The sequence below is a fragment of the Colossoma macropomum genome, unplaced genomic scaffold (assembly GCF_904425465.1).
Source record: "Colossoma macropomum unplaced genomic scaffold, Colossoma_macropomum, whole genome shotgun sequence".
In the NCBI taxonomy this organism is placed as follows: domain Eukaryota; kingdom Metazoa; phylum Chordata; class Actinopteri; order Characiformes; family Serrasalmidae; genus Colossoma; species Colossoma macropomum.
Window position 1 is genome coordinate 3,788,959 of NW_023495267.1, and position 114,290 is coordinate 3,903,248.

At 40.9% G+C, this 114,290-nt stretch overlaps 1 protein-coding gene across 3 annotated transcripts; it reads right to left on the reverse strand.

The window, feature by feature from the left end:
* Positions 1-15,671: 15,671 nt before the first annotated feature.
* gnao1a (guanine nucleotide binding protein (G protein), alpha activating activity polypeptide O, a) lies at positions 15,672-111,362 on the reverse strand. 3 transcript variants are annotated; one of them, XM_036561614.1, is made up of 8 exons: positions 110,804-111,362; positions 110,421-110,463; positions 87,827-87,968; positions 39,381-39,541; positions 28,568-28,696; positions 26,192-26,321; positions 17,815-17,968; positions 15,672-16,071 (listed from the first exon to the last, which is right to left on the reverse strand). In XM_036561614.1, exons 1-8 carry the CDS (start codon positions 110,919-110,921, stop codon positions 15,884-15,886), a joined length of 1,065 nt encoding a protein of 354 aa, XP_036417507.1. In that variant the 5' UTR covers positions 110,922-111,362; the 3' UTR covers positions 15,672-15,883. The 3 variants fall into 3 exon arrangements, with proteins under 3 accessions (XP_036417507.1, XP_036417508.1, XP_036417506.1); XM_036561615.1 differs by lacking the exon at positions 17,815-17,968 and adding an exon at positions 23,492-23,645; XM_036561613.1 differs by lacking the exons at positions 15,672-16,071; positions 17,815-17,968 and adding exons at positions 21,508-22,867; positions 23,492-23,645.
* Positions 111,363-114,290: the final 2,928 nt, after the last annotated feature.

The window sequence follows — 114,290 nt, forward strand, 5'->3', positions numbered from 1 at the left end:
TCCCCATAGAAAAGCACTGACAATAGAATGGGAAGCTCTGGAGCCTAAGGTCACAGTGCCCAGTGCCAAGCTTTGGTGGGAGAGGTATTAAGCCCCCCAGCATTGGGCTTTAGAGCAGTGGAACCACCTTCTCTGGAGTGATGGTGCTCCGTCCAGTACCTTTGGGATGAACTGGAGTGGCGTTTTTACACCACAGTAAACTATTCAAGACGAGTACCTGGCCTCACTAATGCTCTGAATGCTCTGCAATCAAATCTTGTTCCAACATCTAGTGTAAAGCCTTCACAGAAAAGTAGAGACTGTAACTCCCTATGAATACCATTTATTTCAGAAGAAACATTGGATGAGAAGGTGTCTACAACGTGTATGTCCCATGATATGTGTCCCACATAGGGTAACTAGACATACATGGCTAATTTCTAACCAGGGATCAACAATGAATCTGAGCCTAAATCTAAACTAAAAGGCAACCTTCTAAAATCAAGTGGAAAAAAACTAAAGCTAAAGGTACGCTGCTGTAAACTGCAGTTCGCTTTGAAACGGGGTCAGTACTATGGTGTATTTTGTTCCAGTGAAGGCAGGGCGAAGACTCTGGATGGTTGAAAGCTTATTTTTCTTTCCTTGTGCGTGTTTTGAAGCTGTGACTTCCCCGAGGACAGAGGCACTGAGGGGGGAGGTAGAGTTAGAGATGGGGAATGGGGAAGTAAACACAGCATCAGAAACAGTCGAAGGCCTCGAGGTCTTGTCGGATCAAGCAGACAGATTGCATCACTTTCATGTGGTTTGCCATATTTATCACAACTGTCTTTCTTTCAAATAGTTTCTCGGCACTTTGCGCTCCCAACGTGTGTGTGTGTCATATTGTTAGGCTCAAAAGGGTGAGGTGAGGATCTGCTGTGTTAGTTTAAACTATTGCTCACTTTCTGAAGGGAGCCGAGTTCCCATGTTGTTTATATATATCCATATGTCATGATATCTGATAGGCATTTCCCTTATAACTACATTTTTTTATTGTTTAATGTTTCAATTTATGCACCATTTAAGGGGGAATTTCACCAATTTTCACAATTTCTGCATTTTTCAAGCTGCACTAATCAGTCAAGAGTGGTTTGATGTAAAATGCTCCATTCTAGACATACTGAGTCACAATTGTCCTCAGCAGTGATTGGAACCAGACGTCTGGAGTGTTTAATGTCTCTAAAAGCTACATTACAGAAAGTTATTACAAGAAATGTTTCCGAATGTGTTGCCTGATACCCAAGATGTTGAATTACAATATTTTTGAAAAGGTTTTCGTCCAAAATGCATGCAAAATGAAATACCTTTAGGACAGAGAGTTGGAATTTCAGTGTCCCATTAAAATGCCAGCTGCTCTTTCATGATGAATGAAACGATATAAATGAGCCAAAAATACTTGTCATGAAAACATGTTAAATTTATAAACCTTGAAAAGCTTATCAAGTTACCATTACAGAGAGAGACAAGGTTTTATTGCAACAGTGATATGCTTATTGTGAGAAGCATCTCCAAATAAGCATGTGATTATCAAATATGGCCTCTCAAAGCATGACTCCATTAAGTGACATCTAATCCAAGCTATAACAAGGAATGATCGAGAAACAGCACTGCAAGGGCTAAATAATAAACACTTAAAGTGGTAATATAATAAAAACAGGACAAAATCTCGATTTTTACAACTGTATCATGCCTGTGTAATGTCCGAGTTATTACACAGTAATAGCCATCAGCACACACTGGAATATGTAATCCCTGATGTGTTGCATGTTGTAATTATATCTGCATAGGCCTACACCAGAGAAGCAACTAATTTTAAACAAATCCCCCTTTGTCTATCTTTTGCAAACGTTTTATTATATGTCTAAAAGTATTCAGGCATTTATCCCTATGAATTCAGCGTTCAACTGCACACACACAGTTTGTATAATCTCCATAGAAAAACACGGTCAATAGAATGGTATACTCTTGAGCAGCCGCACATAAGCCCAATGCCAAGCGTTGGCTAAAAGGGTATAAAGCTCCCCAGCACTGGTCCGAGGAGCAGTGGAATTGCATTCTCTGGAGATATGGTGCACCATCCAATGATGAGTTCGAGTTTGACATCAGTACCTGACTTTACTGATGCTTTTTGGCAGAATTTCTGAAAAATGTATCATTTGAATGAAATTCCAAAAATTCTCAACAGTCCACTTCTGCTCCCAGAATCCCTGAGCAGGAGTCCAGCACAACACCAATGCTAAACTTATCACCCACAAACATGTCCACAACTGGAGATTATTAGTTAAACCACTCCTCAGAAATGTTCAGTAATGCTGGGGCAAATAACTCATCACATTGATTTGTCAGTCTACTAAGGCTTTAGTAGGAACTTTAGTGTTTGTAAAAAAGCCATTAATTGGTCCTCTTTAGAATTTGTCTAATGAGCATGTTTGCTACATGCCATAGATGATAAACAAGCACTGATGGTGTTTATTTTGTAGATTTTTTTATTTATGTAGTGGGTAAGTATGCTAAAAGTATGGAGCCTCTAAAGTGCCTTTGTGAAAAAAAAAAATTTCCCTTGCAAAATGTTTAGACTCCCCTGTAAATTTTTTTGCATTCCTTTGTTATTATTTTGCATTATTTCAAAAACGTACTGCATTTGCAAGGGAGTGCGAAACCTTTGCAAGGAAACGCAAAACATTCGCAAGGGAATGTAAAACATTCACAAGGAAACAAAATTATTGCGAGGGAATGTAAAACATTTGCAAGGCAACACAATTATTGCAAGGGAAGGCAAAACATTTGTGATTAAATGCAAAATTATTGTAAGGGAACCTAGAATGTTGCAAGGGAATGCTAAATTGTTGTGAGGGAATGCAAAACATTTGCAGGAGTAGCAAAATTTTTGCAAGGAAACAAAATTATTGTGAGGGAACACCAAGTTTTGCAAGGGAACACAAAATTATTGATTTTTTTTAACCTCTATATAAAAGTATACTCCTAATATATAAAAGTAACTGTATTCTGAATACTGCCTTCACAAAATGTGACCTTAATTTCCGTATTCTGAATTCATCCTCCCAATACTCGTGTATCCTTACATCCCGTCTCTGCTCTTACTGCAGCAAACTCTCTATTATTACTATTGATTTCATAAGAAACTTTGGAGGAGCAGGTGTGTACAAACTTCTGGACATATCTGGTGAGCATGGTTAGGACTCACACTGCCACATCTGAGTGCAGAAACACATCTTTATACTTCACGTGCTGAAAGTTTTAGCATGCTCCTCTCCTTCCCTCTGCAGCTGCCTCCGCAGCTCCTCACACTGAGCTCTGGAGTGAGTAAATGTGTTAAAAGCCTGAGCTCAGTGCCAGATGGGGCGTGTGAGTGCTTTAATAGCACCACAAAACGCTCATTAATTAATGAAATATTCTGCGGTTACTGTCAGAGACCCGTTCTGACAGAGCACTCACAGTCGAGTCTAGGTGTCTGCCTCAGTACTCTTCAGCTGAGAGAGCTTCGCCTCTGAGGATACACCGACAACGAGGAGCTTCACTCGAAAACTTGAGAAATAGTCCTGCTTTTTGTGCGCACTGCAGCAGTTTTATAATTGTTAGACTCGTCTGAGTTACAGGAGTGCCAAGCCTGCCACAAAGATCAATGCGTTTCGCATATTTTGATCCTTTCTGAGCGAGATTTTTCATCTGTCTGCATATGAGGATTTCGAAACAAGCCACGTTTTGCTGAAGGATATTAAATATTAAATTGTGTCACGGCAGCGAGCGAGCAGCACATAATTACTGTGCTGACTAAACACGTTCCTCTCAGTCGGCGTGTTGAACAGAGCCCAGGTGATGTCTGGGTAATGATGGCGGTTTAAAAGGCCGCGAAACTTGAGTGAAGAGGCTAAATACAGACTAGCTCTGCAGTCTGCAGGAGCTGCTTTCAGCAACAACACGGAGAGTAGGAATCAAAACCTAAGCGCCTTTCAGGCCCAGTGCCATAATTTGACCAGCTTTTGTCATTTAAGCAAGTAAGCGTTTCTGAGGAAAATGTGACTCGTGACGAGCTTCGTGAGCCGGAGTGTTAGTCTGGATTAGGTGGTTGTTATCTGAAAGGAAGCTGGAGACCCGTATCTGTTTACTCTAGGAGGAGAGTTTAGGCTAGGATAATGCCTACTCTCAGTCCCATAACACAGAGATGATAAATAGCCTCCCAGTTTAGATTTACTCAGTTTCACGTACCAAAGTAAAACTGTGATGGATTTATAGCTACTGTTCTGTGTGTTTAAAGTAATGTTATAAAAAGATATAAAAGGATTTAAATGGTATTGCTTTGCCTTCAGTTTCATTCACTCGCTGGTATTTTCTTTTTTATGTCTTTTTTATTTTTTTTGCGGAGTGCAGTTGGGCACACTTTCGAGCTGCGTCATTTTATTTTACACATAAAGGATGAGAGAATAGAGAAGAACACCGCCTAACAAACTTAAAGGGGAACTCCACCGATTTTTTAAAAAAATGTACATAGTTAACTGGTTGAGATGTAAACAAAGTGATTCAGAGTGGTTTGGTGTGAAATGCCCTATTCTAGAGAAACTTAAAGAGACAGAATAGTTCACAGTGAGGGTGATCGGAATCAGAGTTCTAAAGAGTTTAATGCCTCTGAATGCTCCCTCACAGACAGATATTACATGAAATGGTAAGACATACGCTGCCTGATGTCTGACGTGGTTTTTATTTGAATCCATTCATGGGTAGGCTACATACAGGGCGTTGTAAGCCAAAATAATCCATAAAGATGATGTATTTTTTCAGATTTATGACTATTTTACTATGAATGACTACATACAAAGGCACGTCTAGGTTCACTGGTGGTTTTTGATAGTAAAGAAATGGCTATATTTGTGTTGTAGACATCATGACCCCTGGTTCCTATTCCCACCACTATGAAGACTTCAGAGTCTAAGTTTCTCTACAATGAACCATTTCACACCAAATGACTTTGTTTACATCTCAAGGACTGAATTATTCACAATTCTGAAAAATAGGTGGAATTCCCCTTTAAGTTACGGACTCCTATCCCACCACAAACAGTTCTACATTGATGTTCATTACTAGAACAGCCCTGATACGTGTTTGTTCTTACTCAGTTTGAGCCGCGTTTACTTCTGCTTGAGTCATTATTTAACTGAAGTAACGACGCGCTGCTTTTAGTTTGGTTTGGTTTCGCTCTCCTCGTCGGCTCCGTTATCAGACTCAGCTCAGCGAGCGACGTCATTGGCTGAGAATCGCGCGCGCCCCGTGTAGTGTAGTGCAGAAGCATAGGCGGTTCAGTTCTATTCAGTTTCACCGAACCGACTCTTTCGAACTGTCCGTTTCAATGAACATCCATTTCAACGGTTCACTGATGCACAAGTCATGATTAACTTTATTCTCATCTCCTCCATATGCAAGAGCTTTGGTTCAGAGAGTCTGACGGAGACTACAGTCTGCTACAATCAACAGCCATCTACACTGAAAAAAGATTGCTTAAAGTGTTTTAAATTTACTTGATTCAAATGTGTACACTGGCTCCATATGAATGGAATCTACATAGGCCAGTTACTATGTGCAAGTACTTAATGAATTAAAGTTGATGTAACATTTCGTTTGTGTGTAACCGATGAATCAGGTAAATCAATGCTGTCGTAACAAAAACACGTATATCCAAAATGGTAACTTTAAAGGAGAAGGAAAAACCTACTTTACTTGTAGGTCAATGGAACAACAGAATTTTTTTCTAAGTAATTTTCTCCCTTTTCTTTTGGTCTATAATGAAATTTACACGGAATGTAAAGTGCAACAAGCATTTTAAAATTATGTCAAAAACAAACAAAAAAAAAACAAATTGAGAAACGAGGTTTTGTTTAATGAAATTCAACTTTTTTCAGGGTGTACGTGGGCTAAATAAATTCAACGTGGTTTTTCTTAGTAAATTACAGGTTTATGTTTGGTTTATGTTAGGAGGTAAAAAAAAATGAGGTGAAAGATCGTTATTCGAGTTTTATTTTAGGTTTGTGTAGCGGCAAGTAAAAGTTTGATTCAGTTGGCCTGAGAATCGGTTCAAAGGAACCGATTCGTTCGCGAATCACCTCCAGCTCGCTGTGATTAATGGCGGCCCTGAATCTCCCGCGCTGCTCTGGTCCTCGTCGAGGTCAGACGGCGGCGAGACTCACCGGCTTCAGCACCGGTGTCCGTCAGTCTGGACTAAATAACACCCTGCCACGAGCCTCTCACGTTTCAGGCGGGAAAGCGTGTTTGCTTGTCACACGCCAAGGTTAAGAGGCCACGCCGTGGCGGCTCGTTTATTTCGGGATAGAAATAAAATTATATTTATACTTACTCACGCTGTCCGAGTGGGCATTACTGGTTATGTCACCATTCTGTGAAAGGAAAGGGGGGGGGGCTCCCAGACTCCCCCTGTATAGCCTGGTTTATTTGAGGCGGGGAGACTTGTGAGAAAAACGTGACATTTTAAGTCGCCTAAAGGCCGTAAATTCATCCTGAGAGTGACAGTGTTCGCTCTGATTTGTTTAGTTTTTAGAAGTCAGTTTCGGAACCACTAACTGTGGCCTACGGAAAAGGGAACAATATTCATGAGGCTGCTGTAGTTACGATACCGTCCGCCAGAGAGCAGCATTGATCCTGTTTTCTCCTGACTGTGGGCCTGTAGGCCCCAAACACTTTAGATCATTTCCCTGCCCCTGGTGTCCCTGGGCAGTAAACCTATGGTGCCTCATCAAGGTGCGAAATACAGGGGGTCCTGAGGGGTCCAAGACTTCCAGAATAACCTCTTGGACCCCCTGAATTCTGGGCGTCCCTGAAACTAAACTTCTGACATTATGCTGTTCATTAGAGGCAAAATAGATGGTCAAATACAAATAGAGGGATAGGTCATTGTTTAGCTGCTTCACCCATGAAACTTCTGTCCTCTGTCTTTAATATTCTTAACTAACTACAGATGCAGCACTGGTCTGTCTCAGGGTAAATGGTTGGTCCTTCATAGCAACTGTATGAATTGGATACCTCTGAAAAACTACAGTATGAAACGGCATATTTGTAAATCTAAAAACATGAAAAGAGTGAATTTTTACTCATTTTCCAAACCAAAGACAAAAGAGAAGACATGTAAGATCTCAATTAATGTGTGGAAGTGCGCATCACACATAATCAAACTAGAAAACAACATTTCCAGAAGAATAATTATTAAATCAAACATTTTGCTGTCACTGAAGCTAGCTATCAGTGCTAACATGGGAGAAGAAGCATACATTTGATACACCCTCCTAATTTGGGTTTTATTGCAAGGATTCATGACATAGACATAGACACGTTATATGCTGACTTCATAATATAGATTTGGCCTATTATTGCTACTAATTATTCTTTTCTGTTAAAAAAAAGCAAGATTGTTCAGCAAAAAGTATAAAACCACATAGTGCTGCATCCTTCAGCCATTAAAACACACATGAAATATTGAGAGGGACCTTTTCGAGAGAACGTCGAGGTCTGTTAGGTGGCTTAAAATAGCTGAAATACTTTCCCCAAATGATGTCATGTTTGTTTCATGTCCTATCTGTCTCTTTTTCTGTCTCACTTTCTCTCTCTCTCTTCTTAACACACATGCACAGGGCTAGGCACACACCAGTTATACAACACAAATCAGAAATAAAAAAGGGAGAAGACAAATATAGGACAGGATAGAGCCTTATGTATCGCAAGTGTTTTTATTTTTTTATTTTGCTTCGCCATGATAGAATGTTCACTTTTTTCCACTTGTTTTTTCAAAAAACACAGGTAATGTAATACTGAGTCTTCAAGGTTATATATATATATACTATATGTCCCAAAGTTTGTAGACATCAGCTCAGCCAACATTTCTTCCAAAATTGTATTAATTTGCTGCAGTAACAGCATCTACTGTTCTGGCAAGGATTTATGTGAGATGTTGGAACCTTGCTGGGGGGTTTGATTGCATCCAAGAGTGTAGGAAAGGGTCAGGTACTGATTTGGATGATTATCTCTGGATCACAATCTCCGCCCCAACTCATCCCAAAGGTATTGGATGGAGTTTCACTACTTGACAGTCCGATGTTGGGGGGTGGTGACTCTAGGCTCATGTGCAGTGAATATTTTACTAAGGAGATTATACAAGTTACTGAACTCATTAATTAGAAGGGGTGTCTGCATAAATGATGCTTTTGTTCTGTGTCCTTCTCTTCATTGTGTGTCAATGGGTAAAACACTTTAAATCACAAGCTTGTGTGAAAGGTGCTATTAAATAAAGATCTGACAGAATTTGACATACTCGCCACAATTCAGAGCTTTCTTTTCTGTAACAAGCAGAAAAATGATACAGCATCATATGGCACCGAGTGCCAGTGGGTCAATGGTATCTCCTAAAATGCACTTTAGCAGTGTCCATCTTTAAATGCGGTGGGTCTAAGGGCACAGTGATGAGGGGTAGCAGCGAGGAAAAGGTGATCTACACGGTGCATCATTCCACCACTGGAGAACAAAAGAGCTAGTGAGGCGGTTTCTACAGCAACAGCTGACTCAGGATGCTGACCTTTGTGGGATAAATGTGATCAGCATCAGGGTCAGTGGACCACTCAGCACTAGCGTGGAGAGCACACAACATCCCAACCCCCTCATCCGGCCTCCTGAACATATGGATATATGACTGCTATATCTGTAGCTCACTCTCTCTCTCTCTTTCTCTCTCTCGAGTATACAGTAGCAGCCATATATGCTGCCAATCTCCTGAATTTTGCATGAGGGATAACAGCAGTATTGAGCTGTATTGTGCTCAGCCTAAACATACATTTAGCTTGAACAACAAATATGAACTCCTGTGAATACTGTGTGAGTGCAGACTGGTTCACTCATGTATTCTGGTCCATACATGTGCATTTAACCAGTGTGCATGTGCAGGATTGTGCCTCAAAATCAGAACCCACCCTTTAAAGACGGTGACAAAATGCATGAAACTGCATGTGATGTAAGCGATGGGGATTGCTTGCAGAAGAAATCTGCACCAGGCCGTCTCCTAGCAACAGGCAGACGGTGGTGCTGCACTATAAATAACTGTGTGTATGTGTAAAGCAAAGTAGCTTACAGGGACAGAGACCAGAGACTGAATTTTAGGGCATACCTAGACATTGCAGGAGTTTGTCATATTGGATGGTTTGGATAACAGAGCAGTTACTGTTGAAGAAATGAATGTCTGCTTAAAGCAACAAAAAGAGGAAGAGCTATGGGCGGTGCCTGTAACAAGCCAGTGATAGCTATAGCACTTTAAAGCAGTGTCAGAATCAGATGCACTTGGTAGCGATTTGGCAGACACAATGGCAGACAGATGGAAAGTTCTGGAGTCAACTGATGTGCACTTACAGCAGCCATAGTGCATACTTGGTGCAAGCATGTTGCTTTGTTTCCGCAGGCTAAGTAATCCTTATGTGGCTGACTGGAATACTGAAAGAAGCTGTTAGACTCCGCCGCCAGAAGAGGGAGAAGGAAGATTTTGTCCGCGCTCTCCTTCAGATCTTTTCGTCCCTGGATATCTTCCTCCCCCGCCCTTCCACGGTGTTCTTGTCAGCATCTATTCTCTCTCTCCCTCACGCATCGTGAAATATGGCTCTTTTGTGCTGACGCATGCTGCTCTCTTTAAACCCGCTCAGAGGTGGCAATGGAGAAAAGCCCTTGAGGGAAAATATTACAGATAGTGCCTGCAGTCTGTTCTAAATGATCCCAGAGTAATTTGTTTCGGGTCGTTTCGACCCAGCCGGGTGTTCAGACTGAATATTTTCCTGAATAGAGAAAGGCCTCCTAAATATGTCATCTTCACAGAAGCTGCACTACACTGTCATCTAGCACTGGCCAATGTATGTTCTATATTGGTATTAGTGTCGCGCATTACTGATTTTTAGTTTTATTTATAGTTAACAAAAACTTAATTAACGGTAAGTCATTTGCTGGATGCTTCAGATTGTTTTGAAAAGAATACATGAAAACTAAATAAACATTAAGTTTCCTTTCCAGAAAACTTTTCTCACCGGTAAAGGTTTACAATACTGTAAATGTAAGGTTCTTTTTGTTGTAATTAAAATAAACAAATCAGTACAAGCAAAATAAGCTATATGAGGTTGGAAGTTTGTAAAGAAGTCTTTTAACAGTGTGTAGCAGTACTCAGAAACTTCAATAACTTATTTAAGGCCCATGACCTACATTATTCTTATGCTTTTTTTTTCTTGAGGTCCACATATGTTCGTGTGGTTTATGTACCTGGAACAGTCATAATTAGATTTTTACATGACCATTTTTCTTTACATTATTTTTGTATGTTATTTTCTCCTTGAGGTCCACTTACATTTGTGTGCATTTATGTACCAAAAATTCATAATAAATGTTTACACAACCATTTTTCAACATTTCTTTATCCCTAGAGTTGAACTGGCTGTTCTTTCTGTGCCTTGAAGACTGGTATATGTAAATGAGCTCTGTTCTTATTGGTTGCCCTGTATTAAAAACACTCTCGGTTGAAACACTATCTATAATAGCAGTGAATGGGCGGGGCTTATCTGTTATAGGCTAATTAGGTAAACATATGTAAATTTAATGGTATGCATGACATTGAACTCAGTGAAAATAGTGAATTCACAACAGGCTTTTTGCAGTATAGTTTCAGTATATGGACTGTGTGAATGGCGTAAATAATGTTTACATACTATATCAAACAGTGATTTCAAAAAAGTGAGGAAAAATCAATTTTGCATGATATAGGCCCTTTAATGCAAGCTCTTACTATGATAATGTGGTATATTTAGAAAATACTGTGATACTGCATTTTATCAATCACGCTGAACACTGCTGTCATCTGTCATGCTAGCCCTTTGTGCTGACGCATGAAGCTCTCTTTAACCTGTTCAGGGGCAGCAACGGAGAAAGGCCCTTGAGGGAAAATATCACAGAAAGTGCCTGCAGTCTGTCCTAAATGATCTCAGAGCGATTTGTTTCGGAGTGTGCATGGCACTGCTTGATCTTGCTATTTGAATTTAAAGTTTTTGTATGTGGGCCTTGTTCCACTGTCTTTCACATTTTGCCTGCCTGCTGCATGATCTGAGATGATGCAAGACTCACTTCACTGTTGGACAATCAAAAACTTTGATGAAGGGTCTGCTGGACAGCATGAGCCTCTTCCTTCCTTTCATCTTTTATACTGTCTGTACATCTCTCCAACTGGGCAGAAGAATTGTGCATGAAGAATTGTGGGATACGGTGTCTGAGCTTCTCTCCTCTTCCTCCCACCCGTGCCGCTCGGCTCTGGCTATGCCAGAGAAACATTCCCATCATGCAACAGGGCCGCCTTCACTTCTCTCCCAGATTTACTACACTGGCTCAGGCACACTTCCTCCAGCCCTGAGCCGAGGCAGAGTGCCAGAGAAGACGTCACACCACAGCAGGAGTCTGCAGGCTGGGGAAAAATATCAGCCACTTCTGCCCTGCATTATGAACTGGGGAACATGAACATGATGGAGTCCAGGTCGGGTGGCTGAAGGTATGCTAATCTAGAGCTGGGCAATATGACGATATTTATCATTACCGTGATAATTTACATCACAATACATCACAATATTGTAGACACAGTCAGTACTTAAAAATTTTTGATGAAAAAGGGAGCACAATTAGTCCTGTTTCATTAGACTTAGTGCAGCACAGTGTGTGAAATGTTGAAGACAAGAAAGAGGATTTTAAAACGTGGCACTACTTTGTTCTAATTTACATTTTTTATTTGCATGTCAGAAAAAATAAATATTGTGACACATTGTGTATCATAAAAAGTATCACGATACTACATTTTGCCATATCACCCACCTAGATGCTAACCAGCAAGCCAGTCTGTAAACCCTGTAAAGCCCACCATTTAGCACAGACCCAACAGAAAACATAACATTTTTTCTCCACTACCTGGTGAGAATGGGTTTCCATACCTTTCTATTTCCTTCAGAAAAAAACTGGTGCAGTGTATGAACCAAGTGTATGAACCAGCAGTTCTGCTCTCAAATCACTATAACAATGAGACAAAGTCTAACCTTTTTAGGAAGACTAATATACTGATAAGGGAGAATGCTTAGTGAAGCAATTAAGTCTAAATAAATCCCCCCTTACCCTAAATACAGTTAATCAGCCAAGATATGTTTGCTCCTTTCGTGTTGCTCTTAGTTTGCGGAGCTACAAGGCTAGTGTAGCTAACAAGTTATGAATGCTATGTCCCCCTGATTAGCACTGTGCAAACTGCACGCCTAAATCAAACACTTTTGTCTCAAATAGACTTGCTTGTGTGGTGTCTGACACAGTATGGTACATCTCTATCTGTGCTAATGAGCAAAATCATGTTGCATAGCTGGACACAGCAGTAGCAGCCATCCCGAAACCTGAATTTTGTCTGTACTCTGGTTTATGTTTATAGGCAATACACACAATGTTATGCAGTGTCAGAAATCACATAAGCCAGTCTGTTTAGAATGACTTAACTCAAGTCTATAGCAATTTAGGCATGCAGTTTGCACAATGCTGACTGTAAACTTACAACTTAGCTATATTAGCCTTGTAGCGCCAATGAAACACCAAGGAAAATACGTCTTGGCTAACGAACTACATTTGAGATTAAGGAAACATTGTGTAAATGAGATTTTCTGCCAAACTGAGCTAACAAAAGCATCTTAGTGTTAAGATCTTAACTCATAGAGAGCGTATTCAGGGTTGATGCTCGCACTACCATTTAAGAATCATCTTTGTGCAAGAAACCTTGCCCAGTTCCTTTAACAATTTCTTGTGTCCTTTAGTTCCCTTAATGTTCTTTAATTAATTAATTAATTAATCTTTATATTAAAAGGAGTGTACAGATTTGTAGCTATACAAGCACAGTCATGACTAAAATGTTCAGTGTGAACTCTAGGGACACTGCAGCACAACCAGACATGACTTCACTCATTCCTGTTGTGTTAGCTGATATTCCTTGCTGTGGTTGGCTGTCTCTGGTCCTCACACAGCTCACCTTAACCCTCAGCCTGACCAGTGAGTTCTCTTCTAAAAATGTCTACCTGACTGGTGGGCAGTTTGTCAGTCATTTTGCATAGCTCCTCCACTTTGAAGATCCTGTCACATATAAACAGTGAGAAAACAGTGGGTGTGAGATACGTGGCTATTATGATACAGACATAAAAAGCCCTTGGGTATTACAATAATATATCACCACTGCTGGGACAAACCATTATTTCTTTTATAATTTCTAAACAGCAGCTGTCTTTTACATTGTGAGAACATTTCATGACAAATGGACGAATAAAAATGGTCCAAAGTGACTTGGAATAAAATCTTGTTACATTAACTTCCATTAAAATTGTCAATGTTTGTCAATTCTCTTCTACTGTAAAGCTTCAATTTTAAGATAAAAGGTTCTGTTCCAACAGTGATGATATGACATTTTAATGAACATTATACACTTAACCATGCAAACCATTAGAATAAAATGGACAACAATCACAACCGGAGCACCCGAGGTTTGTAGTCATGAAAACTGTGGCTTTTAATGTAAACACTACATTCGATTGGTTTTCCAGCACGAACATCCCACATGAAAGAACAACCATTCACTAAAGAAGAGGGAGAAATAAGCAGCACAGAAAGCATTCACTGGGAGAGGAAAAAAAGAAAGGATGAAAGAAAAACAAAAGAGAGGGAAGGGCAGGAGGAAGAAAAGAAAATCCAAAAGCGTAACTGGTTTGTGTCATTATACACAGTTCAGGTTTTTTTTCGTCTTCTTTTCTCAAGTCAAACTAAGAAGGCAGGTAGAGGGAGGAGAGATACATCGTTCCAAATCTACGTGTGTTGAGTGAGAGCTGTGCTTTTCTATGCAGACCTGGAAGGTGTGTTTTTTTTTTTTTTATCTGAGTACAATTCCCCAAAAACCCAAAAAATGCATGACGAGGAGAAAGCGCATGAAATCTGTACAGCCACACGCATCGGCCCGCCCTCTCCAGCACCGGGACGGGGCCTGCGCACCAAAAAGTGGTTCTTCCAAAAATCAAATAAAAAATAGATACATATACCATTATTTGGGCTTAAGTAAATACACTGTAATGCAGGGCAAACAGGCAAAAAAAGAAAAAAGAAAAAAAAGAGAATTGTTACAGTTCAACATCAACATCGGTAAGTCAGTAAGAACGGTTCAAGAGTGAATTGCGGGAACGCTTGCAAATTTTCTTTTTTTTTTAAAAAAAGGGGGAGAGAGAGAAAAAAATGGTCTGTAGCTACAAAGCACAAGAAATATACTTTTAATAATATTACAGAATCATCATCACTGATATTGTTATTAGCATCATTTTTCATTATCATTGTTTATTATTGTCATAATCATTCTTTTTTTGGATTAAGTCTACTTGTAAAGATTCTAGAACCAGAGGCTCTACAGCTTTCTACAAAGACACGCAGCCCAATGACCATCACCCATACGGCACCACATCATTGGTCGTGACTGTATTTTCCTCACCCCCCCAATTCCCTCCCTCCCGCACCCAGCTTACACGATGCTCTCTTTTTGTTGCTGCTGTGTTTCTTTTTTCCTTGCTCTTTTTGCCTTTTTTGTGGATTTTATTAGTAAGTTTTCTCAACATTATCTAAGTGAAGCAGGTAGCTGTTTCTTTATACAAAGGCTGAAGGGTCATGCTAAGTGTGACAGGACCTGTGAGAGAGGACTGACTCCATTACCCAGCCTGGAGACCAACTAAAACAGGACGTCTAGGAGAAGAGAGAAACTTGGGAAGCAGGACAGAAGCTTGGGGAAGATAGGGGTATGAGTACAGAAGGATGTGGGGTAAGTGACAAGGAGAAGTGTGGGACAACAATCAATAAATAAATTAATAAATTAATTAACAATAAAAAAAGTAGAAGTTCCTTACATGACAGTGTTAATAGTTTTTTGTTATAGTGACCTAGTGTTGCTAGAACTATTCCCAGACCCGTCATTCTTAGAAGGTTGGCACTGATATGACAATTTCAATCATCAAGACTGGTTGAGGGGCTCAAAGTCATACACTATATGGCCCCAGACATACACAGCGAAAAAAGCTGGCCTACCCCAGTGACAGGAACAAATAGAGTGAACAAGACTTAACAAAACAAGAAAAGAAGCTTGTAGGGTGCAATCCTGGGGGTTTCCTTTCTCTACAACATCGAACAGCTGAACAGAACGAATGGAATCGCCATGAAAACCCAGTCTGATAAAAACCCAAAGAACAGGAACACGCTACAACTGCAGTTTGGCTTGACCGACTTAATCTGTAGTGCTCACGACTAGCGTAACTGTCTATGCCATTGATACAGCTATCATTGTCTTATTTCGTCATTACATCATCATTACCGTAATGTTGTATACTCAGGCAAAACGTGTACCCGTCAGCCCCCCCCCCCGACTGATATACACGTAATAAATATACATACAATAAACAAAAACATAAAAATATAGTAAAAGAAAGACATTTTTCAGAACAAAAAACGAAGATTGTGTCGTTAAAACAACAAAAAAGACACAGTGGAAAACAGGGGAAAATAAAACATCAAACAGCAAAGAAGAAAAGGTCCCAACTTTGTTCTAAAACGGTAAAGGCTGGGTTTCTATAAGAAATCAGTTCTGTTGGCAGCTCTTGGAAAGACAAACTAAAAACATTTTTTATATATATATATATTTATATATATGTATATGCCTATTTTAAAATTATCATTATTATTATTTACCAACTTGCATTTTAATCATTTCCAAAGAAGTGGCTCGAGAGAGAAGGGCTCAGTACAAGCCGCAGCCTCGCAGGTTGTTGGCAATGATGATGTCAGTGACGGCGTCGAACACCACCTGGATGTTCCCTGTATCTGTGGCACAGGTCATGTGACAGTAGATCTCCTTATTGGGTGAGCGGTTCTTACTCTCAAACTGTGCTTGAATGTAAGCAGCCGCATCATCATAAGTGTTTGGGCCTGCGAAGAGGGGCAGGTTAGAGACGAAAGATGGAGGAGGAAGAGAGAGGAGGGAGCAGAGCGAGGAAAATAGAAGAGGGGGCAGAGAGAGGACGAGTGAGAGACAGAGAGAGAGAGAGAGAGAGGGAGAGAAGGAGAGAGATGAGTGAAACTTCATAAGCAATTTCAATTCAGCTGACATGTTTGAAACTGACAGATAATCAGTTATTTCAATGGAAATGTTGCAATAATGTTAAGTCCAGTAGGGGAAAGTCATGAAAATGAATGGGGTGGAATATCTTGAATACATAAAAGGAGAACATGACATAAATAACAGAGAGAGAGAGAGAGAGAGAGAGAGAGAGAGAGAGAGAGAGAGAGAGAGAGAGAGACCGAGAGAGATGCCAGCTTGCATGTCTCCTATCAGCATGACAGTAGACTGACACAAGCCTACACTTCTAGAGACGTCACATCTGGATCTTCAAATGTTCTCTACAGATAAGTAACTGGGGCTCTTGCTGCCACCTGCTCACGTGAGTACACTCAAAACTACACTCAATCCTTTCATTTGGCCCATTTTTTCTTTGCCTTTTTAGTCAGTGCCTTTTTCCTGCTTTAGCGCAAGTCACCATGCTGTAAGACAAGAGCTGGGTGTAATAGGCAGCCTCTAAATGAGCTCTGTGGCAGGAGAGATAAGACCGTAGGGACTGGTGGGCAGTGGGGCGAGCAGGGAGGTGTGTGTGTGCGTGTGTGTGTGTGAGACACAGACAGGACGGCGGCCGTCCCTCAGGGCTCATCTGTTCTCCATGGCTGCCCAAGCTTGGCCCAGGCACTACTGGCTCTTACAGACAACCCCAGGATGACCACCGCACCTCAACAACTGCACGGTGTGTCCATCACACACTCACACACACATGCTGACAGACAGTGGTCACACAGAGAGCTCTCCGTCTTGCTATCCATTGTACAGTGTGCACTATGGCAGTGTCATTTTGTTTGCTTCATTGAACTGTACCATTTTTTCCAGGCACTTTAAGAGTTGTAGAAGAAAAGATTTTTTAAACATATGCTCATGGCTTTTGTGGAGAGGCTAACTTTATTGTTAGAGAAATGTAAATCTTAAATATAGGTAATCAGACATGTACAAATCCTGTAAGCACGAAACTGGCTGTACTTCTAATTTATTTCCCCTAACTGTATGAATGTTTATGCATCAACATCCTGCACATGCCAAACTTAGGCACAGATATGGTTTAATTTGACAGTAAATAAACATTTTTTGTAAGGGGGGCTTTGTGCCCCATTTTCCCCCTATAGCTTCAATTATGAATTTGATTCTTTCCAACACTTTCAGTTCAGCTACAAAGCATATTCAGTCAAAGGATCATTACTTTCTGTAAAGTCAGTGATCTTTAAAACTACCAAAATAAGCCAAAATAAGTTATTTTAAGGTAGTTAAAGTTGTGTCTCAAAAGTAATATATACTGAGATCTACAGGAAACATAATTCTGATTTCTGAACTCACTCTCTTTCAGCCATTGTAAGTTTGTACTCCTTAGCCAGACCAAACATATGCCAGACAGAATATAAAAACAAAATTCACCTTAGATTTCCAGTCATGATCAGTCTAGCTTTGTAAGTCTAACTGTACAGAAACTTATGCTATTTGGATTGTCTGTAATCTGTGTAGTGTGCATGTATAGGTTTAGTGTATTGCAATTTTCACAAAGATGAGAGTGCGACAGTGTCCAGCCATATTCTTACCCGTGTACTCCGGGAAACAGATACTCAAGGGTGATTTCTTGATCTTTTCAGCAAACAGGTCTTTCTTGTTGAGGAAGAGAATGATGGAAGTGTCAATGAAGAATTTGTTGTTGCAGATGGAGTCGAACAGCATAAGAGACTCGTGCATGCGATTCTGCAGGGGGGAGAACAGAATGGAGGGATAGACAGAGAGAATGCAGAAAAGGTTAGCCTGAGGAAATGGGGGCAAAAGTAGTTAAGGCCAAGGTAGAGGCCACAATGTGACCCACAACAAGAAAAGCAAACAGGAGGACGGTAGCAGCCCTGATTTGTTTCAAAGCAGATTTATGAATGTAACTTCTGATGAAAGTACTTGAAGATGCTACTGAGAGCGGCACAATATTCACAATGAAGTCAGCCTGTAGACTTAGTATGTGAGTGCACATGTGATTTCTGACAGATTGAAGGGGGGGGTGGGGGAGGGCGGGAGACAGAGAGAGAGAGAGAGAGAGAGAGAGAGAGAAAAAGAGAAAGAGAGAGACTTGTGGCACAAACAGCCCACACGCTCAGTTTCAAGTGGCACTTCATTTATTTATTTCATATAAATATATAAATGCAAATACACATCCATTGTTCAATAAATAATTAAGAGCAGTGAAAGACACAATAACTACAGCAGATAGACATATAACTGACAAACACAAACACTGCGATCACATACAAGAAAACACAATAGGGTGTATGATTTCTTCTGACTGATGAATCTAGTTGCTAGAATGAAATACTTTGGAATGAAAGTGGGGGACAGATGGCACTCTGCATTTGGCACTTACACCTACACTAATTATTTCTCTAATCCAGATTTCTCTAATCTAATCTAGACAGTATTATTTAAAATTACTATCCAACTGTGCCTTGAATGTGTTGTTTTTTAACTAATCATGTGTTTTGGCTAAATGTCCAATAATGGTAGTGTTATTGGCACTTCCAAGTTGCTGGGGAAAAGAAGACAATGGCGTATGTACACCTCTGGAAATGGATGAGAATGAGTTTCTGCCATAGCTATTTTTTTAGTCTCATTTCAATCATACTGCAAATGTGTTTTCCACTCTTGAAAAATCTCATTTCAGCAGGTAATATGATGTCAAATCGATCATTTCGATCCAATTATATATCACAGTCCACAGTGACAGCAGTCTGGCCACAGCAGCAGCTGCTATAGGCCAGGTAGAACCACAGGAACAACCAGCCATTAGTCAATCAGCAGTGCTCTGACTCAATTACCCACAAATGTCCTTACCTTAGCCAAAAATTTAATTTCCCACAAGTCTGCGGGCTGACATCCCACTTCCTCCTTTTCGCCTTGGCCACACAACCTGAGGCCTATCATTCTCTCAACTAGAAACACTAACTTTTATTTACTTTAGAAACTCTAGCTTTAAGGCCACAAAACAACCATAAAACAACTCAAGGGAGGGACAGAAAGGGTGTGTGTGGGGGGGGGTGCAGAGAGAAAGATTAAAGAAGAAACGAGCTGGGAGATCAGTGTCGGCATGAAATTGGTGTCACAGTTGGACGGGTACGGGGGTTGAGGGTTTGTTTTGCCTCTGGAATAAGAGCGATAATGACCCTCCAGCTGAGACACTGAGAGCACGCTGAGTCAGAATGCACTTCTTGTCTGTCACAGAGCAGCTGTGTACTATACACACTCCCCCAGTGCTTTTATACCAGCAGGAGAACCTTTTGCATGTTGTATCACCAACAGAACATATTATGGAACTCTGTCTCAGCCTGAAGACTGTTCCCTTCTGTAGAGTGATCAGCTGAAGTAACTGTAACAACCAGCTGAAGACACAGCCTATACCTGTGGCTCCCAACCCTGGTCCCAGAGTGCCCCATCCTGCGAGTTATGTCAACTTAGTAAAAGCTTGTAAATTACATGATTAGTTGGATCAGGTGTGTTAGAGCAGAGAAAATGTGTGATTTAATACATGGGCACTTATTATATTATATTTTATAATACATGGGCATGGAGTTTATTTATATGGGCCAGATTTATTTATATAGTACGAGAGCAGGTTTCGATGAAAATGACTCCCAGAATAGTTCACTACCATTTACGGTGTCAACACATTAGTTTGCTCCGATATCCAAGATACAATGATAGCTTTAGACTGACTGCTGTCTTCCTCAGGAACTGATGTGGACGGAGTGTCACATTTTAAGAAACTGGACTTTTAATGACATTTTTAAAGACTTTAGCCAAGAAAATTACAAGAAAGAAAGGTAAGCTTGGATACCTCCGCCCGTTCCTTGTAAGACAATCAAACCATAAGATCAAGATGATCAAGTTATAGCTTGTAGCAAAACTAGGTTGTTTTGGCAGATTGGACAGAGAGCGGCTGTAGCACATAGGAAGGTTTATGAGCTCATTTCATGTTCAGGATAAGTATGTTACAGCAAAAAGAGTTCAAAGTTACTGTACTCAATTAGTTTTAATGGACTTTTTTGAACATTTCAAAGTCACTAAGCAACAGTGGCGATGTTTGCACCTTCATTAAAAGCAAAGGTTTCGAGTTTTTTCACGCTGCGTCGTCAGGTGTGCACTAGTCCTGCTGAACGTTAACCGTGTGACTACCTCGTTACATGCTTACTATGGCACGTAATCTGTCAACATTAGTCAGGAGGGAACTCAGTTTTGTCGTACTGCATTATACTGATTTTGTAGATTTTAACTAGATCCACAGGGCCCACAACCACCCCCTAGGGCCCACAAGCACATTAAAGCACCTCTGAGGGCAGGAATACTCCAGGATCAGGGCTAGAAACTACTGGGCTATACAGTTCACTAACACAAACTTGATATACTACAGGTGTCATTTAAAATGTTTCTACCCTATTTACAAGCATTTCCCAAAAGTGTAAATACCCCGCCACAACACTTCAGCTTCAATTTAGGTACTGGAGCCTTCCAGAAGGTGACTATGGCCTACAAAGTTACAATACTCCCAGTGGTGCTATGTGGTCACGGAGTAATGGGGAAAAGCAAGACACCTACCATCTGTGACAAATACGGCACTGTGACCTACCATTACTGAACAGCAGTGTAGCTCCACACACACCGACAGAGGGTTCAGATCAAGCCCTGGCCTATCAGCTGAGCGTCTGCCTCAGTATTCTTGTGCTGCTTTCTCAGTGGAGGCCACTCCTTATTAGGCAAACGCCAGAAAGAACATTGTGACACTTCCACCCATCCCCCATCCTCCCCCTGCAGGCCTGTGGAACTGCAGCTACAACAGCTGTTTTCTTTCTAATTAATCCATAGATACCCAACTGCACTCCTGGTTGTGATGCCTTTCCACCATTACAAATCACTGTATGCCCCTCCTCCTTCAGTCTCCCATCTTGCTCTGTATTTGCAGCATGGCCCATCACCTGACGCAATCCTCTTTCTCTGCAACCGAATAATCTAGCATTTATGATGATGGGTAAGCTAGGCTATGAAGAACAAGCAATCCCGCAGACCTCTGAGGGGGGGGAGCGTAAAGACAGCCTGATTGGAGGCTTTCACTGGGCTAAATTATAGGCTATGGCCAAAATAAACAGCAAACAACCTGAGGCAAACCAGCTGAGCCAACCTGACACTATGATTAAACTGTACAGATTGACAAAGATGGATAGTGCTTGGCAGTTAGACGTGGTCCGTTTAGGCTGGTCTAGCCTAGTCTACATCAACTCTCAGTTTGAGAAAAACGACTGGTCTTGAATCAGCAATAGGAACCATTTCCACCCAATCTTCAGTTTCAAGTAGCATCTACTATCTCTGCTGCTTAAATCAAAATGGAATTACTGTTTCAGAAAAAAAAAAATCAGACAGTTATATACACACCATAATTTACTGTCAAAAAACAACAAAAAAAATCACTCCAGAACCCAAGTAATACATTTATACATATCACCATCGTACCACCAATACTACAAGACCCCAGATTTCGTTAAAGTTTTGCAATTAGAGTTTTTTAATAAAGTGTTTTAAGTGTTCATTTTATCACTCCTGTTAAAATGGAGATAACTAATTAATCTCGAAGTTCTAGGTATTTAGACTGAAAACTTCCATTGCGCATAATAATCTGATAGCACAGAGAAGCGCAGAGTTCATGACAGTGGGACAGCACTATTTTAGTAGTGGACTAGCTCACGGCATTAGCTGTTGGGCACAACTTTAATACCATTTAAATGTCACCCACAGGGTTTCATCAACATTCCAGTCTTGACAATACCCATGAAATCTTATCTGTTGTGGCACTCAAAATATCGGACAGCTTGGAGGACTATCATATACAAGTGGTACAGCAATAACGGCCATTTAAGGCAAGCAATGCTACATGGCTTTATGTGTTTCATACTTTGTACTGCACGAATGCGATTTATCCGCCAATACAGACACTATGATTTGATTGTTATGTTTTGATGGGGTCATTTGGGCTTTTGGATCAGAGAAAAAAGGAATCATTTAAGACTGATGTGATTTTGGGACAAGAAACAGTGTGCTTACAGAATGAGGACAGCTTGGCATTTAAATTCGTTCAACAACTATCCCTAAGCCAGCTCAATTAAGCTGTGCTCAAAACAGCCCATTGAGGGGGCAAATGTAGAATTCAGCTGTATACCTAACACATTATGGCATAATCAATAGTTGGGCACTGATCTTTGGATTAAATTTAACTTGTCCTCTTATTATGACTGCAGGAGAAGCTGTCTGCTTAGCTCTCATTAGCTCTATTGCCGTCAGCTACTGCTGGAGAGGTGGACAAAAAGAATAACACAGGAACAACACAATATCCAACAACAGTGCAGTGGGTGCTGTGCTCTCCAGCTAATCGGGGTCAGTAGAGGCCACAGAAGCGCAGGTTGTTGGCGATGATGACATCAGTGACGGCGTCGAAGACAAACTGGATGTTGTTGGTGTCCGTGGCGCAGGTGATGTGAGCGTACACCTCCTTGTGGAAGGACTTGTTCTTGCTTTCATACTGCGACTGGATGTAAGCCACCGCCTCCATGAATGTGCCTGGGCCTGGAGCGCGAAATGAGGCAGCAAGAAAGGCCAGGACGAGCGGAAGGACAAAGGATGGAGCAATGGCAGAGCAAAGACAGAGGAGCAGAGAGCAGATATGGGTAATGTAGACAAGTGTGCATACAAAGAGTCAGAGGAATGGAGAACAGAAGATTGGAAGTGTGAAAAGTAGGAGGCAGTGGCATAAAAGCAGTGGGAAGGGGGAAAGCAAAAGGGGTGTAATGAAAATTCAGACTGTAAAAATGTAGCACACACAATAATGTATCATGTAATAGGCTGCAAGCCTGATACTGTGGCTGCATGATGAAAAATGGTAGTACAATAATGCTGTGGCGGGATAAGTGGGTAAGAGCTTGTGCAGAATGGAAATGGAGGAGGTGGCCAACTTGGCTGCATTCCTCTATAAACCACATCCGAAAACATGGAGCCTGTCCAGGTAAAGAACGAGTACCCATCCAAAGACGGAGAAAAAAGATCATCTTTCCTGGAGATCTGCAGTCCTAATTGTCCAGTGTAAGGCTCTTTTTTTTATTCTTCATCTATTCATCCAATTCACTCCTAGCCTCCTCATTCTGACTGGACTGAGACTGAGAAAACAGCATCTCAGCTGGGCAAAGAATTTACCTGTATATTCAGGGAAGCAGATAGTTAAGGGCGATTTCTTTATTTTCTCCTCAAATATGTCCTTCTTGTTAAGGAAAAGAATGATGGAGGTGCTTGTGAACCATTTGTTGTTGCAGATGCTGTCGAACAGCTTCAAGGACTCATGCATGCGGTTCTGTGGGATCAAAATAAGAAGGAGTCAGACTCTACACTGCCCAGCACTCAACATATATACACAAGCAAGCTCAGGTGCAATCATATATTCTGTGTGCAATCAGACCACTGCACAGGTAAGTACAAGCAGTGAAAGGGAAGGAAGTCACAGAAATCAGAAAATCAGAAAATATTTCATTTTTCAAGTGAATAAATCAATCAGAATGCCACATCCCCAGGCAAGGTGACAAATGTTAGCTGCAACAGCATAATGAGGACAGAGTGGGGAACATTTAAAGTCATTTTCTCTCCAGATCATATGCTTATGTTAAATACTTGTCTCTGAATAGGATATGTTAAATCAGTATAGGTGGAAGCAGGCACTCTGGTCATTATTTGATCAGTGGTCATGATTACAGCAGTAGTGGGAGGAGTCAGAGATCAAATCACATTTGATTTAGCACTACAGAATTAGCCATCATCTGTGGAATTTGAGAAGTTGTTTATTTTTACCCCCCTGTGCCCCACCACCCCCAACAACAGGAATGTTGCTAAAAGATTAATAAAAGATTAATGCAAAAGATGAAGTGCAAGGAAACAAAAACAGAAAGCCACTTCCACTACACATTAGAAAAAGACAAGAGTGCTGCTTTCAACTCATGTTAGTTTCACTGGGATTTGGTGGTGGCAATGGGGGAAGTTCATACCTGTGGTAACGTTCTGGTGGATGGGCCGTCTGCAGAACCAGTTTTGAGGTTTTAGCAATTGGCGATTGGTTAGAGAGCAGAGCCGACGGTGAGAGATGGCAGGAGAGGAGCTGAGACGATCGGAGGAAGAGACGGAGACGCAGAGGAGGTGGCAGGAAGCCACCGGGGAAGGCCAGCATGACCACACAGGTGCATATCACAACACAACCCACCCCCTCCCCACCCATTCGCACATACTGTCCCCACGGCTAGAATGAAGAACAGGCAGAACAGATCCAGGTACCGAAGCATGAGGAACGGCACGGTTCCAGAAACCGAGAAACAATACAAAAGTCACACAGTCTCGTGCAGATCACATACAGTAGACATGGTGTTAGTGTGAGAAGCTGTGTGTGTTTACGAGACAGAGAGAGAGAGAGAGAGAGAGAGAGAGAGAGAGAGAGAGAGAGACAGAAAGAGATAGAGAGAGAGAAAGAGATAGAGGGGAGTTAAGAGGGGAAAATTCAGAAAAGGTACAAAAGACTGTTGCAAAAAAGCAAGGTATTAATGTATGATATGTATACAAAGAAGAAAAAAGAAAAAGAAGAAAAAAGAAAAGTGAGGAGGAAAGTAAGGAGCGCACATAGGTGTGTGTCCACACCCTCTACTCCCACCTTCTTTGAAACAGTTCCACCTTAAAAAAAAACAGCTTCCATCTCCTGTATACTACTTCTGTACATCTTTTTATAGGAGCACACTACTCTACTATGAGCCTTTAAAAACAAAAAGCACTAGGTCATAAATCCTGCTGCTGTTTTGTCCCTTACTCAGCAGAAAATATCATTTTCACACATTGAGAATTCTTGCTTTTAAATTTTGCTTTTAGTAATTTTTTGTGATGTATACGAAAACAGCAACGTTTTTTGGTGAAACAACTTTCATGCTTGTTTTTCAGTTTCAATTGTAAAAATGCATTACAACTACTGTGTTATTATTTTAAACATTGTGTATTATGTTAAAATTGTTTCAAATAAATAAAAAAAAAAATCACTGATAAATCTCATCTCAAGATGGTGTTATAGAAACGTAAAATGTAATTTTGAAAAGTAAAACAGGTCTTTCTGAATTGCTTCTTGTATGGAAAAAGGACTACCTCAGAAAAACTGATGGTTAGTGATTTTTAGATTTCTGTTAAATTTGGCTAAAATACTCAGCTGTGTCACAAAAAGAGGTCACTCATTAAATATTACATGACTTTAAAACTGAAAAAACAACGCAATATTTGTAATTTTCTACATACAATGTGACTAAAGCAGCAGTATACCATATATTAGAAAAGCTTAGGTTTTATTAATTTTGTCAGTGGTGCTCCAGCGTTACAACTTTACTGATGTTTTTCAATATAACAGACTTCATTTGAATTATATAAACATTCGTACCATATTTTCCATTGCAATGGTAGAATGACTCATTCCTTAGCTGTGAGTAAACTGACTGTAGAACCACATGCATATGTAACACTTAGGTAAAAAGCAAAAGACTATGAGAGGATTTATGTATTTTCTTCTTATTATTACTAGATTGAAGCTGGGTGTTTTCATGGACCTGCAGTCATTGCTTATTCATTTTCTTCACTGTATGTTGCAATTAAAACTTTAAAATCTACTGCATTTTAGATTGAAGAGACTGAAGACACTGATTACATAAGCCATGACCTTCCAGTATTCGCAGACATTTGAATTTACTTGGGGCTGTCTGGAGTTTCTGTGTGTATATTCTTTATGTAATAAATGTTATCATGTGCATAACAGCAGATGTGAGTGTGCATGTGGTAGAGAACGTTTTCTGTGTATGAGTGAGTGTATATGTATGTTCTACTCACCGTGGTCTCATCTTCATGCAGCACCTGGTCATATCCACTCAGAGCCACACAGAAGATGATGGCAGTTACATCCTCAAAGCAGTGGATCCACTTCTTCCTTTCTGACCTTTGACCTCCCACATCAAACAGCCTAAAAAGATATGACAGCATGAGTGCAGACTCACCCACTACCTGCCACATGCTCTATCCTACACTCAGAGGTGAGTAGTAGCTATTTACATAAGTAAAATTTCAGTGTATTTTTACTAGAGTATTTTATGTCTACTCAAGCGTATCTGTACGTAAGTTAGTTAACTTTTTTTTTCTCAGCTCTACTTACGGGTGGGCACTATGGCAAAAATATAACAATATGCATTACAACATTTAGTCTTTGTACACTGTACCTCTGGCATGCAAGTATTTGCTTCTATATATATATATATATATATATGAAGTCAGCATTGGCCCAGAATAAACCTTTACAGTAGTACTTCTCAGTCCCTACTCAAACGCTGGGGACCCCATGTATGGCACATTGCATTTTATCTTCTCATTCATGGAGGTTTAACAATCACCTGGTCTGAGTTGAATCAGTCCAGAAGTCGAATGACAGAATCATCTGAATTCCTACGGCACTAGGCTCCTGACTCAGCTATCATATTGGGTAAGTCATTCTGAAACGTGTTCTACACTCACAGTAAGTGTTCTACTAATTATTTCAGTGTTCAGATTTAGTTGATACTTTCTCCAGGCAGTTGTCCGCTGTGGTCCCTGACCCTATTTTGCACAGTAAGGCTAATTTCTAGGCCAGCACTGAGTGAAATTCAGCTTTTTAGAGCTTAACGGAGCGTCCTGCTGCCTGCAGCACAGATGTCAGCTTTTGCACAAATTAACACATATATTTGAATATCTTCTTCTTAAAACCTAATTAACTAAGAGAGAGGGTGAGTGAGGGCTAAAAAAATGTGAAGTAGCTGAACAGCAGAGACATGGAGAAGAAAGAGAGGAAGAATAAGATTCACGTATCAACATTTACATCGGACTGCCTTCACATCCCACCTTTGTCAAGGTTAATGGTGTATTCTCTTACAGATAATCATGTTACCATAAATGCTTTCATTCTATCTGGCCGATTGCACCATCAAGCACAGAGGGCTAAAATAAAACGGATAAGGTTCTCAACCTGGAAGTGCCATCTTCACAAATGTGCAGAGTTCTACAGAAGGGTTGGCTAATTAACAGCAGTGGAAATCACATTTTGCAAAATTTTGGTCACTGCAGGTTGTTACTGTTATACTTCACTCCTCAGTGGAGCTGAATAAAACATATTTTTTTTAGATTTAATCACCAGGTTTTCAAGGTAATTAAAATGTGTGACTGTCAGACTTTAACCTCATAAACAGCAGATTTGTTATTCAGCAACTATACATTCAGAATTATACTATGAAACTATGTGTACAAGACTGTGCACGAGTCAAAGACCACATTTTTAATTTTCAGCCACTAAAATAGCCACTAAATACAAGATCTTTATTTTTCAGAAAACTAAGAGATTAGATACAAAATAGACCCCAGGGGTTCAAGTAATCATTGAAAGAAAATGGCCTCAAAGGCCACCAGACATACTGTGTCACACAGCATTGTGTAGCGTATAGCAGAGTGCTGCTATAGAAGAGCAACAGCGACTGCTGATAAACATCAGGTTCAAGTAAACTTTTACACTCGTATAAACTGAATGAAATAAAGCTTTCAGCATCACTTCTCACGCTTGCCATTAGTTTACTATCTCGTAGAGCATGGGACTGTCTACCCCAGAGTGTCCACTGGGTATGTTTCAAATTACTTAGAACATGATAAGCGAAACATGCAACCAACTTCTAAAACTGAACTTTGGAGGTGTGATTTCTTTGAAAGAAAATCTTCCAAAAAAGACTGAAGCTGTAATAAGGACACTAAATACTAAAAGAAATAGTACTTAGTTGTTGAGGCTTCTGTAATTATCAGTTAAATATGTGTATTCTGTCTATTTTCCTGAGGCCATAAAAAATTGAATGGCTTAATTAATGACAATGAATGACTTCATTTTGACAGGAAAGTAAACAAATGAAGGGTGGTCTCTGACTTTTGCACAGTACTACATATTATGTAGTTATGAGACTAAAGAATTGACGTGCAGGGTAGATATTATAAATCTGTCAAATTAAGGCGGTTAATATTGCAGGAGGGTCCAGCGCTGGAGTCCAGAACAATTTGGGGATTTCCCTCCTTATCAGGTTTAGTAGGTAAGTTTGAGAAGGGAAATCACCAAATGGATCCAGACACCCCAGGTTCATAGTAATGCCCTTACAGTGACGCTGTGTGGGGGGGAAATATGAGCATGAACGTGGAGTGGTGTACCTGAAGTGCAGGTTCTTGAAGGTGAAGTGGGTCTCTACAATCCCAGTGGTCTTCACTCGGGTTCTCAGAATGTCCTGCTCTGTGGGCTGGTAGTCTGGAGCACCAATCCTATCTAAACTATCTAGGTAACTGGGGAGAGAGAAAAAGAAAGAAAAAACAGCCTTAAATCTGTACCTTTTTACAAAGAAAGAGTGAAAAAGTAAGAAGAAAATTGGATCACACTTCTCACAGCACTAATGATGACATTCATCTCCACTTACTACTTAAAACACAACAGTGTCAATTTAAAGAGAGAAATCATATATTTTCACCAGCAAACCTGAATTCATTCATCGTGGCCCAACTCTCACATATCATCGTTAGCTGGGCCGTTAGGTTTAGTGAAACAGAGGCTGAGTATCTGTGACTGATTGCAGTACCACATCAAGCATGACTGCATTCTGTCTCAACAATCTCAAGGATGTCTCTTTTCCCACTTTCCCATACACATACAAATTGGGCCACAAAGGAGAAACCACACTCTCGCCTTTGAGACTGGAACAGAACTGATATAGAGGTGTGACCTCCAAACACACCAACCGGCTGTTACTTCAGAGCAGAAGCTGAGGTGGTGAGACATAAGCTGTTTATCTTTGCCGAAACAGGAACAATAACAAAACCCGGCGTTACTGGTAGACACAGGTTGACCAAAATATTAAAGCACATTTTTCTTTATTTCAGGGGAACAACAGTACTATAAAATTAGGGATGTATGATTGAAATTTGCCAAGACAGGAAACTGTCAGATTTTTGCTTGGTCATGTTCAGCCTTTTACTTTCGATGTAGCACTTCATTTGATCTATGTTCTTCAAAAAATTTTCATACTGCTTTCACTAATGGAAATTACTGGAAATGCGTTGCCGTGTTTCATTTGTTCAGTATGAGCTTTGGGTATAAAAAAAAAACAGGCTACTATAAATATGTGCAAAAAGAAAAAAAACCTGTTTCAGTACACATCTATCAAAAAGAATTTACATTAATTTAAATTGATAAATTCCACCATAAGTTCCCATCGAGAGTAAAGCTGATCAGAACAAAATACATTATCATGGACAGTGACTGACATCATTTTAAATACACAACAGGGAGAGAGGAAGGGATGCAAAAAAGCAAAAGATTAAATAGGTCTGCAAAAAAGTGTGACAATCTAACACTTCACAAATAATTTTAATGAAAAAATGATTGTGATTAGAAACCGTGATTAAAAACACTGTTCACTTTGATCTCATGCACTTAGACATGTTCAAACAATTTGAGCAGCAGCAGATAAACAGTGAAACACAAGCACGATCCGCTGCATCCGTGTTCAGTACAGTCTATAACTTGCATGCTTTTTAGCATTAACTTTTTTAATAAAATTCTTAATAGAAACAACTAGTAGCTCAGTATCTTTTAATAATAAAGCAGCAAACGTATGTTTTTTTGGTTTCCGCTGAGGTTAATGGCTGTTTCTTCTCAAAATGACGCACACTGACTTGTGGGCTAATAGCACTCCCTACTGGAGAAAATTCAGACTGCTAGGTGGGAGTTCTAAAGTCAGGTCTACGTGCTTTACGTATTAGAAAATGAGGTGTTTTCCATTGTAATAAAATGCTTTTGGGAGAGCATAACTTGTAATTTTAAAACTTCTAAAATGTAATATTATTTAGAAAGCTGTTTCAATAAATTAGTCCTCTAGTTCTCTTTCCCATCATGGTGATCATCACACATGAGGCATTGTTAGCATTCTTACACTAATTCAAAAGCATAAATAATGAAGCAAATTATATGAATAAAAGGGAGGTACATCATCACCCAACTCTACAGCACAGCACACTAGATACACATCCTCCCTCTTTCTCTCCATCTGTGTTTGCTGTGGTGTCGTTCTCTTCTCACTGACCGAAAGCCGTAGGCCTCTTAGGGCAGCTGCAGAAATCAGCAGCCATGTGCTAACATTCCAGCGGCAGTGTCGCTTCAGCCCAACAAACCCCCACCTCCCTGTACCATAATGCCTTGAACAAGCAGCACATAGCTTAACACTGCCTAAACCTGCCCGCGTGAGCTTGTGTATTAATCATTAATAAATGACTGATGAATGTTTAATAACACAGTTGCTAATATGGCACAGCCCGCGCCAAGCTGCCACAGTTGCAATGGCATGGTGCCAAAGCCCCATTGCAGCTCATTAGTTCCTGCCCCTGAAGACTCGGGCTGTGGAGTCACAGGCTGCTCACGGCACGATTCAACACAGACAGACAGAGAGGGGGAAAAAAGATGGAGAGACACAAGAGAGGGAGTGCCAGACAGAGACAGAAAAGAGTGGCAGGTTTTTTTACATAGGGGCACAATCTGCTTTTTAAAGGTATCTCCCAAAGGAGGGTACTGAATGCTCCTAAATAAGAACAGCCAATAGTCAGCCTCCTGCAATACGCCTCACCAACTCCAGAGGGTGCTCTAACTGAGAACAGGGGCTCATTGAGATGCATTAATGTTTAATTGGTGAGCTTGTGCCCTACAGGGCTGCTTAAGGGCACAGCGCTCACAGGCTCTTTCATGTCTACCTGCCAAACTGAGGCATGAACTTCGCTCATAGGACAGAAGCTAGGTGCCCGCTACCAGACGGCTCTTCACATACTAACTGGAGTCCACAAGCAACCAGCATATGTACCTTTTCATCCTTTTTCTACCTTCCTTCCTTGCTTTTTTAGTGAAACAGAAAGTCCATGTCTACCTATCTGCTTTTCCTCCCCCCGCTTAAACAACAAAACCACTTCTAATTGCCTAATTGTTGTTCTAATTGCTGCATGGCTCTTGTATGCGGCCATGTTTATTAACAAGTAAGGCCTACAAATACAACAATTCTAATGAATTTTCATGAGTGAAAGAAGACCATGAACCCTCTATTGACACTGCTCTGCTCTGACTCTCTGTGAAGTCTCTGCTTATTCATATAAAAAAAAAAAAACTGTAATTGGCGGGAGGCTTAGGATCTTGCATTCAAGATTAGCTGACATCAAGTTTTTAGAAAAAGTTAAAAATTAAGGAAATCTAACATTCAAAGTGAGAAGCCATTCCAGGTCCAGTGCACATGCGTGTCTGTGCATGTCCACATGCGCTCAACATGAAATTGTCTCCCATTTTCTACAGTAATTCTAAACTGACAGCCTGATACGGTGTTGACTCTGCGTCTTCAGCTGTATGATCCAGACTTCTTTTCTGATATATCAAGCTGGAGTGTAACAAACCTGACATAAATAATGCCCTGGGCCCCACATAATTAAACCAAGCGTCTTGATGGTGATCTACTGCTAGAATCTGAAGATGGCCCCCCCAAAAAACTTTAAATCTGCAGCCAGAGGAGTTAAGGCATGCGCATGCTAAGAGTTAGTTTAGGTTGGAGTTCTAAGTCAGTACATAATGTTGAGTTTCCATTTTAAAATGCTGTTACCAAGCTGGACTTTGTTGGAAACAACAACGAATTTGCTACTATGCCATTGTTAGCTCAATTACACAACAAAAAAAATACAGAAAACTACACCCAATCTATCCCAAAAGTGTGACCTTAATATGGATACAATATGAGTATGATTTGAAATTTGGAAATTGTGGAAATTACTAACACTCCAAAATATCAGCTTTAATTAATGGGTACTGACCTCTATGTTGGATGAATCATAAAAATACCACATCCATTTTATACAGAAAATCATCAGATCACATTCATTTGTTCATAAGTAACTGGTAAAAAGAAGGAAATCATTACGTTTTGACTTCCAAATTCTTGAAGCCTGCATCCCAGCAATCATTTAATGCTGGATATCCTCCCTGGTGATTCAGCCATGTTCAAATTCGCTTGTTTCAGGGCTTCCTGCCTTCAGTCTTGTCTTGAGTGAGTGAAATAAAGCGACTTTAGTGACTGAATTGGCAGGTCAAGAACATTCCACACAAAAAGTCCATACATGCTTTAGCAGGAAGTTTCAGGTCACTGACCTGTTGTAAGGTGAGGCGTCAGAGTTACTTAAACCTCTATTTAACAGTCTCTGAGCAGTTTAGATGCTTCTGCACACTTCAGAATCCATCCTGCTGCTGCCAGTATTCAGTGTATGACAGAAAACTATGGCCTTTTGTGGTCAGCAAGGTTGTTTGCTATTATTAAACTCAAAAGTGCTTCTTAATAATGTACTAGACAGTTGATTTTGACATCCTACCGTTTTGTGCATGTCTATGATGCTTTATTCTGATTTTTTTAGCTTCAACATGTCATGCTTTACTGGCACTGCTTTGCTCCTCATGTTGACAGACAGCAGAGATAGACTCCAGATGCAAATGGCATCCTACAATCAACTCTAGACCTTTTGTTATCTTCCTTGTGTATGATCTACTGAGGTAATGACACAGCTGGCCAAATGACAACTGAACCGCCATTTTCCATTTATGGTCCCCTTAAGTGGTAAAACTGTATAAAAACTGATTTCTATATGATCCATCTGAGACAGATGTAATCCAGTGTGCTAGAGCACAGAAAAAAAACACAGTCACTGTCCATTTTCTAATGGACAGCACTGTAGATACTGCTTGCAAGTGGATAGTGATCATACTGTGAAACGGTTGTCATAGAAGCAATAAACAAATCTTTGACTGTAGAGCACCTCTAAAGTGCTTGGTTTCCATGTATAGTGGAAGTGTTTCGGACCATACCTAAATGCTACTACACTATATGTCCTTCAAATCCCAATGTGGGGATTATTCAAGGGTGCAGTGAATGAGCGCAGTGGAAGAAAAGGAACAGAACCAGTGGTATTGTGGTTTGGGAAATTCCTCATCAAAAACTGTACCGATCTTTTAAGTATTATAGCCAAAAGTCCTATGTAGATATATTTCTTTAGACCACAAAGAACCCTGGATAAGTTTTAAATAAAGCTTAAGTGCTCAAACTCAAGAAAAATAAATCATTGATAGAACGTCCCTTTTCATGAATCAGCAATGATTAGCTGGCATTTTACATTATGATAATGCATACTGTGGACTCTCTGACAGGAAGAAACAGAAACACAGCAATTTATATGTATTTTTTGCCACTAACTGCTTTTAAAAGACTTCATAAAATAGTGACGCAATAGTGACAGCCCTAGTTTTAAGCAGCCTATTGAGGATGTAAAAACATTACCCTTCTAAAAGGGTTATTTGTATGTTTTGTATTATTTCCCTTTTACATGTAGTGCTGTAGATGGTTTGGGATGTAGTGGAGATGTAGAGAACAGCGGTGGTTGGGTGCTTTGCTCTATTCCCCCTTCTCTTTTTAAATATGTGAAGCCTGTATGCCTCTCCATTCAGGGCTGCCTGCCAGCTCTACCCCTCCCCCTCTCCCTCACTCACACATACACACACTCCTCCTTCTCTCTCTCTGTTCTCCCCCCTCCCTCCCTCTATTGCTTCTTGAAAGCTCTGCCTGGCAACACCTCTCAACAGCCAGCCTGCTGTCTGCTGCTTCCCATCAGCACTGAGAGAGAGAGCAAGACAGAGAGTGAAAGAGGGAGAGAGGAAAAGCCAGAAAAAAAGAGAGAAAGAATAGCACTGGATGTGAGGGGGGAAATTCTTAGGGCTAGAAGAATAAAAGAAATTAAATAAGAGGGCAGAAGATTGGGAGTGTGAAGAAAGGGAGGAAACCTGAAGACATCGAAGTATGAGGAAGACCATCAAGAAAGAAAGAAAAGAGCTCATAGGTACACAACGCAAGGGAAACAGCAGAACAGTACAGAGAAGGAAAGAGGGTCATGATGCACAGAATGGAAAATAAAGCAAAGGAGCTGGAGACTAGGTGCTGCTGATAACGGTGGAAAAGCTTTCGAGAGGATAAACAATGACAGGGCGCTGGGCCGGGGGCCAGAACAATCTTGTTATAACACCCCTCCCTGGCACAGCCTCAGGGTGCAGGAGACAGTTGCCGCATCGTGGGCCCTCATGGGCCGCGGAGAGCAGCTGCATGCCCAGGATGCATTCACTGATGCTCCTCACCAAATCGGACCTTAGAGCACCCAGTGAAGACTTGCAGGGTTGAGTAGGCCTCAGGACTAAGGAGGAGGAGGAGGAGGATGTACATGGTGTAGCCCCGCAGGCTGGGGGTGCTATGAAGGTCAGTGCGCTGCACAATGCTGTGGAAGTGTTATACAAGCCCTTGGAAAGAGTGACTAAACCTATGAAGCGTGCACAAATCTTGGAAAAACCTACTGGTTGTCACAGCCATGTTAGCAATCTCGTAGACATGTGATGGACATCGAACAAACAGTGCCCTGAGGACTCACACATACACATGCACAGCAAAGAGTAATGTGGCCATTGTGACTAAATGGGTCATCAGGATAAAGATACCACAGCCTAAGCACTAATGGCAGAAGCAGGGCCTTGGAGCAGAAAACTGTGCGTCTGTGTGTGTGTGTGTGTGTGTGTGTGCGCGCGCATGCGTGTCCGATTGTCTACACATCCGATGTGTGTGGATTCCTACCAGCTCTCCAGCATGTGCTCCGCTTGTTCAAGCAGTCTGACACTGCTCAGACTCAAACAGTCAGCTGCGTCACACTCAAGTATGACCCGCAGCGGGCATGTACAAAAAGCACCAGCATATGCCTGTAAGACCCAGCTTTACCCCTTTGAGATGATCTGATCTGAGAGCTCATCTTAACCAGTCCAGTCTCAACATGCCAGAGCACACACTCTAAACTCGTCAATGTTTTGAACATGTAAATGCAACCCAGAACACACTGCCATTCAGAATATGAAGAAGACACAGTCATTCTGGGAGAGGGAACTAAACAGAACGAAAGCAAGCCACACTAGGCATCTGCATTCTGACTAATTTTGATATTGTGGACTGAATATCTGGTTAAGCATGGGAAGAAGAGAAAAAGATAAGGTTTCGGCTAAGACTAAGCTTTACCCCTGTAATCTAATTTGAGATTTCAAGTCTAGCCCCAACATGCCAGAGCACACTCTCCCTACACTCTGGTTTACATACGGAAGCCATAATACATTTCATTAATATGAATAAAGGGGCTTTAAACACAAACAACAGATTCATCTAAACAAAGCAAATGAGGAGAAAAAATAGGCTTTGGTTTACAGCAACATTTAGTAGTTCTTACTAAATGTACACAGAGGTGTACATTTAAAAAAAATTAATTTTTCAAAGACGGAAAAGGAAAATCTATGGGTACCTGTGCGGTTTTGTGTTGAATAAGGTTTGAGTAACAGGGGCTGCCCCTTCACATGACCTAATGACCTAACACTAACTCTAGAGCTAACTGGCGCAGCTGTAGATGACGATAACTTGTGGGCTTTTAACATGTTAGACTCTTGGTATTGCTGAGAACAGAGAAATAGTTTTTTTTTGTTTGTTTTTGGTTTTAGGTAAAGCCAGCTAGAGTAGATAAATTAGTTACCGCCACACTACATCTGCCTTCTCAATCACGTCCTTCAAAACGCATCTCTGGAAATATACTCGCGTTCAAGTACTGCAGTGTTTCATGGTATCAAATAAAAACGAGCAAAACTGTAGCACTTTACATCCCTGTTAAAACTTAATGGCCTGAATATTTTATTCCTGATTTTCGCTAATGCAGCATAATTAATACTCAAATAGTGATTTTAGTATTCAAATAGCATCTCAGTACTCAGATACTCATGCACACCCCTAATTAACTACAAGATACAATCCAGATACAGTTACTGTTCACATATATGAGGTAGAAAAAAGATGCACTTCACTAGAATGTTTTCACATTCCACATAACTGATCTACATTTACCACCCCTAGAAATAAGACATGAAACAGGTAAATGAGGTCTTTCATGACCAATTAGAAACCTGGCTGCAATCTGGCTGATGTGGACAGGAGGAGCAAACATGGCAAAAGTGATGTTCTGATGTTCTACAAAGTACATCAAGTTTTTAAATCTAATATCAGAGAACTGCCAATGAACTGAACTGTATGGAATTCATGGGTTACTGCTTGGCATGAGTGCAATTCAGAGGGATAAATGTCAAATTAAAATGGGATAAATGTGTAGCAAATAAAGAAGAAAATCATGTAGACAAACACATGGTTGACCATAATCAGTGATATGATGTAAGGAGAATAATATGACAGTGGAGCTACAGAGGGCATGTTGCAGACTCAGAATTTTGGAGCACATGTTTATGTAACTCAGATCCTAAACCTAAATATAATCTTATAATCCTGAACCTGAAGTCCTGAAAAAATCCTGAAAAAACTTAACCTGAACAACTAATGTTAAAACAAAAGAAAAACTGTTTAAATTCTCATGGTCTGTGGGTGTTGTGTTGATGCCAAGTTTAGAGAGCTGAAAAACTTGTGTCCTTTTTAGGCATCTTAAGCATCAAGCTTCATCCCCCCATTTCCTGCTTATCGACACAATCTCGCCTGCCATTTCAAGAAGGAATAATTTGTCTTCATCTAAACAGAGTTTTCCAAAGCACTAGCTTCCCAGGCCGTTAAAACAAACCATAGCTTCTGATCCAAAAATACTGCTGACTCACATTTTTCAGGGCTGTTCCGCAAACACACACTCGAGTTTGCACCCCACACTTTTTCACATACACGCTAAATCAAAATGTTTCTTCAGCACGAGCTGTAATTGCATCTGTCGTTTTGACATTAACACACAGATCTCTCTCTGGGGAGCTGCTTAATGCTGAGAGGCAGCAAATATCACAATTAGCCAGCGCCTTCTTCCAAGAGGAACTCTATTAAGCGGAGGGACTGCAGATTCGATTGCATGGATGGATCAAATAACAACCAAAAGTGACTCTGGAAAAGCATCACGAATGGCAGAATCACTTAAATTGATTGAAGGACTAAAATGGAGAATCAGTTCACTTTCTAATAGAAATTGAGTATCGGCCAATACCGAGTACTGATACTAACTCTCTATCTTACTTAACTAGCTTGTAAAAGTTTGGTAAAAGAATGTTGTGTGTCACTAATGAAACGTATCAAGCTAAAACAAATCACCCAGACCAAACCATCCTAGAGAGATGAAACTTGGTCAATAGGTAGTAATCCCTCCTGCTACTCAGGCACATGATATGAGTCCTAATGGCCTATTTTTCCCTGATTCCTTGGCTCAAGACAAACTAAATTGCAATTTGGATCATTTAGCCAACTGAGATTTTCTTGCTAATCTGCATAATATGCAAAACCTACTTTTACAAACTAGTCCTAGGGTTTTTGCACAATCCTTATGTATCAAAAAATTTGCAAAACTCTCATCTTTAATAATTATTAAAAACATTTTGACTTTTGTAAGCAATATGGGTGCCATATGCTAATTAACCCTTCTGGAAAAATTCATAAGTACAGAATTATTTTTACATATGGTCAGACAACTGACTAAACAAAACCAAAAACATCTTTGTTGAAGGCCACTGATAATCATAACATATGGAGACATTTGATTCTCCCTTTCACTCATCTCCCGTATTCCAAAAAGGCCTCTTATGGGTGCTCCGGCCAATAAGACATGCATATTAAAGGGTTAAATTTTGAGAACCAACAACTCTGCAAATACAACGGTCCCACTGTATAAATAGTGATGTATTTTTGACTTTTGTTAAATCTTTTACATGCAATACAAAGCTCAAAAGATCAGTAAATATGAACTAACGTATTTCATGTTTAAAGGCTACTGCTCATAACTTAAGGCATATAAGGCCTTAAGATAAACTGATTTCCTTTCACTTTTCATCCTCTCTCTGTAAATAAAGCCCAAACTGCATTAGGCCTTGTTAGACTTCACTGGCCCAAACTCCAAAAAGGCCTTATTGAGCTGTTAGCACTTTGCCCCTCCCACTCCCACTTGTGGATATATTTAGTTTTTACTATGCTATAATTAGCAATAAGAGCCATATATAAATTGTATGTTATTAATTAAATGTAAAATATTTTACTGTGCAAAACAGTTAAAAGTGGAACTGCATAATATATAGCTGAACTTGTGGTCTGTACATGTAAGCACACAGCAGCTTCTCTGGCTCGGTAAAAATGTAGCTGAACATGGTTTCACATCCAAATTTCTAAAGTCAATTGTCTCATATGCGCTTCCTGTTCACTTAGAGTCACAAACTTCTCCGCTTTGTTGAAGCAAAAGGCCACAAGAACCCGCTGCTGCATGATGCAGCTGACTGATGGAGGCAGGGGGAGCTAGAGGACACACAGGCCTGGCTAGCGGGCTGATATGCTAAAGGCTAAACCAAGCCTAAAAGATATTATTACCCCAAGAGACTGGAGGATCCTTCCATGTCTCTCTAATGTTTGTCAACAACAATCTGGACTAACATTTACTCAGACTGTAAGTGACTACACAGCAGGAGATGAGTGATTACTGAAAGAACAATGACTCAGCCATTGAGGTAATGGGCTCCCATTAGCGTGTTTTACACTGTTCATATGTTCCATTGTCTGGTGCATTTGTGACATATTGGTGAAACCAATAGTTTAGGAAGGATCCCAACCAGTATATCACCCACTTTTACTGCCTTTCCACGAAATACTGGCATTATAGATTTTGCCATTAGCAGTTTTACTACTGCGTGCCAGCTCACAACGCTGATCGCTGATGTGCTGTTAATTTCCATCAATTAGCGCACATGCATGCGCCAGAAATTGCTTCGTGGTCATTTTTAAATTTAGATTTTAAAGATGTTTAAAAATATTTTTTTCATATGTCATTGTGCTGGAACTTCGATACTGGTCCAAAGGGGGGGGGCGATACTCACTATTGGGCGGAATCGTTGAGCTGGTACTCTCGGGCGCGGCTGAAGCACTCTTGGATGCCGGAGTCGGCCCACAGGCGCATCATGGCAGTCAGGAGCTCAGGAGAGTAGGGTTCAGTGTCCTCCATACGACTCACGACATCACAAACCATCTTTGCATCAGCCTGAAAAGAACACACAAACACACAAAGACATTGATCAGCTGGGCTAAACTGCTATAGGCTGAATAGGTGGATATATGTAAATGAGTTAGTTCTTGTGACATTTCAGAAACAACTAATTCAAAACATGCTGTTTTTGCAGCTTAGTTTCCACTTAAGGAATGGGTAGTGAATGGTATGTTTTAAAACTTACATATTAATCAAACGTAAAGTGAAGGAAAGTCAGTATTCCATGATAATGGGCCCTTTAAAAGAGCACTGACCAACTACATGTTTAATTTCAAAGAGAGCACAATTAGTCCTGTTTAAGTGAATTTAGTTTAGCGCTGTATGTGAAACACCGAATAAAAATCATTGTATTCATAATATTTCTAAATGCGGCACTACAGGGTCTTTCTGGTCTGTTCTAACATATCAAACCTAAAAAACTAAATACCACTAAATATACACACGTATTGTGAAAAAGTCATGAAGTACCATGATGTTCTATTTTTTGCCATATTGCCCATCCCACCACACAAGCCTTGCTAAACTCCATTATATCTCAATCTATATGAACTGTTATGAAGAGAAGGAAAATTTGTTCATGTCCTTGCATTTGAAGCAGACTAAGAAGAGAAAACGATTACATTAAACAAACATCACACTGTATGACCCATTGTGCATCAAACACAAGAGTGATTACTCCAAACAAACACCCAGATCACTGGGGAGTGGAGTAGAGCATTTCTGTTCCTGCCTGGCTGTAACACTGATCTTATCTGAGGCAGGACTGACTGAGTTACGATGGACAGCACTCTCAGCACTGGGCGCGACGTCATTGCTCTCAATCTATTTTAGTCACAAAGGAGGGCAATGTTTGACAGTGTGCTGCACATGCAAATCAGCTGACTCCAGATCAGGTGTGGCTGTTTTACATGGAATGATCATTTAAGTAGTAGAACAGGGGCAGCTGAGCTCAGAACAGTTTTTAGAGAGCACCATCACGAGTTTGCCCTGCTAGCCCAGCATGGCTGCTGGGAATGGGAATACTTTATGTCGAGCCCTACTAGACAGAATAAGCAGCACCAGGAATTAAGTCAATTAAAGCCATGACCGCCCTGCGTGTGTGTGTGTGTGCCCTGATCCCTGTGGTCCCACTTTTTAGTCCACTAATCCCACATGCTTCCTGTGGGAGGAGCCCATATTGCACTGTGAAACCTGACACACTCAGACACACAGACACTTCTCTTAGACACAAAGAAAAATGGTTAATGAGTGTGACTCTGCATCACTGCTCTAACTTATAATGCAGCAATAATGAAAAAAGCCAGAAGAAGGATCAACTACGGAAAAATGTGACAGGAAACTAGGTTCTTTTGTTTCTAATCACATATTCCTCAGTAAACCCACAGAACCACTAGTGTTGGGTAATACGTCATCACACCAACACACCAATATGGGTATCGCATAACAGTGCTGACTTAATTTTGATAGATAGCAAAAAAACTGTGATGTGCGTGATTTGCTGGACTGCTGTTTCAAAAGACCAGTTTAAGATACATAAATATGAAGCAAGTTTCTTTTGTGAATATCTGGTTTCTGTTTAGTAAATATTTACAATAGTTATACAAGTCACCATTGGTGAAATTATAAGACAATTGAACAAAATAGTCCAACCAAAGAAAGCTATTATGAATTTGCAGGTTATTCTTCGAACAGAGCACCAACACTCAGGAAGCACAACAATATGTATACTTATATATCATCTGTTAAAGAACACATTTCCTCCACTGTTCTTGTATTTTAGTTTTTCCCCAGAGAGCATTTGCGTTGTGGTATGTACCAAAAACAATCAGTAATTCATTTTCACATGGCCCTTTCCCACCCTCTCTTTATCCCTTAGAATTACACAGGCTGGTCTGTTACTGTGCCTGTAAGTCTAATATTTAAATGAGCTCGCTCTTTCAGTTGGCTGCCCTGTACTGTGCCTCATTCAAAACGCAGTCTAGGCTAAAACACTCCTTATAATTCTATTGTGAATGGGCAGGGTTAAAATGCTGTAGGCTAAAAAAGGCAGATATATGTAAATGAGCTGTTTTTCTTACATCACAAAGACAGTGAATTCAAAACAGGCTGTTTTTGCGGTTTAGTAGCTTTATATAGACTTAATGGACTGGGATAGTGAATGACACGTTCTGAAACAATGTTCATGTTGTATATCGAACATGAAGAAAATTCTGTGTTCCACAATATGGGCCCTTTTAATGCAAGAAAGTGATGTATTTGGAAAATGCTAAGATACTGAATTTTATCAAATCTATTCAGCATTAAGTACGGCTTCAGTGGATTTCATGCTGGATGTCTCAAAACCCCGCTGCTAAACCCTCCACCTGTCACTCAAAGCCCAGGTCCCCAGTTAGCTGCAGCAGAAAGGTCAGGGGGTGTGGCCAAGAGGAGGGGCAAAGTCAGCGCAGGCTGTTTTCTCACCACCATCTGCTGACACATACGGGCACTGATAACCGTGTGTGTGTGTGTGTGTGTGTGTGTGTAAATACTCTCTCAAAAGCCACTAAAGGAAATCAAAAACAGGACATTATCCCCCTCTCAACCTTCACTCTCAACTCACTTCCTATTTTTATCATCCTTTACTCCCACTTCCGGTAGCACTTCTTTTCTCTACTACATCACCTCCTTTAGTCTCTCTGTGTGTTTCTGTGATTCTTCCTTAAAGCTCAGTACAACGTTCTGCCAACCCTATGAAAGGGGCATTTAGCTTTTAGCTCCTTTATGCTAGAAAGACAAGAACAGCCCTCGGGTTGAGCGCCTCTCTCCAACGAATCGGACAATAAAGACGTCAGCTCTGAGACCAAAGCAAAGAGCGTGAGAAATGCATGAAAAGAGAGAGTGAGATTGAAAGAAGGATTTTAGGGGGGGTGTTTGAGTGATCCATAGAGAAAAACAAGTAGAGAGAGGATGGGGGGAGTCAAAAAAGGAGAGAAAGCTGGTCCTCCTCTCTCTTCATTATCCACTGTGAGAAAAACTGCAGTGTTTAAACACTGAAAAGAGCTGCGGATTATCATAAAGGGTGACAACATACTTATCACTGATTACACTGACGTTAATGCGAAAGTAACTGATTAGGTTTTGTGTAAGACAATTTTGATGCTTTAGTCTCTCTCCCAGAGTGACAGAAATGGATGACTGTCCTCCATATGACTTGTCAGCAGGTGTGGATAGTGCAGCCATCTCCATGGTGATGCAAAGGCGGTTGCATGGCCAGCAGGGGGCCATGTGATTGGCTGGGCGAGGCTCCCTTTTTTTCCCTCCCCTGGTGAGTGTGACCTTTGAGAGGAGGTCCTCTGAACTCAGCAGGAACGAACCTTCTGGAGCTCCCATCTTACACACATACATAAACTCACAGAGCTCCTATCTTATACACACAATAACACGCATTATCGTACGTCATATAAACCAATAAAAACTGTCCAACACTACTACATTCCTGCTGTAATTACCATAAAACACTGTGTCAACAAACATAATTTAACAAAAACGCTTAATATGGCAGTGCTTTTAACATCTATAAATAGTAAATGTCAAAGCTGCTGAATAATTAAGACTAACAGCAACCACAGGCTTGTTACTGTGAAATAATGGACATCAACTGCGGATCACTGAAGAGTATTTAATCTATTGACCATGACCAGGTGCTCTGACCCCATTTTTTGTGTTCTGCTGAAACTTGTTCTTACTTGTAGTTCAAAAATGCACCTCTAAAATATGGGTCAGTTGCAACACAGATCATCTAAATCAACTCCACAAACAGGGCCGGATTACTGACCAGGCCAGTGGGGCCAGTGCCCAGTGGCCTCTGACTGCCAAGGGCCCTGGGAGGCCAAATACTTGGGACGATCCACTACCAAAGTAAACACAAGATGAACAAATATCTACTGAATGTGTACAAATGACTAAATAAATTAAGGGATGTTATCTGTTCTCAGGCCCCTTGATTTTTATATAATTATCGACTGGAATCTTGTTGATGCCATTATAATGGGATTTTTTAGACTGTCTATGACAGCAGGGACTTCAAAGAAAAAATAATCATGATTTAAAAAAAATCTTCAAATTCTACCCAAAAATCTCAGATCTTATACTAAAGTACACATGATCAATATCACACAATAGTCTAATTTTGTTTGTTTAAAACAAAAATCCAACAAATTTCTAGTCTTTTAATTTTTTAAACGCTTTACTGTTGGAGTGTGGGGGCCTCTAAAGATTCCCGTGCCCAGGGGCGTCACAAGACCATGATAACACTCACACACTGAAACTCAACCAATATAACTAATCAGTTAATATATTCATGTCACATTTTTGTTTAACCAGATACAAATACTGTCTTAAAAATGAACATGAAGCTGCTTTTGAATAAAAATTCTCTACAACTGAACCAAGCAGGCCAAGCCTTCAGAAACAAGGCTTTCAAAATCTCAACATGTACACAGCAGCAGGCAGGCACCTGTTTCCCAACTCACAGGTGGACTGGCGTCACTGCCGTCACGACACTGGTCACGCCTCTCATTCTTCAGCACACTGCTGAAGGAGCTGGCGAATCAGGCACAATTGCCTATTGAATTTGTGATCAGGCTCACAGGAACACATAACAGCTCTTCATTAAAGGCCAGGCGCAAGCCAGAGAGAATGGGGCCCATCCTTCATCAGTATTCGTTTATTGGAGGAGCAGCATGCTACATGCTAACTAGTTCAATTTATGAATCGTCAGTACAAGTAACAATTTGTTACTCTTAGCACAGTTTCACTGGGGGTCAATAACTGGTGTTTGTCAAAAATGTTTTAGCACAGCCTATCCTAATATCTCTTAGACACTTCCTAGCTCGGTCATAATCTGTACAAGCTGATGCGTTGAAATCAGCCACCTTCTCTTACTGCTGCACAATGCATCTGATATTAGCCACAATTTCCTGGAAGCGGGTGTCTGGAATGGAGACTAATCTGATACAGACTGCACTTACAGGCCAACAGAGACTTGAGTTCATTCTTCAAAGCTATCATTATCCTTCTGCATGCATATGTCGCAGAGTTCTGAGCTAGCGGGGAAAGCTAATTCCCTGAGACGTCAATGGAGAGTTACTGAACACTTCACTAAGAACATAACCATGCCAACCCGAACGCACTAACAAGTAATCAGTTGGCATACTAGCCATTACAGGATTATCTCACTGTACTACAATGAACACATGTAATGCACATCAGCATACAATGGCCAGCACCACAAGATTAGAGCCTGAATGAAGACATTGATATTAGGTCATAACGCACAGATGCCAATGTTGCTGCTGTGTGACCCAGCAGGGCATAAGAACGTGGCCCATTAGAGGCCCCAAGATACAGGGACTGCAAATAATTCAACACTGATGACAGTGGCAACCTTTTCTTTCTAATTGGCCAGGGCCGTGAGAGACGATCCACTTACAAAAGATACAAGCGCCTCACATGAGCATTGCACCAAAAGTGTCAGCACACACTCCCCAGACAAGGATTACAGCTATAGAATCTATTTAGTGTTACAACACTAATCCTTATCAGGGGTTTCGAAACAAGTCAGACCTCAGTCACGGTGGGGCTTTATGGATGCTGCTGCAATCACAATGACTTTACAGGGGACCCTTGAATGTAGTCCCACATGAGAAATGAGCTAATTAATGGTGATGATACAGGTCAAGCACTTGGAAAATGAATAAGGCAGTATGGTCATTCCCTACAGAAACAAGTTAAAAAGATGCTGATGCAGTTAGACTAGAACTTTGAAATGAGATGTACAGTACTATGCAAAAGTCAGAGACCACGCTTTGTTTAATTTCCTGTCAAAATGGCCACTAAGTACTTATACATTCTCTGGATATATTTCTGAGGAAGTTGGATATTAGATAAGGAAGCATAAGGAAGGGAAAAGTCACAGGAAAATAAGTTTAATAAACCATGTTAGACCTGGTAAACCACCCAAACTCTCAACATCAGATACAGAGCTACTTAAAGCTTTCGCCTTAGACAGATAGCAGAAACTAAGCTCCACTCTTGCTTCAGATCTCAAAAAACTCAAAAGTGCTTCTGACCATACTTCCACTGCAAGAAGACAACAGTATGGGTTTGAAAGCATGTGCAGCTGTCAAGAAACTGCTACTTAGAAAAAAAATACACAAAAAGAATAAAGTGTACAAATCAAACAAAGAAGCTGCTGATGTTTTCAGAACAATAGACTGGCTACCACAGAGCCCACAACTCAACGTCATTGAATGACGTGAAGAGCAACCGACCCCTAAGACTGAAAATTCTTTGTAAAACAGATTGCAAGTCTCCTGAAAAACAACTGCAATAAAGGCAAAGTGTGGCCGCACTACAAACTAAAACATCTAATATTACGTTAGTTACTGAGGCTTCTTTGAGTTTTTCTGTTAAACTCTGTTTTCTGCAATACCTTGTACTTAAAGGCTGTTTTGACTGGAAATAAACTACATCACCCCGAGGGTTTTCTTTTCCACAGTACTCAAGGTGCATGAAGCTGGAGGGTTGAGGCAGTAACAATCTACTGGAAGTGCCTTCACACAGGGACACGCACACAGATATTCAGCCAGAGTACATGTGCTGAGATAGTAATTAGAGAGCTGAAAGGCACGCAATGCAGTGATGACTATTCATCTGCCTTCTGCCTTTATCATCTCAGAGAGGGAGACAGTGACAGACATGCAGGCCCATATCATAAGTCACTGGGAATGGCTCCTTTACCAGCTACTGAACCAAACGCGCACACGTATGCACAAGTGTGTCAGGCAGTTCAGTCTGCACTGTAGATTAAGGTTTTCCTCATTACACAAGGTATGTCTAATGAAATGTCGATCAGCTGTTTACACTGGCCAAAAATATGGCTGAGAGCATGAAATAATATTCAGCAAAGGCATATTTGTCTGTTTAATTTGACATGTATTACTGTAGCTTAACTGAAACTGGTGTAATTTTGAGACCTAGTAGGCATTCCCTTTTCAATCCAGTAATGTACATTCTGCATGCCATGGGTTACACAAGATATTTCTGCACTAATAATTTCTGCACATACAATCCTGCATTTCTGCATTCACACAGGTAAACAAAGCCTCCACATTAACCCAACATATGTGGAATCTGATGTAATGAGTATGCTGGAGGCTAGCCCTCCATATCTAGAATGCGTGCAAGCCTGGTTAAAATCCTACTAATGAGGACTCAACCAAGCTGTAATCCTGAGCAATTCCTGAGCAGCCACACCACTCAAACCATATGGGGCCAACTGGAGGCTTATTATTATGAAAGGATGCAGGTTTAGTCTCATTTATCATATACCGGAGAGCCGAAAAATGGCAGGAGATCGATAGAACGAACTGAGTACAGTGGAGAACATTATTGTGCACTGTGCCCATTTATAACATTCCTGGGGGAGAAGAGCAGGCTGATGCACATGGAGTGCAGCCCACAGCATGATGTATATGTATAATATACTGCACAGTGTACTAGGGTTATTGACGGTCTATGATGGGACAGTTGCTCCATCTTTGGCTATTTCAAACTACCGATTAAAACACGAGTTCCAGATCTTTAAACCAATGGCCTATTCTGCCTTTTTAGGCTGTGACCCCCTTTCTCTTGACTTTCCCTGAAACACTCTAAAGCAGCTTTCTTCAATGCATAGTTAGATAGTAAGATTACACACAGTGGCTACCAAACACACAGAAATGGCATTTCTATGTGCCTAGCATTGCTAGCTAATAATCACCCAACGTTTGACATACAAAACTGAAACACAAAGCTAGCTGCTTGGCTCAGGGCTGCACACTGCCGACCAGTCGCCCCAGTACGAAATATACTTTTTTTTACTTAGTACACGCTTTCACTCATATAGCACCTGCCAATTTGCTTTATTTTATAATGACAACAGGATATCACTGAGCTGAGATTTACATAAAAGTCATTCTAACAACAGAAAAACTGTCTCAGAAAAACATTAAATAATTGAGGCAGTAATAATGTTACTTTTGTTTCTTTCTGCTTTTTGTTTGTTTCAATAGTCTAGTCTATGTAACGTTAACATATAACATTGGCATTATCTCCATACGTAAAGCCTGTGCATGTGCATGTGCAGATGATGTTTATATGTCAATCATTTTTCTACTATTTTTTAATTGGGTTATCATACTGTGATAAATGTCAAACCATCGCTTCACACCGCTATAACATACACAGTGTACAACGCTTGTGGACTGATCTGTTCTGAGGAACAGGCTTCCATTTCTACAAAATCTCATCAGATCAATTCGCTTACCGTTCTCACTGTTCAACCCCTGAAACATTTTTTCTCTCTTTTTTCACACGCTCTTGCACACTTTCTTTCTCCCCTTATTCTTGGTCAGAGCAGGCTGTTATGTCACATGTTGGAAGCAGCTGGGATGCTGATGGGACGGCTTCTTGCTTCTTTTCAAGTGAAATGGAATCAAGACAACACTCGCCTCAACTCTCCTCCCTTCATTATCATCTCTCGCTTTTTTTTTTTGCTTTCACTTTATTGCTCGCTCTCTCACGCAGGTCCCCTCCCTCCCTCTCTACTCCTCCGCATCATGTGACAGTCAGCTCCAGTTACTATAGTTACCATGCCTTTCCTGGGGAATGTGATTGTGGGTTTGAAGCTCTCTTTCTCTCTACCTCACACTCTCGTTTTCTCTCTTTCTCCATCACCTTGTCTCTCATTTTCTCTTCACTCTCACTTTCTCTCTCTACGTCTCCATCTGTCTCTTTACTCTCTCCCTCTCTCTCTCCATCATTTTCTCCCTTCTCTTTCTCGTTCTCTTTCTGCCTCCCATGGCAGTTGCTGAATTATTGATTTGATGAAATATTTAGCTGTTATTCTGCTAGACCGCTGAGTGCTCCAGTTGTGGTCTAATGGCAGGCAGTCCACTAAACACAGAGGCTCCACCACACCTCTCTGCAGCTCTACTTGCCACCCTGCCGCCTGTCACTGGGGGGCCACGCCCACCCCACCTGGGCGTGTCATCAAGCTCCCTCAGTAACTAACATCCCATATTATTGATTAAGGCTGCACTGTTTAGTGGACAAAGCTGATTAGTTGTTGACTATGTTTACTTACAAACAAAGGAGTTCTATAATGTTCTACACTGTTAATATGTAGTTATTCTGACAGGCTGCAATACACTACAGTAAGCACTGGGGGTGAAATGGCACCACAAAAGAAGAAATTTTTGATGAAACATTGAATGATGGCAGCACTGTGATGAGGCAAAGAGAGAGGAAAGGGCAGACAGTGTAATAGCCTGAATAGTCAATTAATCAAGTGGATTAACAGCAGATTTATAAATCAATTCTAGAAATAATCATTAGTTGCACCCCAAGTCTTAATTCTCATGACAAACAACTCAATGACTATACTTAAGTCTGTAATCAATGCTCCTTGAATTAATAAGGCCATTTTAAGAATGCTAATATCCGTTTCAAACAAGCATGGCTAATAACTGGAACTTAGTGCACACTTACAAGACACAATAACAGAATGGCTGCTAATCTCATTAAAAAAAAGAAAAACTAAACTAAAATGTCAAACTGACCAAACTAAAAGCACACACTCCTCCCTGAGAAAAAAGAAAAATAGAAAAAAAGGTGATCTACACATTTGAAAATATCACTATCTTGGTCTAGCTCTTTCTGCATCATAATGAGGGACCCCGATGCTGAGTGCTGAGGGGAGAGAGGGAGAGAGAGAGAGAGAGAGAGAGAGAGAGAGAGAGGGAGAGAGAGAGAGAGAGAGAGAGAGAAAGAGAGAGAGAGAGAGAGAGAGAGAGAGAGAGAGAGAGAGAGAGAGAGAGAACGAAAATGGGTCAGGCTACCCATCCCTCTCCTCTCTGACCTGCCCTTAATAAAATAAGCATGCAGTGGAATACTGAGCTTAGCATGCAGTCATTCCACACCGTACGTGTGTGCGTGTTAGGATTTACTAAGACATAATTACAATAAAACATTAGCAAAACTAACCCCACCGCCGTCACCTACAGCAGGAGGCACTTACTTGATTGCTGTTGTTTATCCATTAAAATAAATCTCCTATTTGAACAGTAATATGTTCCTCATTCTGGTGTTTACCGCCTCCAGACTTCCTTTATTTTATATTTTCCTGCTTACCCTGTGCTACTGACAAAGGGAAGATGGATTGAACAGACAAGGTACAGCTGAGAGCGCAGATGCATCTGTCCATACCAGCATCTCCTTCTCTCTCTCTCTCTCTGTACTGTGGCCTGTGGGTTCTGCGGCGTCTGCCGAAGTCCTGCCATTCATTACTGTGTGCAGTGCAGTGCTGGCCACTCCTCTGCATGGCTGAGCTGGGCTTGAGGCCAGCCTGCATCTTTCTGACTTGGGATGGGCAATAAACTGTCACCACCGGCATCGTTCAATAATTACTAGGGCTGTCACAATTAATCAATTAATTAGTTACTCAATTAAAAAAATCAGTGATTAAAATGTACCAGCTCAAAGAACTGGCAGTGACCTGTGACTATATATGCATTTATATTATAACATAAGGCTTTTTAAAGGCTTCCTACCTCTCCTAGTGAGTATTTGTTTTTTAAAGGCTCTGATTACTTGATTAAGCATCATAATAGGTAGATTATCCATAATTATTCAACTCCAATATTATAACTGATAGTCCTAGTAATCACCAAACAAAATATTGAGATTGTAGTGAAATTACTGAGTCCAGGATCAGTATGAGCCAACATGGTTGTGAAGGCAAATATTTTTTTACATGCGTCATCTCACAGAGGGGCACCTGAAGCTTATTTATAATGTAGAGATGTTACATTAGAAGAATAACTGACTGTATGTTGTTTGTTTATGTAACTATCCACTAATACATTCATAAAGCACACTGCAGGCAGCGAGGCGGAATAAGAAAAGTCCCTGCAGCCGTTTGTCAACACACTGTTCCACAGTGCTCACACTGTCGGTCATTAGGGGAACTCAAACCCCTCTCGACTTCTCTCCTGGGTGACCCAGTCCAGCTTTGGCAGTGCCCAAAAGAGTCGATGAGAGTAGCTGAAGTGAATTAAAAAGGGTTGGTAATAACCAGCAAAGCACACAGAGCCGCTCTAGAGGCAACCAGAGGGAAACAGCACTACTGTAGGGCCATTTTGGGGTAAACTGTTGTATGCTGCTATGCTACTTCATTAGATCTGTCCAGTGCCTTTAGTGTGAACAGTATTAATTGTAACAGGAATCCAAACACTGTGTTAAACAGATAAATACTGATGTGTCTGAAGGACAGATGTGGCAGCTGTAGTCGAATTCTCTGCACTAATCTCTGAAATGGCACAGATTCACAGAGAGACACGGCTCTGCCCAAGTGGCCGCTGAGCCACGTCTCTGTGGCAACGGATGGTTTCCTAGCAGCACAACACAGCTTATGGAAAAATGAATGAAAATCTAACCAGGAGAGCAACACACACACACACACACACACACACACACACACACACACACACACACACACAGAGAGAGAGAGAGAGAGAGAGAGAGAGAGAGAAGGAGATCGCTGAAGAGTGAGATTGAGAGAGAGATGGAGAAAGAGGAGGACAGAGTGACAGAGAGTGAGAGACAGAAAAAGAGACAAAGCAGAGAGAAAGAGGCAAATCTGAAAGGAAAAACAAGACATTCACAGCTTTTTGCAACAGAGGAAACAATCTGTTACTTTCCACATTTAGAGAGACAAATGGAGTGAGAAAGAGACAGAGAGTGAGGGAGAGAGAGAGAGATAGACAGAGAGAGTGAAGTAAAGAATATAAAGAGAGCTAATGGACACAATTAACTGAAACACATGTACATACTCACACAGAGCATCTGAGTCGGGGAGGAGCTCCTGATTTCAGGAGAGGTTCTAAATATAATACAGTGAGCAGGCCGACTGCTTTAGTCTGCTGTTGATAACAGCTGTTAAAATAGGAGCTGCTGAATTAGATTATCTTATTGTAACAGTTTGACTGAAGAGCAAGTAACATACTGTTCCACTACTGAAAGCATTCAAGCACAGCTATAAATATCTCCATATCCCAGCATGCGCACACACACATAATGCGGGACATGCACTAACATGAACCAAAACGCTCACGCTAAATTATTATCAGTACATACCCTGTGTGTTAATGTGTGTCTGTCTGCATGAGCTTGCATTTCCACAAGCATGAGTTTATCAATTAGCGCACGCCTGCTTGTTTATGTTTGTTCTCTTCCCCCCGTGTGTGTATATGTGTGTGCACCCCCTCTGTAGAAGAATGATGCACTCAGACAGACTAAATCAAACACAGCCACTCACAGCTGCATGCCTTCCCTGACCACTGCATCAGCAAGCACCTACTCTACACACACACACACACACACACACACACACACACACACACACACACACAGCCCATTTTTACCTGAAACTGACAGCAGAGCCAAATCACCAACTGATTTTGAGTGATGCACCGAAATAACTTCTCAGCTCAAACTGAAATCGGAACTCAGGGCACACTCTGCTGAAAACCAAATCCAAAAACCGAAAAGGTTGACAACAAATAAAAATAGTTCACATAAAATAAACTTACTAAATTTATTAAAATTTGTAGGCCACAAAATGCCCTCAACAATACAGAACAGCTGATCACCTAAAGCACTGGTCATACTTTGCCCTTTGTGAATTTTATCATTTTAAAATCTGTGGTGTCAGATAGAGATTTTTTTCTGTTCTTCCGTTTTGCTGGATTCTGTGGGATGTCATGTTTTCAACTGTTACTAAACCTGCAGCTAAGAACGATGTTGTACCCTTTCTAGATGCCTGAAATAAACCGTAGATAGAATTAATTTGTCTGATGTCCCTCGTAAAAACAAGAAAATAGATCCACATAGCTGACATTACTCTGCTGCGGGTCAAACTGTTTGAACGTGTCTGTGCTGACCGGCGCAGAAGAGCGGAGGAAAAAATAGCATTTTTAAATCACAATTTTTTAATTTCATCAACATTAAAATTATGTGCAATATTTTTACACATCATTGAACATCTACATAATCTTTGCTGTTTTTTTTTTTTCGGTCAAAATCTTCGGCTGTTTTTCTCTGCTACTGTTGACCATTTTAGGGGGACCCTACTGATTTCCAATCAGCCTATGTCACTTCTCCTGGGCTGCAATGCCATATAGATTAACTGATCTCACGCTGCACAGTTTACAGCTAGCAACTTAGTTCAGTGATCTATAAACCATTACACAAAATTACAGTAAATTCAGATTATGTGCGGGAGGCTGCACGTCTCTGTTCAATCCAAGGGATTACAGCGTTTAGGATTAGAGCCATTTCCTGGTTTTGGGTGACTTATGGATTGGTGGAGCTGCATCTGGAGAATGGAAGATCTTTGGTTGCTGGGATACCAGAAAGAACTGCTTCAGTTGTTTTCCCTAATGCCTTAGTTTAATTGTCCTTTTGGGAATGATAAGAGTTTGATCATTTGGAAAAATTGCATCAGAAGATGATACAGGCTGAGAAGACAGGTGAGAAGGACTTGACTGACAGAATACTGTCCGTAAGGCTGCAACAAGGGATGCACACTGATTTCAGATTCATATTGGTATTGGCAGGTGGTAATAAAATATAATCAGCAGAGGGTGGACGCTTAGATTTAACCAGTGCTTCAATCCAGTATTTAAAGATGCATTTACTGTACTCAACTGCATCTGTTTCATTTTACTACATATGTAACCCTAATGTTAAATGTTCAATTTCTATATCTAACATGTATAATATATTAATATTTAAATCATATTACTGATTATATTACCCTGTACAAATGTATGTTAGCATAACATTATGGAGAAATGTAATTCAGGTAGATGTAGTCTAAACTCCTACATTTCATAAATGTTGATGTATTGACATCGGCAAGTACATAAACATGACACATAAGATACCTGACATGGGCCCAGAATTCTCATATCTGTGAATCCATAGCTGCTAATATCAATTATGTAAGTATTGAGTAATCTACTGATTATTTTGACGATTAATCAAGTTTAATTGTGCAATCATGACAGACCTAGCTTTCTGTACAGAAATGAAAATGTCAGCTAGGATGAGATGGAGTTTGAGGGAGTGTGTATGTGCATTAGAAAACGACTTGAAGGAAGAGAGAGAAAGACAGAGAGACAAAGAGAGAGAGTGAGAGAGAGAGGTGCACTCTTTGCACTCTTGGAAGAATGGCTGCGGGCTCAGCTCTCTGTGCAGTAAATGGTTTGAAAGCAGCTCTGTACCAGTTGCCTGACAGACCAGGCACTTTCCGACCACATCACCCCCACCCCCTTCATCTTTTCTCCTCTTTTTCTCCTGCCTCTCCATCCCCCGCTCCACTCACTCCACCTCCACCACCACCACCAACCCTTACAAGCCCATTACTGGCATTCAGCTCTGCTCTATTCAGCTCTTCACTCTCTTTCTTTCTTTTCAGCTCTTCCCCACTGCACACTGCAGTGCCGAGGGCCACAGAGGAAATTCAGAATAGAGCATATCAGCCCAGAGCCACTAGCAAGGGCCATACACATACTCCCCCCATGAGCACACACACCCGTGGCTATTCAGTCTCAGATGCTCCAAACCACATAGCAGCCCTTTGCATGGGTGGTGATGAGAGGTTGCACACAAGCTAACACTAACACACACTAACACACACTAACACACACACACACACACACACACACTCAAGCCTGTGCAGAAAGGCTGATTAGTGTCTGCATGAGAGCACATGTACAGATCATGCCTACCCACAAGCCACAAACAACTACACATTCACATAATGGCCCAGTGTGATGGAAAATACACCAAGAAGTACATAAAACGCATCATTAAATGGAAATCTTCATAGAATGTCTGTATAATTAAATAATTAAGATGTAAACAAAGTCATTCAGAGTGGTTTGATGTGAAATGTGAAGCACGAGAGAAACTTATCACATCAGAATTGTTCACAGTGGCAGTGATGGGAACTTGATGTCTCAAAAGTTTACTGCCTCTCCCTCCCAAAAAAATACTACATGAGATGGTTCCAAATAAGTTGCCTGATGCTTTAGTTATTGTTTCACATTAGTTCTGAGAACGTTTTGGCCTAAAGCATATTTTTTAAAATCAATTTTTGGCAGAGGCGTAGTAAGGCAAAATAGTAACCAAAGAAAACCGAAGGCAACTACTGTGGTTTTGCCATTATCAACATCACATGAAGACACAAAAAGGTTCACTGGTCATTTGGATGGTAAATTAAATCTCTGTATTTTCTTTGTAAACCTCCCTGGTTCTCTACGGTACATCATTTCACATCAAACCACTGTGCATGATTGAATCCGACTGAATGCAGAAATTCTGAAAAATCAACGGAATTACCCTTTAACACCAGACTACATGGATTTTAGCCTAGTTTTAACCCTGATTTTACCCAAATTTTCACTACCTGAATCGATTTTCCAAACTGAAGTCTCAGTCAGAAGCAACTGATGGGACAGATAATCTGCTAGTGTGAGAGGAGACAAGTCAATCTTTAACTTTTCAGCATATTTTCAAACGTTTGATTTTTAAGGAGTGTGACTAGTAACTTGTAGTTGCTTTTTCAGTTTGTATGTAGGCTTATTCCCCCTCGTGTGTTTTTTTTGGGTATTTTTTTCTTGTGTGTGGTTGTACAAGTTGAGTGTGACATTGTTAAATACTGAAAAAGGCTAGAAAATATAAGTCTAAAAAATGAGATAGGCAGTGATGTAACTGAACAAGTGATTCAGGCAATGAGAGAACTAGGAGAGGAAAAAAGGCAAAGTGTATGCACCCTATATGTGCATTGGACCATGGAGATAGAGCGGCTGCTGGATGAACAAAGGCAAAAAAGGGCCTTTATAATTTTTATAATGTATGCACCCAGATGTCAAAGCACTTTATCAACTTCGTCAGCCGCCAGTTTGTAGTAAAATATTATCCAGCTCTCACTGTAATATCTGCATTTCTCACCTCCATAATTTTATACATAAAATCATTACTCCCCAAAATATTTCCAAAAACAACAGTTCCTTTTAAATAGGCAGATTTCAGATTTATCATTCAACTTTTGAATTATAGTGGTAGATATATCTACTAAAAAAATGAAGCTTGAATCTAAAAACTGTGGTGTTTTTGATATGACTATAGCACAACTACACAAAAACATACCACATAGAATGCAAACATCTGCAAGCAATAAGACAGACAACTGTTTGGTCCATGTTCTCAGATAGAGAGAGATTGTGGTGCATGGTGGTGGGTGTGAAAAATTATAGACAAGGATGTGACGGATGGTGATGTTTACACAGTTTCAAAGGTATGAGACACACTTAGCCAAAGCTAGGCCTGCTCATGTCATTTATGTTCATATTTATATTTACATACATATTTATTTACTAATATTCTAACTTTAGAATGTAGAACTATCAGTCACCCTCCATTATATTCATCAAATCAGCAACGTCTTTGGTCATTAATGTTTATGGTCTTTCAATCATGAACATAAAGTTGCCAGCCTCTTGGTTTACATAAAACAAAGATTCATACACAGGTATATTTAACATTGCTTTAAGCTAATTACTTCATATACATATGCCTTCATTTATGCCTGGCACTACTTATTAGTATTACAATCCACAGTCCATGCAAATATTTTGGGCACTGATACGGAGCTCAGTCTATGTGAGCACTCATAAGTGTGCAAGTATCAAGTTCTCTACAGTTGCTTAGAATGTGGATCAATCAGATTTCAGAGCCAGAACAATCCATTTTATAACTTATATTGTGGTGGACTGCTTCCTTTTTTCAGCTTTTTATTCTTAGTAGCTAATGATTAATCATCCAGCTAATGACAGTTGGTTATCTATCAAAAGAATTTACCAAAATTTGCGTCACTACTTCAAAAACAAATAAACACCCGCCTTTCTGCCTAACACCAAAAGCTTTCCTCAAAATCCTTATCCCTTCAACTCTTTGTAATACATTGTTCTTCCATTGTAATCAACCCAAATCCAAGTCAGGGTTTCTACTCCACACAGAAAGCTGTGTGCACACACGGGTCATTACAACAGGGCAGTAGAGAGGTCACAGCTTCGAAACCATGACGCACTGACTAAAGGTGGAAACTGAGAAATTCAAAGAGAAAGAGATGGATGGTAAATTCTAGTGAATGGAAAGTAAACACAACGTTCCAGTGAACTGCAGAGATGGAGGGTGACCACTAGACGTGATCTGAGAAAGAGGAGTTCCGAAGAGTCAAGAATCTAAAGGAACATAGAGAGAGAGACACACACAAAGAGAAAGAGAGATTATGGAAGAACAGTCAATTAAGAGTCCAGACACGTTGGGGCCATCTACTTATGTCATCTTGCACTAACCTCCCTCCTTCTCTCTCTCCAATCAATAGAGAAGCACTTAGGGGGCCCGAGCATGGAGGGGTGGGCAGGGCCCTGCTCATTAGGGCCTGTAATGTGCCTAGCAAAGGGAGTACACTCACACACTGCTGTTGCTGCACTCACATGCCGACCTCACCATTTCCCAATCCAACTAAAAGAGAACACACATCTTGATGTGGACTATTTAAATTAGCAGTTCAAGGAAACTCTGTTCAAGTGCTAGGGCTAGCCATGAGTTTATTCCAAGGGCTAAATATGTTTACTGAAGAAATTTCCAAAATTTAAAGGTTATCAAAAACGCTAAGCAACTAATGATCATTTAAAGCTAAACTAGGACAGTTAGCATGGTGTCCTATGAATGCTAGCTGGAACTTACTCCTTGGAACCCTACAGTAGTATGTCAGTACTGTATGAAGCATTCCTTTAATCAAGACAGAGGTTCTTAATACCTAAAGAATCTGTCACTACCATCAGCTACCACTCTAGCGCACTGAACTACACTGGAGAGACAACCGCAAAATGATTCTGTGGCTAAATCCCAAACTGCCACAACAGAATGTTCTGTACTACTTTAAGAGGGGAACCAGGCACTCATGGGGTGTCCATAGCTTTATGCATGCTCGCAAGTCTGCTGCTGATCTTAGGGCTAGCTCAGATGTATATGGGGACTTATCCCACTGGAGCGACCAACGTTCCAACCTTTCTCCCTCTCTCCAGAGGGAGACCCATTTTGAGGCTAAATAATTCATCCGCAGACAGATGCAGCTTTTTATTGAGTAAATAATTGAAAGCGCGATGTGGGCTTGGTAGAGCTGGGGGTGGGGGTGGGGGTGGGGGTTCCTGACAAACTGGAGGGCTTCACTTAAAGGGGACAGAGATGTTTTAGGAATGGCCTGCTAGGGGTGGGAGGTATAATACTGAAAAAATACTGACCTACAAATAGCCATTGCTCCCCTTCCAAAGGCAAATTAAACATCGACTTTAACAGCTTAAATAATTCTAAGTAACACACAACAAAAATCTCAACAAAAATCATGACAATTTAAACATCTACAGTCTCATGTTACTCTAGATTACTCGAATTTGCACACCTAGATCTTATGATTGTTATTATTAGTAATAGAAGTAGTATTAATAAAAATCATGTATGTATGTATGTATGCATGTACATAGGGAAGTATACATGCATGCACACTAGTGTTTAATAGTTTAAAATCACTTGTCACATTAATAATTGCAGTTATTTTGTTCAATAATAACATAGATCGTGCACACTAAAATTACATCAGCTAGACACTAGAAGGTATTTTAAGATGTTGTAATCAATATTTCAAGATTTTCAGAGCACCAAAAAATTATTTGACAATAACTATCAGAGGTTTTCAAATCCAAACCTTAAATCCAGTTCCAGGTCCCGAATTTTGTAAACTCTGCCCACCTAGTGTCTCACCTACCAGTGATTACTAGGGATGCATCGATACCAATACTGCACTCATTTGCTCATACACGTACTCAGAAGTTAATGTGGTAATGAACAAATGACTCAAGCCAGTAGTGAAGGAGGGTCTGCTCAGACAGAGTTACTGCGTTACACAAAGCTTTTGGTCACTTTTAACATTCCACCTTCGCATATTCCCTCTGCATGATTTTAGCCCATTTTTAAACACACAAAATCACAACTGTTTACCCAATATGGCGGAGACACGTAGGCGGACAAAACGGAGGCAAAAAGGTCAACATTTGCTACCATCCATATATGCTGACTTTACTCTAAGTGACTGAACAGAATTGCGAGGTATAAATGTTAAAACATTGATTTCTTTTAGTCTTTGTAAAATAGGCTGTAGAGAGATGGCATTACAGTGTACATCACTGCCTGTTTTTAGTAGTTTGCAGCACTACTGTAGCTCAGTTCAGCGTGTTTGATCAGTACTGTGTGCTACGTTTGGTGAATGAAACAGCTTTATTTGAAATTGCCCTTACACAGAGCTGTCTGTAGGATGTGTTTCACATAGCAGGTCAATCGGAGTGAGCATTTTCATACAGTGTCACCAAAGAACAAGATTTCTAAAATCGCACAGTGCATGATTGGCTTCAGAGAACATACAACTACAGTCCAACCAGCCAAAAAGATAACACAAAACGTGAGTTCTTCAGATTAGCCCGGGATGTGTTTCATGCCGTCACTGTGCTACAGAGAGAGATGAGTGGGGGTCATAAACAAAACGTACTTTAATTACAGCTTTACATAAGCGCTTTCGCTGACGTGGAAAGCCCACTCAATCTTCTCTACTGCAGCGCTACTCGTTCAAAGGTAACTAATGTAGCATAGCTAGCTAATGCACTACATTTAAAAGCAGCAAGATTTTAAGGATACAACTGTTAAGTTACACTGCACCCAAGGCCCAGATTGAAGGCTTCTGTAATATACTGTTATCTATTTATAGTAATTTCTTGACAGGTTTTTCTTAATACATTCTTACTACATTCCAAATATGAGACATTTTAGGTATCAATTTTAGTAACTTTAATTTTATTCTTAAGGTTTACAACATTCTCTATCAATAATGAGTCTAGTTCCCATACACCCTCACCCTACTATCGTCTCAACACCGTGTAGCTTAGGGAAAACGGAGACTGCACGGTCTTCATAAGGGCCTTGGTGTGGTCTACCTTGTAAGTTGGAGCAAATCATCTGATGGTGTGGATGCAGTTTTCTGATTTTAAAAGGCTTCCTCTCGCACTACTGAAGGAGAAGAACGCAGGGTGTTTCCTAGTCAAACCATGTTGATGCAAGTGGATGAGCTCAAGGGCTTTGTGTTGTGAGTCACAACGATGAGTACACATACGTAAGTGAATGTGTGTGTGAGCGTGAGTATAAACATAACCATGCACACAGCACGATACACCCACATGCATAACATTCAGGCACTCTCATTCTCTCTCTGCACTCTCTAACGCACCCACACACAAACAGAGCAACATGGAGGAACGGCATTTCCATGAACTTGCATGGTCACAACAGCCTTGACGAAAGACCACATTAAACATGATACAACACCAGGCATCATGGGTTTCATTCCAGCCTCCATTGCTCATGGTATGGCGCTTAAAAGTGGCTAAAAATGAATGCCTGAGTGACATGCATCTTATTAACACAAGCATTTTCCATAAAACTGCTTTTTCTTGATGGCACAGGAAGCAGCACCTCTGTATGCTACAGTGAAAGTAACAGAACACTCGGCCATGCTTTGCACTTTCTTGATAAAAGGAATAGAGACAGCGTATATGAAAGGCAGCCTGATCTAGTTCATCGCATTATGGCTGATAGTCTCTCGCTCCGGGACTGATTTTATTTACTTTGCATTAACTACCACTGACCTGAAATCCGAATTACAGTGCGATTCCAGAACAGATTTAGAACACAAAAAAATGTACTTAAAATATTCATTCCGTGATGAGGGAGAAGGAAATTAGATTCCTTGAAGGTCACCCTACTCCTTCCTCCTTCTCTTTCTCTCTACTCAATTCCCTACATCAATCCATATTCACTTTGCACTGGACGTGCTGTAAGGTGGGGTAAACAAAAGCAACCAACTGTTATGACTGCCACAGCAACCATTTCAGATGGAAAAATAAAGAACAGCAATAAAACTACAGAGGTATTTATACATTTACACATATTTATACATGACTTAATACAGCATGCATATATAAAGTATATGTAATATACTTTATACAGTGTGTGTGTATATGTATGTATATATATATATATATATATATATATATATACACACACACACAATATATATATGTATATATATACACACACACACACACATAGAGAGAGAGAGAGAGAGAGAGAGAGGGAGAGAGAGAGAGAGAGAGAGAGAGAGAGATCTGTTGCAAGTTGATGGGGCCAGACTTTTTCCAAGTCTTTTTAGGCCATTTCTTTTGGTCCATCCTTCATGAAATTTACACACAATGTAAAAGGCAGCAGGCATTTTCAAATTATTTTAAAAACTGAAAAATGACTAAATATTTGATTAAATATTACATTATATCTACAGTAACAAATATACATCTATTCCAATCACCACTAGTAACTGTAACAGCCATTTGTTCTGGTTGATAGGGGACATGGGGTAAAAATGTAACACACATCAAGTATAATATTCTTTTGTTCATCCTCTCACATCCCCGTGGCTGCATCATCTGCAAATTTTGACAATCGGTGAGATATTTCTGAAGCCCCACCCTTTCATCATATGTGTTTTCTGAATTACTGAATTGCATGTATACATCACAGAATTCACATCTATATTATTTTAATCTCCCTCTTGGCTATAATATAGCATCTGTTTGAAGAAAATAAATAACTGTGAGTATAATAACTAACAGTAAGAGCTACACAGGATAAAGGACAGTCTCCACATTGCAGGGTTAGTTTTAACATGGTGCTTCAACTAGACTCCCAAAGGAAACAAGAGTTGTTCGTATATGTTCCCTTTATAAATTCAAACCAGTACTTTAAGTTGTTATTCACAGATTCATGAGAAGCATACTATAGATGTCACGTACATAAAACACCTATCCATTTTATCGTGCAGTGACTGTCACAACTCGGCCATATGTCTGTGGATTAAGCTCTAACATTTGCACTATTTCTGCTATCATCTGCATTGTACATGGACAGTAGGTGCTGGAAACAAAGTTTACATTAATTTTTACCAGAGATGTGCAGATTGCTTGCATAAAACAGCTTATCTTGCTTAAATGTTTAAAATTGTTTAGCAAATATGAAAACATTGTGGCCCACGCTTCCCTATGCTGCAAAGCAGCACTATATTCTATATACTGGCTCACGCTTCCAGCATCATTATATTGTATCAAGCACTTGTATGGTGCACCATCAACACACAGCACATAGCGTCTTATAATATAACTCTCCATTCTGCAACACAATCCACAGTATATAATTTATCATGTACATGCAGCACTGCGTCAAGACATGCTACAATATCTATATATAGAGCTAGTGTATGATTTATATGTCCCTCTCGCACTGAAAACAGAGCACAAGCTGAGGTTGAATTCCCAAAGCAGTGATGCTGGAGGGGCAGGGTGATGAGTAAGGTAGATGCAGGGTGAGTATAGAGTACGTATTGATTTCAGAAGCGGATTACAGAGCAGGCGGCGAAAGAAAGAGGCGTGGCCCTGATCTGCCCCTGCGGCGGCCCCGGCTCACACTGCCGTTTGCTCCTAACCTTCAATTAGCGGCCACTGGCAGCGCTGGGCACTGATTAAGTGCTAAATGCCAGCGCGCTGCACCACGTACGCACACACACAAGCACATACACACACAGGGGCTACCTCAGGCCCTGCATTATTGAAGAGCAGTACCACTAATTACAGTGAGGAGAGCTCACAGACAGCAGGGAGGGAACACACACCTGGACGACACACACACATATCTAACTGCACAGCCATAAACACCAAACACACCCACACGTACACACCCACAGCAAAACATTAATTTCAAGATAAACAATAAAATGATGGCATATGCATCGATAAGCTAATGAAACTGCTGGGGTCGCCCCATTTGGTCTACAGCATTTAACGGACTTCAACATAAGTGATGACATAAGTGACAGTAACGGCTTGCAGTGATGGTAAAAACTCATTTACCACCAGTTTAAAAACCCACTGTTCATTCACTGACTTATTTCACAGCAAGACACTAGTGTTTCAACACGTGAACATGACTGAGCTTTGAAAGATGCTGGGTGAATTTATATCTTTCATTAATATCACATTTATTGTACATAACACAGATGAGACAGTTCTGTAAAATGTTTAGTGCTGCACACATCCTCAGAGCACAGCATCAGTCTGTAGTCTGATGAAACAGCTTCAGGTCAGTAAAAATAGCACTCTTACATCAGGGGAAATAGCTTTAAAGAAGAAGACATTAGGCTAAGCTAGCGCCCTCAGGCGGAAAAGGGCCCGTCTCAAAATTACCAGATAAAAGTGTTGCGATTAATATTTTTATTATAATTAGTAAATGTCAACGTCCACCTCCATCCCACCTCCCAAACACGGTTTAAGCAGTTATTTTCCACAGAGTTAATCTAATAAGAGGACTCTGTTACCAGCACAGGCCTACTTCAACATGAGTGTTTCACACATGCATTCATGTACACATTCTGTATTTGCACACTGTATAACCTGTATAATTTATTAAAGCCTCAAATTCTAGCAGTTCAGATTTAGGGGGCTGTGCCTGTTCCCTCTCTACGGTGCTGTAGCTCACTCTAGCCTCAGTAAATCTGCGTGCGCCTGTGTGGACTCTGGCCTGGAAGATTTAAGTGGAGTCCTGGGCTATATCTCACTACCTAGCAGAGCGGAAGAGAGAGGAAAGGAGGGGGCCGGCCTCTGCGAAAGACTGACTCCAATTTATCATTACCTACAGCAGCAAAAGGCCATGGACCATTACAGCTCATCAAAATGAAGCTCACAGGCTGATACAGGCAAACCAAAAACGCACGATCAGCTAAACAGACACCCAAGTCCACAATTTATCCATCCTCTTCCTTCTTTCACATCTTTTCTAATATGCATTAGCAGTTTGTATATGTGCCCCAGTCTGTATGTAGCTGGAGACGTGTCTGAACTGAAGTCTGAACAGTGCAGTCAATAAAAACACAACAGGAAACTCGCTCACTGTTTACACATTCTGCCACTTCGACCTATTAAATCATTTTATTTTGAGGGACAAAAAAAAAATCAAAGCGCTTAAAGCAGTGTTTGGTTAACTATTTTACTCGTGACAGCGGAGAGAGATAAAATTAGCTGGGGGAAGTTTAAAGGCTAAGACCAATCATCTATTCTCCATACAAGCCTGCTCAAACTTACAGAAATAGAAACAGAGCAAGAGGGAGAGGAAAGACAAATAATAGAGAAAAAACACAGAGCGAGAGACAAATAGGCTATAGAGGAATATGGATCCTGCTAGAGTTTGAAAAGGTAGAGAAGCAAAAACTTTAGACTCAAAATAATTAAAACTCCTTTAAAGGTATAGTTCAGAAAAAAATAAAAAATCAAATTTGCACAATTTGCCACACAATCCACACTTAGATGATCATCCAGGCCAAACCAAATTTTGTTTCTTTAGTTATAAACTCAATTTATGAGACTAACATTGCTAACAACACTAGAAGTCGACAGTCACCCAAATCTTTTCCATAAATACATGCCCAAAACTTCTCAAGATGGTCAAAGTGCATCCAGGTGCTGACTAAGGTCACAAAGATTTACTGATGTGGATACCGTATGACTTATGCCTAAAAGACAGAGGATACAGTATGACTTCTTATGTCTAAAATAAATGCGCACAGCTTTCAGCTACACAGTGAAGTTTGATTCATTTTTACCGTTCACAGTAAGCCATACTGTGCACTAAAAGAAACTGACGGGTCTATGTGACCTTAATGAAGTCCTGTTATACAGTTTAAGCAGGTTGAGCAAAAAGTTCCACATGTATTTGAGTGACTATCAACTCCCAGTGTTTATTAGCAATGTCTTGTCTTGGTGGACTGACTACATCTAGGGTAAGTGAAAAATGTATCATGGAAAAAAAGATTTTTGTGAAAATTGTTTTTTTGGCCAAACCATTCTTTAAAATCAGTAGTACTGATTCTGTAATACCCCTTCATTGATTCTCTTCTCATATTAGCAGAGAAAGGCAGGAAAAGCAATCTCGTATACATTATCCAAGTGAATGTCAGTAGAACATTTTGTAGTTTCCACTGATCTGAGATCTGTTTGTAGACAGTGGACAAAGTTTGGTTTTGACTGAAGGGTGGTCCCAGATGTAAGTTAAAGCGTCTGTCAGAAGAAAAGATTTCACCTCCTGCCCTCTGAAGAGCTGGGAAACAGGAAGAAAGATCCTCATCAGGAAATGAGGCAGATCAAAGGTTATAACGTGACATGATGGATGCACTCTGACTGGAATGGTCTGGAAGCAACTGATGCATAAAAAAGAAAGTAGAAAGAGAAAAGCCGAGCAGGTTAAGGTGACATCTGATGGTGACGAAATAGCCCTGACACCGAGGGGGCGAACAGCAGCCCTGCTGAGGTGGTAAGATCCAGTAGTATTACTGGGAAAGTGCTGTCAGACAAGAATATAATGGATTTCTTAAGGTGAAAATGAAGTGAAGCAATAATTAAAGAGCTAAAAATTGCACTTTAAAAGAGGAAAAAGAGAGGGTCTGAGCAAATGAGCGAGTGAGTGAATAAGAGTAAAAGAGATCAGTTGCACGGTGCTAAAACTATTGAGATTGTGCTGAGATACCGAGACTGTTAAGTTTGCCTTTGCAAAGGACAAGAGCATGAGAAGGAGAGAGAGAGAGAGATCGAGAGATAGAAAGATGGTGAGAGGGAGAGAGAGAATGAATTCCAGCTCCTTTGAGGGCCTCTTTAACATTCAGTAGCTCTTGATAATCAGCAGTATCCTATTCACAATCATCTCAGCGATCTTTCTGTGTTTTACATGAGAAGCTCTCTAAGCGGTTCTCATGCGTCTACACACACACGCAAACACACACGTTCATACAAATATTCTAAAGGCCTGCCATGCAGGCAAAGCGGCAGCCAAGCAGAGTTTAGGTGGGGAGCGGAGAGATGCTGAGTAGATGGTTGCTAAGCAGAAAAACGGATGAGTGGTCTGTGGGACTCCCTGAACACACAGGCGCATTGCACACGCGTCACCTTTTCTGAGCTGTAAATTTTACTCCACTCATCTCATTGTTGACAGCCAAAAAGCCACTAATCCATCCTCTACCTCCCTGCCTTGGTTGCCCTCCTCATCCCTCTTCATCACCCCAAACCCACCAACCCTCCCTTAAAAACACAGCACTGCGGCTGCGATACATCAGCCAACTCCTACACGAGACACATATCAATTATAAATGCTAACACACTGTATTATTCAGTGCTACACACAAAATGGTCTTTCTCTGGCAGTTCACACAGGACATGAGCAGAAAGGAGGGGGGAAACAGAGGGGGGGGGCGCATTACTGACGCCACAAAGAGGAAAAGTAGGGCAACCCGCAGAGGCCAGCCAAAAAAGTTCCACTCCTCGTGCCCCTCCACTTAGGCCGTGGATGAAACCAAGAGAAAGGGGTGCTGCTCTTTATTAAGGAATGATTGATATCACCTGAACAATAAAATCTGACAATATGAGTGCTCTGCAAATTTATTAAGAAATCATCATAAATCCTAACAAAACACAGATAATGTGAGGTGCTTTTTTTAGATAGAACAATGTACTTTAATTCAGCTTTTCTTTAAAGTTCAAGTTTGATTTTAGATTTTGTTTTGTTTTACATTTTACCCATAAAGACCTTAAATTTCAAGAGGGTGGTTGTAGGTTTTTCCTTTGCTTCAGCTTTTATCTTCATTTCCATAAAGGTTATTCTCTAATGCATAGCAACATAACAATAAAAATAGTAGCAATACTTCATGGCTGGGAATTTTGAGACTGCTCCTGGCACCGAGTCAGACAGGGAGTCTGGTCTAGCATTTAGTAAGAAAGGTCGGGGCTGTGAACATCATACAAACTTTACCATCAGAGAGTTTGTGGCCGCTTAGTTCAGCCTGATTGTTCTTCTCTGAAGCCAATTAACCTGAGACTGTTTCACCTAATTTACAAGCGCGGACATGATTTTTCTTGTGTTATTTCTAAGACATGAAACTGTATTGTCTGATGTCTAAAACCTGGTTGATGTCATAAAATGTACACCATACAGGCTTTTTTGAACAGGCATGATATCTGCCTGCTGCACCCAGCATGTTCAATCAGCACAGTGCAAATTAGTTTATCATCACCAGAGGCTTTTACAGCAGTATCTCAGTTAACCATGACTGGACACAGGTCAAAAATGAGTCATGTCAGTCAATAAAACACTTTTTTACTCAAACTATCAAGAGTATTTAATTTGTTGATTATATTAATTGCAACGGTCAAAATTATCGGTTATTCGAATATTTTGCTCAATGAAGTCAGTATCAGCGACATAATTTTCAAAGCTGTCATGTCATATTAATCTTGTTTTATTCCTCCCTCCACCTCAGCCCTGGAGTCAGACAAATGTGACATCACAGGACTTATCTGTGTTCTCTGCCTTCCTTGATCCGCATCTCTTCCTATCGGCCCATCTCTCTATCTATCTATCCTACCTGCAGGCGTGAATGTTGTAGACTACTCTGAGGCTAAAGCTTGTGCAGCTTTTCCTCTAGCTCTTTTATTCTTTTCTCTGCCTCCAGCATGCAGTGTTAAACCTCAACATCTCTCCTCTCTGACCGTGCACACATATGTACACACACACACACACACACACACACACACACACACACACACACACACACACACACACACAGAGAGCTGCTCAGAGTTATCATTAGGACTCTTAATTAAAGGCTGGCACTGGGGCTCATTATGACGTGCTGGTTTTATATTTAGAACATGCAAGCTAGCGAGGGGCTGCTATATTATTCAAGCCAACACACACACACACACACACACACACACACACACACACACACACACACACACACACAGTCTTTTTGATCTACCACAACCTTCACTCATTCACTGCTCCCTCGTGGCTGTAAGATCTGGATAAAGGAAAAACGCACGCCCTAATAAACACACACGTAAAGGCAGCATGCATATCTTCACACACACACACACACACACACACACACTGTACACAGGGCTGTGCAATAGCCCATCCAATCATAATGTCCCCCCGACCCCCTAACCCCCCCACAGCGATTACAGTACATTTACAGACCCCCTCCCCCAGCCTTCTCTCATCTGGCTACTTTTTGCTTCCATCTCTTGTTCTTACCTCTTCATTGCCCCTCCTCATCAACCCCCCTCTTTCCTATCCTCCTCCCTCCCTCCCTCTCTCTCTCTGTCTCTCTGTCCCTTGCTTTCTCTCACTAGCTCTCTTCGATGTTTCTTCCTCTCTCAGAAGCACAGCCAGTGCTGTGTGGTGTGTGTGTGTGTGTGTGTGTGTGAGTGAGTGATGTATCTCCATTGAGAGCTCTGTGGCTCCCTTGTCCTGTCGGCTGTGGTGAAGAGGCGCACAGCGGCCGAGCCTCAGCTGTTTTCTAGAGGGATTAGTCCAGTTCAGCACACAGAGCTGCTTCACTCTGACCTGCCAGCCCTGGCTCAGAAAGACAGAGAGAGAGAGAGAGAGAGAGAGAGAGAGAGAGAGAGAGAGAGAGAGAGAGAGAGAGAGAGAGAGACTACACACACACACACACACACACACACACACACAAGTCGTATGCAAAAGTTTGAATACCTCTGGGTATTCACATGTATTGTTGATTTTCTAGGTCAAAGTAAGCTACTACATGTAGAGAACACATTTAAATATGAAATTTTGTCTGCAAATTTTAGCGTTTTTCATTTTCATTTTTGTGCACAACTTCTGATCGTCTGCCTCGTCTGATGTCTGAAACCTGATGATGTCATAAAATGTACACCATACAGGCTTTTTTGAACAGGCATGATATCTGTCTGCTGCACCCAGCATGTTCTACAAGCTACTACATGTAGAGAACACATTTAAACATGAAATTCTGTCTGCAATTTTTTTTTATTTAAATTTTTGCACAACTTTTTTTTTTTTTTTCACTGTGTTTAATGTATTAGAAAAAAATTAAACATAAAATTTAAAATGGCACAGGCCACATTTTATGTTTTAATATTTCCTCAGTATGTTAAATTCAGCAAGTGAACAGCAATTGTGCATCAAAATGTGGAGATGTGTGTTCTCTGTAGAGGAGTTATCTGAAGTTGTTTTCTCTGAAAAGATTAAATGAAAGGTGTAATTTGATCGGGGTGCCCAAACGTACTTGCATACAACAGTGTGTATGTATGGACACACACACACACACACACACACACACATACACACACACACACATATACATATATATATATATATATATGGGGAAGAGAGAGAGAGAGAGATAGAAAGAGAAAGCACGCACTGGGCTTATGTCTGCAGTAGTGACTAAGGCACAATATCTATATGACCTGGGCCATCACTGGAGGATGCTGCGAGTGAGAGAGGAGAGAGAGAAGAGAGCAAGCTGTGTTTTGTAACTCTCGGGAGACTGGAGAGGACACTGTCCGTTCCTGCAGGCATCTGTGACTACACGAATTCCTTCCAGTCCCATCACGTCTGTTGCTGTGAGCAAGAGAGGAACATACACGCACAGTCACTGTCACTACATCAGTAATGTTTCCAACCTGGCAGAAGAGGACCGCTCACTGCCCTGTTTGACTTACATGTGTCAAAAATGCAAACCATAAGGTTACATAGCAAATGACTCACATCCAATACAAAACAGGGCCTATTTCACTGTCCACTAATAGGCTTTCATGAGAGGCTAGCAAGAGGTTCACAAGATTTGCACTACTAGCGTTCATGGCAACCATTTTATAGCAGCCAAACAGCCACAGCCACCACTGCTCTTCTATCTAAATGTAGGGCTGAATTAACTTATGCTAATTGTAAATCCGGTACGGCCAAAACGCCCTCTTTCTTAGATTAAAACCAAACCTATATGGCCAAAACAGGTACAAAAAAAACAGGCCAAAATACTTCTTAGTGTGAGCTATTCACAGAGCAAGCCATGAGACAGGTAACCGGTGATGGCTACACTTCAAAATGTAAGCAAAACCCTTCACTGCAGTTAGTAAGGGTTAACTTATAGGAGCTTTCTAACTCAAACAAAGCTAGTGCTGTTAAATACCTAATGTTTTCTCTGTGACTATATTTAATGATACTGGCAAGGAAACTAACATTAAATAGGACATACTAACATAATTTAAGATAACTAGCTGATGGTTTATAGTTAATAATAGTTCATTTATTCCATAAAGATAAGATTTGAAAAGAGCTACCGTTCTAGCAGTAATTATGACTAACTCACATCTGGCTTGAATGTTCGTAACTCAGTCTCAGCTGCTTTGGAGATGCTAGCACAATACATAATACAGAAGACAATTTTTAAAATCATCCTCTGTATGTAAAAGCCTTTAAAGGCCAAATCGCTTAAATAAAAATGTAAGGCCTGAACATACAATTCTTATCACCCACAAATCCAGGGGTGATATTAGATACTTGAAGCAGTTCCACTATTTAGTCCTTCTCAAGATGGGGATCATCTCTTTGCATTTGACCTCTTGAGCATTTGAAGAAGAGCAGCAAAAGCTATCTGAGATCAGGAGAAAATAGGCAGCTTCTAGTAAGACCAGCAGCCACATCTGCTTGCTGGTTTGCAGCTCTCTAATGGAGAGGATAAATCTCCAATAATGGCTTCCTGATTCCTCAGCCTGCTGCTCCATGGAGGGGGGTCTCAAGGGACCCCAGAAGCTTCCCAAAACAAGCAAATAAACAAACAAGGAAGTAAAAAAGTACAAGTGCTACCAGGCCATATTAATAGGCTATAAGAAGCTATCATGCACCACCATAACAGCCTGGCACCACTGAACTCCGGTCTCTGCAAACCACAGTACATTTCCTGTTACCTCTACTGAAAAGAATGGACTCTGTCCCATAACATTTCATGGCCCCACAGTCACAATCTGGACCAGCTACCAACCATTTAGATCTTTCTCATCCAGTGATGGGGGAAAAGACTGAGGATAACTAGCCACCAAAAGAAGAGAGGGACAGAAGAAAGATAGAAAGAAAGTAGAGAAGGATAAGGCCAGTCACATTTTGGAGAAAAAAGAAGTGGAGGCAGGAGTGCACAAACATGTCACCTGGTTGTCGGAGCCAATAAACTGTACGCTGTGCATTTCATGCATCTTCAAGTCACTGCCGCCTTTTCTGCTACAGAAAGCTTGAAAAAATGACACAGCAAAGACAAACTTCAGGGAACTTCACTCACCATCCTCGTTAAGTTTGTGGAGCTTTATTGGCATCTTGTTTTTTTCAGCTCTCAAATGTACACAAAAAGAGCAGAACACCACAGATGAAATATACCTACAATCAAAACGAGGGGTATGCATTCCGACTAATTTTGATTTCCGAGTATTTATAAGATTTGATGAACTGATATCCGGGTAACCACAGAGACGGAAAAAGCAATAACAAAAAGCAAAAAAGGGAGATCTACCAAAATTTGCGTAGGGCTATAGGCTTACTTTTACTATGATAGGTTACAATTTTAAAACATTTTTTGTTATTTAAAAATTGATTTTCATGTTGGATGAGCAACGTAAGCTGCCTTGTCAGAGAAACTAAAGAACTAACACTAACTGGTACAAAACTGGATGCTGATGAGGACACGTCATCTTCTATGCAAGGTCTTTTCTCCTCAGTAGATGACAGGCCAACAAAATAAATTTTCAATATTTCTGGACATATCCGCCTGCACTATCAATGCCTTCTCAGTCAAAATCTTCATTTCCCCAAACAGTTGACAAGTACATTTTCTCTGTCTTCTACCTGAATAGTGCCTTAAGTTTTTGAATACTGGCACCTCAGATAGTTAAACGAGTACTCAAGGACCTGTGCACATTCCCACTTGAAACCATTTCAGGTGTTGAGGGCATCAGCAAGTTTTCTGTGGGTAAGCAATGCAGTTTCACAGTTCTTCTTGGTCACCCTTAAAACATGTTCACTAACACCCACAAACAAAAACATCCTTATTTGTATACACAAGCTAGCAGTGAAGCTACCAAACAGTGGAGCTGATCGCCATCTGGTAAAGCCATGAAATGTGCCTCTATCGCGATTCTTGCCATCTCCAGCTGCTGCTCCTCTGACACGGCAGGAGAGTCGATGAGATGGAAACATGGCGAGGTGGCAGAAACGCAGAGGAGGTTTCTGAGTGCGTCTCAGCATCTGCCATCTGGGGCTGAAACTTTGGCACATCATTAAAAAGTTTCTCTCCCCTTTGAAGAGACAGAGAAAGACACTTTAAACTCCACATGAGAGGCCTTCACTCTGTTTACAAAAAAGGCAAAGCCTAGTCAGGTCAAATTCAAAACTGTTACAGCACGAGGACTCAAGACAACGTGGAAAATCATTGTTTATAAAACAAAGCTCTCTATGTAATCTGCATTCATATGGGCTTCAGTGGTCACTGTTTATCACTGCAATCTTTCAACCCATCAGAAAGAAAAGTATTTTCCCCTCAATTTACTTACCTTATACTCTTTTCTCTCGCAAACAAGATTCTTATACAACAGCCCCCAAAACTTGTCTATTACTAAGAGTGCAAGAAATCATTCTCCACTTGTCACTTAGCGTCATAGTAGCTGAGTGCTCTCCTTATCCACACAGTGTGAAATACTCATCCACCCATGCCACTTCATTTCATTAATAGGAGTATTACGGCCTTTTGTGCAAGCCAATTAAAGCCAGATCAGTCTTTTTTCCATGCCACACCGGTTCCTCCTCTTAGACCTAACTGCAGCTGGAGACTGGCTCTGACAAACGAGATGAGACAGAAGCAGGGTGTGATGAACCTGTTTTTAGAAGGAACGTCCATTTTGGACAGCAGCTGCGGCGTACATGGAACAGATCATATGATGCGGAGAGGTCATTCCTGGCAGTGGAGACAAAGGCGGCTCAGAGGGAGCGACAAAGGAATCCTCAAAAACAAGTCAAAGCTCGTTCAAATCAAAGACACAAGCCCCAAGGCCTCTGCTTTTTAAGACTGACCGGAATTTCTCAATGAAACTGAGCCGAAAAAATATTGTGCTCTCGTGAATCCACACACATAGCTGGTGAGAGTCTGGACAAACAGAAAGTACCTGTGTTTGCTTCCAACTGGAGGCTATATAACAGTCAAAAAAGCTTAGACTTCAGCTTCCAATAAAGAAGCACCATTGAAAATCCACAACTGGCTCTGAATTAAGAGAAATCTGATCCAACCAATAAAACAAATTTCATACTATTAAATCTGGATCATTTCCACACAGAAGCAGAGAGTCTGATAAACAGTGCAATCCCTCATGTTAGTTATATATCACTGCTGATATGCACAACTGGAGGTGGGCAATATGATATCTTATCATACTTGTGACCAATTTTGTTATCACGATAAACAAGGTTTTCTGAGCATGGATATCATCAGTGCTTAAAGCGAACTGAACTGCATGTTTCATTATATGGAGAGCATAATTAGTCCTGTATGGAGTTAATTTTCTGCCAAAAGTTTCCAATAAAATACTATGCAAAATATTGACAATCAAAATGCCCAAAATATGTTGCAAATAAAAATAATGATACTTAAAATCAAACATAATTTTTCAGAACAATTACTACTCATTTTCTCCCATTCTGGTATAAATTTATTACTCATTTTGCCAGTTTTTGCTTGATTTTTTCTACTTGCTGATTTTGCTGATATATTTTATGCTTCTGAAATCTCTCTTTTGTGTCTGACTTCTGGCACTTTGTCTTAGATGAGGGCGTTAGCCTGCACTTTCTATTGGTCAACCGATTTAAAGTGACAGGTCTTATGAACACGTAGCCACTCAGTGTGAACCACCCCAGCGTGGAAGAACATGTGAATGCTGCAGTGGGTGCAGCGTTGTAGTGGCATATCTGACATTATGAGCAATGTTTGTCATATTGCTTTTAAACTGTTAATCCAGTACATGTTTATGGATCCTGTGTGGACCTGTATGAAAGGATATAACTGTCATTTTGGGCACTGATGAACATAAACTTGGGCCCTACCCCTTGTTTTCAAGTGTCACCCTAACCCCTTGGAACTGAGTTACAAGGGGTAGTGGTTGAAATCTTGCCCTACGAAATGCGACAACCCTTAAATAATAAAAAAAAAATTCATCGCTTCATTATCAGCCTACTAGCGGTGCTCTGTAGGCGTCCCAGCCCGTCTTCAGTGATAGCAGAGAAGGGAAAAGTTCAGCTCCTCACAGCGGGGCTTTAGTTACATTTAGGGCATCATATGTTTTCAAAGAGGGGGTATAAGGCAATTATTTATTAACGCCCACCGTTAATTCTTTGGTGATACGAAGCTGAAGTCAGCTATTCACCAGCTTCTGGCTCAGATTTTTCTGTTCCACCTTAAATGGTTCAGCAGTTACATCCTGGCGCTATGCATGTTGGCACTAGCAGCTGCGAACCTGAAAGATATAAAATGTACTTTAATTTCCAAAATATACATTTTACATAGCTCAACACCGGACCCTAAGCATGCGCTACGTTAATAAATGTGACAAACATTGCTCATAACATTGGACATGTCAGTGCAATCCTCTCTGGCAATACTACGCTCAGTATTAAGCGTTCTGCTATGTTTGAGGCAGATTACGGCTCTCACAGTGGGTGTGGTTACGTTCAGAAGACCTGTCACTCCAAATCAGTTGACCAACAGAAAGTGCAGGTGAACGCCAGGTATGAACAGACCCGCCCCATGTTGAAGTACCAAAAGTCAGAAACACGAGTGATTCCAGAGGTAAAAAATATTTAAAAAGAAACAAATTTGAAGCAAAAACTAGCAAAATGAGTAATAAATTGATATCAGAAAGAGAGAAAATGAGTAGTAATCCTTTTTTTGTAATTAAGTTTGACGCTCATTATTTGTATTTGCGACATATTTTGGACATTTTGATACTTAATATTTTGCTTGTGGATTTTATTTTATTTCAAACTTTTGGCACAAACTCCACTGTCCTGCTTGAGTAGATTTAGTGCAATGCAGTTTGAAATGTTGAAGAAAAACCAGAGGCTGTTTTTGATGTGGTATAACTAACGCATTGTGCATGTCATGTACTGTGAAAATGTCTTTAAACATTACATGATTTTGTTTCCATACTGCACACACCTATATACAACACTCAATAACAATACCACACCATGTTCTCTATGACAGAGAAATAGTTTCCCATGGTTGTCCATGTTTATCTGCACATAACACATTGATTGGAGAAATTGATTGGCTTTGGGGTCCAGTGATGTCGTTTGCAGGGTGTCAATTAGCTGCTGATTGAAAGCCTGTAAACAAAGTGGGCTTGCTGGACTGAAGGGACACCCAACTTATCGCTCTACCCAAGACTTTCACACACCTGGAACACTGTCAAAATCATGCTGGCTGTGACAAAATCAAACAGAGTTAGCTACAACACAACTGATGATATATACAAACATATGGGTGTAATACAAGTTTCATCCTCTTCTCCACATTTACTGACAGTCCTTAGACCTCTGTCTTCTGAAGACCAACACTGGAGACAGCGTTGATATTTCATATATTTTGTGCCACTCTAGCTTTCATTGGACGTGCAGGGAAGACGGCACACAGGTGGCCTATGCTTAATTTGTGCAACACTAGCACATAGAAATCACCTCACATAGAAATCACCTCACATAGAAATCACCTCAGCCGGACAAAGAAAAAAACATTGAACAAAATTTCACAAATAAAACAACAATCATTACAACCATTTGTAACTCCAGCACAGTATGAACTACGACGTAATATATAGCTTCCCAAACCTGGTCCTGGAGTACACCCATACCTGTGCATTTTAGCGTTTTCCCAGCTGTAACAGACTAACCTCAATTTAGGAGGGCTTGTTGGATCAGGTGTGTGCAGGGCAAGGAGAACACTAAAATGTGCAGGGCTGGGGGTACTTCAAGAGGATTGGGAAGACTTGGCTTAGATGTACAGGTATAGATTATTCCAGCGTTATATCGTTTTCTACAAGAATGGAATAAAGATGTGATAGACATGTTATGGCCCCCTGGAACTTTGGGTGGTGAGGTAATGAAGTGTTAAGTCTAAACCTAATGAATCGCTACAAATCTCATCACTAAATCATCTCAAGGGCAATTTCAGGTTAACAAAGCATGCCTAGCTATCAGAGCTGCTGGGGTCCCACAAAGGCTCGAAATCCAACCCCTGCCAGTGGGGCGTGGAATTAGCCTATAGCCTATCTGCAGTTTGGCCTCTGGAACTCAGGGTAAGCAGTAGCTGCCTGAGAAGAGTGAGACACCAGAGATACCAGCCCAGTGACTCTGTATAGAAAACATCTGCAAACATCTGCGTAGCCTCAGTCCAAAGACTGCAAGCCCATGTGACAAACACTAACTGCCCGCCCTTGCCCCTGCATGCTTGCTCCTGTTTTAGCCCTTTCACGGTATCAAACATCTGTCAGACGGATAACAGCACTTAGAAACAGGCCTCCATCTCTCTCTCTCTCTCTCTCTCTCTCATTCTTGTCCTAATGAGCGCTGGGTGTGGGGTAAGAGGACAGCTCGCCAGCCCACTAACGGGGGACCATCTGGCAGAGGTGCTGTTTGTTTCCTCTGATCGTTTTATTTTTGGCCTCCAATTAAAAGCGTGTGGCACATGGATCTCCAGGAGAGCGACGGCAGCAACAGCAGTGACTATGTAATTCAGGCAAAGACAGAGCAGGGAGGTGGGCATGATTAATCACACGCAACTTCACTGATCACTGGTCTGTTTTGCTAACTCATCCTCTCCTAGTAAAGGATGAACTCATGGTTGGCATATACCACAACTATGGAGGGAAAAAAAGAGAAAATACAGTTTATATCAAAATGTAATGATGTAAAGAAAACTGCAGCAGAATACAAGCAACAATGCCAAACTCCTAAAAAGATCTTGAAATTTAGGCATTTACCACATGAAGCCTCACAGCAGGAGACGCAAATGCTGTTGAGAGCAAAGACATGCTTTTGGATTGATTAACCTAATGTGTGATTAAGATGTGCCGAAAGTAATTAATCAAGGATCTGCATTCAGATGACTGAGAACGACGCGACGGGGGAAAAAGGACCCAGACGTCATTTTGCTGAGTCCAAGCACTAGAGATCTGACATGAAAGTGTCTCAATTAATGTAGAGCCTGTGTTCACAAGTCTGCACCGTAATCAGTTGGGGTAGTCTGCTGATACTGTCTGTTAACAGTTCTGGAGCTTTCCCCCCTCTCCTATCAAATTAATTAATTTAGAGAATCCATAAATAAACTTTAGGGCCCCTCAATTTGTATCGAATGGTACAGTCCTATGGCAAATCACAGCTTCTCTCTAGGAATAATTTACCAATTTTATGTATTCCCAGTAAATGGTACAGAGACTAAATAGATTGGCTTCTAATATTGACATATTTTTGCTCTTTACGACTGACTTGTCAATCTCAGTGCTACAATGTTGCTTTATATCCTTAAACATACTGAAAATGGTACACAAACTTCGAAACAATACAGTATCTACTAACAGACAAGGCTTGAGAACTGCATCAAGTGTAAATGCAATAATCCATTAAATGTGCAACCACTTATGCCTCCTGACACACATAGCATAACCACACATTGGATAGGTAAACAAATAAGGAGACAAACAAAACACCTTTTGTCGCTTTCTAGTGTCCAACTGTCAGCACCAGAGCACAATAAATGTTGTTTATCCCAGGGTCACTGAATTAAAACTGCTGTATAGCAGCATGCCAAAATTCTCTTAAAAGCCAATTTTCACATGGAAGCTGTCACTGTTGCTAGGAGACACCTCATAATAATCTATTCATCACGTCTTTGTGAGATCCACGTAATGACACCAAGCCCTGAATACCCATGAAGATATCCTGTTCATGATACTGATCTATATACCTTAAGACCAGAAGGCCAAGTAAAGAGGCAAAGACTGGAGGGAGTAGTGGAGGTATAAAACAAATAGAGCGCATTTAAAATGGAAGAATTTTCATGTCCTACTGATGTCAGCATATTAAAAAAATAAACAAAAAAATAATAATAAAATGACCTTCATAGCCCTGTAAGAGGAAATCCATACCACCCCTTTAAAAATATCTTCAAAGCACAGTGTTCTCATCGATAGGCTTCTGACACACACCTACACACACACCTGGTTCATTTCACACATGGAGCATTTATGATACGGTCAGATGTACAGGCAGATAAGAGACTAGAACATGCAAAGCTACAACAAAAAAAGAGCAAAGACATAGTTTAACCACATTATTTCCATCATCTTCAAAACGTGGAGGTTTTGCCACCAGGTAGTTTTCCGTTTTAGAACAGGTGATTCAAAGTGGGTAGTCACTGTTAATGGAAATGGGCCTCAATCACCAATCGTTCTTAAGAAAAACTTTCTTCTTAAAACCCACTTAATGCAGTTTTAATGAAGATCAGGCGTTCACCAGTGTTTTCTTATTTGGGATTTGTTCTTAGGTAACAACCTATGCACACTCAAGAACACAAAGGTGTGAACAATTCTGCTGTTTAAGAACACATCATGAAACTGATGTAGACTTTCTCTAGTAACTTTTCTCAAGAACACATTTAAGAAAAGATAATGGTGAATGAGGCCCAAGGTTTTTTTGTGCAAACAGCAAGAGATGGCAGAGGTAAATTCTCTCTCTAATGAGATGGATGCAGTTGGGGCACTGCTGGGACTGCAGGGAATATTCTGGCGCCAGTACCATCTTCTTAACTCCCCTGCTCCCACTTACACACACACACACACACACACACACACACACCCACACACACACCCACACACACACCCCAACAAAAAAGAAAATCACACCAAACACAAAAGATCACCATGACAACTTATGCATTTTATATATATATATATCTATATATATATATCTATATATATATATATATATATATATATATATATATATATATATATATATCTATAGATATATATATATATATATATATATTCTTGGCATGCAGAACTGCGTTCTGTAAAGGCCACCACATACTGGACATGCCACATCGCGCAGCGTCCAAAAATTCTTCTTTTTAATGGAGGTATGCAAACTGTGCGCAAGTGTAATCTGTGCGTCAATATGCCAATGTGACGCGTGTGCATGCAAAGGGGAGTTGGAACTCAGCACAGGACCAGCACTGTTCAATTCTTTAGCACATCACAACACGCCAGTCAGCATTTTACCATTAATATAGTAAATTAAAACCAAAGCCATGAAATTTATAGAGAAAAACAGCCAGTCTTTCAGGTAAACAGACACATGCTAATGGTCTGTTACCTCAGTTAACGTTACTATCCAAGTCTTTTTCAGCTCGAATCTTTCAGTTCGAAAACAGCCAGTCTGTGAAGAGGTAGTAAACTGATACCAAGCATTTTATTCAAATTATACAGGTAGAGTGTGAAAATGAACTTGAACCGAGCTTTTACTGGCTCCCCCTGAACTCCATGTGTTGTCAAGAATTAGAGATGACAGAGAAACAGCCAAAGAGAAGATCTGAAGAACAGAGACTGAGAAAGAAGTTCTTAAATCAGGCACAGGCAGAGAGCCATGTTAACATCAGTGAGGTGTTTCACCTCCAAGAGTTGATGAGGATATAGTCAGCTTCCTACTCGCCAGCTTCTTGTTCGAATTTTACCATTCCACTTTAAATGGTGCAGCTGTTAGATTCGGGCACCTCTTGTTCAAATTTTCCTGTTCCACCTTAAATAGTGCTACAGTTACATTCTGGCACCTCTTGTTTGGCAGACTGTGACTGCTACACCATTTAAGGTGGAACGAAAAAATCTGAACAAGAAGCTGGGGAATAAGAAGCTGACTTCAGCTTTGTCAAGAGTTAAAAAACATGAAAAGGGATGAGGAAGTTGCTCTGTTTCTGCTTGACAGATATATAACTAACTTTTTTTGCTGTTTTCGGGTCAATATTATCTGCTGATATGAGCTAATTGCAGAGAAACCAGTATCAATGTATATAATGGCAATTAAAAAAGAACCGGAGAGGCAGAAGACAGATCCTTCAACCACGTTATTAAACAAGTGTCGTTGTTGCTTAGTTTGTCCATCTACTCTGCAACTTCCTTGTTGGAGACACACATATCTGAATGAACAAAATCATAATCGGCTGACTTTACCCCATGAAAGAGGTTATTAGCGTTTGTGGTAAGATGATACTTTCACGAGAAACACATTACTTAAATAATAACAAAAATATCAATATCATTTCCTCTCTTAGCTTAAATAAACCTGGCAACATTCTTGTCAACTATGCATGCTTCTGGGGGCTCCCGAGTGGCGCAACCGTCTAAGCGTTGGTCCTATCATCAGGTGATCGATCCCTGGTGATGCTACAGCCATCCGCGGCCGGGAGTCCGAGAGAGCACAATTGGCCTCGCTCTCTCTGGGTGGGTAGCATGCCCCCCCCCCTTCTCCCCCATCACTCACTAAGCGCGATGCTAGTCAGCGCAGGCGTCTGTTAGCTGATGTAACAGATCTGGCGGTTGGCATTTTCCTCCAAGCGTGTTCAGCTGTCCAAAGACGCTGCATTAGTGGCAGTTTGAAAAGAAGCGGTGGCTGGCTTCACAGGTCTCGGAGGAAGCCTGTGTTAGCCTCGCCCTCCTAGCGTTGATAGTATCGTGTGATTGGGGGAGTCCTAATTAGCGGGTGAAATTGGAGACGACTAAACTGGGGAGTAATAATAAACCCATGCACGCTTTTGCTGCAGTAACATGAAAGCCAGTAGTGTTAGGTAAACATCACAGTTAGCCTATGTTTTATGTCAGGTTCAATGGTACGCTAAGCTATTTACAAACTTCACTGTAGATTTATTCATGAAACAGTGTGGCAGTTCTAGAGAGTAAACAAACAATGGTACTATTTTTTCTCCCTAGCTCGTCGATTCTAAAACTCTCTGGCATCATTGCTTACAGCAGCTTGTGCCTCTGTTCATGGTTAAATTACCCACAAAGTCAGCTACGCTATGTTTATCAGTAGAAAACAATAAACGTTAGTGAGCGTTTAAACTGTAGCCTTTAACCATATTCTGCCTAAATGACGAGGCTGAGTCAGCTTTTTATTTGCCAGCTTCTTGTTTGTATTCTCCCATTTTATCTTAAACATGAGATGCCAGAATGTAACTGCTGCACCATTTAAGGCACACCAATTTATCAGTCGGGCCCTCATAAGAATTCCAACCAAATCGCACTAAGAGTACTATAAAGCCCAAACGAGGAAACCCCAAAGCCTCAAAACCTCTTACAGTGGGTGTCGATGAGTTTGTGTTCAATAAATGAACTCAGAAGTGCACCAAGACATTTTGTAGGCAAACCTGCAAAGACTGCAATGAAACTGCTCAGACAATAACAACGCCAGCTACCTTTTAAAAGAACACTTTGCAAAATAAATAAATAAATAAATAAAATAAAATATATGCATGCCGATATAACGGTATATCAGATTTTTAAATACTCATGAATCGAAATTGGCATCAGACTTAAAAATCCTATGTCAGTCGGGTTCTAGTGATTGCTCACGCCAACTAGTTAGCTTTGCAGCAGCAACTAGTTAGCTTTGCAGCAGCATTACTTGTTGTATCATTCACTCTAATGTTATGTCATGGTATTTGTCCGTACAACGTTTGCAAAGAGTTTTATGGCCAGAAAAGTCAACTTTGCTATCCCAGCGTCATTCACCTTGACAATGTGCATCCCTGAATTTGGGGAGAACTGAAGGGAGGTGCGTATGTTTTGCTGTTCAGTTAAAATATCAAGTCTTTCTCCAGAATAGCTAAATCCACCTTTATAGCACAATAAATCTGAGTACTTACATAACAGCAGCTTTAGTCAAAACCACTACACTGCCTGATGACCAGCAATCTGCCTCATAGTCTTGCAGGACCATAGAGAATGCCTGGGGACAAGCCAGCTAGCAAAACTCTACTGTTAGCTAAAGGAACCCTTCTAAAAGGTAATGTCTACTATTACCACATGTAATGTGTTCTCCACACACACCACACATATCTACATGCTCAATTGGAGGATTTTAACAGCCATGCTAACTTACATTACATTCATGGGCTAACGACAGGCATGTTGTCCATCAGACAAAGTTGACAAGCACACTCCCACTTTGAGGTTTGCCTTCATGAGGCGTTAGTTTAGAAATTTCACATTCCATTTCCCCACACACTAATAAGTTTATGTTTCCACCGACTTTTAGCCTGAAATTTCTCATAGCTATCCCCAAACATTCCCGTTCAGGCCCCATGAGACTACCATGTTGTATTTTCTTTTCAAAGCAAACTTCAGACCTTCTTTTTTAGTAACTACTCGCCTTTAGTTAGATAAAGGTACATACATTTAAGTGTGTTTTACTGAATTTGTTTTTACTTTCATACTTTGATTTGGGTTAGTAATTTAATTTATTTTATATATTTATATTTTTATTCCAGTGAAACGCTTTAAGCCACATTTCATGTCTGAAAGACATTATATGAATAAAATGTATCATTTATTATCATTGTCAACACTGATGTAACCCTACCCCACATATTATGGTGTTTTTCCTATTCTAACACACCTGAATAAATTAATCAACCAATTAACAAGACCTTTCTGAGCTGAACTGGGTGTGTTAGAGCAGGAAAATCATAAAATGTGCAGGGCAGAGGCGATCTAGGACCAGGGCTGGGACATACTGCTATATAATCAGTACTCAAGAAAACTCACGTAGCAGAGAAATCAAAAATCTTTGTTGAAAGATTCGACGCGGCCTCATGGCCCTCGGGCTGCTTTATTACCTGTCCCCGTAAGCAAATTCCTGATGGTGAATACAACAACTGAGTAGATGATTTGTAAGAAATGGATGGTCTGTGCACTTCTTTATCCCCCGTAAGTGAATAAGCAATGGCAATTGGTGAGTGGGGTCGCTGGGAGCAGTGAGCTGGCACACTCACAGAATAAATCACTAGATCTGGAGCTTCTCACACACTAATGTTTCTCTCTCACTCCTTCTCTCTGTCTCTCTTATTTCTGTCTCACGCTCTCACATGCAGAGGCTGGTTAAAGCGCCTCACCCTACAGTATAATCTAATTTCTCACTTCTATCTTAGGGAACTTTTGCATCTCATTTGCATTTGGTTAGCTAGTCATCCCCAGATGGGGTTCAGGGAGAATTTGGGCCTGCTGGCACAAGGCTTCAATAGGACATGAGGGCTAGTGTGGCGAAACCCATCTGGAGCAAACCGCTTGCCAGGTGCCGGGCACACAGCCCTCCACCCACACCAGCGTGGTATGTCCACTTCCAGCCACTTGAGTCATGGCACCATAGTACCCAGCTAAGCTGTGCAACCCTAATATGCAATGAGGCAGCCTATATATAACAAGGTAGAGTAATTGTTAAAAACAATTAGCTCTCTCTATTCCATTTTTGCGGCTGGCTGACTAATAGGTTGAAGCGAGAAAGGCCAAAAGGAATCTGTTCCAAGCATTCAGATGTGCTTAAATCAGAACCAGGGATGTACATGAATAACCAATTAACCATTAACCAACAATTAAACAATTGTTCCACTAATGCCATGTGTATAAAAAAGTTAAGTACCTTTCATTTCCAATAAACAACCGTTCCTATATGAATAAGAAGGATTATCATTCAAGCTTTTTTTAAACAGAACAAACGAGGGCAGCTTCTTCTGCTGGACAGGCCTACTAAAAAAATCAAGTGTTCAGACGCATTTTTCGAGAGGTTGACAGCACAACTGCAGAGATGCACCATACTGAAGGCAAACATCCACAAGTGATAAGACAGACAATTATTTTGTCTATGTTATCAAATAGAAAGTGCGAGGCACTGTGGTGCCCCACAAAATGGTCAGAGAAAGACGTGGTGGACTGCGATGGCTTTCAAAAGTTACGGAGGAACACTCAGCCATAGCTAGTCATGGCATTTATGTTCCGTTTGAACTTGTGCTAGTATTGAGCGAGAATTAGTGATAACTAAGACTTTAGAACTTTAGAATACAAACCTTTCAGTAGGTCACCGTTATATATTCCAGTCACTTAGCCCACATTTTACTTTTTAGTCATATAATCATGAGCATATAGTTGTCACCCCTTCTGTTTAAACAAAACCGGGTTCATATGGAATATGCTTAATGAGCTTTACTTCATATACATGCTTATGCCTAGTCCAACTGACCAGTACTGTGCTCCACAGTCCATATGTGGAAAACCATTTAATATTTCTGTGTATTAATACAGTTGATGTGCACACTCAGTGTATGCATATCAAGTACTTTATAAAGACTGTGATTGTGGCTTAGACAGTCAGATTCCAGACCTGTAACAAATCATTTTATAAGTAATATTTTAATGAGTCACGCTCTTGATTTTAGGTTTGCCGTAATGATGGTTGGTTACCAGTCAGAAGAAGTCACCAAAATCTGCAACCCTGATTAAGAATGAAACCAAATATGAATACATTTCCTTAGCTACAGGTCAATTTTTAGCATGTTCAGACTAAATACCCATTTCCATCTCCAGAGGGTGGAGAGTAATGGAAGAAGGGGAGGGACAATGCAGGCTGCCATGCACTCATGTATTCTTTTTTCTTTTTTTTTTTTAACCACATCTGTAGTCAATCCTTATGATTTTTTTATTTAACCAAACCGGCATCCGGTGTGCATCATTTACTGGGGGCACAGCAGATGTGTTTAAACAGCACCTTCAAAATGAAGGGCAACAGAACACACTAGTCATTCTGGTCACAAAAAAACACACACACACAGCACAGGCGGTCACATGAGCAGGACTGTCCCGTCAAGCTTGTTCCACTCTGTGTGTGGGTGACATCGCCCTTGGACACGGACTTGCGGAATGTGGTGAGAGACGGGCAAAACAAGAGGTCGCCATGGCAACAGGCTAGGACTGGCGTGCAGGAAGAGGAGGGGTGGGGAAGGAGGCAGACACAAGATTGGAGGAGGGACAGAGAAAGACATGGACAGAGAAATCAATTCTGTAAAGCACTTAGAGTTGTGAACTGATGTTTGATAGGAGCTGTGTAAATAAAATCATTATTTTAGTAAAAACTTGAACTGGTGGAGGGAAACAGAGAAGAAAGAGAGAGAGAGAGAGAGAGAGAGAGAGAGAGAGAGAGAGAGAGAGATGTACACTAGCTGAGTTGTGGACAACAGCAGCTCCAATGAAAGCTTCACACCTGATTAAAGATGTGTAAGCCAGCTGGCCACCACAGCCAGAGGCCACGGGGTTCAAAAAGTGTGTTCAGTGTAAACACAGACACGAACTTCCTCTAGCGGAACATACAGCGTCATAGCCAAGACCACAACTTTCTCCAACATCAAAAACATCTCAGCATGAATTCACACCATTTAGAACATGACTGAAGAGTTGCCGTACGTCCAGCAAGTTGCTTCACTTGTTCATATCGCAGCGTCCTTTAGGAACCTTCCAGGAAAAGTACTTGAACCATATAGTAATGAGGGCAGGAGGGCAGATTTTTTGACACAGCTTGAGGTTTAAGAGATTTTGATTAATAGGTACTTCTACCCAACTAGAAAAAACTAGAAAAGTCATTTGAATAACCAACACTGTGACCACTTTTATGAAACTATGCACTTCAGTGAGAAAATAAACATTTGTTTACCATGCTAAATACTAGCTTGTCACCTGCAGCACACAGTTCCTCGCTCTGCACACCAGACTCATTAAAGATGGCTTGAACATTCTATTCCTAACTCTCTGATCTGAGGCGATAATCTGTCTTTATCGCCTGGTGCAGTCCAGGCTGTTTACATTTAGAATAAATGACTGCACTATGGTTAGGTAGCTGTCTGAACAGCAGAAAACATTTAGCCAATGTGGCTGAGTTTAGAGCATCCTCTGGTTTACTGACAAGATCTGACCAAAGAAGTTGTTTTCATAAGATGATGATTAAGCTGCTGTTTCCTCTGCTCTCCTGCACCGCTCATCACTGACACGTTCAAACAGTCTCAGCACCTGCTGTGTTGCCAGATTGAGCATGATCCCCCAGATTAACACGTGTATGACTACCTTTTACTACCTTGTTGTTTCAGTTCCAAGAAAATATAACACATCGAAAAAGCAAATTAAAAAATAATAGATTGTAGATATCATATAATTTGTAATCAGAATTTTCTTATAGAATATACAAAAAAGGAAAAAAAAATATTCAACAGTTGCAGTCCAATAATTTATCATTACACACAAATATGGGTAGCCTGCATATCACTATAATAAAGTCCAAAAGCCCAGTTTTGATCCAGTGAGCTGGCATTTTGTAGCATCATACAGTTAAAAACAGACTCAATGTGAATAATGTCTAAAGTCACTGGCTCACTCAGCACACACACACACACAAAACCATGCTGCTGCTATCTGTCACCTCACCGTGTAGGGTACTGAGCTCTGGAAGCCATCATTTCTCTGCTAGTCCAGTCCAGTTTCCTGTGAAGTAATGTAATCTGGAAATGAAGATCCTTTCTCTTTTTAGTCCTTCCCGAGAGAAAATATCTCTCAGTCGATAGCCACAAGGTATTTTGGATGCCTCTTTTCTCCGTATTGATGGCACCGGGTTGATTAAAATAAATTGCCACTTCCTGAACAGGTCAAACGAGGGCTTAGCCCCTTCACTCAAAAAGCAGAGAAGCTCTCAAAGAAAGGAATTATGGGATTACGAGTCCTGCTCAGGGCCAGTTTAATCAACGTTGGAGGCAATGTGTCATAAATCGCCTTGTGACCTTTGAACTATGCCCCTATGACCTCGTAGGGACCAACAGGAAAGGAGCATGCAAATGGGACGTCTGTCACACAGTAATTGGGCAGTGACATCTTGAGCGTCAGCCTCATTGCACTGTCCTCACTGGAGGACCATCACATCTTGAGCAGACAGAGACAGTAATCTTTTAATGGCTGTGAGGAATTCTGTGTGGTACCCTCATGAGCATTCTAGCTTGGGCTCACTCTGTAGATTCATGCTGTGGACTGGGGAAGTACCACTCAAAAGAACTTGGCCTTAAATTACTTAGCTTAGACATTTATTCAGTTTGTCACAAGTGCATGGCAATAAAGACACATCTGAAAGATTAATAGTTGTACCATCTCTGTCATGCAGACAGTACAATCACAAAACGCTGCACAGTTCTTAAAGTTAACAGGAATCACAATGAGATTTCTGTACTGTGATGTATTGCTGAGTGAAAAGAGGGTATTGCAGAGGGTTTCTAAACTAACTGAGCATCAATGATAGGTGGGGAAATGATATTATTGGTTAATATGTTTTCCTGCCTGCTAGTGCAAAGTGACATAATCAAATCAGAAGATCTTTTAGAGGCAGGCAGAAGATCTTTTAGATTATCGGTAGCACCGATACCAATCTTGTGTCAGGATCTGCGCCGATACTGGCACTTAAACTTACTGGCAGGTTGTTACCAAGGGAGTAAACATAGAAATATATGGAAGGAACCACCGGTACCTTGGGATAATGTATAATGTTAGCCTTTTAGCAGCTCACTAGCCTGATGGGACCAACCATGTACACGTTTTAAACAGTGGTATTGGTGTATCCCTAATAATAATTTGATATTATGAGTGACAACTAGATGAAGAAAACAGATGACAACTATGAAGATAAAATAGTTCCATTCTGATTAGTATGACTACTTGTATGAAGAAAGATTGATATCTGAGGAAGGTCTGAGAAATTGATACATAAATAACATAAGAAATCAATTTTTTTGCTGCTGTACTTTATATGGTGCTTTTTATTGCCCCTTTAATTTCCACTTCCCTACACATCATGAATGTTTTGTATGTTGCACATAAGCTCGATTGTATTCCTGGCCACATATGTACGTATGCAACTGCGTGTAAGCATTAGCCTTAGTGCACTCACTTTGCGCTCCTTGTCCCCATACTCCAGGCCTAGGGTGTCCATAGCACGGACGATGGCAGCCAGGGACTGGATGGTGTTACTGTACACCACAGGCTTGTACTGCTTCACATCATCTCCAGAGAAGCCATCCTCGTGGATAATCCTACACACAAACACAAACATCCTGCATGTTAGAGAAAGTACAGACACTCAGAGTCACATGCACACAAACTTTTCTTAACTCCTTCTTTTTTCAGTATTTTTGTGTTTCTGGCCCTGAAGTGAAATAGCTGCTGGTGTATGAGCGTGTGTGCATGTGTGTGCGTGTGAACTGGGAGAGAGATCTGAGATTCTCTACACATTCTAACATCAGTGCCGAATGCCATACAGAAGGCAAATGCTTAGACAATACCCCACTGAAGCACACACTGCAGGCCACTCTCACACACACCAGCCAAGAGCTTTGCAGAGGCTGGCTCACATCACAGCAGCAATGCAACCAGCAGAACCTCTGTTGGAGAACATGCCCTGTACGTAGCAGCCATTTTTTACTCTGGAAGACCGTTTTTTTTGCCAGTATGAAGTTGGTGTTTAATTCGTTGCACCACACACAGGTACAACACCATGAGCTGGACAGAAAACATGGATGAATAAGGTAACTGTCAACTGCTAAAATATTAGATAAAAAAAACAGTCCTGCATTAAAAATGTATCTCAAAAGCCGTATCTCAAAGCTAGGGACGCAGCCGGGCAAGGCTGCATTTCTCGGCAGTTACACCACTGAAGGTTGACTTGCTCTGTAGGATCTTTGAATGCGGCCAAGAAATGTGTCCTGTGTTTGTGAGAAATTGAAGGAGGCAGCTGGTGTATCCTTCAAGACCTTCGGTCACCCGCAATCCTTCCAGGGCAGCATAAAACTGTTTGGAAAACGGTGGAAACAGCCACGAGTAACAAACGGCTGCAGTTCCAGAGTTTGTAATGAAATGAAGTGTCAATTTTAAACGTTAAATTTAAACATGTCACATTGTTTAAGCCAGTAAACCCATGATGTGTCTGTACAGCCTGATCAGGCCAACTTGATTGTGCACAAGTAAGAACTAAAGCTAAGCTTTCGTAATCCTGGACTATCTGCAGCCTTCACTTTGAGACATACCTGTTGTTGCTTGTTTTTTCATATAAATATAAATCTGTAGTTGTTAGCATGAGGACCCCAAAATGGTGCTCAGTGCTGATATGTTTCAGGTCAGAAACTGTCCTATTCTGGCTCTGCCCACAAATGTATCCCCAACAAGACTGATTTTGCCTCCTGCTCAATCTGGTAGAGAACATATTACCATCAAAGACACCTGCTAATGTTTACTATTAGGACCTGGATCAAGAAACTATTCCACTCTCACCAAGACTTTAGAATCCAGACCACAGACTGTGTGTGTGATCATGCGAATGTCTCGTCTGTACTTCAAAGCAATCCAAACAAATAAAGACAAGGTTGAAAGGTCTCTACCCCCAAAGCTACCTGTTATTGAGGGAATATCTAGAAAATACTGAGAAAAATGAAAGAGCGAAAGATGAGTGTGAGATGTTCAGATAGTGTTCTACTCTCTTGTGACCTTTCACAATCATTACATTGTGTTTTATACATGCAGTGACCGAACTACATAAATTAAATATGCACCGATATGGAATTTCTGGGCTGATAACAATGACCAATACAACACCTTGCTCTGGCTGGGCCTGTCACATTTTAACTGACTATTTATATAAGTTATATATCACATTATCCATTTTAACAGAATTTATTGAAAATTTTATGCCACTATTAGAGTACAAGCCTAATGCACCTTAAATCAATCTTGCTTCCTAGTTAGCCTAACTTACGGACTACACTCAGATGTACTGACACGATTCACTGTTTTCACATGTAGCATGACAATGCTCACAGTAGGGCTGGACGATAAAACGATATAACTTTCCTCGATATAACTATATGAAATGTTCAATAAATCGTCGATATAATACACCATTCTCACACTTCCACATTCTACCGACAGCCCTGGTGGCGTTTTCTACCGCAAGGAAAGCAACACTACTCTGCTGTCACCAAGAGAGGGCGCACTTCTGAGTTTTTCGACATGATTAGAGAGGGAGGGGGCGACGAGTAAAACGAGACACCAAATATACTTTAGTAACGTTTGAAATGTGGAGTTATACATTCCCTGTCTGAGTGGAGCGACCGGCGATCTGTTCTCCTGTGACCAAGTGTGAGAGACGAGAACTGTGGCGTAACTGTACTGAACTACAGTGAACTCACCTCTTTCCGTACATCCTAACAAGCTTTAGCAGCATTAAATCATGTCTGCTCCACACAACTAAAGCGCTGCATTACAGCACTCAAAAAGTCATATTTTAGTATTAGTGCATTCCCAAGCAACAAAAGTGAAAGAAAGAAAAGGGTTCATGCAACCTGCATCCCTGATTTAAACAAAAGTAAACTGAGGAAGCTGTGAGGCACTGGAAAGCAGGAGAATGCTATCTTTCCAGACTAGCTGTTTTTAGCAGCTGGCTAACTTGAAGCAGCGCTCCGGTGAATTGATGATACTGTAGATCAAACAAGACGATGTCTACTAGCTGGTGTTTGAATATTGTGATGTGCTCTGACATGGATGTGGCAGGAGTGACGGCAGTAAGGCGGTGTGATCCATCACTGATGTACCGAGCCGACATTGTGATGCAAAACTGGGACAACGTGCAGTGTGAACATTTGACAATGCACTGTGTTTAATGGCCAATCCATTAATTTTGCCATCTAATGCAGCTGCCCTGTTTAAATACCAAAGTTTGCAAATGATCCGCAACAGTCAACAACCCACAACAGCACATTCATTTGTAAGCTGTGCAACAACATTGTCATCGTTTTTCTTCATTTGAATTTTGTTCAAAATTTTGTGTGAATACTGAATCATAAACCCAGAACTGATAACTGAATTCAGTGAATTTTGCTCTTGCTGCACTTCGACTGGATATTTACTAAAAACTACAATTCAGATCCTCTGCTGAAACTGTGAAAAAACTTCCACGCCAATGTCCTTCTCACTCTGCAGCAGGATAGTACATCAGTGTGTGCACAAGCAAAAGTGAGGCACCAGGTAACTGGCTGTGATTATCAGCTGTAAGTCCAATATCAGATCAATAACAATGACATTTTCACATTGATCTGCAAATATGCACTGTTGTGCACGTATTGTGCACCCCTAACAAATAGAAAGTGTGTGTGTGTGTGTGTGTGTGTGTGTGTCTGAGAGCCTGTTATACATTCACTTGTCTTGTCCTTTCCCTCCCTCTCTCCTCCCTGTCCTTCTACCTCCCTCTCTCTATTCAATAACTGTATCATTATCTAATGATGGTTTTATCTGTCTACAATAAACAAAACTGCCTTGCTCTAATCTGGACCAGAACAGAGCAAGGCAGTTTTTTGCATCTACAACAGAGGGAAGGAGGGTTCCCCCTGCACCCCAAATCAGAGGCCTTAGTGACTGTAGTGAATATGGGTAGGACAAAAGGGGGGTCCTCAGCCACAGGTGACAGATCTCCCCTTTACTTACTTTCTTAATTGAGTTAAGTCCCGAGGGCAGTGGGTGTTAGGAGCATTTATATGTGTTGCCTGTCTGAATCTACGTGACTCACTCCATCAGTGGTTTTGACTCAGATTGCCGTCATAGAGTCTCATAACGGCTTGTAATTTGCATTGCAAAAAAAGTCATATTGCAAAATTACATTAAATCAATGAAACACGATTTGCCAAGATTGGCAGGCACAATAATTCGCTCTTTAACTCCTTCCAGCTTTGACTCGAGGGAAACCTCACGGAAATTGACAGCTTTCCTCATCTCTTAATTGATTCCTATTTTTTCACATTTGCCTGGGTTATCAAAGACAGGCAGTCCAGCAGCCTCTGGTACAGAAAAGGAGCAGGCTTCACAGACAGTTGTTTATAGGTGAAGGAGTGGAGGCTACACAAATCCAAGCCATCCCCAACCCTGAAAAACACATACTCGGACACAAAACAAAGATGTTCAGGTGTACTACAGCCAAGTAAGTTTCACAACTTTGAATCTCACTCTTACAGAACAGTCATCCATATGTTACATATGAAGTATGCAAGAACCACAAGTTTTTACGTAATTACATATTTTTCCCACGTGAAGTGTGCAAATCCATGTGACTTTCTGTAATAGAGAGAAAAGTGCAAAAACTTTGTTAAACCCAGAAATCAGAATAAACAATAAACAAAATAAACTAGTTATAAATCTAGTGATTCAGAACAAGGGCTAACTAATGCATCATTATATCTGCATTAAATGTCAGTTGAAATCTGATATTGATTTCATTCATAGTATGAACCTCCATTACTCACATACAACCTACGATACACCACTTGTCAAAATACTGTGCCAAGATGGCGGCACAAGAGCTGCCAGTGTCTCCATTTCCCCCACTCTGAGCGGACACTAAGAGCAGCTCTGGCTCTCTCAGGTGACCGTTCAATTATTCAGAAGTTAAAAATAACCCATGAATGTTTAGGGTCTTCTGAAAGTCACAATATAAATAAGGCCTGGTTTCCTGTTCCCAGGGGAGGAGGGAAGCATTGATCTGTTTCAAATATGAGACTGAAAGAAGCACTTCACTGACAGATTCATTTCCTGTCCTCTCCTCACACACATGCACTTTAGCCACTAACCGACTGCCTGAGGGCACAAAACTAACCCCACACTGTATAAAACCCAGCACAAGGGTGGGTGGGTGTGTATTTTATGACTCGGCAATGTGTGTGTGTGTGTGTGGGAGCTACCTATGAGGGCCACAACACACACACACACACAAAGTTTTCCTGGGACACACCCAGGTGACATTGAGGTCTTCATTTCCTCGAAATGTACAGGTCTCACTGTCTCCTATATTCTGATTCTACACCCTTAGTATACAGTATTTATATACTGTACATATTAGGGGTGGATGATGATATTGGAATCATATCTGAACTGGTAGATAATTGTTCAACAAAGAAATGATCAGACAGTTATATCAAACTGATATAACTAATGTGTTTAATGTCCGAATCACATTTGAATAAACTTTGGCAAAGTTTCATTTATATTTTTCACTAAAATGCATCCCCAATTTGAGTTCTGATTGTACTATTCCAGCGTAAACAGCATGTAAATACGTATGTCGCTTCCTCTTCACTTTTGTTTACTCTTTTCCCCAGTTATGATATGAGTGCACAAGTTTGGCTTGGATGCTTTCATCAGCCTGAAATGCACAAAGGCACTTGGTTTAGATCCATCTTTGACCACCTCGGAAAGTGGTCTGAGTTATCAAATCGTAATCCGCTCACAATGCATCCTGGGCGGGTTTACATCTGGCTTTTCATGCAATCAAGTGAAATTCAAATGTTATCCCATCACCAAAATGCATGCTAATGTATGGTGCAAACAGGCTCTCTGTGATGCTAACTCAGGTAGATGTCATCCCAATTTCTACATTTTATAAATATTTATGTATTGTCATTGACAAATATGTACAGAAAAAAATCTGCATCTGTCCATTCCTATATATATATATACACACCGATCAGGCATAACATTATGACCACCTCCTTGTTTCTACACTCACTGTCCATTTTATCAGCTCCACTTACTATATAGGTGCACTCTGTAGTTCTACAATTACAGACTGTAGTCCATCTGTTTCTCTGCATACTTTGTTAGCCCCCTTTTACCCTGCTCTTCAGTGGTCAGGACCCCCACGGACCCTCACAGAGTAAGTACTATTTGAGTGGTGGATCATTCTCAGCACTGCAGTAACACTGATGTGGTGGTGGTGTGTTAGTGTGTGTTGTGCTGGTCTGAGTGGATCAGACACAGCAGTGCTGCTGGAGTTTTTAAACACTGTGTGCACTCAATGTCCACTCTATTAGACACTCCTACCTTGTCAGTCCACCTTGTAGATGTAAAGTCAGAGACGATAGCTCATCTGCTGCTGCACAGTTTGTGTTGGTCATCCTCTAGTCCTTCATCAGTGCCCACAGGATGCTGCCCATAGGATGCTGTTGGCTGGATATTTTTGGTTGGTGGACTATTCTCAGTCCAGCAGTGACACTGAGGTGTTTAAAAACTCCAGCAGCACTGCTGTGTCTGATCCACTCAGACCAGCACAACACACACTAACACACCACCATCATGTCAGTGTTACTGCAGTGCTGAGTAGTACCTGCTCTGTGAGGGTCCATAGGGGTCCTGACCACTGAAGAACAGGGTAAAAGGGGGCTAACAAAGTATGCAGAGAAACAGATGGACCACAGTCTGTAATTGTAGAACTACAAAGTGCACCTATATAGTAAGTGGAGCTGATAAAATGGACAATGAGTATAGAAACAAGGAGGTGGTCATAATGTTATGCCTGATTGGTGTGTGTGTATGTGTATATATATATATATATATATATATATATATATATATATATATATATATATATATATATATATATATGTACACATATATATACACACACGTTACACGACTAAGTACATTCATTAAAAGCACAGTACAGCTTCAAGAAAATCATTCTGCTTGGTTTTAACAGACATTTTGAATTGGAAGTGTGACACGCTGTCAGCCCTTTGTTTCACACATGCTACAAGACCATTTGGTAATTATCTGCTCCACAGCCCCAGCAAGAGTATCACAAATTGGACAGAAACACTGACAATCTGAAAAAGGGTTAGAAAAAAACGGCAAAAAGGGCAAAAATGGACCAGCCAAATAACACCCATGAACTGATGAAACAGCAGAGTCTTGACATGTAAATGACAAATGTACTGTTTAACAGATGATGTCTAAGTGCACAGTAAAATTTCCATAGTCTGTTTACGTCACAGTCCTGGGGTAGGTAATTTAAAGATTTAACCTGGCTATTTCACCAGAAAGTTATGAATGAACTTAATGATATGTGCAACATGCCTACACTGTTTCATATGCCATAAAAGTGTCATGAAAAGTACCATAATTTAACTTCAGTAAGCTCTAATCAGTGAGTATCCTACTTGAACTGAACAACCGACAGATAAAAAAAAAAGGTGGCAAAAAGAATATATAAGTGAAACAAAAACAAAATGTCCAAAAAAAAGATAACATCCAAGGGAAGTGTTTATCCATATCACCCACTTCTGTTTAATCATGTTGGGTGATGCCTACATTTCTACGACATTAATTGGAAAATGCAGTGAAATACATTGTTCTCTTGTTTTCGGATGCTGTAGAGTGCATGTGAGGAGATTGTAGACAAGGCATACGAACACAAAAATAAAAAGATAAAAATTTATGCAGAAAAAAGGGGTGTAGCAACTCACAACATTCATAATTCAAGACAATACAGTGATATCTTGATTCAATGCATTTTTTGATACAGAAATATCAGGAGTTATATATCTGCATTATGTTTATGTGCTAATGTTTCCATGTTTAGTTAGAGCATTCATCATCATAAGGATACAATATTTTAATACTTTAGTCAGTTGAGAGGTAAAGAGGAAGTAATATTTTCAAAGGAGCGAGGGTGAACCCTAACTGGGGGCTTGCTTGTTTAATTTTGATTTTGAGTACTTTATTTGCTCTAGTCTGTTAAATGTGTTGTTCTTGTGTGTAATGGATTGAGAAGCTTGTACTGAACTACACAATACGTTGTGGTGTGACACTCCTGACACAAAACTCGTCCTGTCATGATCACCCCATCACCTCCACCTAGCTCACACTATCCCCCAGCTCAGCTCAGACTCAGCCAGAGGCCTCAACAGGACACAGGACAGTAAAGACAGTGTGAGGTGAAAAAGAGTAAACCACTCCAGCTCTCAGGTCACCCATCATAGGAACTTTAACACGCTGAGCACTGTGGGGTTACTATGTTTCTCAACTGATTGCTATGTAATTTAAGAAAACCTGAAATACAGACTCCAAGTTTCGCACTATTCTCCGATTTAAAATGATGACTGGATGCAAAAAAAAAATAAATTCCAAACCTGTCCCACATGCATATAAACACAATTAAATGTGCGGTCCTCCATCTCTGCAAGGTTAGCAACATCAGCAGTCCATGTCAAGACAGTGTAGCTCTCTGCTTTTAAATGTCCTGACCGTGTCCAAGCTGCCTATATGGCTATCTGTCTCACAGTCTGCTCAGTACACACAGGCCACGTGTGTGTTGATGTGTGTGTCTGTCCAAAGACATTATAAAGGAGGAGACAAGTCAAAGATTGGAAAATCAATGGGAAAGCCTGTAATGCTCAACTTGTCGGTTTATAGGGAAATACCATTGAAATGAAATGAGTCAAGGGGGCTAGTAAAGCTGCAAATGGGGAAAGCATCCCTCAGCTGTGGAGTTCAGTGCCAAAGCAGTAGCCAGAACAACCCAAAAAAACTGTCAGATTTTACCAGCTATTTCAAATATGTTTTTGAATCAGTAATTTGGCCTTCAGTTCTAAGTTTTCAGGTCTCTCCTCGTTCAAAAAGACTGGAATCTGGGTTGTATGACTGAAAATAACTGCCTGGCAGCGTTGCCAAGATGGCCACCAAGTGGACAGACTTTCCTATAAGGTCTTTGGTCTGTCTGGCTAAAAACAGCAACAGTGGTCCCTTTCTTTTTTCTCTCTCTCTCTCCCACATGCAGACAGTCAACATTCCAACCCCAGAGGCCAAGATCACGACCAGACACCACACGGCTCAGGGCAACACTAGACCCCTAAAAGGTGAAGACCGGAACTGAGACTAATTTAAGAACCAGACAAAACCAAGCCTAAAACTGAAAAATGGAACTACGGAACTACATATTAGAGGTGAAACGTTATTACTTAAAAAAATCAACAAAGTGCCTGCCTTGGTCTGGACCAACTGACCAGGGCCCGTATTCATAAAGCTTTTAAGCAAAGAAGGACTGATCTAGGGTCTGTCCCCATTAATGAGTCATAATAAATAAGAGAGAAATCTGATACTAGAACCACACTCCTACTCTGAGAGGTATATACAATGATATTGGAATCACAGTGGTACTGGCAGATATTTGCAGAAAAACAACATCTAAGCATCAGGCAGATATTTAGATTTGACAGATATTTCAAACCAATATTTCTTCATGTATTTATTGCACTCCAGAAGAGTATGTCATGTCAGAATGTCTGCATTTTCTTCATTTTACTGCATTCATAACACAAATATATTAATATATGTTAGAAATGATATTCTTATGTTAAAGGAATTCTGTTTTTTCTTTCTTGATTGGCTTCTATGTCATTGCTAATGCACAAGCATAGAGCAGGTTTCTCATGCCTAAACTTGTCTGTTGCTATAACTACCAATTGGAAGGTGGTGTTACGTCTTAATCAGCATTGCTACCACATTATTTCTTTGAGTTTCTAACTTGGTCAACTTCTGCCACAGCTCAGCTCAGATGTAGCTACTGAAAGATCGTCCCCATTTAAAGCAAAGATGGCAGGGCCTGTGCACCACTGAGCAAATCCCATTGAAAGGAATATGCACTAATGTTAATGACTCTTATTCTACCTCCATGATAGAAACACCTATTCCTATTCAACCTTCTTAAATAATTGTGATTTGTACCGATACTCACACAAACCACACCAGCAATATCTGAGCTTGCTCAGAGATTTCTTAGCTCATGGCACTTCCTACGGCTTGCTAACACATTCATTTAATTTCTAGTAGTGACAAGAAATGCTAGATCATGGTACATTATGTATACTACAAATTAAAACCTTTCACCGAGTATCAATTTGCAGAGGGTAAATATCATGATTACAGCTCATAGATGATTAATTGGACACCATTAAGACACACAGAGCCACCACGCCAGCCTGCAGTGAACAGCCCTCAGGCTTCACACATAAGACCCAGAGGAGAGGCAAGGAACGTAAGACAGACGGTCTGGAGAGTCTGTGGAGAGTTTGTGCAAGGCGAACACTCGTTTTCTCCTTCGCTCTCCTTGGAAGATTCTGTCTCTCTCTCGCCAACGAAGCCTTGCCTCAGTATGGTGGCATGTGGGCGAAGGAGAGACATCATTACAGCTACCTCCAGTTCAGAGGAGCTTATTACTGAGCAACTCATTAAGGGGGGGAGAGAGACAGAGACAGAGAGAGAGAGAGAGAGAGAGAGGGGGGAGAGAGAGAGAGAGAAAAAAAATCATCTCAATTTGGAAAGTCTGTACAGTTCATGCATGAGGACTTTCACTTCTGAGCCGCCCATCAGTGTGTCTGTATGGCGTGTTTGTGTACATGCCCCCAAGGGGAAAAAGGAGTCGGCTACATCATCTCCTGCTGACAGTTATTACAGAAACACACAAAGCACTCTGTGACCTGTATCCTGGGCCAAAAACCACACACTTATTTTCACATAACACTGATACAAAGACCTTGAACCATAACTAGTAAGATCTGTGTATCCCCGCAGATGTGTTTATCAACAAAAACGAGACAACAATGAGTATTCAACATCTACTACTGGTCAATATTCACATCACATAAAATGACCTGACTGGTGCAGTTTCAAAAGTACGGGGAGGAAAATAGGTTAGGGCAAAAAATCAGTAGTAGCAAAACATTTGTATGTTTATTTAAAAGAAAAATACATTGTTACACTCATGTATTGATATTTCAATACTTAATTAGTAATATTTGTATATTAAGGTAATAGGATGCCAAAACGATTTTGTGTTTTTGCTGCATGTTTTCATTTCCCATCAAAAATAAAAACAACTGCTACACCAATAAGAGTCACTGGGTAAGACTCTTAACGCTATGTTCATCTACCACTGTAAACTGGTCTGGATAAGAACACCTGCAAAATATGCAAACATAAAAGAAAATTTCTTGAACGTTTCTTTGTCTACTTTGAAGCGAGATGAGTGAAATTGTAAGGTTCATTAGAAAAAGTTTGCCTTTTAGAGGTATAATACGCATTTAAAACTAATTGAAATATTGCAATATGTTGCATCAAAATACATCAGGGCAGACAGATATGAAAAATTTGCACTGGCCACTCGGGCCACCAAGCTAATAAAGCTTGTGGACAAAGTTAATAATTTGTGGCCAGAATTATAGAAACATGTTTGATATAAATACACAAGCCATTTACAATTATCAGGCACGTGTCAGTACCTAAAACAGTTAGATGTTCCCTTTGCAAGCTAACATTTGTTAAAAAAATTACATTAAAAAGAACATGCACATTCACTCATGCATGTTTAGAAGTCTGATGTTTCTCCATAGGGTGAACTAGTAGCATGGCAAGGGTCACTTTTGCAAGTGTCACTTTAAGCGAAGAAACAGCCAGCAGGGCTCACAAATGCACAGGATTGCAGTCAAAAAATCTTTTAAAAAGAGAGCTTAAAGATGGAGAGTTACTTACATTATTTAATATGTGATATAATGCTTAAAATGCATGTAAGTTAAAGACTTAAAGATAGCAACAGAATTGGATAATGGCTCAAGTGTAGAGATAAAGAATCCTGCCACCTGTAGCAACTCAAACATTCCCGAGACTTTAGAAGTGAACATTTGTTCCAACACTGTTCGAACACTGCACTGAATCTGCTGGGAGAACTAAACTGTTTGCATCATTAGTTTAAATGTAAAACTTGCAAACAGACCACACTCTCACTAGCTGCCCTATCTCTCCTCCGCGGGCATATGTCGTGGGTAAGAGCCCCCTTTGTCCTGACTGTGTGTTTGAGTGCTGTGCCTGTCATCACTCCCCCAGGATGCAGCCACTTATCCTGTCTTCAGCACCATCGGAACGTAAGGGCAGCGCTTCTATTTATAACCAAAACAATCATAGCTCCACTTCCCCAATCTCCCCAACGCCTCATGGTCAGTCACCGCCAACCCCGTCCCTCAGGAGAACATTCCTCATCACCCTCTGGGGTCAAATCCCAGCATCCGTCTGGCCAGACCCCGCTGGCTGCTGTGTGGACACGTCAGTCCTATTCCTTCAGATCAAATCACACTAAGACTACTTTGAAATAACAGAGTGTGTAAGAACAATAATCATGTGACATGCATCGTCTTCTGCTTTTTTTTTTTAAACCTCCTCATCCTCTCTTTCCAAATGCAGGGCCTGCCAAGAGTGGCGCTAAAAGGAACACAGAGAATTGTAGATGGTGTAGGAAAGGGAACACGAGTGATTGAACAAAATTTAAAATGTAAAATGCAACAACTCTGTCCATAGTTTATATACTTAAAAAAAAAATGTGATGCCACTTAATCTCTGTAATTTCATGTACTGAAATATTACACTAAGAGAAGCTTGAGCAGTATGCCAGAAATACTCTGATATAATATATCCATGTCTGGAATTACCAGCGCATGAAAATCATATCTGGATATCATTTTTGGATACTGCTGTACTAAAAGGTTTTTTTTTGCAGATCAATGATTTCAATTGGATTTTTTCTAAAACTAGCTGTTCTAATGACATTTTGATTATGCACCTTCCTCAGTCTATGCTGTACAGGTAAAACAGTGCTCATACTCTACGTTAGTTCATTATACACAGGCTAAGCCTTTTCAACCTTTGAAACATTATAACAAGTCATTATGCACTGGCTCTGCCTTATAACCCTTATCCAATCATCTTCCAACCTGGCCCACGCCACACCTATCAGCAGCCCTATAGCAACGCCCTCTTACAGTAAACACTTTTTTACATCTTTGCCCCTCCCCCTCTGCACATCCTGCTCATTTCTCATCCTCTAATTATAGCAGTCATTCTCATTTCCATGACAACAGAGCGAGAAAGGGGGCGGGAGGGATGGAGAGAGCGAGAGAGCAAGCGGGTGAGATAGCGAGGGAAGAAGCAAAAGGGGGGGGAGACAATAAATGGGCTGAGGCAGCACATCCTCAGCACTACCCAGAAGCCTGTGCAAGCTGCTTGAGCGGCAGGTACTGTGTTTCTGACCAGCACCTCCATCACTTATCTACTGTCCACAGTTTACACACTATTTCTCGTAAGGCAGACGGTAGGATTTTCCTGCTGGATCATTCTGCAGCCGATTACCGTAACCTCGCAGAGCTGCCTTGCGTTTCGAGGCTGCAAAAAGAGAGAAGTGAAGATGGAGAAAGCAGAAGTGCTCCACCCCGACTGACTGTGGCTTTCACACAGAACAAAGGCCTCGAGTCCACATCTGCACTTTTGTTTTAATGGAAAGTAGTTCTGTGAATCTACAGGATCTTGTGTGTGCGTTTGTATGCAGACGCTGTATGTGTACACAGGCATCCCGAGGGCCGAGGGCCGCAGGGAGCCCGTTGACACAAAGGTCCAATTTAGCGTCACGCGCTCTCCAGGTAAAAGTAACTGACACATACACAGAGCAAAACACAGTCACAATCAGCTGCAATTAACGCCCTTCAAACACCTCCACACAGCACTCCTGCAACAGCATGAGCACAACACTAGCTAACAGGTGCCGTCAACACCCAAATGCAAACCTGCTATTTACAAACTAGCTCAGCGGTGTTTAAGGGTTTTTCTTTTCTTGTATTAGCATATGTTATTCTGACACCCTCACTCAAAGCAGCTTATGGATAAAGTGGTCATATACAGCGTAAATACCACATCCGTAAAGTACCTGCAAGTATCATAACAACATTTTGTAACAATTCAGATTAAAAGCATAGATATTCTGATATTTATTGAAGCCTTATAGGTTTTTTATCTAATGCTGACTATATAGCAGAGATGGGCATTTCAACCATTTTTGCCATTTTAATGTTCACGTTTTAAAAAATATTATCATTCAAATATTCTAAAAAATATATACTATACTTTTACGATTAAAAACGTGAAAACCGAACAATCATCGTAAGAGGTGATCAGTATCTGATTGCTCGGTTAGTTTAAGGCTACCACGTCATAAACAATAAATCACAGAACATAAAGATGCACATGCACATTGACACTTTGCAACTTCTAGCACTGCTCTGTTTCTCACAGCACGCCACTTGGCATTCTGCTAATAGCGCATTAAATTTAACTCAGTGCAAGACCACAAAAACCAATAGCAGATGACACATGACTTGAAAATTACTGAGGAATCCACTTGAACATGGATTAGCATTACTAAGAAATGTAACACTTATTTGGAGAGAGTTACAAATGCAATAAAATAAATAAATAAAATGCAGATATATTAGCACATTAGCCCATCATCAGCTAAACATTCTGCTCTGCTGAAGTACAACAAATCAGTATCAATATCAGCCAATACTGCCAAAAAATTTAAACATCAACATATTAATGTAACATTTTCAGCTACTCCTTATTTTTGCTGTATTGATGAAATGCACTGAACCAAGACTACTGTACTGTACCAAATCGAAATCTGAATTTTGTGATAACTACGTATGCCTGTGTATTCAAGTAATCAGACATCAGAGGGAGGGAGGGAGGGAGACCATAGTTTCCAGAAGCACTTGACATTCCTGCACCTCTTTTTCACCCCTCCACCACTCACTTCCCTCTCATCCCGTTTCATTCCTCTTTCTTCCCATTTCCCACTTATTCTCTGGATGCCATGGCATCTACCCGGTGTATACTGACAGAATGCCCTGAGCTTCGGAATGCATTCAATTTTATATGCCATACATACACAGGGCTGAGGAAAAAAGCAGAGTGTTTCTTAATCCTCTTCAGTGGCTTTGCCTGTCCGAGTTTCTGAGCCACAGCATGATGATGGATGATGCTTCACAGTTTGGACTTAGTTTCGTGCGAAACAGAGAGGAGAGAAAGAGATGCGGGAAAGAGGGAAAAGGTTCATTTTCCCAGCTTAACTCACCCTCACCCTGAGCAAGTGTGTATGAGATTACCGAGCAGTCAATCTCTCTAAAGGAGAGATGAGGATACAGTCACACCGCCTGCATCACAAAACATAATGAAGGAAAAGATAATAGGTAACACTTTCTTTAAACAGCCTCTATAGAGCATGGAGGCCATTTGCACTGGGAGCATGTGGCCAGAAAGAGATACTAGGGCTGTCACGATTACTCAACCATCTAAATGAAAAAACAGATTACAATTAAACTTTTTTTAAACTGATGGTAATTGATTCAGTGGCAATTCACATGACAATGCATATTTTAAAGGAACAGTTTAGGAAAAAATCTAATTTACACAATTTAGCCTCCAAATGCACTCAATTGGCTAAGACAGGTTTGGTGTCCAAGTTTTGCAGAGATTTTTCAGTGAACCATTCCCTTAAATTCTTCTACTGATCTCTCTTACAGTAAGAAACAGCGCCGGACAGACACTCACATTTAAATGCCTTTTAGACCCTTTATTTCTGAATGAGGTCTTTAAAAAGCTCTAGATTGGGGTGGCCAAACATTCTATTTTGCGGGGCCAACATATGATGTTTATGGTGGGCCAAGGGCCAAAAAGACAAAACAGTATAAAAATAAAGAATGTAGGAAGTTTTCTAAAAATATATTTTTTAATGTTACACCATGTTTTGCTACCAAAATACTTCAAAAATACAAAAAAAAAAACAATATTAAAAGGGAAATGTAGGTTCAACATAAAGTGCAAGAATATATTTGCTCTTTCATAAGATGAGGGAGTGGGTTTAAGATGACTTTCAGGCAGGTCAAATCAAACATCCTCATGGGCCAACTTTAGCCCACAGGCCACACTTTGGGCAGCTCTGCTCTAGACTGCTGTTTTCCAATAAAACACTGTGGAATCTTTGAAAGGCTTTGCAAGGTTTGTTATTGTCCAGCTGAAGAAATATTATTTGGCCTTGTTTAAAAACTCTGATTACTCATAAAATAATTGGTGGCTTATTTAACAATATAATCTACAGTGACAACTAGAGCAGGGCGACATGGCAAAAACGTAATATCATAATACTTCCAAGTAGTTTTCACGATACACGATGTGTCACAATGTTGATTTTCTATGATACCTGACAAATTAGACGAAGTAGTGCCAAACTTACGAAACAGGATTAAAAACTTCACACAAAAAGATTTGTATTTAACATTTCACACACTGTGCTGCACTAAATCCAATTAAAGAGGACTAATTATGGTCTCTTTGTAATCAAACATTAGAACTTAATAATAAACACTTCCCGACTCAATGATATACACAACATACTTACTGTGCTGTATTGTGGCATAATTTATCAAGATAAGTATAAATATTGATATATTTGTAGTTATCATGATAAATTATGATCTGTGAATACTGATATATTGCCCAGCTCTATGAAACATGTAGTTAGTTAGTGTTCTTTAAGTACTGATGATACACAACATACTCAGAAAAGCACAGTGTGACATATTGTGACGTAATTTATCAGGATAATGATCAACATTGGCATATTGTCCTTCTCTAGTGACGACTCTAGTTTTATGGATCTGATCTTCACTATCGAAGAAGTACCATGGAGGTGCATTTTGCATGGGCGGGTAAAACTGTCCCTGATGCAAAGAGGATGCAAAAAGGCAGCAACTCTGACACACGTCGCTCTTTGTAATCATTTGAAAGAATCAGGAACTCCTGCGCCCTAGACATAACGGACAAACAAACACATGAACAAGGGCAGGACATGTTCTAGAAAGTTCTGCAGCATGTGTTCCCTTGATAGTTAGGTTGGGGGGGGGTGGAGGGAGAGAGGGAGAGAGGGAGAGAGAGAGAGAGAGAGAGAGAGAGAGAGAGAGAGAGAGAGAGAGAGTGTGAGAGAGTGAGAGAGAGAGAGTCACTCACTCTGACTGTCATGCAGGATAAGGTCAGTTTGAGGATATTACAGAAAGGGTCTGGGAACCAAACACATGAGAGCCTTTTGTTCTCCATCGGCTTAATCAAATTCAATCACGTCAACTGGGGCGCACATGAAACCCCATCATTTAGGCAAACAGGGGTGGGGGGTTGGAGAGTGAGAGAAAGAGTGTAAGAGAGAGAGTGAGGGCACCAGAGAGCAGCATTCTCTGACGAACGCACACGGACGGCAGTCCAGTATTTCACCACACTGCAGGTTGCATCACTGTCCCTTCCTTCCCTGTTTCTACATAGTGACTCAGAGTTTCCTTTCATACTCACACAGACATATAAAATAGGCAGTGGAGTGCGTTTGTGGCCATGTCATCTATCAGTGTAAGCGCACTTACAACACTGAGGCCCCACTGCCTGACTCTGTGCTACTTTCACCCTCTCTGTTGTTGCGGTTATTGACATGTCGCCTTCTGAGAAACACATTTCCTCATAAAGGAGAAACAGCAAAATACACACAGACGCACAACTCTGGCCATCTGCACAAATAAAAACAGCCCTCACACACATACGTACACACACACACTTTTACGGATTCTCTCATTTCCCAGAAGAAGAGAGATGATGGTAAACGATGAGTTGAATCAGGCCAGCCATCGAGTGGAATTGTCTGCAGATCTCATCTGCTCAGGAGCATTACGCCACTGACCTCCGAAAAAAGTTCAAATATGTGGAAGGCCCTGGTCCAAAGCTGTCAGGAGCGCCATGCACTTCTGCATTTAGTGCAACCATGTTTTTCTGACATTGCACAAGAATGTACAAACTACGTTTAGATTAATACAACTAAAAATATTTCCTTCATGAAGGACGTTTCTAGTGAAAGACTTCACATGCTGGTTTCAGTAGGTGAGTGCCTGGAAGCAGACAAAGTAAGTTTATCACGAAGACGTATGTACACTCATCAAAAAGTGTTCTATATAGTACCAACAAAGGTTCCATGAGCTGTAACAATACCGGAACCCTTTTGGCACTAATAGAAACATTATTAAAAGGTTCTTTAAGGAACTACATACAACAGGTTTTCCATCATAGAGATTTAAATGCTTCTTTGAGTTGTCATGGTTCTATACACAACCATTACCTTTTACTAAAGAACTCTTGAAGAACTACTTTTCTAACAGTTTAAGAAAGTAAAACATGATTAATGTGTTGCTCTGGTCATCTTGGCTAGTCAGATGTGCTGAATGTTTGAGCACTGCTGCGCTACACTACAATCTGTAGCATCTGTCAAGAAATAAGTTTCAAATAGACAAAGCTGGGGGTGGGCACTGTACCTCACCTTTGCCACAGAAGAAGAGGTCTTAGCAAGCTTTGTTTACTCAGCTTAAGCCTGTCAAGTTACGTAGAACCAGAAAACGCAGCTATTTTTACATTATCATATTTTTTTCTTCTCCCTATAGTGCGTTATTACTACATACCAGCTGAAGCATACACAGCAAGATAATTCAAGGTTCACATGCCAAGTAACCTCAAAGCATTCATACTTTTTGTCCGGTTAAGCTCACAAGTGCATGTATTTCCATGGCTACATAATTAGTTGAACATGAAAAGTTCATTCCTCAGTAGCTGAAATGGTTCTGCTCCTATCACACTTGATCAATCACAAGAGAATGTGGATATCAATATCCGGAAGCCTGAAAAAAACTGTACTGCATAGCAAAATATCCAAAGATGGCATGTTATCCCTAATGCCAGTTGAGAGAGTAGATATCTAGTGGCCTGCAGATGAATGCTAGCTGAACAGCTGGGCCCTTCCCTCACAGCCTGAGCTGTTTCAATTAGCTTGATGCAGAGCAGACCGTGCGTTTAAAACATGGACATATTGTAGAAGCCACTTTATGAAAATAAACACTTTAAATCCTGGCCCACTGTTCCAGAAGGGCACCAGAGGTCAGCTTTTAAAGGATAAAATATCTAGCAGGCCTGGATTACAGTTCACAGGCAAGGCACACAGATCAGAGAGCAGAAATGAGCCTATATTGGCTTAAACTCTTTATGAGATAGGGATCTAAACTGGAATCTGACTATTTGATCAGACATACAGTTCTCACATGGCAACACTAGTAAAGATGAAAAGAATATACTTTTCCTCTGATTTTTTTTTTTAACAGTGTTTTGGGATCATACCCAGCTGGCGTGGCAAAATCCCTGCCATTCAGGGTAAACGAGCATTGAGCGTGTTCTCAAGGGTCCACAGAACTCTTCTGCTCCCACCTTACACTCTCTAACCTTACACACACGCATTTCTCTCCATCCCTCACGCACACACATACGCTCCCAGCCCACTCCCCCAGGAATAAGAGCTGGATGCAATTCTCTGAAGCACACAGTGAGGGAGGGAAAAAAATGTGAGCATTAGGTAAGAAATAAAAGGCAGAGAGAGAGAGAGAGAGAGAGAGAGAGACTTACACACTTGTCCTAAAATGAGCTAATGAAGTAAACATTCTCACTGCTTCCCGCAGGCTCACACCAACTGTAGTCACAGGGTTTACCAAAAGCACTCACTGTATCTCACAAACACGCCACAGAAACATCACCACAGGATGTGGGAAATGTAAGTAATTCTTACTTTTGCAGATTTGCAAAATAAAGAAAAACATAAAGCAAAGAAGCCCTAAACACTACGGTAATGTGTGTTCATCGTGATAAACTGCATCACTTATCTGGGTATATCGTGGTTATCGTCAGTATGTAGGGGTGGGCAATATGGCAAAAATAAAAATCTCACAATTCTTCAACACATTTATCAATACATTGCACGCAATATTTAGTTTTTTATGTTTTACATATTAAGTTTTTGGCTTTGATAAGCCAAACCAACATTTATTCGATGTTTCACATCCTGTTCTAAATCTAATTAAAAAGGACTAAATATCCTCTCTTTGCAATGAAACATGCAGTTAGTTAGTGTTTTTTAACTACTGACGATATCTATGATATGCTCAGAAAAGCATACTGTGATGTATTGTAACGTAATTTTTCCAGCAATAAATACTGACATACTGCCCACCCCACTAGCACATCTAAAGCATTGAACAACTCCATGCTTCATAAGTCAGAGTTAGATCAGTTATAAAAAGCCTGTAAAAGTAAACGACCAGTGTGTAATCACTGCATAAACTTCTTCAAATAACTGCGTTTTTAAAATAATTACCGTACTCACAGTTTTACATAGCCTATTTAGACAGTGCATTATTGTCTATTTGGTGGATTTTTTTTAATTAAAACCTGTTTACATGTCTCACAAAAAAATAAAAATATTGTGGAAAAATATTATGTATCGTGGAAGTGCTTCCAAGTATCATGATATTACAGTTTTATCTTTAACTGCAGCATGCCAAAATTACCAACATATACCTCCTAATCCCTCTGCTTGCCACTTATCTTGGAATTCACTGCTAATCTAATCACTTACATTTGACAGTTGATCAGCAGAGATACATTTCTCTGGTCAACTGTCTGCAGAGTTGATAATTCTTAAAGCACTGAGCGTTCCTGAATGCAGTTATCTGCCTGTGTTTCTGAAAACCCCCACCAATTCATCTACATAGCAACATTCATTGCTTAGCAAACTCAAGCTAACATTGAGCCCAAAGGTAACTCAACCAACCAGAAATCCAGCTCTGTGGTGGTACTGGCATCGCATGATTTCACAAAAATCTCTTTTTTTAGGATCTACAATTTTACAGCTCTGCTCTTTGAGGTAGTGCCCTTCTAGCAGTCCAAAAAAAGTACTGGAGGTTGAAAATGGATGATTACCGCCCATCAACAGTGATCTTTGTACAGCCAGGTCTCAAAACCTGTCAGCATGCTGTCTTGTTTGTTTGTCCATATAGGTTCTAAATTATGATTAAGCACACACACACTCCACCGCTGTCCATGTTCTCCTGTCGTTTTCAGAAAGAAACAGGCACACCTTCACAACCATAAGACACCCAAACAGCCAATTAGGTAGCTGTGAGGTGGCAGCCTTGCTTTCCAAAACTCTTATTATCTCACTAGCACAGTCGTTGTCTCTTAGCACATCAAAATTTAATCTGATCGCTTGATCACTCATTTGATCACTCTGACCAGTTACAAAAATGTCACTCGGCCTATTGTAATTGGTGAATAAATCAGTGAAACTGTGAATTTTATTATTTCACCATGAAAGTCTGGATCTGCTTGCCACCTGCTTGGAAGATGGCCGGTTCCTGCATTTGCCAAAAGCTACAATTAAATGAGAGAGAGAGAGAGAGAGAGAGAGAGAGAGAGAGAGAGAGAGAGAGAGAGAGATGTTAAAAATCCACCCCGTGCTGTTCTCCGACCAGTTCCGAAAAGCGCCGACAGGAGCCGAAAAGAGCCGAGCACTGGGCTTTGCTGGGCGCTGTCCACCACCGACAGCGCCTGAAATACTCACGGCCACTAAAGGAGCATAAGGCAGTGCAGCACCACCACAGAACAGAGCCGAACCGCTCGAAAAACATATACAGACACAGGGGGGTGAAACACCAGCTGCGTTAAAGCGCTCGAAAACGCCTGTTTCACACGGAGCTGTGGAGCTACACACCCGAGTGGAAAATGGCAGGTTCATATGAACACTCGAGACTCGAGGGCAGAGCGTTAGAGGCGACGCTTTTTCTCCCAATATTTTCCTCCACAGTACTGATCAGAAACCTAGAAACAACCAAAAATTGCCACGATGTGTTATTTTATCATCCGGCTCGATGCGGTACAGCGCAGTAGTTTTTAAACGTGGCAGGCGGACTCGGGTGGGAAACGCCACAGAAATGCAGCAGCGCAGCCTGAACAGGCCGTGAGGGAGAGCACGAGCGAAGCGGCTTCTCTGTCTAACGGGTGGGCCAGTCCACTGTGAACGCAGGCTAGCTGCTCGGTTTGGGTGTAACGGCTGCGTGAAAATAAAAATGGCCGAGTGAACAAGTTAGGGTGTTACCATTTCTATCGCCCCCCCCACCAGCACCACCAACCTCCCCACCCCCATTTCTCTATGCTCAATCATAGCCCACCACCACAAGAAGGCCTGTATCACCTTGAATATGGATGCGAATAGCCTGCAGCCTTATAAGAGACGTTCACCATTATGGACATCTAAATGCTGAAGGCACACAAGAAGGCTAAAAATGTACATGGTATACTACCAGACGTAACACACATAGGCTACACATACACAAATACGTATATTTTCACCAGAATAAACGCAAAGCCCGTTTAAAACGCAGCCTCTGAAAAAATCTCAGCCTTACAGTAGCCTTCGTGCTAAATGCCTGGACGAGGCTCAGCCTAGCCATGGCGTTATACTCTGTTCTTCACAAACACGAAGCATAAATGCCATAAATACATAATATAAGTGTGAGAAATGTGAGGGAAGAGGCGTTAGGGTTTTTATTAAAGCGGTGTAAGGTGGCACTGAGCCCGGCCCGTTTGTGATGTAGGCTACACGGTGAGGGCAGCTCGGCTTCAGCACCATGTTAGCGAACAGCACGACCACACAGGCGTCTCCTCTCCAAACCGAGCCGAGCAGACGCCCTCAAAACCGGACCGCGATAACGTTACAGCCCCTCATAGAAAGAGAAAGAGAGAGAGGCGAGGGACTCCTCGATAATATGGCGGACCTTAGCGTTCATTCGCCATCAAGCAATAAACGGTGTGTGTGTGTGTGTGTGGCTAAGATCAGAGTACACATGTACACATTAACCGAGAAATCTCATTTACACCATGGCACTTACTTCATCTGTTTGACGATGGTGCTTTTACCAGACTCCCCGGCTCCTGTAAAACACAAGAGACACGAGGGGAATATCAGACTAACGGTTCTGCAGCGGTTACAATATAACAGGAATGACGTGCAGAGATATGTAGGCGCACGGAGGTGAGATTATTAATCTCTGACTGGAGTGCAGGTCCACTCCCATCATCCCCGCGCGAAGCTGAAATCAGCTTCTTATTTCGAATTTTCCGTTCCACCTTAAACGGTGCAGCAGTTACATTCTGCCCCCCGTAGCTGCTGCACCGTTTAAGGTGGAACGGAAAATTCGAAATAAGAATCTGGCGAATGAGAAGCCAAACTCAGCCTCGTCACCCCCGAGCGGAGCGGTGCCATTCAGCCTACCTAGCAGGAGTAATTTCACATCCTTCGCCGCAGTGATTCCGTCCTCTTTCAGGTTTTTCTCGATGGCTTTGCTCCTGTCCAGAGCCGCTCTCTCCTCGGCGCTCAGTGTACATCCCATGACTAGACGGACCACAGGCTCTTTCTTTCAGCTCCGAGGGGCGAGAAAAAAGCAAGCACTCCGTGGTTTATTTTACCTCAGGATTTCTTCCCTATCCTTGTCCTAGCTCGCTCTCTCTCTCCCTCGTTCTCTCTCTCACTCGCTCTCTCTCTCGCTCTCTCACTCTCGCTCCCTGACGACGACTAGCTAGAGCATTAAAAGAACCAGAAAATCCCGCAGAACGACAGCCTGGCAGATAAGGAGCGGTAAACGGGCTCGTGTCTCCGTCTCTCTCGGTCGCGGCGCTGGTTCCTCGGGCAGAGGAAGGCGGTGAAGGGGAGGGAGGGGGTCTATCTCTCTCTCTGTTTCTACTGGGCGGCGGCAGTGGCGGTGGAGGCGAAGACGGCGACGGCTGCTAGCATCGTTTAGCTCTGCTCACAATGGAGGGTCAGCGAGGAGAGAGAGAGAGAGCGGGAGCGCGCGCGCCGAGCACGTTACTTTTTTGTTTTTTTCCTTTCTTTTCCCACCCGTATCCCGGAAAGCCCCCGCCTTCGTCGCTCTGTGATTGGACAGGCGTTCAGCGCTAGCGGTACCCCACAGCTAGTAAGAACGCCCAGCCAATCCAGACGCAGGAAGAGGGATAGGACTAGCCAATCCGAAAGCACCTTTGCGGAACACGGGTGGAGAAAAAAAATTCTCCACATTCGCTGACGTCAAGACCGAAAAGCGAGAGCGAGCATCCCGGTTCGTGCACCGTTAAATAACCTACAGCCGGGTTTCTTATACAAAGAGAATGGCTGGAACGGTTCAGTTCATTTTTACCCCGTCTGCCTTAATGTAGCCTGAATGAGTCTGTAGATGTGACTTAACAACGTTGTGTTTGTTAGCAAAACCGGTCACCGAAGCGTGGCCGACTGGATGAACAGAGAATGGCTGGAAGGATCACAGCAAGGTGTGGCCACCAGCCTAGTGCTGATAACCTGCAACACCAACAGAGAGCCTGAAACAGCAGAAATCAAATCATCATCACCAGTGTCAAATTCACCAGCTGACAATCCTAAAATCATCACCTCTACTCTCATGAATGTGCAATGTTTAAACGTCAGTCTGCTTTTAGGAATCGAGCCAGTTCAGCGATGGTGAAAATGAAACAGCTGAAAAGCGAAGCTGCGATGAATTTTTCACATGACCCAGTCACACAGTCTGCAGATAATGAGTGAAAGGCAGGGCAAAAAGAGACTTGACGACCTGCAGCACAGCGACTTTAAACAGCTGCTATTAGCTTAAAGTGGATTTCCAGCAATGTTTCATATTTTCTGTATAATTCTGTGGCTATAAACAGTCATTCAGAGTGGTTTGACGTTAAATGCTTCATTGTAGAGAAACATACTGTTATCGTTACAGTGATGTTGATAGGAACCAGGAGGTCACAATGTCTACGCAGATATAGCCATTTTATTTACAATCCAAAATGACCAGTGAATCTACACGTCTTCTAAGTTTTGAAATGTAATGTTTACAGTGGTAAAACAGTGGCTAATCGGAAAAAAATACATTTTTGGGGAACTATTTTGCTTTACAACACCCTGCGTGTACCTCTCCTCCATAAATGGATTTAAGCCAAAGCTTTTAAATTCAACTATCATAAAACGATGTCTCAGGCATTGGCAGCATGTTTGTAACCATTTTGTGTTCTGTCAGGGAGCTTTAGAGGTATGAAACCCTTCAGATGTCTGGTTCCTATCACTGCCACTGCGATCAATTCTGACTCAGTAAGTTTCTCTAGAATAAAGCATTTCATATCAAATCACTCCAAATTATGTTATTTACATCTTAACCGTTTTATTATTCAGATTTTTTTAAATTGGTGGAACTGCTGCTTAAGTTAGGAAATTGGAGCCTTTAGTTAATCACTGAACATCATTGTGCTGAACACTGAACAGTGTATTGACCCTGACACCTCTATAAAACACCTGACCACTGACTGTTTTCTGCTTACTAAGTTTGGGGCGTTGCTGGAGCGAGTTGTATAATTTTTGCCTGGCACAGCAGTGAAGTGTTAATGTGATCAAAAGTGATTCAATTACTAAAATAAAGATCAATTATTTGTTCTGAGTGTTTGCAAACAACAAATGGCTGAGTGGTGAGGGGGGCATACAGTGACAAACATCTGAATACAAGCCTTGAAATGCTGCATAGTGAAATATTAGTTGTTCTTCATAATGAATGTGTATTCGTACTGAAAACAGCCTTTTAGAGGCTTCAGTATCAGTAACAGAGATACACTGGGCTAAAACAATGCACTAATGTAAAAGCCGAGGTCCCCTTATGATATTTGTGTGGTGTTATGTACCAAAAACAGTACATATTTCATTTGTACTTGACCGTTTACAATCTCTCTTTATCCCTTAGAATTAAACAGACTGACTTTAAAACTATATGTAAATGAGCTCTGTTTTGATTGGCTGCCCTGTATCATGCATTGTTCAAAAAGCAGTCCAGGCTGAAACATTCATTATAATATGACTTCAAAATTGGCTGCTTTTGCAACTTAGGTTCTACATAAGATTTTATGGACTGGGGAGTCAATGGTATGTTTCAAAACGTAATTAACGTTAACATACAACATCAAACTTGCTTCTTTCAAAAAGTGAAGAAAATAAGTTTTTCCATGATATGGGCCTTTTAAGTTTAATTCAGTTATATTAAATTTGATCATTGCTATGGAACTGACAATAAGAGTTTACATTTTAGACTATATTGACAAACATGGAAATGATAAAATAACCCGCTGAGTCATTCTGTTTTCCTCTATTTGTGTTCTCTTGGCTGAGTCTTTCATCAGTGCTACTGGCGTCTCAGAAACAAAGTCAGTCAGCTTTCAATAAACGTCTGAAATGCCATTTCTAAATCACGTGACACAGCCAGATGTGTAATATACGTTATTTTGATAGGTTAAAGTGGTGAGTGATGTGCTTGCTCAAGATTTATGGCTTGGACAAAATTGTGCAGCTAAGGCCGTAGGTTTGTAGTCAGCCTAAGATCTATCCATGTAACATGGTGAAAGTCCAGAGAGAGAGAGAGAGAGAGGTGATTGAATTTAGCAGTGAATCTCCACCCACACTCCATTACAAAGCAGTCAGCCTGAGCTTGTGCTCTGACAGATAATGCCCATCAGCGTGCATCTAAACTGTTTGTGTACAGCACTTATACACACAACGCGCACACACACACACACACTCAGCCACTCCCATGAATATCTGAATATTTCTTGCATATTATAGCCTATGTACCCATCTGAAGTGCAGCTAAATAGGGAGACTACAGCCTGCAGCATGTATTCATTTTTAGACTGAAGTGAGTCTGGCCATGTAGAGAGGAGTTTTAGAG

What these genes read in the sequence shown, in the direction of transcription:
- gnao1a (XM_036561614.1), bottom strand. Translation starts at nt 110,921, where the DNA reads ATGGGATGTACACTGAGCGCCGAGGAGAGAGCGGCTCTGGACAGGAGC. An exon ending in ACCATCGTCAAACAGATGAA is followed by an intron (nt 87,969 to 110,420) that starts GTAAGTGCCATG and finishes GTTTGTGTGTAG; the next exon opens with GATTATCCACGAGGATGGCT. An exon ending in TTCAAGAACCTGCACTTCAG is followed by an intron (nt 26,322 to 28,567) that starts GTACACCACTCC and finishes ATATCTTTTTAG; the next exon opens with GCTGTTTGATGTGGGAGGTC.